The sequence below is a fragment of the Sorex fumeus genome, unplaced genomic scaffold, assembly GCF_029834395.1.
Source record: "Sorex fumeus unplaced genomic scaffold, SorFum_2.1 ptg000098l, whole genome shotgun sequence".
Taxonomy (NCBI): domain Eukaryota; kingdom Metazoa; phylum Chordata; class Mammalia; order Eulipotyphla; family Soricidae; genus Sorex; species Sorex fumeus.
In genome coordinates this window covers 3,530,542-3,660,846 of record NW_026606155.1, presented here as the reverse complement: position 1 = coordinate 3,660,846, position 130,305 = coordinate 3,530,542, and the positions used below count along the sequence as shown (strand labels likewise).

Genomic DNA, 130,305 nt, shown 5'->3' with positions numbered 1-130,305 from the left:
TTGATCTGGATTCAATCCCCAGGGGTAGAATTGGGAGTAGTTGATGGTCTTCTTTGAAATTCCTTTCCTGGCCTTTCTACTGGAGCTTCTCTCAGATGGAGGTCCAGCCTTCTCTGGGTCTTTGCTGGCACCCAGTAAAGGTCGTAATCAGGCCTTAGTTCCTGTGTCTGTAAAATAGGCTTTCATAGCCTTGGGACTATTGGTTTTATTACTTCCCAAGGACTCTTTGCCATAAGGGGCCCTTCCTTATCACCTGCTTGCTTCACCTTCTTAGCCTGTATGACCTCACAGAGTTTATTTAAACTCTGCAGCAATTTTTTATCTGTAGAGAGTGATACTGAGATGACCTACTGCCTGGGTGTGAGGAGAATTAAGTAAGGTGATACTGCTTGGAACGGTGACTGCTATAGGGCAAGTTGTATTGGTTTATAGGTTTGGAGTTGTTTTTGTTTTTTTGTTTTTCACCATGGGCTAGAGTGATAGCACAGCGGTAGGAAGTTTGCCTTGGGCACAGCCAGCCCGGCCAAGCTGGGTTCGATTCCTCCACCCCTCTCAGGGAGCCTGGCAAGCTACCAAGAGTATCTCGCCTGCACGGCAAAGCCTGGCAAGCTACCCGTGACGTATTCGATATGCCAAAACGCAGTAACAAGAAGTCTCAAAATGGAGATGTTACTGGGCCCACTCGAGCCAATTGATGAACAATGGGAGGATAGTTTTTCACCATGGGAGGCCACACCTATGATGCTCAGGGCTTATTTCTGGCTCTGAGGTCCCTAGGGACCATATGTAGGCCCTCAAATTGAACCCAGGTAGGCTTCATGCAAGGCAAGTGCCTTCCCCACTGTATTATGGCTCAGGCCCTGGTTTGTAGTTGTAAAATGAGGCACAGAGAGGACTTGAGCCCTAGAACAGTAAGAAAAAGATTTGCCTGGCACAGCCAACCTGGGCTCGATCTCTAGCACCCCAAGGGTGATTGAATCCAGATCAGATGTTCCCCCAAGACTGCCAGGAGTGATCCCTGAGTTCAGAGCCAGGAGTAAGAAGCCCTGAGTATTACAGGCTGTGGCCCCCAAACCAAGTAAGTTAATTAAATTAAAATGAGGTATGGGACTGGAGCAATAGCACAGCAGGTACAGCATTTGCCTTGCACGTGGTCGACCTGGGTTCGATTCCCAGCATCCCATATGGTCCCCCAAGCACCACCAGGAGTAATTCCTGAATGCATGAGCCAGGAGTAACACCTGTGCATCGCCTGATGTGACCTACAAAGCAAAAATAATAATAATAAAAAAATAAATAAAATGAGGTATACAGGAAGTAATAGGACAGCAGGAGGGTGTTCGTCTTGCATGTAGGTCCCCAGCATCCCATATAATCCCCCGAGCACCTCCAGGAGTAATTCCTGAATGCAGAGCCAGGAGTAACCCCTGAGGATTGCCATGTGTGACCCAAAAAGCAAAATAAATAGATAAAATGAGGTATAAAGGACTGCGAGAAATTTGAGAAGTTACGGTGCTTGCTTCGCACACAGCCTACAGGTTTGATCCTGGGACCACATGCAGTCCTGTGAGCACACCAGGGGTCACTCCTGAGCATCACAAGCTGTGGCTTAATACTCTTTCCCAAGAGCAAATACACCACCAAAGAAGGTATGCAACTGACATTCAACTTACGAATGTGTCTTCCATTATTATAGGCAATGATGATACAGCGGCAGGGGAAAATATACAGTTCCTGACCTCATGAAATTTATAGGGAGGGAGCATAAACCATAAATGTGAAAATATAAGTGCAGAAAGAAAGAAAGAAGAAAGAAAGAAAGAAAGAAAGAAAGAAAGAAAGAAAGAAAACAGGAAAGGGGCTGGAGAGTTAGTACAGCAGGTAAGGAGCTTGCCCTGCATGCGGGTGATCTGGGTTCAATCCCCAGTATCTCATATGGTCCCCCAAACCTGCCAGGAGTAATTCCTGAGTGCATGGGCCAGGAGTAACCCCTGAGCATTGCTGGGTGTGACCCCCCCAAAGAAAACAAAACAGGGAAAAGATGGTTCAGAAAGGATGTGGGGGACGAGGGTGCTTGCAAGGGTGTAGGGAGTGGCCAGTCCTTTGACTTCACAAAGAAGGTGACAGATATGAAGGAGGTAAAGATGTGTATCTGGAATATTAATTTGGGCTGGAGCAATGTACAGCAGGTAGGATGCAGACCTTGAAGCAGCCAACCAGGGTTCAATTCCCAGTTCAATCCCACATATGATCCCTTGAGCACAGAGCCAGGAGTAGGCTCTGAGCACTGCCAGGAGTTTCAGCTTTCAGTTTCAGCTTTCAGTTTCAGTTTCACTGCCAAGTTAAAAAAGGTAAAGGCCCTCCCGTTGATCGTCGATTTGCTCGAGCGGGCCCAGTAACGTCTCCATTGGAGACTTTGTTGTTACTGTGTCTGGCATATCGAATACTCTCGGTAGCTTGCTGGGCTCTCCGAGAGGGGCGGAGGAATCGAACTTGGGTCGGCCATGTTGGCCGCGTGTAAGGCGAACGCCCTACCTGCTGTGCTATCGCTCCAGCCCATCTGCTGTATAATGGACTCAAAGTGGCTGAGAATGACAAAAGGTGTTAACAACTACAGATGGCCATGTGAATTAAGGTCTAAAATCTGATATGACATTTTCAAAATGGAACTGTTCCTGATTGTGCTGTAAAAAGACTGAAAATTGAGTAGACAGAGGGGGACGTGGAACTCTTGCCTAAAAGTGTGATCTAAAATTGGTTAAAACAATATATAGAGTTAAAATGGCAGTGCTTTGGGGTTAAGGTAAACCTGGGTATAGAATGTTCTTAGTAGAAGATGTAGCTAACAGGACTTTCATTTCATTTACTTTCTTTCTGGTGGTTTTTTTTTTTTTTTGGCTTCAGAGCCATACATAGTAACCATGGGCAACAACACCTGGTTTGCTGACTTCTAATGGTGCTCAGGAGAGGGATTAAGTCTAAACCTCTTGCCTAAAAAGTATGAGCTCCAGTCAGTTGAACTAATGGGACTTGGGGGAGGACAATCTATATACAGATATATAGATATAGATATATAGGCTTGGACCATGTGGTGGTGGGTGGAACCCACACACGCCAAGCATGAAATACTCCAGTCCTTTGAGCTATCTCTTAGGCCCTAAAATATTTTTCTAAAAAAAGAGTATCTTGGTGATAATGCTAGACAGACAGGAAGTTTTTTTTTTTTTTTTTTTGCTTTTTGGTTCACACCCAGCGATGCTCAGGGGCTACTCCTGGCTCATGCACTCAGGAATTGCTCCTGATGGTGCTCGGGGGACCATATGGGATGCTGGGAATCGAATCTGTGTTGGCTATGTTGGCTGCATGCAAGGCAAACGCCCTACCCGCTGTGCTATCGCTCCAGCCCCCACACGGGAATATTTTAGAAAGCTGAACCAGTTTCTTACATAGAAACAACCACCCCCCCCAAAAAAAAAAGTTAGGCTGGAGCAACAGCATAGCGGGGAGGGCGTTTGCCTTGCACGTGGTCAACCTGGTTTGATTTCCAGCACCCCATATGGTCCCCTGAGCACTGCCAGGAGTAATTCCTGAGTGCATGAGCCAGGAGTAGCCCCTGAGCATCACCGACTGTGAACCAAAAAGGAAAAAAAAGAAAAAAGAAACAACCCAGATTTTATTTGCAAATTTTCCTATAGGACAGGTTGTCTTCTCCTTAGACACTTCCTGCAACCTGCTCAGACAATTGTCCAACCACCCCCTCAGCAGGTCCCATGGTACCACACCCCCTTCAGACCCCTTCAGCAGGTCCAATGGTGCCACCCCAATTCAGCAGATCCAATGGTGTCACCCCCCCTCAGCAGGTCCAATAGTGCCACCTGCCCCCAGAAGGTCTGATGGTACCATACCCCCCTCAGCAGGTCTGATGATATTACACCCCCCCAACAGGTCTGATGGTGCCCCCCCCAGCAGGTCTGATGTTACCACACATTCACACGACAGCTGTGTCCTCTCTCAGCTCTGGTAAGCAAAAGCCTTCCTGAAAGGCAGTTGGCAGCTCCCTGCCCCGCCCCGTCACCCCATCTCCTGGAGTCACTGTCATGTTTGCATTGTCCCGGTTTTCCCAGCCTGCTGAGCAGGGGGTCCAGCACCAGGAGAGCCATATACCCAGGGATCCGCTTCGAGGAACTCAGGCCAGTCTGGTACCCAGCCAGGTGCTCGAGTGTCCTGATGAGTGAGTCAGCGAGATGAAGGCTGGAGTTCTCGCCACAGCAAGAACCGGAGCCAGCCTGGCCACAAGGAGCCCAGGAAAGACATCAGTCCCCCAGTGCTCTCCTGGCAGGGGCTGGCCAGTGACCCACACCTGCGGGGCAAGCGGCAGGCAGCGGGAGCAAGAGACTGTCACAAAGAGCCTGGAGTTGGGAAAACTCCTTTATTTGTTGGAAGGGGGTTGGGGTCACACTCAGTACTGCTTAAGGATCACTTCGGGGACCCCACGTGGTACTGGGGATTGCACTGGGGTGAGCTGTGTGCAAAGCATGTGCCATAACCCCGTTACCACCTGGCTCTGTCTTGTTGCTTTAAAGACCTCTGTCAGAGCCAGTGGGATGACAATGTGTACAGAGGGAAGGTCAAAAAGCAACTGGAACGTACAGCAGAACCCAGTCAGGTGGGGAGGCCGGGTCACTGGGAATGCATCAGGGGAGGATCAATGAGCCTACAGCAGGCCAGGAGGAAGTTCAGAGTGAACACGTGAGCATCAGTGAGGCCCTGACATCAGTCAGCCCTGGGCAGCCTTGGAGCACTGCTGGGGGTGGGGGTGGGGGTCTGTCACAGGGAATTGCCCCTGGATCTGGAGCACTGCTGGGGAGGCTCTTATTTATTTTCTAAATCCTAAACCATATTCTTCAGGATAAGGACAAATTTCTTTTATTTATTCTTTTTGGGTCACAACTAGCGATGCTCAGGGGTTACTCCTGGCGGTGCTTTGGGGACCCCATGGGATGCTGGGAATTGAACCCAGGTCGGCCGCGTGCAAGGCAAATGCCCTCCCCGCTGTGCTATTGCTCCAGCCCCAAGGACAATTGTTTTTTTTTTTTGCTTTATGGGTCACAACTGGCGATGCACAGGGGTTACTCCTGGTGGTGCTCAGGGGACCATATGGGATGCTGGGAATTGAACCCGGGTCGGCCGCATGCAAGGCAAATGCCCTACCCGCTGTTCTATCTCCCCAGCCCCCAAGGACAAATTTCTTAACTTCTAAAAAATCGACTATTTCCATATTAATGGACCTTCAAAAACACCTACATTTCACCGGGACCCACTGGTAAGTACAGAGATGGTGGCTTCCAAATTCATCAAACAGGTGCTGGAGTGACAGTACAGAGGGGAAGGGGCTGGCCTTGCATGTAGCCAACCCTGGTTCCACCCCCAACATCCCATAGGGTCCCCCGAGCCCTGCCAGGAATGATCCCTGAGCAAAGAGCCAAGAGTAAACCCTGAGTACAGCCAGTGTGATGCAAAAATAAAACCAAACCAAAACCACCCAAAATTAAACTGGGCCTTCTAAGCACCAAACGTTATGGTGAACATATCAATGTGTTCTACAAATATGCATCAACCCTCATTAAAGGTGGAATAGACGAAGAACCCTCACAGAACTTGAAGACACTGGGAAAACTGTTTCTAATTCCCAGGGTGGGTTGGAGTGATAGCACAGCGGTAGGGCATTTGCCTTGCACGCAGCCAACATGGCCGACCCGAGTTCGATTCCTCTGCCCCTCTTGGAGAGCCTGGCAAGCTACCGAGAGTAGCTCGCCCTCACGGCAGAGCCTGGCAAGCTCCCCGTGACGTACTCGAAATGCCAAACACAGTAACAAGTCTCATGATGGAGACGTTACTGGGCCCGCTCGAGCAAACCAATGAACAATGGGAGGACAATGACAGTGACAGTGACAATTCCCAGGGTGAAAGAACAATTGAGCCAACGTTAGACAACTGGATTTCTCTTAATGACGATCTGGTCTCAGGCCGGGGAGACTGTGCAGTGGGTAGGGCCCCTGCCGTGCACATGGCAGAGCTGGGTGCAATATCTAGAACCACATGTGGTTCTCCAAGCCCTGCCAGGAGGAATCTCTGAGCACAGAGCCAAGAGCAATCCCTGAGCACTGCTGGGTCTAGCCCCCGAGCCCAAAACCAAGAGGAGACAAGCAGATCTAGTGGAACTGGCACTCTGGCTGCAGCGAGCTTGCGCCGAGTCCCTCTGGCCTGCTTTTTCCTCCCTGCAAGCCATCAATCACCTCTTCAGGTAGGGGCTCGTGAGAAGCCAGGCTCTGCTCCGTGCATCGGGTCTGAGCAGGCCAGAGACTCTCAGAACTGCAGCTGCTGCCACTTTGCCTAAGCGGACGCCGGGTAAACCTGGGAGTTATGGATAAACCAAACAGGGGGGCTAGAAAAGCAAACATCTTTATTTAATAATCTTTGATATTTAAAATACAACTCATCGAACATCCACATCCACAATAGATTCCTCAGTGTTCAACAGCGCTTTGGAAGTCGGGCTCCGCGTGGGAGTGAGTCGGGAGGGGCCTGTGTGGGGGGCAGCCGGCGGCCAGGGGGGCCACCCACACCGGAGGCAGCTGCGGAGCCGGTCCTGAGCGAATGGTGGCACAGCCAAAGGACGGTGCTCTGTATTTCATAGGGTTTTTGTATTTAAACAAAATTTTTTTTTGTATTTGCATGTCAAAGAGTCCATTTATACAGGACAGAAATTTTAAAAAGCCATTCCAAGTAGTTCATTATGTGTAGACATTAATCATTCAAATGCACATTTTCTCTCCCCCCACCTCCCCAAATAAAAGCAGTAACAAAAAAATTCCTGCCAACATTCACCTTTGACCCATGGGAGACGCCCTAAGTGCTTCCTGAATTAAAATGCCGATTCTGTCCATTCCAAAATCAACCTTGACTTTCAAGATGCCAGTGCATTCTGAAAGGAAATGTTAGCAAAAGTTTTCTTCGAATTAAAAGCAGTCTAAATTTCACAAATTGACCCACTGGGCCTTTTCGTTCATGAAAGCATTATGGAACAACCATGTTTCTGTATGTAATTAAACATTTAAAAAGGTACGAGCCAGTCCATTTCATCAGCAAGAGACGCTGCTGATTCTAAAGGAACCAGGAATGAAGGAAAGTGTTTACTGTGAAGATAGGAAAGGTCGTGGACACTGCTGAAATAATTAGTGGATCTAATCCGGTTTTTCTTAAAAAAATCTCACATGAAACATCTCCATACATCACAGGGCCTCAATACAAGTCACAATTCACTTTCAAGTAGAGGTGCGAGGCCTTTTCAACGACAAAGTTTTACACAGGACATTGTCCACACTGATTACGGAATTTTCTGAAGAATCTGAAGCAACAGGACATGGCTCGGCGGTAGGGCACGGGTCCTGCACTCCAAGTCGCAGATTCGCTCCCTGGCACTGCCTGACGGCAGCCAGCACCCTTGGGGGATGGCCCTGGCGCCAGCCAAGCTCCTGCAGCAATACAAGCAACAGCCCAAACAAAACAAAAAACCAAACCAAAACATTTCAATGATTTCCTTTCGCCTATGCATGGAATTTGTCTTTTTGAACCACAGGTCAAAATGGTGAGCGGTAAGACATTTTTGTAAATCTTGGCACCAGCATCATTCTGTTTAAAGATAGTACAAGATATGCCAATGGTAAAACTGTGATTTTAGGCTCTAACTAAAATAGATTCAACTTAATGTGAGTAAAACAATGTCGGCTACTGGTAGTTTTTGCCCTAGTGAGCCTCAACTAATATGGAGCTTCTTTTCCTACTAACTTTGGCATGGCTAACAGCTTCAGGAGAATCATTTAAGGAAGACAAAGCAGCTCCTTAAGTTTTCTGTGAACTACAAATAATCTGGCCAAAACTCTAGTACTGGAGTAACCTTCTGAAATAATTTACATTACCAACCTATTTATGTTAATTAGTGTAAAGAACATAAACCGGTGATTTGAGATCAGAGCTAACTCCGAGTTTTAAAACGTAATTACAGTACTTATAAATTCATGATATGAGAAAATATGAAAGTGGTATCTCCAAAGATAGTTTAAACTTCACGTAAAATACTAGTTATCATGACTGTGTGGGTTTAATCCTGATAATATAAATCATACATTAGAACAATAATACCAGTAGTTTATATTTTAAATAAGGATGTGTTCCCATGTTCCCAACTGATAAACAACATGACAATGTCTCCATAAACAAAGATCTTGGTAGGATAGGCTGTGAATTTTTGGTGCCTGTCTTTCTGGCTCATGATTTACAGCAAACTAAGATTTCTGAACTCTGAACCACAGCTCTGTACATGATCTGATACTGGGAACATGAGCTCTGGCATCTTTTCATCCTGGCCAATCAAAATGGAATATAAATGTTCAATTACATTTAAACCAATCCAGAAAGGATGGTGGCTCGCTAGTGATCCTGGATGTATCTCTTAAATACATTAACTTCACAACAAGACAAATAAACGTATTTGTGAGCGATGTACACTCAGCTCCATGTAAAAAAATAAAAATAAAAATTCATTAATGAACAAAGGTCATCACACCCTCTCTTTCTCAAATGCACTACCAAGGGTGTATGATAAAAGAGCTTTATAAACTTTAAAAGTTAAAACTTTCAAATGCATATTCATTTTCTCACTTATATATTAGGTAGCTCATATTTCAAGTGTATGAAATGCTTAGTCAAATTTTTTTTCAATGGAAAAGATAAAAGCCAAATGCCCAAGGAAAATATGAAAGCACAGTGGGGTAGGATAATTATAGAAATGTTCATCTTAAAATATTTTGGTTAGTAAATTTGAGGAGCATGAATGAAGTGCCAACATCCCTTGCAGCTTAAAAATTGTGTAATTCTTTTGAAATATTTTCAATATTTGCAAAAAAAAATTCTGTTTCAAAACATAACTGTTTATGTACGAGAAACTTCAAAAATATTTGGCACAAATAATAATTAAAAAATCAATTCCTATAAAAAAGATACTTTATAAATGTAAAAGAATTTTCTCGTCTTTTCCCATTAGCAATAAATTCTAGTTTCTAACTCCAAAAATTTCTCCCTGATAAAATGTGCGCAGCCATCCACTAGAATGGCAAATCTAAGTAACAAGCTGAAATTTCTTCTTAAATTTTTGCTTATAAACAATTCCAGCGTCCAAGGGGCTTTGAGAAAGGATAGCGCATGAGGGATGAGGAATCAAATGCCTATTTCTAAGCGATGTGGCTAATTTTCATTAAAATCATACCACTGTTTTGACCCAGTAAGAAACTCTCTGTGCATCCTTATTAAAGAATGTTTATCAAAACTAAAGACTTTTTTTTTTTATTTACAGACCCATTAAGTATGGTGACTCTTTAATTCTTAAGCCATTTTGTCATGATGCAAATGTCAATTCAATGCAATGTGTGTGTGTGTGTGTGTGTGTGTGTGTCTGTCTGTCTGTGGAGGGGGAAGATGTTTGGGCCACACCCAGCGGTGCTCAGGACTTACTCCTGACTCTGCCCTCAGGGATCACTCCTGGCAGAGCTCAGGGGACCATATGATGTGCCAGGGATCGATTTTGGGTCAGGGGCATGCAAGACCAGCTGCACCTTACTATCTCTCCGGCCTCCAGTAAATATATTTACTATTTTCCTTAGCAAATGATTCTCCAGTTCCCAATCATCTCTGGCAAGCTCTGCCTTCTCAAAGCTGTGTGGCAGAAGCAGACATTTTCATTCCAGGACCCCACTGCCGCTGGAGCAGCTGACTCCAGTCACAAGAAAAAACATAAAAACCTGGAGACTGAAGGCCAAATCTGGACTCTCCTACATTCATGGTGGGTGCGCTACAGGGCAAGGGAACGGGCTTCCACCCTGGACAAGGAAGGCGCCCATGGGTGCAAGGAAGGGGGCTCCCACACAGCTGGAAAGGCCGAGCGTGAGTGTTGGGAGAAGACATTCATGAAACACCTGGAAAAGGACATACTGCCCTGTTAAACATGTTGGCTGATTCTCAGACACGTGTGCAGAGTTGATTTCAGCTGAGGAATGGACCAGAACCACGAGATATTGATCCCATCTCAGAGGGCTTTAAAAAAAAAAGTAAAATCCCAAGTAGAATGACTAACGTCAAAAAGTTGTAGAAAAAAGAACGGTAAACAACAGAGAAACCGTGATCAGAGGAAAAAAGAGAAAAAAACCCCTAGGAAATACCCAAGCGCACACCGCTTGGGAGTGCAAGTCTTACACTGACCTAAAAGGTTCCTTTGGCTTCAGAGAAACAAAAGCAACCACTGGAGATGAAAATGAACCAAATACCTACACAGGAGGGAGGAAGTAAAAAATACAATGTAACGTATGGGTAGCTCTGTGGCAAGAATTGTGAACTGGTCTGCAAAATCAGATCCCAGAAAAATGTCCTAACTTTAGACATGTTAGATATTGCACACTCAAAAAAAAAAAAAAGAACATTTAGAAAACAATTTTCAATGTCTTTAATCGCTGAATGCCTCTTTGGCTACTATCTGGAGGATCATTCGTGAGTCCTACAACTGATGTATTTTTCCACTTTTGTCAAATTTGTTTGCAAACCAACCAAAGTCTTAATTCCTCTGTTGAACATTGTTTTCTTTGACACATTGCCAAAATGGACCCTATGCTATTTGTCACGCAGGATAATGTTGGAAAGTATGAATATCTAAATGATTTTTAAAAGGTATTATTATTTTCCTTCTGTTTTGAGATTATTTTGAACAGTTTCTAAAGACATGGTCACGGCTGCTTGAAGCATGTCCTCTTCACTCATAGAATCGACTGTTGGGAAAGAAAATACACACAGTTTTTAGAAATTTCTGGAAAACTCTCAACACCATCAAAAAGATAAACTCTTAAAAAATGGTTTCTATCTGACAACCATAGTATGCATTTTAAAGTTTACAGATGGTAAAATTCACTCTTATAGTTGTACAAACTTTGACAAACGCATAGAACTGCACGACCACCATCATTCCCATCATTTCCCTGCCTTCCCACGTGCCCCCCAATTCCTTCTTGCTACCCCACTGTGATCGATAACCAGCCCCTAGTCTTAGATAACCACAGATAAAGTTTCTGCCCTGCAATTTGTCTTTTTTCCTGCTGACAGAAATGGAATTATACAGAACGAATGTAGCTTTCTAAGTAGGGCTTTTTCTGTTCTTTTCTTTCACTTAGCCAAATGCATTTATTTGCATTTCAGATCAAATAGATGAATGAAAATTTAAATTGGTTTTATATATACATATGTATAAACAATTACCTACAATTTTTTTGGAGGGGGCTAGAGCGAAAGTACAGTGGATAAAGTTTGCCTATTAAAGGGCCAACCTGAGTTTGCCCCCTGAGCATCCCTTATGGTTCCCAGAGCCCACCAGGACTGCCCTGAGTACAAAGCCAGGAATAAGCTCTGAGCACTGCTGGGGCTTTTTGTTTTGTTCTGTTTTGTCTTGGGGCCACACTGGCAGTGCTCAGGGCTTGCTCGTGGCTCTGTGCTCAAGGATCACACCTAGTAGGCTTGGGGCACCATCTGGGGCTCCAGGGACCGAACCCTGGTCGGCTGCATGCAAGGCAAGTGCCCCACACGCTTTTCTCTACCATTCTGGCCCCTAAAAACTGTTCTGAAAGAATGATTTACGCAGGGCCCGGGACTCGACAGCGTGGGAGCTGAGAAGGCTTTGCCCTGTGAGCACAAGAACAGGAGCGCATCCGAGGTCAACCCCATCCTGGCAGCTCTGCTGTCTTGTGCTCTCAGCATCCCAGCCATGACAGGGAGCCCTTGGAGAGCAATGCACTGCCCTGGCAGGCACTCCTGGGGCTGCATGACCAGCACCACTGAGGGGCTGCACCAGAATTCAGCCAGCAGGCAACCTCGAAGGGAAATGGAAGGACATGGGGTAGGAAGAAAAGGATAGTGCAGTCACAGGAAGGTGCAGCAGGACTGCAGGGCATGCCGGGCATGCTCTGGGCAAGAGCTCCATGGTGAAGAAACACAGATCAAATGACTTCAGCATTTGAGAATGACTTCAGCACACCGTTGAGCAGAGTCATTATTTTACCTAGTTGTATGCATTGTATGCATAATATGTAGCATGCATATATAGTATAGGGTATGTAGCATAACATATAATAGAACATTGTACAGTATACTACATTTCTCAGTGGGGGCCAGAAGCATAGCACAGGGTTTGTTTTGGTTTTGCTTTTTTGGGTCATACCAGGCGATGCTCTGGATTACTCCTGACTCAGCACTCAGGAATTATTCCTGGTGTAGCTCAGGGGACCATATGGGATCCCAGGGATCAAAGTAACTGCATGCAAGACAAATGTCCTGTGCGCTGTACTATCGCTCTGGCTACACACAGGGTTGTTAAGCTGCTTGGCGAACCCCGGGTTGATCCCCAGCACCGCACAAGGTCCCCCGAGCACCGCAGGAGTTATCTCTGAGCATAGATGCTCTACAGATGCTACAATACCGAAAGCTGTGTAGTGTGCACAGGTTCACTTAACTACCAGCACATCCCTCAAACTGTTCAGAGGACCACAAAGACAGTCCTGGGCAGTCACCCTCCTTTCCTTTCCTCTGTCTTCCCGAACTACAGGAAACCATTAATCTGTTTCCTGGCTCTAAAACAAATTTCTCCTTTTCAAACGTTATACAGATAGGATGAGATCTTTGGAGATGCTTTTTGTGTGTTTGGTTTCTGTCTCTAGCCCGTACCTGGGGAGACTGGGGGGGGGGGGGGGGGGGCGGCTCCTCCCATCTTAGAGCGAGGGAGTCACTCGTGGCACCCTCGGGAACATGCAGTTCCAGGGCCGGAACCCAGAGCTCCCACAGGAGAGCCTGTGCTCCAGTCTTGCCTTGACATTTCTCTAAAGCACCCTGGCTCCCGACCTTGGGGGGAAGACAGGGTCTCGCCCAGGCAGCCTCCCTGAGTGACCCCCGCCCCAGCGCCTGTGCCCAGACTGCTGGCATCAGCATCACCGCTGAGAGTCCCCTGAGCTGCTGCTCTGCCAACAGTGCCAACGGTCAGTCTTTCTCTTCCTTCCCTTCCTGTGCTGGTGGCTGCAGCGCTCACTGGGGGGGTGACACAGTGGACTGTGGGGTGCTGTAGCGTGGGGATAGCCCCAGGGTGGCACCGCTGCAGCCACGAGTCACACCTGAGGAGGGGGGTGCCACGGTGCAGACACAGGGCAGAGTGGCCGGTTCCACGCCACGACGACTCTGTGCTTAAGGAAACACACCAACATACAGGCTGTCACACTGAGGCACCCTCCATTCCTCTGGGGTGGATGCCCAGGAATGTGACTCCTGAGTCGTACGGTCAGTGCATGGCCAGTTTTTAAGAACTTGACCAAGTTTCTAGAGTGTCTGTATGACCGTTCAAGTGAAATGTAGGGAGTCTTCCTTCCTCTCGCTCTCTCCCTCTAGAGCTATCAGGCCATCTCCTAGTCATACCCTGGCAAGCCAACGTTTAACATCAACTATAATTTAGAAAACTCACAGAAAGGAAAACCTACTGTGTTTATACATATGTACACATATATGAACATGTATTTTATTATTTTTTTTATGTAGGAGTAAAGTAAGTAAAATGGTAAAGGCCCTCCCGTTGATCATCGATTTGCTCGAGCGGGCCCAGTTACGTCTCCACTGGAGACTTTGTTACTGTGTCTGGCATATCGAATACTCTCGGTAGCTTGCCGGGCTCTCCGAGAGGGGCGGAGGAATTGAACTCGGGTCGGCCATGTTGGCTGCGTGCAAGGCAAACGCCCTACCCGCTGTGCTATCGCTCCAGCCCTATGTAGGAGTACTGCTATTTATTCAGCCACTGATTAGGCTGATTGAATTGTGCATGAACTCCACTGAACGTGTATTTTAAGAGAAGACTGATTTTAGGGAAATTTGCTTAGAGCAATAAAGGGGACAGGGGGAAAGAGACTCGTGTCCATGAGAGAACACGGGTTTCCCAGAGGGAAGGATGGAAGCCACACGGAAGGCAGAGACGTGGCCCAGCTCCAGGGTGGAGAATGCACCTTGACTTCCACTCTATTGTTTTTAATCCTTCCTGGCATCCCCTTGACTACTTTCTTAATCAGTTATTTAGTGAACATCTTTCAGTCACCTTTTAGGGGAAACCTTCTGATGACTAATTTTCCCCTCCTTTTCTTTTTTCTTTTTTTGTTTTTGTATTTTGAGGGCACACCAGGTAACTTACTCCTGGCTCTGAATTCAGGGTACAGTATGGGATGCCAGGGACTGAACCCGGGTCGGCAGTGTATAAGGCAAAGACCCTACTGCTGTACTATCACGCCAGCCCTTTCGCTTCCTTCCTGAAGGAAACAGGTTCTTTCAGAGAGCTAACCATTCTATAGCATTAGAGCGGCAATGGAGCAGGGCGGGTATTTGCACTGCACGAGCCAACCTGGGTTCAATCCTTGGTATCCCGTATGGTTCCCCAAGCACTACCAGGAGTGAGTCCTGAGTGCAGAGCCAGGAGTAATCCCTGAGCACTGCCAGATGTGGGCCCCAAACAAAATAAAAACGAAAACAAGCTAACCATTCATTATAAAATTAAAGGTTTATGTTTTTAAAAAGCAAAGCACCAAAGAAAAAAATTATATAGAAGTATGACCCATGATAGATTCCGATCACCACAGATGGTGCCCTGACCACCACCAGAAGTGATCTCTGGGCACAAAGCCAGAGTAAGCCCTGAGAACCATAGGTGTGGCCCAGAAACTAAAAAAAAAAAAAAAAAAAAAAAAACCCTTAAAAAATAAAAAGTTCTTCCTAATCCCTCAGAGTAGCATTTCTATCTGGGGGCCGTATTCCAAGGGACCCCCCAGGAAATTGGGGGTCCCAATGAGACTAGGGTTGCTATTTTTTTTCCCCAGTTTTGGACCACACCCAGAAGTGTTCAGGGTTTACTCCAGGCTCTGTGCTCAAGCATCACTCCTGGTGGAACTCAAGAGACCATCTGGGATCTCAGGGATGAAGCCCAAACTGGCTGAGTGCAGGGCAAGCGCCCTCCCCGCTGTCCTGTCTATCCGGCCTGCCGTGAGTCTAGCAAGCCTCACGAAGACCAGGCAGGGTGGGGACCACAGGCTGGAAGCAAGGCTGGGAATTAATTGGCCAGGTCTGAGGAACACTGATTTAATCTCTTAACTGGGGAGCTTTCACATTCTGGGTGATGAAATGCACTCAGTTCCTACCTGCTTCTTCTTTCGGGAGACCTGAGGAAGGTACTAATTAAAGTGAAGTCGGGAGAGTCGGGAGCACAGGCAGAGAGTTTTTAAGCAAAACATCCTTTGAGTGCCACCGTCTGCTTGTTCCGGACTCCAGGGAAATTTTAATAAGTGACAAATTTACTCAAGAAGTCAGTACAGTTAGAACAGGGTAGAAAAATACCTGGAAAGTCAAAAGCACATGGAGCTGGCCCTTGTGACAGAGGGCCAGGCGACACGGGGGATGCACGGTCAGAGCATACCTAGATCACTGCTGAGGGCCCCGGGACTCGTGGTCGGCCTTTCACATGGGCGCGTTCGTTGTCTGGGTGGATCTCGCTGCTGTTGCTGCTGCTGCTGCCTGAAACATCCAAAGTAACGGATGTTACAAACCCCCAAACTACCCCAGGCACAAATATGCCATGAGAAAAACGATTTGCGTGGAGAGGAAGAAGTTCCACAGAGCAAAAGGCGGATGGCACGACCTCCCCGCCCCCCGGCCCTGAGTTAATGGATCTGAACACCAGCCCCCCCCCCCCCCGAGTGAACCTGAAAGTTCCATGGTGCTGACCCCAGAAAGAAGCCAAACAAAGTCAAAGGCCGTTTGCTCTTTCGCTAAAGATGCACCGGTCCCTATTTTCTACAAATGCATCCGCTTCTAGAACCTTCATCTTGTAGGAAACCACTACAAATAAGCCGCTCTGAAAACAGACAGGTTCTCAAGGGAGTGATTCTCCACAATCAGCCCCTGTGGTCCATGGGAGCCAAGTGAGGGGACGCGCACGCACCAGGAGCTTCATCCCATCGCCGTCCCTCCCCCCCCCCCCCCCCCACCCAAGCACCTGGGCTCTCATGTCCCGGGCTGCTATGTCTCTCTCGCTCTCCACACAGCCAATCCCCAGAGTATCAACTGTACCGGGCAGTGCCTGTCAGCAGCCACGCACCAAAGACTCGAAGAAAGAAAGAAACAAGAATGATCTCAGTAATCCTGCCTGGAAAGAAATTCTCCATTTGCAAAAGTAAAAAAAAAAAAGAAGGGGCTGGAGAGATAGCACAGCTGGTAGGGCGTTTGCCTTGCACGTGACTGACCCAGGTTCGATTCCCAGCATCCCATATGGTCCCCTGAGCACCGCCAGGGGTAATTCCTGAGTGCAGAGCCAGGAGTAAAACCCTGAGCATCGCCAGGTGTGACCCCCAAAAAATCTGCACTTTGAAGCAACTCCATAATGACTACGATGTTAATGTGGAGGAGAGTGTTGGTGATCCAGAGCCTGGCCCTCGAGCAATCAGACTTCACGGGAAATCTCTGCGAGTTACTCCTGGTGGTCCAGTGCTACCAACCACCAGCAATCTGAGGGAAGGGTATGAAGAATCCTAGTGGAATTTTCAATTGAAAAGGAAGAGGAGGGTCCGGAGCGATAGCACTGGGGAGGGCATTTGCCCTGCATGAGGCCAACCCGGGTTCGATCCCCAGCATCCCATATGGTCCCCTGAGTACCACCAGGAATGATTCCTGAGTGCAGAGCCAGGAGTAACCCCTGAGCATTACAGGGTGTGACCCAAAAAGTCAAAAAGAGAACCAAAAGAGAGAAAAGAAAGAGTAAAACAGATGACGGTTGGATGAGAAGCCAGAACCTTTTCCCATGAGATACCAATCAGGTTAGACTAGCTTAATCAATCAGGTCTTTCTCCTTATACTTTTAGGAAACATCCCAGCTGTTTTTTTCTCCCTACTGACAGCCGTCTCTGCTACGCATGTGCGTACCTTCTTAAATTACTATTAGTTTCATTACAAAACTGTTCAAGTTTATGGGATCAGGGCACAAAACCACTGCGCCCCTAGCACCGGATGCCGACAGCCCTCCCCTGCAGTCCCCATGTCACCTCTGGTCGGCCTTTCCCCACCTCCCGTCACTGCTGGGTAATAAGCCTCAACTTCTAAGGTCAAAGGCTCATGATTGCTGCGAGACTGTCTCTTCCCTTGTCTCGTCTCCGTGCGCCAGAGGCGAGTGAGATCCTGCAGGATTTTTCCTCCTCCCTCTCACTTATTTTGCTTAACAAGACACTCTCGGGTTTTATCCACAACGCAGCAAATACTCCTATCTTTCCTAAGGGCCGTATGGTATTCCACTGTGCATCTGTAACCACAACATCTTCATCCTTTCACTCGCTTGTCTTTGGACATTTAGGTCGTTCCCGTGTCCTGATTATTAGACTAATACTGCAAAGAACACAGGAAGAAAACACAGATGGCCGGGGAGCTGGATGGGGCTTAGGGGTTTGCCTTCGAGGTGGCGACCCTGGGGCTGAACACCATCAGGGGTCACTGGTCAGCAAAGCCAAGAACAGCCCGAGCAGCTCCAGGTGTTGGATCTCCCCACGGCCCTGTCCCCCATAAATATTGAAAGGAATGATCGTTTTTCAGTTACCCAAACCCGAATAATCGCACATTTTTCTCTAAGGTATCTCTTCATCTTACGTTTTAAGCATGAACAATGTGGGTATAGAGATGGCACGGGAGAACCCCGCTGACCCGCCCAGGCTCCTGCATCTGGGCCCTGGCACCAACACGAGTAGACTTGCGGGGTCTGCGCCAACCCCCCTCACCCCGGAAAGGTGTTTAGTATAGAGAAATAGGACCAACAAAGGGAATGCCACCAGCAAAGTCTGCCATTTCTGCCCACGGCCTCTGAGCACACATACCAAGACACGGAGTCACTTCTACTTTCTCTTGACAGCCTGAGCCTCGATTCTGGAAGGCCAGGCCGCGGACAGTGAGGAAGCGCCAGCACGGAAGCCACCATCCCCTCCTCCCTCGTGCCCCTGCACTCTAGAAAGCACATCGGAAGGCAAGGGCGAGGGAGAAGCAGGCCACAGAACACTGCAGAGGGAAGACCCTCGTTCGACAATGATACACTGGTGAGTGGACAAGAGAAAGAGACCGCAAAGAGCGCCAGGGGCAGGAGCAAAGCACTGGCCAGCAGGAGGCCAGAGCTCGATGCCCGTCACAGCAAGGGCCTGAGCGCTACAAGGGGTGACCCTCGAGAGCCACACCCCTGGGGGTGACCTTCCTCCCCATAAAAAAATACAAAGAGGGACAGAGCAATAATAGTACAGTGGGTAGGGCGCCTGCCTGGCAAGCGGCCAATCTGGGTTCAATCCCGGAGCACCCCAGGAGTGATCCCCTTGTGCAGAGCTGGGAGTAACCCCTGAGCATCACCAGGTATGCCCCCCAAACGAACAGAAAATAATACAGAGAGGGGCTGGAGAGGTAGTACAGTAGGTAGGGGACACCTGCCTTGCACACAGCTGACCTGGATTCGATCCCTGGTACCCTATATGGTTCCCTGGGCCCCTCCAGGAGTGATCCCTGAGCACAGAGCCAGGAGTGGCCTCAAAACCAAAAACTAACTTAAGAAAAGCAAGAACTAGGCTTCGCCATCTTAAGAGTGCTCCGGCCCTGTCACAGGTAACGCCAGTCCAGGTGGGACACCAGCCAGATACTAGCCGGGTGTGACCCACGCCCAGCCTGGGTAGGCTGCGTGCAGCACGGGCACCCTGGCCACCAAAGCCGCACTTCCCGAGATTTAGGATTCTTTTTAATTTAAGCACACCGTTTGTCTTTTCTTCTTTTCCCTGGAAGTTTTTTTCTCTTTCGGTCACACCCGCGATGCTCAGAAATTACTCCTGGCTCTGCACTCAGGAATTACTCCTGGCTTTGCTCAGGGGACCACAGGGGATGCTGGGGATCGAACCCGGGTTGGCCGATGCAAGACAAATGCCTTCCCCACTGTCCTATTCTCCAGGCCCTTGCCTGAGATTTACACAGTGACTGGCAGCTTTGGCTGTTCTCTGCCGGCAGTAAACCAGGGAGATGCCAGCCCAGAACCCCACCTTGGAAATGGCTGTGCCGCTGAACAGCCTGTCCCCATATCCAGGCTACCGTGCTGGCCAAGCAATGGTTGTGCTGGTCACTCCTGCTGCAGAATGCTCCTTTCCCAGACACCCTATACACCCAGTTCCTTCAGCAGGCTGACATCAGTTCTTGCAGGGCTGGCCTCAGTACCCTCACACCCGCTCTCCGGAAACCTCGGTGCTCACTGTAGTAAATGACCGTCTGCTTCAAACGCTCTTGGCAATTTCGTTTCTTAAGACTACATTCTGGGGACTGGAGCAATAGCACAGCGGGTAGGGCATTTGCCTTGAACACGGCCGACCCGGGTTCGATTCCCAGCATCCCATGTGGTCCCCTGAACACTGCCAGGGGTGATTCCTGAGTGCAGAGCCAGAAGTAACCCCTGTGCATCACTGGGTGTGACCCAAAAAGAAAAAAAAAAAGACTACATCCTGGGGGCTGGAGGTATAGCATAACAGTAGAACATCTGCCTTGCACACGGCCGACCTGGGTTCAATTCCCAGCATCCCATATGGTCCCCCAAGCACTGCCAGGAGTAATTCCTGAGTCCATGAGCCAGGAGTAACTCCTGTGCATTGCCAGGTGTGAACCAAAAAGCTCCCCCCCCCCCAAAAAAAAAAGGCTACACCCTTATACACTACAGTATGCCACTGAGGTGGCTGCAGTCTGTGACCGACCGAAAAAGTTATGTGGGAAGCACCATTTTATTTTTGTTTGGGGGTCACACCTAGCAATGCTCGGGGCTTACTCCTAGCTCTGAGCGCAGGGATCACTCCTGGTGGGGCTCTGGGGACCATATGGGATGCCAGGGATTGACCCAAGTTGGACGCATGCAAAACAAGATACCCGCTGCACCGTTGCTCTGGATGGGATTTCTCCCAAGCCCATGCATCACCAGGAAGGCTCCCTGCCCTGCCCCGTGAGTGGTCCCCAAAGGCTGCCAGGCGAGGCCCTGAAGCAACAAGAAAACCTGGATCGTTTCAAAGCTGCACCCAGAAGAGACACCAAGGAAGCTGCCAGGCACCATGGCACCGGGCAAACCCCTGGCAGCTCTGCACACCATCCATGCGGACACTCAGGCATGCCAGGAAGCCTTCACAGGGACAACGCAGACACCCAGGGTACCACTTGCTCTTACGAGGCAGGGTTCTACTGCCAGGGGGGTCAATAACAGATAAGATGAAAATACAGACACGGCTCTGAAGATAATCTTACAATTTTTATGGTTTTTTTGGGGGGGGGATAGGTGGAGGCTACATCTGGCGATGCTCAGAGGTTACTCTTGGTCCTGTGCTCAGGAGTTACTCCTGGCAGTACTCAGGGAACCATATGGGGTGCTGGGGATTGAACCCGGGTTGACGGAGTGTAAGGCAAATGCCCTCCCTGTTGTACTATGGCTCTGGTCCATACAATCTTTACGTTAATGAATTTATAATAGGTCTGTGGCCATATTTCTGACCTCCAGAGTCCAGTGCACTTGCTGGAATGCATTCTGTGGCCACTACATTAAGTATGAAGCTTCAAATAGTCCATAGGGAGGGACAAAAAAAAAAAAAGAAAGAAAGCCACAAACAATTGCAAGGAGTAACAAGATAGCATCTGGATTTGTTTGGAAGCCAAATTCCTAAAGACGGAAACTAGAGGTCAGAGAGCTGTGCAGCAGGCAGGGAGGGCGTGTGCCTTGCATGTGGCGGAGGCAGGCTGGAATCCCTGGCAACCCACGCAACTCGCTTGTGTCTAAGTTTCTTTGCTTATGTCCACCCTGGAGAAGCCTGTGTTCTCTCTCTAACATTTACTTCTCTTTCTCGCCTCTCACATCTAAGTAAGTTTCAATAAAAACTACATTGCTTCACAAAAAAAAAAAAAGCCATGCCCATCTATTCATCTGTTTTAGCGATATAATGAAATAATTAGAAAAAAATGATAAAACCTTTGTTACACAGTCAGACCGGGCAGGAGAGCAGAAAGCCAGAGAGTGGGCCAGCAGAGGGGGACACTAGTCTGGCCACGGACTGAGATTTGTTAAATCCAGGCAACAGATAAACAGGGTCCATTATCCTGATGTCTCTACTTATGAACACACTTTAAGTTTATGATAATTTAAAAAAAAAATACCTGAAAGTTAGTTTTAGATTCTAAAAGGTAGTGAACAACACTAATCAGCGCTATTTTGGAAGCTTATATAATTAAGTCCATTAATCTATCACTGAATAAAGACTAGAAATATCTCACATTAAGAGGATGTCAGCTGATCAGAACTTTCCTTCATATACTTCTGAGTTGTGACTTTAAAAAAAACAAACAGAAAACACGGTAAATATTATCTTCAGTACACCAGCAAAGTCAAATCGCTCCAATATTTTCCATACCACTAAAGCACTGCCAGCAAGACTGCAGGCAGCTACCCGGGTTCTCGGCTTCAGGGATGCTGACCTGTGCCCACACAGGCACCACACATCCCGAAGCCCGAGCAGAGGCAGTCACGTGACGGGGAGACGCAGCCCGAGGCTTTGGTCCTCTGGCCGGGGCTTAGAGAACCTGCACACCTATCTGTGAGCGACTCTGGAATCTTTCAGGACAGCGTCAATTTTAGCGACACAGAGAAGAAAGGGAACACTTCTTGTGCATGACAGTTGCCAAGCTGCAAGAGAGGCTATTCGGAGACGGGGAGGGTCCGTCAGGCTCCCAGAGTGAGGTCCGCTGAGCAAACAATGTGCACTTCTGCTCTGCCCGGGCCTCTGCCACCCCCAGGCCTCCCGTGCGGAACAACTGCCTCCCTCCAATGTGGCCATGAGCCGAGCCACTCCTAGTGATTCCTACTGCCTACACCTCGGAGAGGGTCCCCCCCGGCTGAAAACGCTGCTCTCCTGTTAACGGCAGAATGACTCTGACTTTTAGGCGAGGAACCAAGAAGCACATTCAAAGGGTCATTTTGCTTTTGTCTGGATCCAAGACTCCATTAGCCTCTTGCTAACGGAAATTTTATGAGGACCCCTTGACCCCATGTCATCTAAATCAACTGGCATTGGGGCAAGGTTTTCCCCTAAAACTACATTTCATTCCAAAGTTCAAAACATAAGATGGAAATGTTCACAGGGTTCAGGCAGTGAGCGCTGCTTTACAAGGAGAGGAACCTCCAAAGAAACAGCCGAAGTCTAAGCTGTATGTTTACAAACAGACGAAACAGCCAAAGTCACGACCAAGTGTGAAGATTTAATACGGTGTGACTACTTTACTTTTCAAAGTAGGCTTCTCTTCTCTTCCGGAGTTCTTCTGAAGTCAGGTGTGTACCTGATGAGTGTGGGGTATCTTGAGATATACTTCTAGAACTACCTGAAAGCAAAAGAAAGTGACAAAAGAGCCATCATTTTAGTTGGCAACTCAAGCAACAGTAACTTACACTCTTCTTCTTAAAAAATGGGGTTGGAAGGGCTGGAGCAATAGCACCGCAGGTAGGGCGTCTGCCTTGCATGCGGCTGACCTGGGTTCAATTCCCAGCACCCCATATGGTCCCCCAAGCACCGCCAGGAGTGATTCCTGAGTGCAGAGCCAGGAGTAACCCCTGAGCATCAGCTGGGTGTGACCCCAAAAGCAAAAAAAAAAATGGGGTTGGAGAGGTAGTACACTGGGTCGAGCACTTGCCTTGCCTGCGGCTGACCTGGGTTCGAGCCCTGGCAGCCCTTATGGTCCCCTGAGCCTGCCAGAAGTGATCCCTGGGCACAGAGCCAGGGGTAAAGCCTGAGCACCACCACAAAACACCAACCAAACAAAAAATATTCTGTTACTATTCCATAAATATTTGAAAAACTCTTAAAATTTCAGGGACAATGTACTCTGACAGTTCCAATCTAACTAAACCCCCTGCAGACAAGTTGTCACCCCTCTGTGGTAGAGTGACCCTGAGCACATAGGTCCAACAACCATCTCCCTAAGAAGAGTTGCTGGCACCATATTTCTGTGCTGCCTTAAAAAGGAACCAACACTTTAAAAGGCATGGAAGTCCTGAAAACAACGGTACAAGTGTCCTAAAAATATAAAATAAAATGTGGAGTTCATGGGCTGGAGCGATAGCACAACGGTAGGGCGTTTGCCTTGCACTCAGCCAACCTGGCTGAGCTGGGTTCGATTCCTCCGCCCCTCTCGAAGAGCCCGGCAAGCTACCGAGAGTATCTCACCCGCACGGCAAAGCCTGGCAAGCTACCTGTGACGTATTCAATATGCCAAAAACAGTAACAACAAGTCTCAAAAAATGGAGACGTTGAGCCAGGAATAACCCCTGTGCATCGCTGGGTGTGACCCAAAAAGAAAAAAAAAAAAGAAGAAGGAGACGTTACTGGGCCCTGCTCGAGCAAATCGAAAACAACGGGAGGACAGTGTGTTTGTGTTGAGTTCATGCTCAATTCAATCAGCTTAATCAATGGCTGAATAAACAGCAGTACTCCTACATTAAAAAATAAAAGAAAATGACACAACCCCCACCGAAGCCCAACACAACACTGCATGCAGAACCGTCTTGAACAGCTGGAGAGAGTGCAGGGGTGAAGGCACGCGCCTGCCGTGCATACAGCTGTCCTTACTCTGATCCCTGGCACAGCCGAGCATGGCACAAACACCAACACCAACCACATAAAAACCTAACGTGAGTACTACAGCAAAGGAAAGTCTCCAAAGGCCAAAATGATAGCACGTGGGCTATCAGATCTGAACTCACGCCAAGCAAAGCTAGGTGCGGTCCTCCAAGGACAAAATGCTTCAAGTTTCTCACTTAAAAGATGTGCCAACCAGGGACCGGAGCGATAGTCCAGCAGGGAGGGCACGTGCCTTGCACATGGCTGACCGAGTTCGATCCCTGGCATCCCCTATGGTCCCCCAAGCACCGCCAGGAGTAGTTCCTGAGTGCAGAGCCAGGAGGAACCTCTGAGCACCTCTGGGTGGGGCTGAAAACAAAGCCTTGTAGCACGGTAGCACTGTCCTCCCCTTGTTCATCGATTTGCTCGAGTGGGCACCAGTAACGTCTCCATTGTGAGACTTCTTGTTACTGTTTCTGGCATATCAAATATGCCACGGGGAGCTTGCCAGGCTCTGCTGTGTAGGCGGGATACTCTCAGTAGCTTGCTGGGCTCTCCGAGAGGGGCGGAGGAATCGAACCCGGTTTGGCCGCGTGCTAGGCAGACTACCTGCTGTGTGATATCGCTCTAGCTGAAAACAAAAACAAACAAAAATGTACCAAATTCTACACAAGGTAAAATACAGTGGGAAGAAGAGGAGTAAAACACACGCAGGAAGCCCGACAAGACAGCAACTGCTCTGTGCCTGGCGGGAGCTTGGAGCAGGCAGCACACGGCCTGAGCTAGGCCCAGCGCTGCGGGCAGCTGTGAGTCTCAGGGGCCCCCAGAGCACCACGCGGTGAGGTCCACGCCTGAACCACAGGGCCCACCTTCTCAGGGAGGATTCTGGGGATCCTCAGCACCGGTGGGGCGGACCTTGAAAGCAGAGCTGTGGTCTCTACATGCTGGGGCTAACCCTGCAGGACACGGCTCAACAGTCTTCTAAGCACAAACAAAGTTGAGGGCCCGGAGAGATCGCATAGGGTCTGGGGGAGGCATTTGCCGTATATATGGTCGACCCCGATGCAATGCCTGGCACTGCAAACGGTCCCCTGCAGACCCTGGGAGCAACCCTTAAGCACAGCCGGGTATGGCCCCCAAACCCTAAATATGAGCAAATGAAACAGCAGCAGAGCCAGGGACATGGCAGAGTATAGGCCTGGCAGGCACACGGCCGGAGCCAGACTCAAGGCAACCAGAGCTGCTGTGAGGCCCCACAGCTGGAAGGCTGGAATAAAACACGACTCACACCTTTTGGCTACTCAGAGATATGTCAGGAACAGTCAGACCACAGAATAATATATGGCACAAAAAATGATGACTTTTCCTATGAATGGAACCTCCACATTTATTTATATATTAAACTGATAAGTAATCTCATTAGGAAGAAGGTAGCAAATTAACAATAAAAAAACAAAAGTTCCTACTGGGATCCGTGGTGGTGGGAAATGGGCACTGGTGGAGGGATGGGTATTTGATCATTGTATAATTGAAGCCCAAGCACAAAATTTGTAAGTCTACAACTGTACCTCATGGTGTCTAATAAAAAAAAAAAAAAGAAAAAGTCCTAAAAAAAAATAAAACAGAAAAAATCCCACCCTTACATTTTATTCATTCATTTATTTTTTTTTTACTTTTTTGGGTCACACCTGGTGATGCACAGGGATTACTCCTGGCTCTGCACTCAGAAATTACTTCTGGCGGTGCTCAGGAAATCACAGGCTATGCTGGGAATCGAACCCGGGTCGGCTGCATACAAGCAAACGCCCTCCCTGCTGTGCTATTGCTCCAGCCCCACTTTGATTCTTGTCTTCCTGTTTATTTGAGGTTTGTTTGCTTGGCTGTTCTGGGACTGGGGGAACACTCCTGGCCCTGCACTCAGGGATCATTCCTAGAAGGGCTCAGGGGACCACATGGAGTGCCAGGGCTCGAACCCGAGTCTGCCACATTCAAGACAAGCACCCTCGCTCCAGCCCCACATTTTAATATTTTTTAAAAAATGGGGCTTTTGGGTAGTGCCAGGGACACACCTACACCCTCACATTTTATTTATGTATTTCTTATTAGGGTGTCATGATTTTCATAGCCATTGATAATAGAGCTTCATGCATTCAGGGTTTAACTCCAATCCCACCACCAGTGTCAGCGCCGACCCTGATGGCCCCACGTCTCCTTCCTAAGAAGTATTTTCTCTGCCCGGATTCCCTGGCAGCATCTTCAGGTCTCTGATGCTGAGTTTAAAAAGCAAACCCAGACCCGTGTGGTGCAGGGTTGCGCCATCCTAGTTGGAAAGCTGACACCACACTCCATCCCCAGAACACCTCTGGAGGTCCCTCCTGGACACAGGGCCATGACGAGCGCAAGCCCCTCAATGTGTGGGTGGCCCCAATCTCCCCACACCTGCCCCCCAAAACGAGGGCGTTAGTAAGTGCCAGAGTTCTGTAAAGTGATATGGAATCTCTGCAGAGGCCTTTCACGCACCAGAGAGTTTTACTGGGCCAAGGGCGGGACCAAATAGTACAGTGGGTAGGACACTTGCTTTGCACAGGATCCCAACACACCCTCTGTTCCCCCGATTCCCAGAGTGACCCAGAGCACTGAGCCAGGAGTAAACCCTGAATACAGCTACTGTGGCTCAAAAAAAAAAAAAAAACCAGACTTTTACCGGTCCTGAAAGACAGCGCAAAGGCTGAGCACGTGTACCAGCGTATGGGAGGCCAGGTTTGACGCCACACAGTGTCATCTGCCTTGTACCACCAGGACCAGTTTCCAAGCACATGGCATTCAGCAGTTCTGGGTTCCATCCCTAGCATGGCATGAGCACTATGGGGAGTGATCCCTGAGCACAGAGCAGGAGTAAGCCCTGAGCACTGCCAGGTGTGTCCCCACAATAAAACAAACAATACAAAAAAAAAATCAACAGCACACACACACACACACACACACACACACACACACACACACGAGTTTTATCAAGAGGTTACAGCCAACACTGTAGTGCTCTGGACAAGGTTTAACCAACCCCCACAACAGTGAAACTCAGCTGGCTGTTGTGTTAGTATACAGCTATAACCAAACGCAGTTACTAGAAATAAAAATGTACTTAGTACTAATATGAAATGTTTTAAAGATGTTTACATTGACAGCTTAAGCAAACAAACAAAAGGTTGCTCAGGGGTTGGAGCAATAGCACAGTGGGTAGGGCGTTTGCCTTGCACACTTGCACACGGCCAACCCGGGTTCAATTTCCCAGCATCCCATATGGTCCCCCGAGCACGGCCAGGAGTAATTCCTGAGTGCATGAGCCTGGAGTAACTCCTGTTCATCGCCGGGTGTGACCCAAAAAGCCAAAAAAAAAAAAAAAAAAAAAAAGGAGGTTGCTTATGGGGTGGAGATGTGGTCCAGTGGTAACCTGCATGCCTGGCATGCACGAAGTCTGGTTCTGATCCCTGCCACTGAAGGAAAATAAAAAGTATCTTGACTGTACAAACAAACAGCCATTGTTTCTATAGGACTTGTCAAAGAATGAACTTGGAGGGGAAGGAGGAGTGGGCTGAGCCGACAGCCCCACGACACCCAATCCCCCCCGCGGCCCACCTTGCATGCTGAGCTGAATGGCCCTGCGGAGATCCGCCTCCTCGTCTTCCAGGTCGATCTCCTGGCGGCTCAGCGCGAGCGCCTTCTGCAGGTCTTCCTCCTCTTCATCCACCACCGTTGACCCATCATTGGATTCTGAGACTCGCTCCAGTTCTGTCTTCTGGATTCTAAAGAACAAAAGCACCATTTTCAGGTTCGATCCCCAGCAGTGGTCCCCCCAGGCACTGGCAGGAGTGATCCCTGAGCAGCAAGGGGAGCAAGCCCTGAGCCCAAACACTGCTGCCCCCAGGAAGATATCAGGCGGTGCTGCTCCGGCAGCAGGACACTAGCGCCAGGACGACACAGAGATCAGCACGGCTGCCGCACCAGGACGACGCGCAGATTCCCAAAGTGCTCCAGAGTTATTAAAAGGAAAAAAAAAAAAAAGAAGAAGAAGAAGAAGAAACTTAGGAAAAAAAAAAAGATATAACACAAAGCGATTTATGAATCATGGATTTCATCTAAGTCAAAAATTAAACATTTTTTAGGAGCCTAATAATATACTGTTGTGAATCAAAGCTAATGTGAAGTAAATCAAGGACCAGATTCAAGTTTGAAGAAATAAAGCACTGGAGCACTGTCCTCCCGTTGTTCATCAATTTGCTCAAGCGGGCCCAGTAACATCTCCTTCGTGAGACTTGTTGTTACTGTGTTTGGCCTATTGAATACATCACAGGGAGCTTGCCAGGCTTTGCCATGCAAGCCTGAGGTACTCTCAGTAGCTTGCCGGGCTCTCCCAGAGGGGCGGGGAAATTGAACCCAGCTAGGCCGGGCCGGCTACACACAAGGCAAATGCCCTATCGCTGCGCTCTCTCTCCGGCCCTGTAATATATAAGGACCCAAAGAAATTCACCCCTGGAAGGTAAGCGCACCCCGTGCTGTCACAGCACTCCCGTCCTCCCACTCCCCATCATCCCCCCTCCTCCCTAAGTCTCTCGTCATCCCCATTCTCCCCCTCCTCCCCCTCCTCCGCATCCTCCCTTTTCTCCTTATTCTCCCGTCCTCTCTACTCTCCCCATCGTCCCAAGTCTCTCTGTCCTCCCCATCCTCCCTGTCCTCCCCATCCTCCCCGTCCTCCCTGCGGGCACCACTTTACCTCTGTTCCTTCAGCTGTGCTAATTCTTCCCCAATCAGCTTTGGTCGCTGCATCTGCTGGACCCTGATCATCTGCAGGAGCTGGTCGGCTTCACAGTCTGGCAGATCCCCCTTCACCACAAATATAGAATAGCCTGAAAGGAAAAAAGGCGAAAAGGAACTTTAGCAGGCAGCGAGAGACTTGGCACGGCTCGGCAGTGCTGACCGAGTGCGGCACGCCGGGCCCTGGGTTCAGACTGTCCTGACCCACACTGGCTGGCCGGCTCAGGACCCATCACGGGGAGGGGCTCTGAGCCTCACCTGCTCCACCTGCCAAAGGAGACCAACCACCTCACAGGAGACTGTGCGAAATCAACGAGATCGTGTCTGTCGAGGGCCTGCGGACACGCTCCCGGGCCAGCAGGCTGCTCTCTGGGCTGCAGGCTCTGAGGGCCAGCTGCAGGCGACACCCGCCCTCCCTCAGGGGCTGTGTGAGGACACTTCAGGGCAAATGAACCACCTGTGAAAACACATGCAGGAACCCCCCCACACCCAACTGATAACAGGAGCAAGGGGGCCGGGGTAACAGGACAGTAGGGAGGGTGCCTGCCTTGCAGTGACTTGGGCCCAATCCCTGTCATCCCTGATGGTCCCCCGAGCTTGCCAGGAGTGATCCTTGAGTGCAGAGCCAGGAGGAAGTCCTGAGCACTGCCAGGTGTGGCCCCCAAACCGAAAACAAAATTTGCTTGAAAAAAAACAAAACACTTTTGGGACCTGAGTGATAGTACAGTGGGGAGAACATTTGTCTTGCATGTGGCTGACCTGGGTTCAATCCCCAGCACCCCATATGGTCCCCGAGCCCTGCCCGGAGAGATCCATGCAGAGCCAGGAGTAGACTCTGAGCACCAGTGGGTGTGGCCCCCAAACAAAAAGCAAACAAAAAAAGTGTTTGGAAAGAGCGGAATTCACCAGGGGATCTGACAGCAGCATCCAGGAGAGGCGGGCAAGGAGGGCAGAGAGGCCCGGTTCGCAAAAAGAGAGGCGACAGGAAGCGGACACAAAAGACCAGGACACGCTTAAGTTCTCCACTATGGGCGAAGCAAAGACAGTCCTGCCGGTGAATCACCGAGACGGCAGTAAGTGGTGGTGCCCGCCTGTGCCCGCTGACCTGCAGCTGTCCAGCCTCAGGTCAGGTCGGCCACGGGGCAGAGGGCCTGTCCCTATGGCCACTGTCCTACCACGGTGCCCAGCTCCAACGGGCAGGGTTGGGCAGAGTTGGACAGTGGCAGGATTGCGGGGAGCAATGGCTGTTTCGTGGGTTTCTGTGTTTTAGATCCATGCCAGTGGCTCTTGGAGATGACCCCGGACTCGGGTCTGGGCCCCACGCGGTGCTGGGGCGGAAGCAACCCTCCCATGTGCTGAGGTCAAGCAAGGGCTCCGGGAGCCGCTGCCCAGTCCCCAGAACTCGTGCCGTGACACAGGCAGGGCAAGGTGAGCCTGAACAACTCCCTAAAGACAGAAAACCTGCTCATGCCTACAAGGGGGGCTTTGAGAGCTGAGGCCAACGCGAAAGGTCCCTCTGGTCCAAGACGGAGCCACCTGGGCGTAGCGGGGGCGACAGGCTCAGCTTTAGAGGTGAGCTGACAAACCAAGCTGGCTCACGAGCTTACCTGGGCCACAGCCCCACTTTCAGAAAAAGCACCACAGCACCACTCAGCGCCACCCCCCACTCCCCAGCTTCTCAAAGGAATGAACAGGAAGTGCCCCTTGCTCGGGATTGCCCCAGCACCCCCTGGTCGGCAGAGCCCACTGCAGGAAACGCCACTGCAGAGCAACCCAGAGCTGCCCTAGGGAGGCTGAGAAGCAAGAAGCTCAGAGTGCAGGTAAAGGGAGTATGGAAATCCGGCGTCTGTTCACTGCGTACTTGACTGAAACAATGAAGCTGGGTAGTGATTACCAATGGCCGTTCGAACCGCAGAAAGACAGACAACTCGACATTGCCGAACCATCTGGAACAGACTTCCACCACAACCTCCCGCAATCCAGGAGAGTCCTCCGGGACTCTCCCAAGTCTCTGGACCAAAGAACTAGACTGCTGGGTCTCCAGGCCCAGAGGAAAAGAAGATGCAACCAGCAGCGCACAGACTGTGGGACACAAAATTATCCACACAGCAGGTAGTATGTTTGCCTTACATGCAGTGCAACCCGGGTTCGATTCCCAGCATCCCATATGGTCCCCTGAGCACCGCCAGGGGTGATTCCTGAGTGCAGAGCCAGGAGGAACCCCTGTGCATTGCCGGGTGTTACCCAAAAAGCAAAAATAAATAAACAAACAAACAAACAAACAAACAAACCAATGGGGGGGGAGAGAGAGAGAGAGAGAGAGAAAGGGGAGAGAAGAAGAGAGAGAGGGAGAGAGGGAGAGAGGAGACAGTGAGTGGAGAGGAAAGAGGGAGAGAGGGAGGAGAGAGGAGGGAGAGAAGAGAAAGAAGAGGAGAGGGGGAGAGAGGGGAGAGGAGAGGGAGAGAAGAGAGGAGAGTGAGGGGAGAGAGGAAAGAGAGGGAGGAGAGAGGAGAAAGAGGGAGAGGTAAAAAAAGAAAGGAGAGGGAGAGGGAGAGAGAGAGAGAGAGAGAGAGAAAGAGAGAGAAAGAGAGAGAGAGAGAGAGAGAGAGAGAGAGAAAGCAAATCTGTGCTTAGCCTCAGGAGACATGCCAAGGGCCAGGGGCGGAGCCTAGCGTGGCCACAGGCTTCCCACGCCAGGCCTCCCTTCAATCCCGACATCCCTCCCAAAGAGGCTTCAATCTAATGCAACCAAGAAGCGTTTTCTCAAACAACTGTTGAAAACACATACAAAATGGGGGCCGGCGAGTCGGTACAGGGGCCAAGGTTCCTGCCCTGCATTTGGATCCCGGGTGGCACGTATTATGAGCCCCGGCACTGCCAGGGGTCACTTGAGAGCAGAGCCAGAAATAGACCCCGAGCATCACTGGGTGTGGCCCGACTCCCTCCCCACCCCCCAATAGAAACAAACAGAAAAAAAAATTGTTCTGGGATTTTCCCAAAATAAAAAGAGGAAGGACATGGGTGGGGCATTAAAGCAAGAACTGGCTTGGGGACAAGTGCCGAAGCCAGGTTATGGAGACGCAAGAGTCCCAACTTTTCTCTGAATTTGAAATTTTCAAAAAAGCTTTCTTGGATCTCCTAAGGTGGGTAGAGACCCACTATGCACTCAGAGGAAGGTAGATCAAGGCAGAGTGAGAACTGAGCACGGGTATGGGCACATGTGCAGGTCCCTGGAGACACTGGCCTGGGTGATGCTGGCTGTGACAGTGACTAAGATGAGACCATCCACAGGTGATGCATCCAAAGGGCGAATGGAAGTGGAGGAGAGTTGGGATTGCCAGAGAAGCTGCTTCTCCTCCTGAATCAATGAAGATTCACTAGGGTCAGGGATGCGGCTTTGCAGCAAAGCATAAACCTTGTACGCACAAGATATGGATTTGATGCCTGGCACCACCGACGATGAAAAATAAAAAGGAGAGAGGGAAACAAAGAGCTTATTTGTGGGCTGGAGAGATAGCACAGCGAGTAAGGCACTGGGGTTTTGCATGCAGCCTACACAGGTGTGATCCCACACAACATCAGGTCCTCTGTGCACCACCAGGTGTGGTCCCAAAATGAAAATAAACCAAAAAAAAAAAAAAAAAGAAAAAGAACCCATTTGTCTGATGTCAGAACAATACATAAAAGAGGAGAAATACTTCCACAAAAACAGTATTGTCATACTTGTCTCTAATGAGCTCATTGTGACCACTTCAAAACAGAACATTATGAAAATATCAGTATTTACCTTCCTGTTGTAACTGAGCCAAGAAAAGTGCAAGGTATGTATCTGATATTAGTTCTGGACCCGTCAAGAGAGAATTCAAGTTGAACCACTGGGAAGAAAGGATCTTTGTTAGTGCACATTCTAAGTACCAAGCAAGTTTCACATGCTGAACACGGACATAACCCAGCTAATAGGACAGCTGTCACTTTGATCTGTTTGTGCATTCTGGGGAACAGTCGGGTGCTTGGGGGCTACACCCAGCTCAGTGCTTAGGGCGGGGGAACCTTCGGATTTCAGGTTCCAGAATACAAAGCATGTGCTGCAGCTCTTTGAGTTTCTATTCTCCTGTGGCACCTATGGTCAAATGTAAATCTTCACAAATTCAAAACATGTCCTCTACCGATAAACCACATCCCTTGCCAGGAATTCAAAAATTTAATAACGTTTTTGGGGGGGGGGTGGGTGGGATTGGTGGAGGGAGTGGACACTGTGAAAGGGTTGGTGTTGAAACACTGTATGCCTGAAACCCAACTGGGAATAACTTTGTAATTTTACAGTGATTAGAAGTCTTAAAAAGAAATAGGAAAAAATTTAATAATGCAATTTTTCATAAGAGGCAAGGGATACAACCCAATTTAGAGTATATGTTTGAATTTTAGAATATAGTTTCTATCACTGCCCACCCCAAATTGAAAAACAAAAAATATTCCAGATTTATTTGCATCATTTTTTTAAAGATAAAAATTTAGGGAGTCTGGAGCGCTAGTCCAGCGGGGAGGGCGTTTGCCTTGTACATGGTCGATGCAAGCTCCATCCCTGGCATCCCTTATGGTCCCTCCAGCACTCCCAGGAGTATCCCCTGAGCACCGCCAAGTATGGCACCAAAAACACTGGGATTGGGGATATAGCTCAGTAGTAAAACATTGTTTTGCACATTTTCCATGAATTCAACCCCAGGCACCCCCAAATAAACATGAATTTCAAAACAAACCTTTCAATTCCCCACCAAACAGAAACTGACAGTACTGCCAAGTGTTCTTACTGAGAAAAAATATTTTGATTTTTTTGGGGGGGGGTTGGGGGCCACATATGACGGTGTTTAGCGGTGACTCCTGGCCCAGTGCTCAGAGAAGACTCCAGTCAGTGCTCAGGGGACCATATGGAGTGCCAGGGATTGAGGCAAAGTACTCTACCCACTTTACTATCATTCGGGTCGACGTTAAAACTTTTCAAAGTAGGGGCCGATCCCCAGCATTCCGTATGGCCCCCCCGAGCCCCGCCAGGAGTGAGCCCTGAGCACAGGGCAAGTATTTCCCATATATACACCCATGGGGCCACCACAGCAAAGAGGGAACAGACTCCCCAGCACGGAGTCTCAGGCCCTCCCAGCAACCCCCACGGGAGTGGCACCTTCCAGGCCTTCCCAAGGCTGCAGCGAGGCTGCAGCAGGCGAGGGGCAGGATTCCCTGGCGACTTTGCCCTCCTCAAAATATACTGGCCTGCTTTCAAGGACTCTCACGTGGTCAACACCGAGAGAAATGCCTCGAAGCAGTCACTTCAAGAGTAGAAGGCATAGTCCAGCGGGTAGGGCATTTGTCCTGCACGCGGCTGACCCGGGTTCAATCCCCAGCACTCTATATGGTTCCCTGAGCACCGTCAGGAGTAATTCCTGAGTGTAGAGTCAGAAATAACTCCTGAGCATCACTGGGTGTGACTCTCTCCCCATCCCCCTTCCGGGGAAAATAAAAAGGTGAAATAGTGTATACAAAGACTTCCATTAAATTTTTTTTTTTAAAGGAGCCAATTGTATGGTGGTAGATGGGAACTGGGCTTTGCGGAAGATTTTACTTATTTATTTATTTAATTATTTATTGCTTTTTGGGTCGCAGCCAGCGATGCAAAGGGGGTACTCCTGGTAGTGCTCAGGGGACCATATGGGAGGCTAGGAATCGAACCTGGGTTGGGCCGCGTGCAAGGCAAACGCCCTACCCGCTGTGCTATCGCTCCAGCCCTTTCCATTAATTATTTTTCAAAAATAACATTTTAGGGGCCAGAGAGTGCAAGAGAATACAGGGGTTAAAGTGCTTGCCATGAGCGTGCCAATGCCTGTTTGTATCCACAACACCCCAGATGGTCCCCCAAACACTGCCAGGAGTGAACCTTCACCAGAACCAGGAGAAACCAGAAGGACCGCTGGGTGTGGCCCCCAAACCAAATAAATAAGTAAAAATCACATTTTACAGGCCAGAGAGACAGGATGGGGGTTAAGACTCTGCCCCTGCACGTGGCTGACCGGGCTCAGTTCCTGGTATCAGGCAGGGTGCCCCCACCCCCGCCCCAAGCAGTCAGAATAGCCCAGAAAACAAAAGGCAACACTTTCTGTCCACTTCCTGATATTTTGCAGTCTTTAAAGACTTGCTCGGTGCACTGGAGAGAGCTCAAAGGGCTGGAGTTCCGGGCTGCCACACAGGCGGGCGGCAGCCCCTGCGGTTCCCCTCACCGCCCGGTGCCCACACACTGGTGAGCCAGCCCTGTGCAGGCAGTGCCGACCAAGTCCTGTCGAGACCGAAACCCTCCCCACCCCATGTGACAGGTGGTTACCTCATCGTGAGGGCCACAATTTCTTATATTTTAGTTTCAAAAACCGGGGGAATGCAAAAATGAGAGGGAAGGGTGTGGAGGGAGGAGAAAGGAGAAGCATTACCTGTTTTCCTAACTTTCTAACTGTAAACCAGTGTTCTTTATAATTGCATATAAATGACTTCTCATTTCTAGAAAAAGAGAAAAACAAACAATATTAAGTTGAAACAGTAATACTATCAGTAATCTGCTGGGAAGCATCATGCAAAACTGAAGATACCTGGGGACTGATTTTTAGTTGAGTTTATTAATTTATTTGAGGGAAAGGAAAATAAGAGACAGCAAGAAGGAAAGTGTCTCGCATAGAGGGAGGCTGGGGTGGGGTATTGGGGGATGGTGGTAGGGAAACGGGACATTGGTGGAGGGATGGGTGCTAGATCATTATATGACTGAAACCCAATTATAACAGCCTTGTAATGGTCAATCTCACAGATCACTGTCACTGTCCTCCCGTTGTTCATCGATTTGCTCGAGCGGACCCGGTATCGTCTCCATTGTGACAATTGTTACTGTGTTTGGCATAGCGAATACGTCACGGGGAGCTTGCCAAGCTTTGCCACTCCAGCCAGATATTCAATTAAAAATTTAAAAAACAACAACAACAACAAAAAAGTAACGTGTAGTTCATGCCCAATTCAATCAGTTTAATCAAGGGCTGAATAATGTAGCAGTACTCCTACATTTAAAAAAAAAATTTAGGGGCTGGAGTGATAGTACAGCAGGTAGGGCATTTGCCTTGCACGCGGCCAACCCAGGTTCGATTCCCGGCATCCCATATGGAACCCTGAGCACTGCCAGGAGTAATTCCTGAGTGCAGAGCCAGGAGTAACCCGTGTGCATCGCCGGGTATGACCCAAAAAGAAAAAAAAAAGTATTGGGCCGGGGGAGCTTGGGGGGCCAGTGCCAAGAAGGAGCCCAGGGTCTCACTCACACAAGGCCTAAACCCTTTGGGGTTCTAAACCCCAAACTTTCAAGGCATTGCTTATAACCTGTTTAAAAGCCCCCCTTCTGAGTCCCCTCTGCAGCGCAACTGGAAAGTTTATTCATTCTGGTCTTTGGCCCACACTCAGCTGCTCAGGCGCTACTCCTGGATCTGTGCTCAGGGAGCCACATGCGGGTAATGGAAACTGAACCTCGGCCTCCCACATGGCAAACGTGTGCTCAAGTCCACGGAGATATCTCTAGACCCCTACCGCATGTTTCGCTCCTACTGAATTTTTAGAAAATTACAAGATAGCAGGAAATCACCTGCAGACGGGTGATGCCGTGCAGGAATAATGCCGAGACACCACCCGAGCAGCAGCTCCATGAGCCAGACGCGGAGTAGCCCGGAGGCCAGAGGGCCAGCACTCACAGCACCGGCAAAGCGGGACTAGGAGAACCCGAGGGGATGTCACAGGGAATGGGAAAACAAAGCCTCCAAAATACAGCTTTCTCCAGTAATACATTCCAATGAGAAGAGTCAATCTCAGAAAAAGAAACGAAAGAAGGGGAGAAAAAGAAAATCTTACATGGGATCAATCCTGAGCCTCTGGTACTCTGGACTGTTGAACAGGATTAGTTCTAAACCCCAAACTTTCAAGGCATTGCTTATAACCTGTTTAAAAACAACAAAAACAAAAACCACAACTTTTCATTTAAACTCAAGTACAGCCAGCAGAAGCTGTGTAAAGTTATACTTCTGGTAAACGTTTCTTCAGAAAACGATGGCTTTAAAGTGTGCATGTGTGTCGGGCTGCCACAAGCCCCGAAACTAACATGCACGCATAGCAGGAAGAAAGTGCTGTTTATAGTAGGTGTCTGGAATGTTCCAGAGAATCACACAACCAACAGATAAAACTGCCTAAAAATCAAGATATACAGTCTACCCCAGTTAAGTGCTATCCTTAAAACCTTACAACGAGTTTTAAGGAGATCTACGGGCTCCAATTTGGCTGCTAAGCGTCCTCCTTTAGAAAATTTATGTTCAGGCATAGAGAGAAAACTCAAAGCGCAAGTGTCTATTGCATGTGGCAGGCCTGGATTCAATCCCTGGCATCTCATGTTCCCTGGAGCACTGCTAGAACAAGACCCTGAGCATCACTGTGCTGCCCAAATGCATCAACAAATTAAGAAAGTGACATAAACTCACCATATCAGTAATAACATTATAATAATAATACATATTTATACTGACATGTGCATTAGAATGAACCCTGGGGCCAGAATGATAGTACAGCGGGTAAGGCACTCGTCTTGCGTGCGGTCCACCCAGGTTCAATCCCCGGCAGCCCATATGGTCCCCTGAGCACCGCAAGGAGTAATTTTTGTGTGCAGAGCCAGGAATAACCCCTGAGCATTGCCGGGTGTGGCCCCAACCCCCGCCTCCCCCAAATACATAAATCTGAAAAAAAAAAAAAAAAAAGCACTCTTTCCAGGGACTAGAATTTCTATTATCATGGGTTAAAAATCTGTAAGAAAAAAAAAAAAAAAGACTGGTCTGATGTTTCAAACCAAAAAAATAAAAATAAAAGCTTAACTGCAGGGGACCGGAGTAACAGCACAGCATGGAGGGTGTTTGCCCTGTGGCCGACCCAGGTTCAATTTCCAGATGGCTTTAAAGTTCTCCTAGTCCCGCTTTGCCGATGGCTTCCATATGGTCCCCCAAGCACCGCCAGCCAGGAGTAATTCCTGAGTGCAGAGCCAGGAGTAAGCCCTGAGCATTGCCGGCTGTGACCCAAAAGGCAAAAAAAAAAAAAAAAATCTCAAACTGCAAAAAGAGAACTACTGAAAATTCATTGTCTAGCTTTTAAAGCAGCCAACAAAAGCAGCAAATGATAAGCTGGAGAGAAACAGCACTAAGGCGCTTGCCACACATGCAGCAGACCACGGTTTGAGCCCCAGGAACGCATATGGTCTCCCGAGCACCTCCAGGTATGGCGCCCAAACAAAACACGAACTAAGAAGGAGCCAATGGAGCAGTGAGCCAGGCAGCGTCAGAGGCAGGAGGCTGAGGGCAACACAGGGGCTAACATAAATCTGCATGGAGGGCAGCTCGCCCCGGGAGAAACAGCAGGGCCTTGGACCCGAACCCCACAGCAGCAGTGCCTGGCACCGTCCACGCCACACGGGGGCAACGACCAGAAATGCTGGCCAATGAGGAGTCCAGGAAGACCGGCCACAGGGAATCCACACGGAGTCATTTGTAGAAATAGGTCCCGCAGGGGAGCTGTCTGGAAAAAGATCTCTGGGAATACATCACAAGTACCAGAAGCGGAATCAGGGGCGCACAGATGAACTTCACAAGTGTGTGAGCCTACAAATATATCCACCCACAAAATTCAAGGGGAGCGCTCAAGTTTTTCAAAAGTAGCAAAGCCACAGGGCATGTAATGAAAGAATCCAGTCCTGGCAGGCTGATGGAATTAGTGGTAAGCAGCAAGGAGCTGCACTTTCTCACACACAAAACAGGTGAGTCTGGGACATTAACTGGAATTAAGATCATCAGCAACCAGATGCAAATTGAAGTTTTTATTTCCTTTTGGGGCCGCACCCAGTGGTGCTCAGGAGCAATGCTCGGGCAGTGCTTGGGGGGGGGGCACGTGTGATGCTGGGGGCCGGGCAGCAGGATGAGAGAGGCCAATGCTTTCGCCCCTACACTCTCTCTCTCTGGTCCCCTATGAAGCTCATTTTCACATTTATATTAAAAATCTAGGGCCCAGTCCTGTACCCCAGACACAGCCTAGTGGGACTCACGCAGGACCCTTGGCCACAGTGAGGGGGGAGGCCGGGAGAGGCCACGGCAGCCCGTGACAATCGGAACACACACGCAGCTACTTACTTGAATAGAGAAAAACCCACTGTCATCCATATTCCCCGACGGCTGCTGGTTGGTTTGAAGAGATGGCGGAGGAGACAAGGTTGAGGGCAGGAGAGAAGGACAAAGACTGTCATTAGCGCTGATATTTAAAATAACAGCACAAGCATTCCTACTTCCAAAGTCAAGAGCAGAGTTATAATTAACAAGTCAGATCTCTAGAGGAAGAATAGTTTGTCCTTTTCTAAACAGTTCCCACATGGGGGGGGGGGGGGGAGAGAGAGAGAGAGGGTGAGAGAGAGAGAGGGAGAAAGAGAGAGAGGGAGGGAGGAAGGGAGAAGAAGAGAGGGAGAGGGAGAGGGAGAGGGAAAGAGAGAGAGAGAGAGAGAGAGCGCCGCCATGGTCAGCGAGCTGAGCAATCAGTACCTGTAAAAATGTGCGGTAGTCCTCACTCGTCAGCCCTCCTTCCGCCATCCTCATTCTCTCTTCTTCGTCGAGCTGCTGTGCAATTGAAGATAGTTCCACAGGGCTAAAATACTCTCCTTGCAATAGATTATTCAAGCAATGCTGAGCACACAGTGAGCCTTCTTGCTAAGGTTTCCAAAAGAAAAAAATGCAACTGTGATTGGTTAAATAGGTTCATTTGTACGGCAGCCTTCCCTAATGGCAACGTTAACTATTAACTTAAAACCGAGCCTTGTGAGTTTTCAACAAGCACGATTAGCAAGGGAACATGTACTTTCATTTATTAGTATTTATTTTATAATTCCCGCATCAATGAAGTTATGGCCAGTTATATAACTAAAACCTGATTTGTAGAAAACATCATATATCACGTTTCACAAAAACTATCCTATAAAAATATCTAGGCTTCCTCATTTCAGTGCCTAAAATAATCTGTCTTTGACTATTCCCTGTCCAATTGCTGTTAAAAGGTAATTTTAATTCCTGATTTTTTTTTAAATCGAGATAATCTTTACTCAACCAAACGTCTGTTCGTTAAATGTCAAACCTATGAACAAAAGAAGACTTTCAAGAATTGATACAGCAGGTAGGGCATTAGCCTTGCATGCCCGGACCCCTGGACTCCATCTCCGGTAACCCACAAGGCACCCCCCCACCCACCCCACCCACCCCACCCCCGTCAGGAGGGATCCCTGAGTGATGGGCTAAGAGTAAGCCTGGGTCACTTACTGGTGTGGTCCAACCCCCTTTCAAAAAAGAGGAATAAGAAAAGAAAAAATATTTTGGAGAGGTCCACACAAGCCACTTTTCAAGGTGGCTGGGGGCCCAAGAGGTGCCAGGACCAAACCCAGGGCTTCCCCTGCACCCACGTGTGTGTCGCAGTCCTCTGAGCTGTCTCCCTGCCACACTCTCCTTGGGCGGTGAAGGCAGGGATGGAACCAGGTCCCCCACATGCAAGGCCAGTGCTCTACCACTGAGTCACATGCCCCGGACCCCAGTTAAGAGTACTGTGGTTTGGCCAGAGCAATAGCACAGCAGGTAGGGCGCTCTCCTTGCACACCCGGGTTCAATCCCCGCATCCCATAGGATCTCCCAAGCACCGCCAGGAGGAATTCCTGTGTACAGAATGGGGAGAAACCCCTCAGCAACGCAAGGTGTGACTCCCCAGCCCCTCCACCCCCCAAAAAAGAGTACTGTGGTTTGAAGCTTCAGGCTGAAGTTGCAGAGTTGAGGTTCTCTCTGGGCAACCCACAGGCCACTCACATAGTGTGGTCCTGTGGACAAAATGAAGGAACTGGGGCTTCCAGATATGGGGCTGGGGAAGGCACAATTTTCTTTGGGGTCCAGGATTAGGGGTGGGGCATGGCGGCTGACTTTCTCACGCGGCGGCACCCCCCCATCTAAATCCAGACTTCCTGGCGCCAAGAAGCCTGCTTATCCCCACCTGAGAAAACGTCTTTCCCACCCACGCCAACACCTTCCTCCCGGAGCCGGAAACGAGGCTGTCCCCGTGCTAATCCAAGGCCCCATGACTTCAGGCTCCCTCGGTACCCAGCTGGGTTCAGGGCGGGCAAACCACAGCTGCGGGTGTCACCAAGGTATTTCCTCAAACGCCAAAGGCGAGGGCAACTGGGCACGCGGTAGAGCCCACGGGAGTGGAATGGCCTCGCCCACACCCCCACATGCCCCTAAGCACCTCGGGGTGTGGTCCCATAAAGTAAAGGCAAGAGAAAACATCAGCCAAGCATTCCTTTACTTGGCCTGACGTCCTCGGGACCATCCTCCACCAGACCATTCAATACCCAGAGCCACGACACACACAGGGTAGAGATGGTCTAGCCTGGGACCCACGATCAAGCCCCCTTCCTCAGCAGTGACCATGAGACCAAAAAAATACAAACGTGGGGCTGGAGCGATAGCACGGCGGGTAGGGCATTTGCCTTGCATGCGGCCTGACCCAGGTTCGATTCCCAGCATCCCATATGGTCACCCCGAGCACCACCAGGAGTAATTCCTGAGTGCAGAGCCAGGAGTAACCCCTGTGCATCACTGGATGTGACCCAAAAAGCAAAGCAAAAAAAAGTGTGCCCCCCACCCCACACCAGCACTGACACATGCCACACAACACCCTGGTTAGCCTGGCGCCGCAGGAGACCAAAGAGGAAGCGGCAGAGCCCAGAGGAAAGCAACACAGTCAGGTTGGGACTCAGACCAGGCAGAAGCATCACGTCTGTGCCAGGACCATTTCTGGAGCCACTTCAGTGGCATCTGGTTATTCTTCAACCTCCTGCATCTTAAAGACGGCGAGACACCAGCAATCACAGAACACGATGGAGACAGACAACGCAAGACTTAACAACTTTTCAAATCGTTGACCAATTCAAAACCGATTTAAAAAGAAATTCAGACCCTCGGGCTGGAGCCCATCGTACAGCAGGTAGGGCACGTGTGCTGCATGCAGCCAACTCAGGTTTGATCCCCGGCACCCATACAGTCCCCCTGAGCGCTACCGGGAGTAATTCCTAAGCATCACCAGCTGAGGCCCAAAGCGGTAAAACAGTGATAGGGCGTTTGCCTTGCGCGCAGCCAGCCCGGCCAAGCCAGGTTCAATTCCTCCGCCCCTCTTGGAAAGCCTGCAAGCTACCGAAAGAGTATCTCGCCCGCGCAGCAAAGTCTGGTAAACTACCCATGATGTATTCAGTATGCCAAACACAGTAACAAGTCTCAAAATGATGTTACTGGGTCCGCTCGAGCAAATCAATGAACAACGGGAGGACAGTGTTTGTTTGTTTAGAACCCAAAGTTGTTTTTTTTTGCGGGGGGGAAAGGGGTGCACACCCAGTGATGCTCAGGGGTTACTCCTGGCTCTGCACCTAGGAAGTAGTCCTAGTAGTGCTTGGAGGATCATGTGGGTTGCTGGGGAATGAACGCAGCTGCACACAGAGCCAATGCCCTTTGGGATACCTCCCCAGCCTCTAGAACCCAAAATTTGGTTCTCATTCTAACTCATACTACACCATGAGATGTTAACAAAATGACCAAAGCAGCAGAAATCAGAACAGAACCCACTGGGGGCCATTTTGTTTTAGAGTTTATCTTAGGGGCTGGCAAACTCTAGCCCAGAGGTGCTTAATATGGAAGATCTCGTCCCCCTAAGGGTAGCAACTGGGGATTATTTGGGATTACTGGGTAATTTTTCTTTTCAGTAATAGTCTGGGAACCTCTGCTATAGCCCAGAGGGTTTCTGGGCCACAGTACCCTTTGCTGGCGCTTACTCATAGCTCTGCATTTAGGAATCACTCTGGGTGGGGCCCAAACCCTAGCCAGCCACACCCACATGCAAAGCCGCAGCCTACCCACTGGACTACCACTCTGGCCCCAGCCTAAAGTTTTTTAAAGACTTATCTTTCTACTATGATGCAGCCCTGCCCCTCCCTGCCCAGTGAGTGAGGGGAGTTTCGAGCCATTCCTGGCCATGCTCAGTTTACTTCTTTTTTTCTGTTTTGTTTGCGGGGGCCACAACCAGTGCTCAGAATTTAGCTCCTGGCTCTTGGCTCAGGGATCACTCCTGATAGGGCACAGGATACAATATGAGGTGCTGGGGACCAAACTCGGGTCCAAAGCAGGAGAGGATTCAGGAGAGGATTCTCACCCGCGATAGTAGCTCATTGGCCCCAGACTGCAGCTGGGTCTGCAGAGCACCAGGCAACAAGTGCCTGGTTTTAACCCCGGACTTGCTCTCAAACCCTTAGGAGCCCTTTCCCAAGAAATCATTATGCAAACTTGTGTGTGTGTGTGTGTGTGTGTGTGTATACAGTGGCCAATATTTACTCATAATAGTCTTAACAAAATGTATTTTGAAACAATTCTGTGGGGGCTGGAGCAATAGCACAGCGAGTAGGCTGTTTGCCTTCCACGCGGCCCACCTGGGTTCGATTCCCAGCACCCTATATAGTCCCCGAGCACTGCCAGAGAGTGATTCCTGGGTGCAGAGCCAGGAGTAACCCCTGAGGATCGCCGGGTGTAACCCAAAAAGAATAAAAAAAAACCTGTTGTTCTTGGGCCACACCCAGCAATGCTTATGACTTACTTTGCTTCTGGCTCTGCACTCTGGGATTAATCCTAGTGGGGCCCAGGGGAGCAAATGGGGGTGCCAGGGATCAAACCCAGGTCAGCCATGTGCAGGGCAAGCGCCTGCCCAATATACTATTGCATCAGCTCCAATTTCAAAACAATTTTTGAAAAGGTACACTGCTGCTAGGACCACAGTACAGCGGGTAGGGGACTTGCCTTACATGCTCTGGCCCAGGTTTGATCCCCAGCTCCCCAAATGGTCTCCTGAGTCCACCAGAAGTGATCCCTGTGCACTGTTAGGAGTGGCCCAAAAACCAAATAAATTACACTACCCCATATGTCACAACCCACAATTATATACTCATACAGGCCCCTAGGAAGAGTTAAACATTTTTTTGGAATAATTGGGGGCATACATGCACGCACGCGCGCACACACACGTGCGCACGCGCAGTGCCCTCAGTATGCTTAGGTGTGGCTCCAAACACACCCTCAAATCAAATGGTTTTGGTTTTTTGGTTGTTGTTTTTGGGTTTGTGCCACACCCAGCAGTACCCAAGGCTTATTCCTGGCTGTGTTCAGGGATAGCTCCTGGCATGCTCAGGGGACCATTTGGGGTCCTGGAGGGTAAAGTTGGATCGACTACATGCAAGAAAAACTGCCCTACCTACTGTACCATCACTGAGGCCCAAAAATATTTACTTTTAAAAAAGACCATCATACAGGAGCTGGAGAGATAGCACGGCAGGTAGGGTGTTTGCCTTGCATGCGGCCTACCCAGGTTCGATTCCCAGCATCCCATATGGTCCCCTGAGCACCACCAGGAGTAATTCCTGAGTGCAGAGCCAGGAGGAACCCCCTGTGCATTGCCGGGTGTGAGCCAAAAAGAAAAAAAAAAAGACCATTATACACCTTCTAAGCTGGGAACTGCCTTAAGCATTGCGATGGATACTTTCTAACTTAATTAGGAACACTCAAAGTAACAACTCTGGAAAGGGAAAGCAAATCCCACTCCCAGAGAAGGGACCACAGGGTCTTCTGCAGGCAAGACAGTATCTGGGAACTTAGTTCTTTAAAGCCAGGACCTAATCAGGGTTCCAGGGCCATACTTGAAGGAGGGGTTTTGCTGCAAACATTGCCAGAACCCTGAGCCCCCTACCGGCATCGGACCCTGCTTACAGATGGTTTCTACAGTCCTGAAATTTGGCTGAAGCACTCTGAAAACCTTCCTATGCAGAACGCAGGTAAGTTCCATAAATTGAGGAGTAGAGTAACTGTATTCCGGACACAGCTTTATGCGTACCCTCGACTTCTGCCAGGTAAGAGGCTTTTCACTAGGCTAGTGGCATTCAAACACCTCCAGTGAAATCTGGTCTTACAACAATCAATATTGGTATACTGTACGGGGCCGGGGCTACAGCTACATGAATTGAAGGCAGGCCTTGAGCCCCAGGTGGTTCAATCCTGGCACCTGCACCCCCGCCCCCAGCATTTGGGGAGCAAAGCCCTCTGCACTGACGTGGTGTAGCTCCTGAGCATCGCTGGATGTGCACCCCCAAAGATAAACACTTATCTTAAAACTCAGAGAAGGGGAAGGTGTTTCAAGCCTTGTACGCTAAGGCACTATAGCTTTTGAAAATACAAAAAACTATGTATGTAGTGTTCTTATCTCTGCAAGATTCATAAATGCCAATCAAAAGATTAGTCAGGAGAGATAACACCATTTGTTTTGCATGAGGCCCACCTGGGATGGACTCCGGCTCCCCCCCAGCCCGGTCAGGAGTGATCCCTGAGCACAGCGCCCAGGAGAAAGCCCTAACTACGGCCGGGTGTGGCCCACACCCCACTCCGCGCGCCTCCCAATAAATAAATGGGTGAAGACTCTGCTACGGAGTCCTTCCTCCCCTACATTAAAAACATTTTTTAAAAAGTGGTCTTAAAATCAGAACAGGCGCAAACTTTGTTTTCTAGACGGAAAAGCCAAGCAAAGCGTCCCGCTTCCCAACCGCTCGGACTCAGAGCTCAGAGCCAGCCTCTGATGCCTTTAGGAAGCCTCACCGATGCGAATTTTGAAACAAGCCTTCCACCAACCCCAATCGCTTTGCTCCTACCAAATAAATAAATAAATAATGAAAAACACAGCAGCCGCAACCAGCAACCCTTTCCAAACACGAAACCATTAGGAAACAAGGTGTGATGATGAACCAGACTGGTCCGGGGGTGGTGGCGGGTGGGGGGAGGGTTTCGCACACACACACACACCCACCGGCCCGATGACGGCAGGGGAGGGGACGGGCGCGGCTCCCAGGTGCGCGCTCGCAGGAGGACCCGGGACCCCCAAAAAGGAGCGCGCGGGTGGGCCGGGCGCCGCGCCCAGGAGGACCCTCTCGGACCACCGCGGGACCCCGACGGCCCCCCACAACCATCGGGGAGAGAAAGGGAGGCGAAGGGTGCGGCCGATCTCACACCTCCCGGGGCGGGGGGGGGGGGTAGGGTCAAGTCCGCCCCCTCCCCCGACGCCCCCCGAGCCGGGTTGGCAGGGGGACCTGAGCGCCAACCCCGAGACCTGAGCGTCGTGGAGATTCCACGATAGAACTGGGGCGCCCAGGGCCGGGAAAAACTTCCCGTGCCCGGGCTGGGTTGGAGGACGGGGTGCAGCGGGGCGGGGTCCGAGGGGGATCGCGGCACACCGGGGCGAGGGGGAGGGGGAGGGGGCGGCGGCGGGGGGTGGGGGATGCAGGGACCCCCCCGGGCCGCGCCGGGGCAGCGACCCCCGCCTCCCGGACCCCCCGGGCTCCTCCCGGCCAGCCGGGGCCGCGGGGGGCGGTGGGCAGCGGCCGGCCCCGGGAGTTGGGGCGGAGGGGGCGACGCGGGGCCCACCCGGCGCGCCCACGCCCGCCGCCGCGCTGCCCACGGCGGCCCCCGCCGACGCGGACACTCACTTTCTCGTGGAAGATGGACTCCATGTTTATTTGTCTGGAGCCAACGGCCCCCCGCGCCGAACCACCCCCCCTCCAGCTCCTCCCCGCCCCCCGCCTCCCACCCCGCCGCCCCCCGCCCCCGCCCCGCCGCACCGCCGCCCGCCCCTGCCCACGTGCCGCGCGCGGGCCAATCAAGCCCGAGGACGCGGGTCACGTGCCCTCCTCCCCGAGCGCGTGAACGGAGGGGCGGGGACTGCGGGGGCACGTGACCCCAGGGGCGTGTCCTCGTCGCTGCTTCTGCTCCCGCCGCCTGGCGGCCCGGGTGGGCCGAGGCTGGTGCAGCGCCCCCTGCTGCCGGGAGGCTCTTCTCCGCTTCCCCGCCTGGGGATGACTTCAGGTGGGTGCTTGGGAGTCGCACACAGGTGTGCTGTTCTCTTTGTTTTCCAGCGTTATCCTTGATCATCTAGGCGTGTTATTTCAAAGCGTCCTCCTGGAGGACGGAGAGATTAGTAAAAGCTGCGTGGGCGCTTGCCTTGTACCTGGCCGACCTGGGTTAGAGCCTTTCAGCGACGGCCTCTGGTCCCCGAGCACGGCTTAGGAGTGATCCCGGAGCAGAGCCAGGAGGAAGCCCTGGGCATCGCTGGGTGTGGCCCCTCCAAAAAAAAAAGAAAAAGAAAAAAGTTTTTTCAAGGAACAGAAAAAGCCTCGTTGCATCCCTCCAGGACCTATCACGTGTGAAAAATGAGTTAATATTTACAAAGGGTTTAGTGTAGGTAGAGTCCTACGGATGTCGGAATGATTATAATACAGCAAACTTGGACGTGGCTTTTTCTATCCTTATTTTACACAGGTGTACAGTAGAGCCTGGCAAGCTACCTATGGTGTATTCAATATGCCAAAAACAGTGACAATGAGTCTCATTCCCTTGACCCCGAAAGAGCCCTCAATACGACAGCATTGGGAAAGACGAGTAAGGAGAGGCTGCCAAAATCTCAGGGCTGGGACTAATGGAGACATTACCGGCGCCCGCTTGAGATGAACAACGGAATGACAGTGATACAGTGATACAGAGATTTTACACAGGCAATGAAGGTGCAGAGAACTTAAGAACAGCACAATGTCCAAGGCTAGTGAATGAGCCGCCATGAGGGTCCAAATCTAGAAAAATGTCAGCAGTGCAAGTGTTCTGGCCCTGAAGAGGAAACTCAGTGCAGGGACAAGTGAAAAATTCAGGAAAGGGAGGGAGGTTTTTATGAAACCAGGGGCAGGGTAGCCGGGATCTTGCTACTTGAAAATAGGTAGAAGTGAGCTTATTTTCCTGGGGGTGTGGTAGTTTGGGGTTTACTCCTGGCTCTGTGCTCAGGGTCACTTGTGGCAGCTTGGGGGAATCATATAGGATGTCAAGGAAGCCTGGATAAGCCTCTAGCAAGAGGAGCACTTATCACTCTGGCCCCCAAGAGGAAGGTGTTAAATAATTACATGCATAGGTGATGATAATAAAGTGGCTCCGGAGGTACGGTGCATGTCTTGCACGTGACTGACCCAGGTTTGATTCTCAGCATCCCATATTGGTTCCCAAAGCCTTGCAGGAATGATCCCTAAGTGCAGAGCCAGAACCAAGCCCCAAGCACTTCTGGATATAGCCCCCAAATAAAAATAAAAATTCAGTAAAATGAAAATTAAAGTTCAGGTGGTAAAGAAGAAGGATGGTGAGGCAGAAAAGTAGCAAATGAAGGAGTTTTTAAGGAAAGAATTGGTCGCAAGGATTGCAACCAATGTGGTTGGGTGCCAGAAAGTCCAGTTACATAACCCTGAAGAGCCCATCAGTTTCGTTGCTATGGAGACCACTGGTGATTCTGACCTGCAGGTTCAGGGGATGAGAAGGGGCACCAGGAGATAGGAGATGAAAATGCAAGTGAGTGCCTGGTGTTCCTGGGGCCAACCTGTTGCTGTTTCTTAAATGTGCTTCTCTCCCTGTAACTCCCAGTTCTGTGCTGAGAATCCTTGGTCATAGAAAGTGGGGAAAGAGATCAAGATCCCAGGAAGTAAAAAAAAAAAAAAAACTTGGCTCATTCTTTTTTTTCTGTGTGGAGGGGCCACACCCGGCAATGCTCAGACCTCACTCCTGACTCTGCACTCAGGAACCACTCCTGGTGGGGCTCAGGCAGGTCATAGGGGGTGCTGAGCATCAATCCTAGGTTGGCCATGTGCAAGGTAAGCACCTTACCCACCGTACTATCTCTTCAGCCCTTAATGTGCTCTTTTTTCTTTAAAAATTATTTGTTCAGGGGCTGAAGAGATAGCACAGCGGGTAGGGCATTTGCCTTGCACACGGCTGACTGGGTTCGATTCCCAACATCCCATATGGTTCCCTGAACTTCTTCAGGAGTAACTCCTGAGTGCAGAGCCAGGAGTAACCCCTGAGCATTGCCAGTTGTGACCCAAAAAGCAAAAAAAGCAAAAAAAAAAAGAAAAAAATTATTTGTTCATAGGGCCAGAGGGATAGTACGGGGTGCAGGGAATTGAATCTGGGTCAGCTGCATGCAAGGCAAGTGCCCTTATACCCACTGTACTATTTCTCTGACCTTCACTATGTGTTTTGAGACGGTGGTGGTGTGTGTGTGGGGGGGGGGGAGGGGGGTTCTAATGAGATGATGGCAGGAGGAAGGTTTTTCTTTTTATTTATTTATTTATTTATTCATTTTCTTTTTGGGTCACAGCCGGAGATGCACAGGGGTTATTCCTGGCTCATACACTCGGGAATTGCTCCTGGCAGTGCTTGGGGGACCATACGGGATGCTGGAAATCCGAATCCGGGTTGGCCGTGTGCAAGGCAAACGCCCAAACTGTGCTATTGCTCCAGCCCCGAGGTTTTTCTTTTTAAAAGATGTATTTGTTGTGGATGATTTGTGTGACACTGGGAGAGAAGTGGCAGCCTCGAGAGGGGAGAATGTAGAACTGAAGGGTCTGTTCTGAGCTCCTGCCCCGAATGCCACAGAGACAGATCCCTCTAGCCCCACCAGGTGGTCAACATGCTGCACTTGTTCTGCTCAGTGTGGGAAGCGATCCTTGCCAGCCCGTTTCTCAGCAAGGAATTGCTCTGTGCAGGAAACGAAAGTCAATCCTAAATCTACTGAGGTTTTCCAGAAACATCAGAAATGATTGCTGAGAGCAGAGCCAGAAGTAATCCCTGAGCATTGCCGGATGTGGCCCAAAACCCAGAAAGAAAAAAAGTGTAAAAAAAAAAAAAGAGGACAGTGAAGATGGCACATCTCTCTCAGCTTCTGCCTGATCTGACCCGGTCACCCAAAGATGCCTGGTATGGAATAGGGCTGGTATAGTTGGCTCCAAGCACCAACGTTATGGTAGGATGGTCACATTACCCAAGCTCCACAAGAGCCCCATGAGGCAGCCTGAGGGTCACTTGATTTCCACGGCCAGGTTTTACCCCCACACACACCCGTTCTTGGAGAGCCAACCGGTGTGTGGCATTGATCTTTGCTGGAAAAGCAAAGTCAGCCCTCATCTCTGCCGAGTTCTCCAGGAACAGAGCCTTCCCTAGCAGGAAAGAACTTTAAGAGACCAAACAGTGAAGCAAAATAGGTATTGTTTTCTGTTTTTGGTTTTTGGCCACACCTGGCGATGCTCTGGGGGTTTCTCCTGATTCTGCACTCAGGAATCACTTCTGGCGATGTTCAGGGGACCATATGGGATGCTGGGAATCGAATCCAGGTCGGTTGCATGCAAGGAAAGTCCCTTACCCGCTATACTATCTGTCCTACAATAACATGGAATTTGAGGCACTTAATTTCACGCCTCTGTATGTGTAAATAGTGCACTGTCACCAGAGTTCTGTGCCATCCTGATACAGCCAGAGTGGAAGGGTGGGCTGCCTGGTGAATTTAGTTGGCCAGTTTAAACCTGGCCTATTTAAAGGTCACTGTCACTATCACTGTCCTCCCGTTGTTCATCGATTTTCTTGAGCGGGCACCAATAACGTCTCCAGATTTGTTATTGTTTTTGGTATATCAAATACGCCACGGGGAGCTTGCCAGGCTTTGCTGGGCGGACAGAATACTCTCGGTAGCTTGCCAGGCCCTCTGAGAGGGGTGAAGGAATCGAACCTAGGTCGGCCACATGCAAGGCAAATGCCCTACCCACTATGCTATCGCTTCGGCCCCATTTAAAGGTATCCAACCAAAAGACATAATAGGACAGCAGGAGTGGGAGGTGACAGCAGGTAAAAGGAAGTGTCCAGGGGTCAAAGTGATGGTACAAAGGTGGGATGCTCATCTTATACATGGCTGACCCAGGTTTAATCCCACACAGCCCATATATAGTCAGATTCTGAGTCCGGAGTCTGGAGAACAGTTAATTGTGACCCCCCCAAAAAATCAATAATAGCTCATGGTTTTCTTCCCTGTAACAATTAGAGTGTCACTTTGTAACCCGACATTACCAAATGAATCCTAAAAGGAACAGTCTCATCTTCCAGTGTTCCTATTGGGAGGGAAATTTCCGTAATTCACAGATTCTATTTAATAAATCGAGGGCGGGGCTGGAGTGATAGCACAGCGGGCAGGGCGTTTGCCTTGCACGTGGCCGACTGGGTTCGATTCCCAGCATCCCCTGTGGTCCTCTGAGCATCACCAGGGGTAATTCCTGAGTGCAGAGCCAGGAATAACCCCTGTGCTTCGCCAGGTGTAACCCAAAAAGCAAATAAAATAAAAGCACTGTAGCACTGTCCTCCCATTGCTCATCGATTTGCTCGAGCGGACCCAGTAACATCTCCAGTGTGAGACTTGTTGTCACTGTGTTTGGCATATCGAATACGTCACGGGTAGTTTGCCAGGCTTTGCTGTGGGGTGAGATACTCTTGGTAGCTTGCTGGGCTCTCCGAGAGGGGTGGAGGAATCGAACCTGGCTTGGCCGGGCTGGCTGCGCACAAGGAAAATGCCCTACCGCTGTGTTATTGCTCCAGTCCCCCCAAGACTAATAAAAAGTTATTAGAAATAAGGTGGCAGGCTAAAATTAATGTACACAAATCTGTGATATTATCTATGCAAAAATAATGAACTAGCTAAGGGACTGGATTTGGATTTTGGCCATATCCAGCTGTACTAAAATAGCGATGCCCATCCTGAAAATAAAATAAAAAAAAAAATCGCGGGCTTCGCACTGACCTCTCCCTCTGGCTTCAGAATCAAAGCCTTCTCATCTCTCTAAATTCCCTCTGCTCCAGTCCTATTAGCTGCTTCCTTTGACTTCCTGAAAGTCCTGTGTCACCTCCAAATCTTGCACAGGCCCATGCTAATGTGGAGAGTATGGGGGGAGGGTGATACCTTAAAGGGCCAGAGCGCATGCTTTGCGCCCCTAATGTTATCAGGTGCAAAGGTGCAAATATTACACCCAGCTCTGAAGTCCGTGGGCCTCATGGATGGCTTACGTGAGGCGAGGAGGAGAGAGATGGTCACTTTCTCCCCATCTGCCTCTCACCCTGACACCCAGGATTACCAGATTCTTATCTCTTCTCGCAGAAAAAAGTTTCAGGAGTAGACGAGCTCTGGAGTAAAACAGATTTTTATTTAGAGGCTTTTAGGAAATGGAAGGAGGGAAAGAGTCATGCGCTCAAGAGATCGTGGGCTGCTCGAGAGAGCTCTACACACATCCCAGCATTAACTATGAAAGCATGAAAACACACATCTCAAGAGGGGAGGGGCCGGAGCGATAGCACAGCGGGTAGGGCATTTGCCTTGCACGCGGCCGACCTGGGTTCGATCCCCAGCATCCCATATGGTCCCCCAAGCACCGCCAGGAGTAATTCCTGAGTGCAGAGCCAGGAGGAACCCCTGAGCATTGCTGAGTGTGACCCAAAAAGCAAAAAAAAAAAAAAAAGGGGCGATGCGGGCGACACAGGTGCTGGCCACATGGGCACAAGCAGCACTTGGGTTCGGGCAGCGTAAGTGCGCCCTCCCTTTGTTCAAGGCTTCTAGAGGATTTTCCCAAGCAGACACCATATGGGGCTTTCTGGCTAGGTAAGAGTCCGTTGTTAGGATTGTTTCCAAGGGGGTCGAGTTGGGAGCGGTCTTCTAGTCTGGGCTAGCTGAGGGTTAATCGGGTTGAAGGAAGGAATTAAGGGTTCTCCAGTAATTTCGTTCAGGCCCTTTCTGCAGGGAGGGGTCCAGTCTCCTCAGGGCCTGCTGCTGGAGGTCTTACCAGGTCTTTCTTTTGGATCCACAAGGTGGGTCAGACTTGGGACTAGTGGCTTTATTACTTCCCAGAAATTTTATTGCCATGACAAGTATGTGTGTGTTGGGGGGGGGGCGGGGGGAGCTCCTTCCCTAGTCTGTCTGCCTACATCAGAGACTGTATGGGGTGCCAAAAATTAAACCGGAGTTGGTCATGTGCAAAGCAAGTTCCTTACCTTCTGCACCACCTCTCAGGTTCCTAGCATGTAAATTTTTTCTTTTTTTTCTTTTTGAGTCACACCCGGCGATGTGTGACAGGGCTTCCTCCTGGCTCTGCACTCAGGAATTACTCCTGGCGGTGCTCGGGAGACCATATGGGATGTTGGGAATCGAACCCGGGTCTGCCTCATGCAAGGCAAACGCCCCACCTGCTGTGCTATAGCTCCAGCCCCTATTTCTTTATTTTTAGTTATTGGGCCACACCCGGTGATGTTCAGGGGTGACTCCTGGCTCTGTGCTCAGAAATTACTCCTGATGATGGCCTGGAGGAACATATAGGATGCAGGCTGGAACCCGGGTGGGCTTCGGGCACTGCTGTACTATGCTTCCGGCCCCAGGCATCTTTGGAAAACAATAAAATTTAAGAAAAAATTGTCTCCCCCTGCAAGTAGGCCAAGGGCAGGAAGGCCGTACTCCTTTGAAATATAATTCCTGAGTGTTCTGAAAAGAGAAAAACGGGGTTCTACCCAGTTGCAGAAGCCCAGAGAAGGGTGAACCCCAGAGAAAAGGAGAAGCTACAGCAGGAACTGAGATTAGGAGAAAGAAAGGGATAAAATGAGAAGACAAGTAAGGCTTTCCTTTCCGGTGACATTTTTGTTTTTTGAAGGCCACACCTGGTGTGCTCAGGGCTATATCTGGCCCTGTGCTCAGGGATTACCCCTGTCAGGCTTAGGGGACCATATTTGGTGCCAGGGATTGAACCCGGGTCAGCAGCACTCAAGGCAAATGCCCTACCTGCTATACTACTGCATTGGCCCCCCACATTAAAAGGTAAAAGGTAAAGGCCCTCCCGTTGATCGTCGATTTGCTCGAGCGGGCCCAGTAACGTCTCCATTGGAGACTTTGTTGTTACTGTGTCTGGCATATCGAATACTCTCGGTAGCTTGCCAGGCTCTCTGAGAGGGGTGGAGGAATCGAACTCGGGTCGGCCATGTTGGCCGCTTGTAAGGCGAACGCCCTACCCGCTGTGCTATCGCTCCGGCCCCCCACATTAACATTTTTTTTTTTCTTTTTGGGTCACACCCGGCGATGCACAGGGGTTTCTCCTGGCGGTGCTCAGAGGACCATATGGGATGCTGGGAATCGAACCCCGGTCAGTCGCGTGCAAGGCAAATGCCCTACCCACTGTGCTATCTCTCCAGCCCCGCCCCCCCATTAACTTTTATGTATGCAAAACTCTAGGGGGGGAAAAAAGCATTTGTAAGAATTATATAAAGGCTCCGGGAGTAAATCCTGAGCACTGTCAGGTGCCTCCCCGCCTGTGCCCCCCCCCCCCCCCCCCCAAATAAAGCCCTGGGTGTCTTGCTTGCTTGTCTCTAAGTATCTCTGTATTATCCCCTGCTTAGAGGTGTAAGAGAACACCGGCTTCCATTAGGAGCATTAAATGCAAGTATCCGTTCTGTTGACGGACACAAATGAGCTTCATGTGGTTCTAATTTGTGGCTATTAGGAATGGAACTGTTCCTTGGGGCCTGAGTGATAGGGCATCTGGGCAGGGCACTTGCATTGCACAGAGCTGCTCCAGGATCAATCAATCCCGGGGACCACAGGAGTGATTCCTGAGCACAGAGTCAGGAGTAAGACCCGAACACTGGGGACCGGAGTGATAGTACAGCGGGTAGGGCGTTTGCCTTGCACGCGGCCGACCCAGGTTCGATCCCCGGCATCCCATATGGTCCCCCAAGCACTGCCAGGAGTAACTCCTGAGAATTGCTGGGTGTGACCAAAAAAAAAAAAGACCCGAACACTGCTGGATGTGAGTCCAAAACAAAACAGATCAGAAATAAATGAGGGACAATTCCAACACCATCTATTCTAAGCACCTCCGAAGCACACGGCCTGAGAAGTTTTTTTAAGAAACAGGCTTGGGCTGGGGTGATAATCTGGGGTCAGGTGGACTCACGTTCCAACCCCAGCACCCCTACACGCAGCTCTGGCGGCCCCCGAGCATCACCAACCCTGGTGGTCCCTGGCACTGCAGGGCGTCAGCAGCGTCACACTCCTAGAAGGGGTTAAGCTTGGGAGCTGTGGCCCCTTCCCCACAAAAGAGGGGTACAGGGCGAGACACGTAGCCCAGCAGAAGAGTACTAAACCTATGAACTGAGGTCCTGGGTTAGAGCCCAGTACAACTCCCACCCCCCCAAGGGACTATATCATACTGAGTTCTGGGGTCCCAGAGACAGTACAGCGGGTAGGGCACTTACCTTGCATGCAACCCATCTGGGCTCAAATCCTGGCATCCGTATGGTCCCCCCAGCCCTGCCAGGAGTGATCTCTGAACAAGCGCCAGGAGTAAAGCTCTGAGACATGTTTGCCAGGTGTGTCCCAAAAAAAAGAAAAATACTGTGTACTGTTCTAACTCTAAAACCAGAAATTAAATACATGGAAGTTTAAGATGAATATACATAATCAGGTACTCAAAAGTTATTTTTAAGCTATGTATACTTGTTACTTAAAAAGTGAAAGAGTATTTCAAAATAAAAAGAGCCACTTCAAATTTAATAATGGACGTGTTTTAATTTATCTCGGTGTTTACAATGTGAACATACTGTAATTCTGCTGCAGCATTTACTTCCAGGTATATTCTTCATTGGGTCTCAACTCCCTGTGTGCAGAGAAAAAGGAAAGGAAAAAAAAAAAAGAGTTTAAAATTTTCATGAGGGGAGCATAAGACAGAACCATGAATTCAACAATTTTCTTGTCTCTCAAATGGATTTAATCCATTTAAAACTTTTATATTGGATTCAACATACTCATTCTATTCTCTCAGAATTTAAAACTTGTATCATCTCATGGAGCGACAGCACAGTGGTAGGGCGTTTGCCTTGCACGCGGCCGGCCTGGCTGACCCGGATTCAATTCCTCTGCCCCTCTTGGAGAGCCCGGCAAGCTACTGAGAGTATTTCACCTGCACGGCAGAGCCTGGCAAGCTACCTGTGACGTATAAGATGTGCCAAACACACTAACAAGTCTCACAATGGAGACGTTACTGGTGCTCGCTCGAGCAAATCGACGAACAACAGGAGGACAGTGCTACAGTGCATCATCTCTTTAAGATTCACTTTTCTGGAGATTAAAGAGCTATACTTTGTCCGAGAGAGACAGAACAGTGGGGTACAGCACTTGCCTCGAACACAACTGACCTGGGTTCAATCCCCAGCATCACATATGATCCCTGAGCCCCACCAGAAGTCATCCCTGAGCAAAGAGCCCAGAGCACGCCCCAAGCACAGCTGGGTGTCCCCAAATCTAACAGAGCACCCCCTCCACCCAGTCCCGTTTCTTAGTCCCGCTCTACAGAGCCTCTCAAGGAGTTCATTTCATGCTTTCTAGTCAGTTCACAGCCCATGGCCTCTGAAACCCATGAATCTGTGGAGTTCATGCCCAATTCAACCAGCTTAATCAATGGCGAGCGACCTGAATGATAGTACAGGGGGTAGGGTGTTTGCCTTGCTATGCAGCTGACCCAGGATCAATCCTCAGCCTCCCATTTGGTCCCCCAAGCACTGCCAAGAGTAATTCCTAATCAGAGCCAGGGGTAACCCCTGCGCATCGCTGGGTATGACCCAAAAAGGAAAAAAAACCCAGTGAACAAATAGCAGTACTTCTACATTAAAAAAAAAAACAACTAAATTTAAGCATCGTTTGTATCTACATTTATGTGAATTTCAGTAAGTCACTCTTTTTTTTTTCTTTTTTGGGGTCACACTTGGCAATGCACAGGGGTCACTCCTGGCTCTGCACTCAGGAGTTACTCCTGGCGGTGCTCAGGGGACCATATGGGATGCTGGGAATCGAATCCGAGTCAGCCGCATGCAAGGCAAATGCCCTACCCGCTGTACTATCTCTCCAGCCCCTCAGTAAGTCACTCATAACGTTGGAAATAAAAAACATTTTCCATTATAAAAAAAACAGAAAATAAATTTGCCTTTTTATTTGAAGCTTCTCCACACACCAACCATGGCCATGCCCATGGCTCTGGCCCCTGGGTTGGCTTGTGCCCGGCAGCATCCCCGGGGCAGACACTGTCCTGCTGGCCATCTCTCAAGACACGAGGGCAGCCACCAGCGGCCAGCTGGTCACCCAGCCACCACGTCCAACACCCTACACCAACTCACTGCCAGAGCCATTTCCATATTTATTTATTCCAGAACGCACCTTCAAGGCTCAAGGAAAACAGTGCCAGTAAGAAGGCTCTCGGGAGGTTGCAGCCAAATTGCTCAGAAACAGTTTTCGACATAAAATATGCATCCTTAACTTGGCGGTAAGCAAAAGCGGACTCAAAATAATAGCTTGTTGGGCAGGAGCGATAGCACAGCGGGTAGGGCATTTGCCTTGAACGCGGCCGACCCAAGTTCGATTCCCAGCATCCCATATGGTCCCCCGAGCACCGCCAGGAGTAATTCCTGAGTGCAGAGCCAGGAGTAACCCCTGTGCATTGCCGGGTGTGACCAAAAAAGTGAAAAAAAAAAAAAAAAGCTTGTTAATTAAGTGGACTTATTTAGATTCTAAAAATCAGTTTTATCCCGGGATTAAACCAAGAACTACAAAATGCCATCATTTAATACCATCTTAGTCCTTGAGTGAAAATTCTCCCCTCTCTTTATTTTTCAGACATGATCTTCACCTGGCCCAACTGTTTAACGCAGCAGATCCGGGTTCAACCACCAGTTCCTCCAAGACCCACCAGAAGTGATCTCCGAACCAACGTAAACAAACAGTAATAATCAACACGTACGAACTAACCTTTTATACAACATACTCTTGTTCCGGAAGGCGGTTAGCTTCTCATCATTCCGTCTGTCCAGGTAGCATCCAAAGACAAACCCCGCGGGGACGAGTATGTGCACCCAGTGGTCCCGGACGAGCTGGAGTAAGTTCATTGTGAAAGCTGCAAATAAAGAGGTAAACAAAAAAAAAATCAAATGTATTATCTTCCCGTCATCTTTTTTTTGGGGGGGGGGGGTTGGGCCACACTGGTGATGCTCAGGGGTTACTCCTGGCTCTGCACTCAGGGATCACTCCTGGTGGTACTCGGGGGACCCCATGGGATGAGGGAGACAGAAGCCGAGTGACTCTGAGCTCATGCCCTCCCTGCTGTGCTATGACTCCAGCATCTCAAATGTATTATCAAATGTATTATCTTTTAAATTACCACTGAAGAAAACACTGAGGAAAACAGCCCTGACTGTAGGAGACAAAATGTAAAGGCAGAGTTAAGACTTCTATGTGCTCAGGACAGAATATAGCAGACTGTGTCTTACTCCGATTCACACCTGAAATTCAACCCACTACCCTGAGTCAGCTTTGACGGTTGTCGGTCCTGAAAAGGAACACAACACCCTTCCCCTGGGTGCTCATTCCCTAAGCAATGCAGTGCCATGAAAGTTTATCATTTACAAGGCAGTAACTGAGAGGCAGTTTCAAGTTGTCGGGAAGAAAGGAATGTGACACCCTTTCCCTTTTATTTTCGGGCCACCCTTACCAACGCTCAGGGGCTGTTCCTGGCTTGGTCTGAGACCCCTTCCTATCAGTGCTCAGGGGACCACATGGTACTGAGCACAGAAGCTGAGCCTCCAGCACGCAAAGCCTGTCCATCAGCCCTTCGACCATCTCCCTGTCCCAAGACAACACATTTTATTTATTTATTTATTTTTTAATTTGCTTTTTGGGTCACACTTGGCCATGCACAGGGGTTATTCCTGGTTCACACTCAGGAATTACTCCTGGCGGTGCTCAGGGGACCATATGGGATGCTGGGAATCAAACCCGGGTCGGCCACGTGCAAGGCAAATGCCTTACCTACTGTGCTATTGCTCCAGCCCCGACACCATTTTATACAAAGGATTTGAACCCCATAGAACTTTGTTATCCAAGGGGATTTTGGAACCAGTTCCCTGAGGATACCAAAGGAGGACTACACTTAAAATCTACTTCATGAAGATGCTGCAGGTGGCAAATGACCGATGTAAAAATTCCATTGATCCAGGCTTATGCCTCAGTGGCAGAAGACACGCTTTACAAGTACAGAGTCATCCCTGGCACTACTGGAAAAAAAACAAGTCACACTTACATGAAAGTCAACTTATTAATTTAAATGAAGGGGGGGGCGGCGTGGGGAGGGTTCGGACCACACTGGCACTGCTCAGGAACTATTCCTAACTCTATGCTTGGGGGAGGGGTACGGATCTAACCAGGGTCAGGCGTACTGGAGTAAGTACCTTAACCCCTTCATCATCTCTCCAGCTCCTAAATTTTTGTTTCTACCAGTGGTCTTATTTGATGCAGCTCAGAGACACGAAAAATAGATAACAAAATTCTTTTGGGGGATAGGAAGGTCTTGGGGACACATCTAGGGGGTGCTCAGGACTTACTCCTGGCTCTGTATTCAGGGATCACTGGGGCGGGGGGGGCCCAAATAGGATGCCAGGGATAACCCAGGTAGGTCGGCCACATGCAAGGCAAGTGCCCAACCTGCTGTACTATTGCTCCAGCCAAAAATAGTAAGTAAGTAAGTAAAGGCCCTCCCGTTGATCATCGATTTGCTCGAGCGGGCCCAGTAACGTCTCCATTGGAGACTTTGTTGTTACTGTGTCTGGCATATCGAATACTCTCGGTAGCTTGCCAGGCTCTCCGAGAGGGGCGGAGGAATCGAACTCGGGTCGGCCATGTTGGCTGTGTGCAAGGCAGACGCCCTACCCGCTGTGCTATCGCTCCAGCCCCAAAAATAGAAAAAAAAAATTTCTACTAGAAAAGCCAAATATATGTACCCTCCCAGTACTAACCCAGAATTTTTGCATATATAAATTAGCTTAGAAACTCAAGCTATTTTGTGTTCATTAAAGTTCTAATTATTGAAGATTAATTTTGAGAGCCAGAGAGAGAACACAGGGGAACGTGCTTGCCTTGCATGTAGCCACTCAGGTTTGATAACTCTGCACTGCTTATGAAGTCCCCTGAGTCCTGCTGGGCTTGGTCCCTGGGCACAGAGCTAAGACTAGGCCGTGAGAACAATGCCCCGCCCTTGCAAAAAAAAAAAAAAAGGAAATTAATTTCGAAAAGGTATGAGAGACTTTTTTAAAAAATTTTATTTTATTTTTTGCTTTTTTGGTCATACCTGGCCATGCACAGGGGTTATTCCTGGCTCTGCACTCAGGAATTACTCCTGGCGGTGCTCAGGGGACCCTATGGGATGCTGGGAATCAAACCTGGGTTGGCCATGTTGGCTGCATGCAAGGCAAACGCCTTACCTACTGTGCTATTGCTCCAGCCCCAAGAGACTTTTTTGTTGTTGTTTCTGGGCTACACCTGGTGCTGCTCAGGTGTTATTCCTGACTTTGACTCAGGAATTACTCCTGGTGGTGCTCAGGGGGGCATATGGGATGTGGGGATTGAGCTAGGGTCAGTCACATGCAAGGAAAACACTCTAACCACTGTATTAACACTCCGGCCCCGTGAAATTAAAGCACTATATCACGGTCCTCCCGTTGTTCATCGATTTGCTCTAGCGGGCCCAGTAATGTCTCCATTGTGAGACTTATTGTGACTGTGTTTGGTATATCAAATACGTCACGGGGAGCTTGCCAGGTTTTGCCGTGTGGGCAAGATACTCTCGGTAGCTTGCTGGGCTCTCCGAGAGGGGCAGAGGAATCGAACTTGGGTGGGCCAGGTCGGCCGCATGCAAGGCAAACACCCTACCTGCTGTGCTATCGCTCCAGCTGAGAAATTTAAAAACAAAAAAAAGGTAACATGGGGTGGGGGGTTTGCAGAGCCGTAGCAAAGCAGGTCAGGCTCCCTTGCATGAGGCCAACCTGGGTTCAATTCCCAACACCACATATGGTCCCCTGTGCCCACCAGGAGTGATCCCTGAGCACAGAGCCACGAGTAACCCCTGAGTACCTCCAGGGCGACCAAAACCCAATTAAATAAAAAACAAACAACAAAACCCCACCAACCATACACACATACAATAATTCAGAGTATCTGAATATCAATTAAAAGACTATAAACAAGAAAATAACTAACTTTTATGATGTAATCGTTTGGTACCGGAATCAAAAAACGCTATATATTTTATAACACAACTCTTAGTACTTCTACTTACAGGGAAAAAAAAAAAAAAAAACAGCTTAAGCTCAAGTGGCATTAAAGGCAGAGCTGGGATTCAGACTCAGGCTAGCTCCTGGGCCAGACACCAAAGGACTTAAGCACATTTACATTCTAGGAGTTTCCAAAAGGCAAAACAAAGTTTTCAAATGGAAAATAAATGTGATGGGTTCCCTGGGGACCCCCGCCTCAGCGCTTGCTTGCCAGGGTGTGGGAGAAGCAAAGGCTTTTTCTCTTTTTATTAAATCAGTTCCAGCCCAGTGGGCTGGAGCGATAGCACAGCGGTAGGGCGTTCGCCTTACAAGCGGCCAAGATGGCCGACCCGAGTTCGATTCCTCCGCCCCTCTCGGAGAGCCCGGCAAGCTACCGAGAGTATTCGATATGCCAGACACAGTAACAACAAAGTCTCCAATGGAGACGTTACTGGGCCCGCTCGAGCAAATTGACGATCAATGGGAGGGCCTTTACCTTTACCTTTATTAAATCAGTACTCCAACCCTAGCGGAGTGCTTATTTCCTTTACCTTCTCATTTATTTAGACATTCATTCGTTGATTTAGTTTTGGATTTGGGGCCACACCCAGGGGTGCTTATGGTTTACTTCTGGAGAGCCTGGGGAACCATACGTGGTATTTGGGATGGGACGAAGGCCAGCCACTGAAGGCAAGCACCTTAGTTCCTACACTACCCCTCCACACACATCCCCTACTATTTAAGAAAACTGGGGGACAAGCCCAGCATGTTCGGGGCTTCTCTTTGTTGAGGCTCAGTGGTCACACCTGGCCACATTGGGGCTAGGAAGTGAGAGACCAAACCGAGGGCTTCTGCCTGCAAAGTGTGTGCGTAGCCCACTGAGCCATCTCTCTGGCCCCCTTTTCAATAAATGCTTACTTGCTTAAACAGCTCCTGCTCACTGTGAGATTTTTCTGGGGAAAACATAAGACACAGGGACAAGAGCAGTGCGTGTGCTGTGTCCTGGTCCCTTTCATACTTTATCAGTGCTGGGGCTGGAGCGATTAATACAGCGGGTAGGGCATTTGCCTTGCACAAGGCTGACCCAGGTTTGAATCCCAGTATCCCATATGGTCCCCTGAGCACTGCCAGGAGTAATTCCTGAGTGCAGAGCCAGAAGTAACCCTTGAGCATCGCCAGGAGTGACCCCAAAACAAAACAAAACATACTCCATCAGTGCAGGGCACTTGCCTTGCATGCTGCTGACCCAGGTTCAATCCCTGACACCCCACAGGGTCCTCCAAGCACCGCCAGGCGTGATCCCAGAGTCAGAAGTAAGCCCTGAGCACTGCCAGGTGTGGCTTCCCAAACAAAAGCAAAACGAAACAAAAGCCGGCGCTACTCCAAGCCTGGCCCCAGTGTCCACTGAGCTGGAAACTGCAGTGGGGTTTAGGTTCTTCCTCCCCAAGTCAGGTCAGGTCCAGGTGACTGCTGAGGAGACGCCAGCTCATCATTATTAGATCGTTTTAATACTTTAGCAAAACACAAGTGACAGTTTAAGGTTACCAGAGCAACCCATGAATATGGCCAAGTGTTGCCAGGCCCTCAGAATTCGGGTATCCCCAACCTCTGGGGGGAGGGAACAGGGAAGGAGGGAAGCATTGCAGCAAGGAACAAGAGGCGGGGTCCCCTGGGCCCCCACCCCTTCCCTGCACGTGCGGGAGAGTCTGTGCTACTTGGTTTGAAATTAGCCACCTCACCCCAGACAGGCTGGCCCTCATTCAGTAAAAAGCTGAATCGTTGATTGTCTGTCAAAATTTGTGGCTAATGATGAAATCAAATCACCTCTGATTTGATTTAACCCCAGTACAGGGGTTAGATTCTGGCCTGGCGTGCAGTGAACCCCAGTTTGATCTGGGCACCCCGTATGGCTCCTTGAGCACTGCCGGGAGTAACTGAGTCCAGAGCCAGCAGCAAGCTCTGAACACTGTGGGTATGGCCTGAACCCTACCCCCCAAGAAACCACATCTGTATACGTCTGTATCTGAAACAGATAAATCACACAAAGACAGAAATACAATACTTTAGAAAGGATGTACTAAATGCCCATAAAAGGGCTTATCAGGGGGCTGGAGCGATAGCAGAGCGGGTAGGGCGTTTGCCTTGCACGCGGCCAACCCAGGTTTGATTCCCAGCATCCCATATGGTCCCCTGAGCACCGCCAGGGTAATTCCTGAGTGCAGAGCCAGGAGGAACCCCTGCGCATCGCTGGATGTGACCCAAAAAGCAAAAAAAAAAAAAAAAAAAAAAAAAAAAGGGCTTTACGTTGTGCCAGGATAATGCAGATGGATTCCTTTTCCCAGACATTGGTTCTTGCATTTCAAGTCTAATTCTTTACATCCCAAATGCAAAGCTTATAGGCACGGGGCTTGGAAACAGGCAGAGAAGAAGCTGCTGTGCTCTCTCTGACTTCCTCCAAGGTGTCAGTTCTCTCTCTCAGAGTAGCCAAACTCTACAGTCAATACTTGCTCACAGTACGTTCCCTGCCACCTGTGGTTATAAAGTCATTACAAGCGGCATCTCCGAGCTCAGGAGCGACTTCTGTCTGGGTCTCTCGATATGAAGCAAGCTCCAGGGGTTCCTGTGGCCTAGATATTCTCTCAAAGCACGGGGACCCACAGAAAAAAAGTTTCTGCACATTTGGAATCCAGAGCTAAGTTCAACGCTGCAAAGAAAGCCGGATTCCAGACCCAAGGAGCACTCCCCGTTAGGACTGCACCATTAACGAGCACTGAAGGGGATTTCATCCTGTCTATTTTATATTTTCTTGCAGTGGCTAACCAAGGAGAATTAAGACTTTTCGGGGCAAAGGGGGTTAGGTTTTGGGTCACACCCAATTCAGAAATCACTCTTGGCAGTGCTCTGGGGACCATATGGGGTGCCAACTCTACAACCCAGGTCAGCTGCATGTAAGGGCACTACCCCGCTATATATTCTCTTTAGTCCCTAGGACTAAGATGGTCCCTAAAGGGAGCTAGAATGATTCCCTGGCTAACTGATACCAAGGTGAACCTCCGCAGACTTTGGGTCAGGAGCCCCAGGGTGTGTGTGTGCTGTTCTATCGCTCCGTCCCAAGCAAGGCTCTTCATGCTTTTTACTGGCAAGGAGGGGGACTTTGGTGCCAACCTGGAATGCTCAGGGGTTACTCCAGGCTCACAAATCTGGTTCATGCCAGGTGGCACACAGAGGACCATGGGTGGCAGGGATGGAACCCAGGCCTCCTGCAAATAAAGCCTGCAGTTTGGGGCTGGAGCAATAGTACAGCAGGTAGGGCATTTGCCTTGCATGCGGCAGACCCGGGTTCGATTCCCAGTATCCCACATGGTCCCCCGAGCATTGCCAGGAATGATTCCTGAGTGCAGAGTGCAGACAGAGTGCAGAGCCAGGAGTAACCCCTGAGCATCGCTGGGTTGACCCAAAAAGCCAAAAAAAAAAAAAAGCCTGCAAGGTTCACGCAGCCATCTCCTGGTTCCAGGCTCTCAATACTTATCCTAATTACCAAGTCAGTAAGGAATATAATGTCCTTAATGCAGTAGGCATTTTTTTTTTAAGATGTGAAAATTCAGGTTCAAACAACTTGCCTCGGGTCACCAACACAATAACTGACAGAGCTGGAAGGAACCAGACTCAGGCACCAGGGTCCTTGATCCAAAGTCCTTATGCTTTAATACCACTTAGAGCAAGCACAGAGACAAGCATGGATGCATGCTCACTCCTGACTTTACCCTCCTATTAGCTTTTAATTTTCCTTTCTCTTTTTGGATTGGGCTGGAGCAATAGCACAGCGGGTCCCAGGGCATTTGCCTTGCACGTGGCTGGCCCAGCCGACCCAAGTTCGATTCCTTCTCCCCTCTCAGAGAGTCCAGCAAGCTATCGAGAGTATCTCGCCTGCATGGCAAAGCCTGGCAAGCTCCCTGTGATGTATTCAATATGCCAAACACAGTAACAACAAGTCTCACAATTTGTTGTAAGACGTCACTGGTGCCCGCTCGAGCAAATCGATGAACAACAGGAGGACAGTACTACAGTGCTTTTTTGGATCACACCTGGCATACTCAGGACTTACTCCTGGCGGTGCTCTGGGGACCATGTGAAATGAATGGAACTGACCCCCCCTGGGGTTGGCTGTGTGCAAGGCCAGCGACTTACCCACTGTGCCATCTCTCCATGACCCGGCGATGCACAGGGGTTACTCCTGGCTCTGCACTCAGGAATTACCCCTGGCGTGTTCAGGGGATCATATGGGATGCTGGGAATCGAACCCGCGTCGGCTTCGTGCAAGGCAATTGCCCTCCCCGCTGTGCTATTGCTCCAGCCCCCCACCCCCGTTACTTTTCCTTCTGCACAACGTCTCTCCCTGAACTTGTGTAGAGAAAGTTGTGCCTGGTGTGCTTTTCTGTAAGTCACTCAGAATTCAACTTGGAAAACTTAAGGTGAGCAGATATTCAAAACAAGGGGATTTATACAGTGCAAAACGGGGTTGAGATGATGAGGTCTGGAAAAATGGACCATACAGCGGGGCTGGGGTTGGTCCCAAACCAGTCAAGAGTCCCCTCCGTTATCATTCTGGCCTGGAACTCTCTTTTTTAGGAGAGGGAGGGGGCTTCCAAGCTGTGATTAGAGGGGGGGTCTGAGGCTGCTCCTGGAGACCCTTCATCAACCAAAGATAAGAAAGTCCAGTGCTCGGACCTAGGGTGCAGGGGGCCAGCAGGGTCTGGAGCGGATCCCAGGACCCGTGGCCCTGACCCCTAGCTACCTCCCCGACTCCGACGCCGACCCGACCCCGACCCGGGGACTCTGGTTGTAATGACCTGGTAACCGAGATGCGACAGATGGACACGCTTTGCAAAGGGCCTATCTTGCAGCGCCGGCTTAAAAGCAAGTCACCCCTTGCCAAACCTCCAGCCTGGACCACTTTTCTCTGCGATCCTCCCCGGGGGCAATCATGGGGAAAAACCTCCTCCAAAACGCTCTTAAAACTCCTCCCCAAAGCCAGCGGGGGTCCGGCGCGGCGGAACCCCCAGACTCGTCGGGAAGCTGCGGGAGCCCGGACCGGCCTACACCCCTCACCCACGACCGCCAACGGTCCCCCAAGAAGCGGCCCCGCCCGGTCGGGTCGCCCGGCACCCCCAGACCCACCTGCGGCCTCGGTTGCCGAGCGCGACCCCTGGACCAAGGGCAGTGACGAGCCCAGCCTCGAGCACCGGCGGAAGCTGCGGGCCGCGGGCGCTACCATCCGTCGCGCCGACGAGGAGACGGGGGGACGCCGGGACGCGGGGACAACATCCCACTGCTTCCCGCCAGCAAGGGAGTCTGAGACCTATTTACCGTCGCCCTTACACCCGTATAACCCCCACTTTGAGGGAATATTCGCGACCTCGGAGGACGAGACTGCGGGGTCTGAGCGCCGTGCGCCCTGGCCACCCCCGCCACGCCGCGCACATGGTACCGCCCGGGGTCAGCCCCGCCCCGCGCGCCCGCCTCCATCGCCAAGATGGCGGCCGCCACCGAGGCCGTCCCGCCGCCGCTCGCCCCGCGTCCGCTCGCCGCCGAGCCCGGGGCCCACTAGGGGCTGGGGAGGGCAGTGGCCGGCGCCGGGGGAGGCCTGACGAGGCAAGTGAAGACGGAAGGAAGGAGTAGGGGGTGGCGGGGGTGGGGGACAGCCAACGCCGACCCCGGCTCCCCGGACGCCCCGCGAGGGACCCAGAAGTGACGGCTGCAGGGACGAGCATCCCGGGCGGCGGCCCCGACTCCCACCCGGGGGATCCCCCCCACCCCCCGCTGCCTCGATGCCCCTTCCTTTGGCGCTTCCGCCGCGTGGACCCCGCCGCCCCTTGCGGGCCGTGGCCGTCGGGCCGGCCACGAGGCCCGAGCGTGGCGGCGGCGGCGGCTTCCCGGTACCGCGACCCCCAGGACGGCATCGGCGCTGGCTTCGCGCCCCCCCGCACCCCGGGCTGGCCTCCTGTGGCCACGTGAGCCCGAGTCCTCCTCCGTTGTCTTTCTGGAGTTTTTTTTTTTTTTTTTTTTTTTTTTAAATTCACACTTACCCGATGTTGCCCGGAAACCTCTGCCTGCCACCGAGTGGCCCGGGAGGAACTTCTCCGCTCCCCTCCCCCCCCCCCTCGCCCCTTGGCGTCCCCGTGGACTTAGTGCCTGTCCCTTCCACCCCTCCCCCCCGTAGTGGACACCTGTGGGTCTGGCCACCGCCTTGGAGGATGTGAGCGGATGCGGGGTCTGCCCTGGAGCCGGAAGGGCGCATGCACCCCGCATTGCAGGAGCCCCCCTGGCTCTGCACTCTGGGCAGCCCCCACATTGCAAGAGCCCCCCACCAGCTCTGCATCGTGGGCATTGCAGAAGCCCCCCTGGCCCTGCAGTGTGGCCACCCACCGGCTCTTGCACCTCCTGTGCACTTGGCGTCCAAATAACTGCCAGGGGACATGCCACAGCGTTATTGGGGAGCAGATGGGGGCCAAGTGCCATGGACGAGGCTCGGGAAAATCAGGCCAGCAGCAGCCCCCGGGCTAGAAGCTGGGGAGGGCAGCGTGCAGGGCTGTGTGAAGCCTAAGGGACCACAGGGATGCTTGGGTCCGAGCTGGGTGTGCCACAGGTTAGATTTTAGCAGAGGTCAGTCACAGAGGGAAGAGAGGGGAGATTGTGTGCACTTTCCTCTTGGATTTGGGGACCCCATCTGGTGATGCTCAGGTTTATTCCTGGCTCTGCACTGGGATCATTCCTGGCAGCCTCCGGGGACCCTCTGTGGTTCCAGGGATAGGATCCAGGTTGGCCATGTGCTAGGCAAACGCCCTACCCGCTGTGTTCCCCAACCCAGCCCCTGTGTACTTTTAGGGTGGTCTCCGACAGCTGGACGGGAACCCTTGGAGCAAGGAAACTAGGTGGGAGGAAGTGGCAGTTGTTCAGGTAAGGTGGTGAGTGAGGCCCCTTCTGTGGTAGGACGCTACCAAGGACGTCAGACCAGCCACGGCTGTGGATGCCGTGGTGAGACGGTGCATGGTTGATGCTGCCAGTGAAGTCACCCCTGGTCTCTATTGGTGCCAGCCTGCTGTTTAGGAGGGTCTGGGTGTGGTAGTGTCCAGACTGGGTCTGGACTCACAGTGGCCACTAGCTCGACGCACCTGTCGTGCCTTGGCCGGCAGTTAGGGTTGGGAGGTGCTGTAAGCAGACAAGATCAAAGCTTAGTGGGAATAGTGACATAAAATCCCTCAGCCCCTGTGAAGTGATGACTGCACCTGGGACGACCTTGACTCTCTTGGGTTAAGTACTGTAGCACTGTAGCACTGTCATCCCGTTGTTCATCAGTTTGCTCGAGCGGGCACCAGTAACGTCTCCATTGGAGACTTGTTACTATTTTTGGCATATCGAATACACCACGGGGAGCTTGCTAGGCTCTGCCATGCGGGCAGGATACTCTCGGTAGCTTGCCGGGCTCTCCAAGAGGGATGGAGGAATCAAACCCGGGTCGGCCCCGTGCAAGGCAAATGCCCTGCCCGCTGTGCTATCAGCCCAGCCTGGGTTAAGTACAGTCTCTTAAAAATCAGGTTACAAGGTGGATTGTGCTTTATTTGCATGTGGCCCTACCCTGGTTTCAAATCCTAGAACCCTTCCTGTATCCTGAGCCTCGCCAGGAGTGCTCCTTGTAAGAGCCAGAAGTAAGTCCTGAATAAAACCGGGTATCCCTACACCCTCAGATCCCCGCCCCCACAACTTTTCAGTGTGGCCGCAAAATATTTTCAGTGTACGTTTGTGGCTTGCAGTCTAGCTTTGTGGGATCGAGTTCTGTTCTGGTTGAAATGAGTGGACAGGGTGGGTAAGATGTGTGAACGGGGCCTTGAGGTGAAGGGGGCGAGTCCTGAGCCTGGGATGTCACTGTGGCTCCTTTCTTTGCTAGGTGATCGTGGTCAGGTGCTTGCTTGCTTCAAGCAGCAATAGGCCTTGGGGGAATTTTGAGCTTGGGCTAAGGTACAGGGTGTTTCAAAAGAGTAACCCGGAAGCCGGGTTTAGGTCGGAGGCAAGAAACAGAAGCGTCCGTGTAAAGGAAGCAGGCCTGGCCTCAGGGTGCTGGTACTCGGGATGGAAAGAGGCAGGTGGACTTGCAAAGTGTTCTGGGAGAAAGAACATTCCATAACAGGCTGTTCAGGAAGAAAAAGACTCAAACACGAAGCATTTCTAGGCACAGTTATTTAGTTAGCGACTAATGAGTCTATGGCATAGAGTACAGTAGAGTCCACTGTGGGCTAAAGAAAATCTGGTTCCAGAATAGAGTCCCAAGAAGGGCAGGGGGTGCTGCGGTCAGCGGAGTCATTCCCTGGGCATCTCCTGATCCAGCAGAAACATCTGTGTTCTGTCGTCTGACTTGATAACAGACCTTACAGTTCGGCTGTTCCCTGGAGAAGCAGGTCGATGCCTGCCAGGTCTCTTGTCGTGGGCGGTTTCCTAGTCACAGGCCTTTGCATTATATTTCTTTCCCTTCCTTCCCTTGGTGGGGTTGGCGCCGTTGCTTTTTGCTCTGTCGGGGTATTGCAGACCTTGGTTTCCATGCTGGAACACCTCTTGGTGTGGATGTGGGCAAAGCTTCCCTGCTGTGGCCTTGAGGGTTACACCAGCGGTGATGCTGGGATTGTCCTGGGCACGTAGGTCGGCGGCTGTGGTCCAGCGCCATCCTCACGCCTGCACGGAAGGCTGCAATAGTGAAGCCAGTCCTGCAACCCATAAGATCTGCCCTTGTATGTTTTGCTTCTATCACAGTTTTCCAGGCCTGGGGCCAGAGCAGAGCTAAATAAGTCCACTTAATTAACAAACTTTTTTTTTTTTTTTGCTTTTTTGGTCACACCCGTCACTGCACAGGGGTTACTCCTGGCTCTGCACTCAGGAATGACTTACCTTGTGTTTGGCCTGCCAGGTTCCATTCTTGGCACCCAGTATGGTCCCTGAGCACCACCAGGAGTAATTCCTGAGTGCAGAGCCAAGAATAACCCCTGAGCACTGCCTGGTGTGGCCCCCAAACAAACAATTGTATTTCCTGAACTGCATATTTCACCCCCTGGTTATCACCAACATTGCATGTTACTTTTGTCTTTTTTTTTTTTTTTGCTTTTTGGGTCGCACCCGGCGATGCACAGGGGTTACTCCTGACTTTGCGCTCAGGAGTTACTCCTGGCAGTGCTCAGGGGACCATATGGGGTGCTGGGGATCGAACCCGGGTCAGCTGCTTGCAAGGCAAACGCCCTCTCTGCTGTGCTATCTCTCCAGCCCCTGTCTTTTGTCATCTTACCCTTGTTCTTTGCAAGGGTCAGTTTGCAGCCAACTTCTTCAATAGTCAGAGCTCCTCAAATGGTCAGCTTGGTTGGTTGTTGTTTGAAAAAAACTACTGTATGTTACACAGCCGTATGTTTTATAACTGAGTAATTGCTGGTGTTCATCTCAGGCATGATTGAAAACGAATGCCATAATTGAAAATAAAAAGTTTGGGGTCTGAGCGTGCTCAGTGGGCTGAGTGAGACTTTCCGTGCTAGACATCGGGGTTTGAGTCCCAGCACTGCATGTTCCCCTGAGCCCTGTCTGTCAGGAGCAATCCATGAGCACTGCTTGGTATGGCTCTGACCCTCCCCCCCCCCCAAAAAAAAAATGTCTTACTACTTTCATGACACTGATATCTTAATTTTTTTTTTTTAGATTTGTAAAGAATTCTTCCTTTGAATTCATGGTGTTTGAGCCCATGTATGACTGAGATATAAAGTAAGTAATGAATATCAGATACAGCTTTATATACTGAGAGCAATTATAATAGCAGTGTCTTCTGTTGAAATCTGGGTTTATCTGCAAAAACAAACAAACCAAAAAAAAAAAATGGTTTTACCATGCACTCATCAGTTCATTCTGTAAGACACTGTATTGGCACCATATATGGTCCCCCGGTATTACCAGGAGTATTTCCTGAGTATAGCCGATGTGGTCGAATCCCTTCCCCCTCCCACCTCTCTCTCTCTCTCTCTCAAAAACCAAAAACCCTATCTGCTGGGGCTGGAGCGATAGCACGGTGGGTAGGGTGGGTAGGGCGTTTACCTTGCACGCAGCCGACCCAGGTTCGCTTCCCAGCATCCCATATGGTCCCCTAAGCACCCCCAGGAGTAATTCCTGAGTGCATGAGCCAGGAGTAACCCCTGAGCATCACAGGGTGTTCGCTGGGTGTGACCCAAAAAACAAAGAACGAAAGATATAGAACTCACTGGTGGGAATTGAAACAAAGTGAAGGAAAGAGTCCACTGAAATGCAAAGCCCTGGGGCTGGTGGGGTTGAGTCCTGTCCCTTAAAGGTGGATGGCTAAAGGAGGATCAATTAGCAAAGGAGGCCAAGGGCCAGTGAGAGGGCAAACCAGGAGTCAGCCCAAAGGCTGCGCATTTGGAAGAGCTTTCATTGAAAACTGCTACAGTTTCCAATAACTTGGCACAGAAAAACATCTAGTGGCTTAACACTGCCCAGAGGCAAGCAGTGTTTCTTTTCTTTTCTTCTTTTCTCTCTGGTCGTACCAGGAATCGACCCCAAGGCCTCACTCTGCCAGGGACATGTCAGCCCCTGAGTTCTGTCCTGGCACTGCTGTCTTGGTGGAGAGGTTTTTCAGCCCCCTCAGCGAATGCCCTTCTGGGACTGTGGGGAGGAAGGGAAGGTCATGGTGACAGGAAGTCTGAGAAACGTTGGTCTGACGGGACCATGGAGAAATCGTGCGGTGGGTGGCTGGGCCGGGGAGGCCTTGAGGGATGAGTCCATCCATTCAGAGAACGTTTAGGTACTGAGGACATTCACCAACTTCCTTTTTGGTGGTGGTTGGCTGTGGGTGGTGGTGCTGGTGGGGGCCATAGCAACCAGTGCTGGGCCCACTTCTCACTCTGTCCTTGAGAATCACCCTGGTCAGTGCTTGGGGGACCATGAGGTACCAGAGACTAAGCCACAAACTCCTAACCCCTGTGCTCTCTCTGGTCTCCAGCTTTCCCTTCATCTGTCAGCGCTCATCCAGTGTGGATGGGGGGACAGAGGTGATTCATTCATTACCTATGTAATTAATTAATTTGTTACATAGGCTGATTAATTTGTCTTGAATCACAGAGGAGTTTGACATCTATGGATTTGTCGAGTCCAAAGCCCTCTATTTCCTGTCAAAGCCCAGTGGGGTGCCCTTGGAGAATTTCTCTTTTTTCCTTTTTGGGGGTCACACCTGGCGATGCACAGGGGTTACTCCTGGCTCTGCACTCAAGAATCATTCCTGGTGGGCTTGGGAGGACTGTATGGGATCCTGGGAATCGAACCCTGGTTGGCCATGTGCAAGGCAAATGCCTACCTGCTATGCTATCACTCCAAGCCCCAAGAATCTCTCGAGTGACAAGGCTGTGTGTATCTGTGATTTTAAACCTAGCCAGTGATGGGGCTGGGTCTTTCATTTGCTTGCCGTGCTTACATAATCTCTGCCTTCTTAGAAATCTGAGGCAATCTTAGTTCATTTTTTCCGTTGGGTATATCAGGCCCTGCCTTTATGTGTGACTGTTGTTTCTTTTGCAGGAATCTTTTAGATTGTCGTTACTGGACCAAGAAAAGGAAGATGACGTCTATTATCAAGTTAACTACCCTTTCTGGGCTCCAGGAAGAGTCTGCCCTTTGCTATCTGCTCCAAGTGGATGAGTTTAGATTTTTACTGGACTGTGGCTGGGATGAGCACTTTTCGATGGATATTATAGATTCCCTGAGGAAGTGAGTTCCGTTGCCTTTTCTAGACTCCTAGTACTTCGACTTCTCTTGATGGTAGTAGCTGTTTTGATGTTGCAGTGTTTGCTTTTTTTTTTTTTTTTGTCTGATTTAGTTCACGGCAGAAAAAAACCTCTGTCTGTGCCAAAGAACCAGTCAGCAACTGTCATCTTACTCAGTTTGACTTAACAGCTGCATTGGTAGGAGTTCGGCACACTCTCACTTGTAGATTGTGACTGTGACTTGCCTCTTGGATCTGCAAGAAAACTTGGCACCCTACTTGTAGGAAAGTGAGATGAAGTCTGTAAGAATTTGGAGAGAGGAAACGCCTTCCATGTGGGCTTGTTACTGCCAGCGCACACACATGTCCTTTCCGTGTCTCAGTGCTGGGCGCTGAGCATTGGTGCTCAGAGGAATAGATCATTCCAGACTCTGCTGACCCGTCAGAAACAAAATCCAGCTCTGTACTAATGATGGGAGGAGAGAGGACTATAAGAAAATGAGAACTTGGGTCTGGAGTGATAGTACAGTGGGGAAGGCTTTTGCCTTACACACGCCAACCCGGTTTCATCCCCGGCATCCCATATGGACCCCTGAGCACCACCAGGAGTAATTCCTGAGTGCAGAGCCAGGAGTAACCCCTGATTGAAAAAAAGGAAGAAAATGAGCGCTTGGAACAAAAATTTTCTTCAGTTTGTTTTGTCAGTTCAATGATGAATTTAGGTTTTAGTACAGTGAACTTCATTGGTATGGTCTTAGTATAATGAACTTCATTGATTAATTCAGATTTTATTATATTGAACTTCACTGATGAATTCAGGTTTTTGTATGTTGCTGCCAGACATTAAGCTAAAAAGAAATCTCAGGCAGAAATCTACAATGGGGTTTGGAACAATAGCACAGCAGGTAGGGCGTTTGTTTGCCTTGCACGTGGCCAACCCAGGTTTGATCCCCAGCATCCCATATGGTCCCCTCAGCATTGCCAGGAGTAATTCCTGAGAGCAGAGTCAAGAGTAAATCCTGAGCATCACTGGGTGTGACCCAGAAACAAAAACAGTAACAAAAATCCACAATGAAATGGGTCCTGTTGAAATAGTCTCTCAGCAGTATCTGAGTTGCCAGCTGACTCTGAGATCTTGAACTCAACGCAGTTGTTTGAAACTAACTTCCATGATGGCATCCTGTGTTTCATGCCAGTATCTCCAACCCGTTTCCGTCTGTGCAGCTTAAACCATGCGTTGCCACTCAGACGTTAGGATTGTATCGACAGTTGGGATTTTGGTGATGGAAGTCAGTAGGTACCATGATTCTAGAGCTGAAGTTTTGCTCTTTCAGTTGGCATTGTCGTTATTCCAGAATTCTTCCAGGCGTTTGACTTGGCCAGTGCGTTTCTTTTTTTTTTTTTTGCATGTTGGGTCACACCTGGCAATGCACAGGGGTTACTCCTGGTTCTGCATTCAGGAATTACTCCTGGCGGTGCTTGGGGAACCATGTGGGATGCCGGATATCGAATCCGGGTTGGCCATGTGCAAGGCAAACGCCCTCCCTGCTGGACTATGGCTCGGGCCCCAGCCAGTGAGCTTTGAGCATCCACCCTGTCTCGTGTTCCTAGGAAGCTTGGCGCTGTGGTCACTTTGCTTGTGTTCTCCTAGGCATGTGCACCAGATCGACGCAGTGCTGCTGTCGCACCCGGACCCTCTGCACCTCGGAGCCCTCCCATACGCCGTGGGCAAGCTGGGGCTGAACTGTGCAATCTACGCCACCATCCCTGTGTACAAAATGGGACAGATGTTCATGTATGATCTCTACCAGGTAACGCAGGCAGCACAGCCATCCCTTGCTTGTGCAGTTCCGGGAATTGAACCCAGCGCATCTCCGTGGCATCGAGGGGACAGGGTGTCACGTAGCCAAGGCTGGTGCCCCCCACTGAGCTACATCCCTGGCCCCATAGGGATCACTTCTTACTGGGGGATCTCCTGAGCTGTGTTCAGGGGCCCAGGGGCCACCTCGGGCTGGACAGTTCCATGCTCAGGCCCCAGAGCTGCAGGGCCGCTTGCACTGTCAGTGCTGGAGGCATCTTGCGGTGCCGGTGTTCAAACCCTGGCCCGGGACAAGCTCTTGCCCTGGCCCTGCACACTTCACTTCTCACCTTCTATTTGTATTCTTCCCCAGTCTCGACACAACACGGAAGATTTCACACTCTTTACACTGGATGACGTGGACGCTGCCTTCGACAAAATCCAGCAGTTAAAGTTTTCTCAGATTGTGAATTTGAAAGGTAAAACCCGTTTCTAGCGGTCAAGAATTGGACTAAATGCAGTTTTATTTTCTGAATAGCCCAAGAGGGAATTTGTTGTAAAAGTTACAGCCAGTTTGGGGGAACTAAAGCTTAGTGTCGTGTTTTAAAAGTAAAGCATCTTGGGGCTGGAGAGATAGCACGGCGGGTAGGGCATTTGCCTTGCACGCGGCCGACCCGGGTTTGATTCCCAGCATCCCATATGGTCCCCTGAGCACCGCCAGGAGTAACTCCTGAGTGCAGAGCCAGGAGTAACCCCTGTGCATCGCAGGGTGTGACCCAAAAAGCAAAAAAAAAAAAAAAAAAGTAAAGCATCTTGAAATAGGGGAGAAACGAGGGAAAAAACATTATAGTAAGACCTGAAGAATAATACATTTTTTGGTGGAAACAAATATTCCAGACTAGATAGAGGCAGAGTGGTACAGACTCAGGCCTTCACACACTTGACTTGGGGACGGTCTTATTTCATGTTTGTGGTGTGGCCAAAGGCCAGATGGATGAGGTGCTAAAGTAGATCCTATGAGTAGATCCAGTGATTGGAGTTACCATAGTGCTGGCAGCACACAACAGGGAATGACTTCATGTTCTAGAATTGCACATTTAAAAGTGTATTATTTCATTACATCAGGAAGTCCTAAGTATCTTTTAAAAATCACTTTTTTTTTAAAATTAATTTGGGAGGTGTTGTTGTTTTTTGAATCACCACAAGTTTGTGTGGGGCCGAGGGTAAGACAGAGAAGCGACCAGTATGACGGTAATAGCTGGGAATGTGATCACGCTAGAGAAGATCTGAGGGTTAGAAGTAGGTAAAGGGATTTTCTTGATAACCTTTCAGTATTGCAAACCATAATGCCCCAAAGGTGGGGGGGGGTGGGAAGGGAGGGAGGGGAGAGAAAAGAAGAGAAGCGCCTGCCATAGAGGCAGGCAGGGGTGGGGGGTGGAGAGTGATACCAGGGAATCTGGGACACTGGTGGTGGGACATGTACACTGGTGGAGGGATGCATGTTGGAATACTGTATGACTGAAATCCAATCATGAACAGCTCTGTAAGGGTCTATCTCACAGTGATTCAATTAAAAAAAAGTTTTTAAAAAGTTAAACTTTGATAAATATAAATTAAAAAATTACCTTTTTTTATTTGGCGGGGGGGGGGGTGGGGGTGGGGCATCACTGCCTATGATGCTTAGGGGTTACTCCTAGCCCTGCACTCAGGAATTACTCTGGGGACCATATCAGATGCTGGAAATTGACTCGGGTTGACCATGTACAAGGCAAATGCCCTACTTTCTGTATTATTGCTCCAGCCCCTAAAATTACATAAAAAAATAAAGGTGGCTCCCCTGGTGGTGCTCAGGTAACCATGGGGTGCCCTGGATCTAACCAGGGCCTTTTGCAAGCACAGGTGCTCTGAGCCTGTTGAGCTATCTCTCCAGTAACTGTTTGAACATTTCCATAATTGTGAACGTTGGGGTTGAAACATAGCAATGAACTTTGAAGATCTGACCAGGAAGTAGCAATCATCTCTGCAGTTTCGAGTGTTGTTTTTTCATTTATTTGTTTTTCTTTGTTTTGGGGGTGGAGGAGGCCCAGTCCTGATCCGAGCAGGCTTGGAGATCTCAGCCCCGGGTCCTGCACACCTGGTTTCCTCTGCTGGTTCCTTCATGCATGAGGCTCGTCTGAGCATGTGGAGAGTGGTCTCAGCATGATTCCCCCATCATCCAGTAGCTAGACAGTTGTGCCCATCAACTGCCATGTAATTCCACCAACGCCAAGATCCAGAGACTATAAAATCAAGCTCCCGGAAGTGTGTGGCCGCATTTGCGGCCGCACAACCTTTTATTATCTAGTTTTCACTCTCAGAGAACCTGGCGGGCTACGGAAAGTATCCTTCCCGCATATATGCTTGACTGGGAACACCTGTAAAGGTGATTAGAGGTTGCCCCCAAAAGATTCCATCCCTCTCAGAGAGCCCGGCAAGATATTGAGAGTATCCCGCCCGCACGGCAGAACCTGGCAAGCTACCCGTGGCGTACCCGGATATGCCAAAAACATATGATATGTCGAAAAAAGTAACGATGTTCCTCATTCCCCTGACCCTGAAAGAGCCCCCAATATGCCATCGGGCTACACTAGCATGTGTCGGGGATGAATGGAAGCATTACTGGCGCCCACTTGAGCAAATCGATGAACAACGGGAGGACAGTGATACAGTTTTGTTTTTATTTGGGGCCATACATGGCAGGGCTTAGGGTTTACTCCTGGCACTTTGGGGAACGACACGCAGTGCTGGGGATCAACCCTTGCTCTGCCATGTGCGAGACCTTAACCCCAGCACTATCTCTTGGGCCCTCAGCCGTTTTGACTGCCCTTAATCATTTTTGTGGGAGGAGGGATCATTATACTTCATAATAATGATAATTTGCATTATTGCTTTAGCAACTTAAAACTTTGCAAAGTGAGGGGCTGGAGCGATAGCACAGCGGGTAGGGCTTTTGCCTTGCACGCAGCCAACATGGCCGATACGGTTTGATTCCCAGCATCCCATATGGTCCCCTGAGCACTGTCAGGAGTGATTCCTGAGCGCATGAGCCAGGAGTAACTCCTGAGCATCGCCCGGAGTGACCCAAAAAGCAAAAAAAAAAACCAAAAAAAAACCAAAATAACAAACCTTTGCAAAGTGAGAACACTTGGTCTAATAACTGAAATTGTTGTCCAAAATAATACATTGTTTTGTACAGATTGCCTATTAAATCCATTTAGAGGTAAAAGGTAGCTAACCAGCTAATCTTTCTTAGGGTTATAAAATAAGTCTCTGGTTATTACCGTTTTCTTCTTAACGTAGGTAAAGGACATGGCTTGTCCATCACCCCTCTACCAGCTGGTCACATGATAGGTGGAACCATATGGAAAATCGTCAAGGATGGAGAAGAAGAAATTGTGTATGCCGTTGACTTCAACCACAAGAGGGAGATGTAGGTATACCAGGACAGAAGCTGAAGGGAACGCAGTTGTTAATTCTTTTTGATGGAAAATTAGAAATGAAGTAATGTTTTATTTCTTTTTTTGTTTTGTTACTTTGGTGATATGAGGTATTGAACTATGGACCTCAGGCGTGTGAGGTGAATTTTTTTTTTTTTTGCTTCTTGGGTCACACTGGGCAATGCACAGGGGTTTCTTCTGGCTCATGTACTCAGGAATTACTCCTGGCGGTGCTTAGGGACCATATGGGATACTGGGAATTGAACCCAGGTTGGCCATGTGCAAGGCAAATGCCCTATCCTCTGTGCTATCGCTCCAGCCCCAGTTAAGTAAATTTTTAACCAGAAAGCTAGGACAAGTTAAAAGAATCAGATAATGAGTGTTTTAAAAATTGACTATCATATTTTCTTTATGTGGAAAATAATTTGATATGAAACAAAAATTATTTTAATGATGCACTTTTTTGGGGGGGTTGTCACTAAACTTACTTTTTTTTTCTTTTCTTTTTTTGCTTTTTGGGTCACACCCGGCAATGCACAGGGGTTACTCCTGCTTCTGCACTCAGGAATTACTCCTGGCGGTGCTCAGGGGACCATATGGGATGCTGGGAATTGAACTCAGGTTGGCCGCGTGCAAGGCAAATGCCCTACCCGCTGTGCTATTGCTCCAGCCCCTAAAGTTATTTTTTAAAAATTTAAAAAAAAATTTTATTAGTGAAACACCATAAGGTACAGTTGTAGACTTACAAATTTTTGTGCTTGGGTTTCAGTTATACAATGATCGAGTACCAATCCCTCCACCAGTGCCCATAATCCACCACCAATGATTCTAGTAGCCCTCCCACCTTATCCCACAGGGCATATCTGTGGCAGGGCATTCCCTTTTGCTCTTTCTCTCCTTTTGGGTGCTGTGGTTTGCAAGAGAGGCATTGAGTGGCAATCACGTTCGGTCTATAGTCTACTTTCAGCATGCATCTCCCATCCTGGGAGGATCCTCCCAACACCCTTTATTTGGTGCTCCCTTCTCTATCTGAGCTGCCTTTTCCCCTAGCATGTGCGGCTGGCCTCCAAGCCATGGAGTAAACTTCCTGGTACTTATCTCAGCTATTCTTGGGTGTTGGTCTCCTATTTTCTTACTTTATGTTCCCCAGATGAATGCAATCTTTCTATATCTGTCCCTCTCTTTCTGCCTCATTTCGCTTAGCATGATACTTAACAGTGATACTCTGAGAAGTACTTGAGTTGACCCATCTGGTTGAATCTTTCTGGGAAGAAAAAATCTGGAAAGCTCTTCAGTAATATTGTCTTTTATGGTAAAGAACATCCTAGGATTGTGTCCTAAAGAAGTTAAAAACAAAAACAAAAATGATAATTGAATCTTTTTTTGCAAAAACATTTTTTTGAGAGTCAGAGTCTAGAACATTGGTGCTTGCCTTGCATGCGACCAACCTGGGTTCAATCCCTGACATCCCTTATGGTCCCCCGAGCACCTCCAGGAGTAATTCCTGAGTGCAGAGGAGTAATGCTGGTGTGACCCGAAAAGCCTAAATAAATAAATAAGTAAAAATGTAAAACTAGGTTTAGGGAAACATTTTAAAATTGTTGAAGAAAACCAAAATTTAGATCTGAGTATGCGAGGTATAGCCATGGAATATCATCTTTGTTTTGTACAGAATAATGTACAGCAGAAGATATTATCAGTTATCCCAGTACTGTGCTCGTGAAGATTTTTATTTTATTTTCCTCTGTGCTTTTTTTGTTTTGTTTTGTTTTCAGGACCACACTCAGCGGTGCTCTGGGCTTACTCCTGATTCAGCCTCAGGGTCACTCCCGGCAGGCTTTAGAGGACTATATGGGGTGCCGGGGATCAAACTAGGGCCAACCACATGCAAGGCAGATGCCTTACCCAATGTGCTGTCTCACCCACCCCTTCCTCTCTGCTTTTTTTAGAAACGTACCAGATTTTCTTATTAATGAACTTTTTTTTTTTAATTAGAGGAGGAAATAAAAGAAGCGGCTTATTTGGGGGGGGGCGTGAGAAGTATTGTTGATTTGAAGTAATATAAAATAATTCTCTTAAATTCCATTACAGCCACTTAAATGGATGTTCCTTGGAAATGCTGAGCAGACCCTCCCTACTGATCACAGACTCATTTAACGCCACGTACGTGCAGCCCAGGAGGAAGCAGAGAGACGAACAACTTCTGAGTGAGTGTCACACTGTGTGCCTTTTAGGGCTGTGTCCGACCTTGTATGTCTGAACTGCTTGAATTAACCCCTTGTCTCACCAGCAGGTGGGCAAACGTTCTCTCCCAGTCTGTGGGATCTTTTTACTCTAGTCGTTGATTCTTCTGCCGTGCATAAGCTTTTTAAATTTCATGTATTCCGATTTGTTCATCTTTGTTTCTGGCCGCTTGGCGTCTAGTTTTGAGTCATCGAAATGCCTCGAGGTTTACTGTCAGAAAGGGGTTCTTTTTGTGTTTTTCTCAGTATTCATTTGTGGGCTCAAGCCAGCAGTCGAGGTCTTTAACCCATTGGTAATGCATTGTGAGTGAAATAGGAGTCTGAGCTCGTGTTTTTCACATGTGACTGATCAGTTTTCCCAGCACCGTTCATTGAAGCAGCTCTCCTTGCCCGCTGCATACTCTGCTCTGAGGGTCTGTCTCTGCACTCCCAATTCTTTTCCACCAATCTGAGGGTCTGACCTTATTCCAGTACCAGACTGTCAAATTACTATAGGTTTACGGTATAATTTAAAGTTAGGGAAAGCAAAGCCGTCCATCTTCTTTTTGTTTGTTTTTTGTTTTTGGGGTTACACCCGGCGATGCACAGGGGTTACTCCTGGCTCTGCACTCAGGAATTACTCCTGGAGGTGCTCAGGGGACCATATAGGATGCTGGGAATTGAATCCAGGTCGGCCTTGTCCAAGGCTAAGTCCCTATCTTCTGTGCTATCACTCCAGCCCCTTCATCTTCTTTTTCCTTAGTATGGTTTGGACTATTTGGGATAGGGGTTATCCCATACAAATGTCAACCATTTGGTGTATGTCTGTCAGAGATTGATTTTACCAAGTATTTTCAAGCAGACTGTCAGCCGAGGCAGGTTATAAAGGTATTTTTTGTTGGCGGAGGTTTATGGGCTATAGTTTACTATGCTGATTGTGTGTGTGTATGTGCGCGCGCACGTTTGTGTGTATGTGTATAAATTTGTAAATTACAAAGAATGAAGTTCCTTCTTGAGGTGGACAGGTGAGAGTAGACTGGCGGGAAAGCTTAGATGTGGTGCCTTTGGCCTAAACATCCTGAATTCCCAGCATCCCATCTAGATAATACCCCTGTTAAGTGGAAAGTGTTGGGAACCACTGATTGAGAATTTTTCAGGAAAAAGAATTAAGAACTTCTGACACTGGGGCTGGAGCAATGGTTCAGTAGGTAGGGCGCTTGCCTTGCATGTGGTCAACCCGGTTTTGACCCCTGGCATCCCATATGGTCCCCTGACCCCTGAGTGCGGAGCCAGGAGTAAGCCCTGAGCACCACTGGGTGTGACCCAAAAACAACCACGGAAAGACATTGCTTTTCACTGCTATGGAGATACACTGTAGCACTGCACCGTTCTCCTGTTGTTCATCAGTTTGCTTGAGCGGGCACCAGTAACGTCTCACAACAAATTGTGAGACTTGTTGTTACTGTTTTTGGCATATGAATACATCTTGGAAGCTTGCCAGGCTTTCAAGGGGGCGGAGGAATCGAACCCAGGTCGGCCGCTTGCAAGGCAAATGCCTAACCCGCTGTTGCTCCACCTCATGGAGATATACTGAGCAATATTTTTAAAAAAAGAAATAAAAGAAAAGAAAAGAAAAAGAAAACAGGCAAATGTAGTGAGTTGAATGCAATTCAGTTACCTTGCTCCTGACCAGTAATGAGAGCAAATTTTTATCTTCGGGGGTTGGGCTACATACTCAGGGCTTATTCCTAGCTCTCTTGCAACACGGTCTCTGTGGTGAGGAACGGGGAGGCGGGACTCTCTGCTCCTGCAGCGAAGTCTTCGTCAGGCTCTCCAAGCGTCTCATTCTTGTTTCCTAGCAAACGTCCTGGAAACGCTGCGTGGCGACGGGAATGTGCTCATAGCAGTGGACACTGCAGGCAGAGTTTTGGAGCTCGCCCAGCTGCTCGATCAGATTTGGAGAACTAAAGATGCTGGCCTGGGCGTCTACTCCCTGGCCCTGCTGAACAACGTCAGCTACAACGTGGTGGAGTTCTCCAAGTCCCAGGTTGGTTTCCTGTCCTTGGCGGTGAAGTTTGCTGCGGTGATCAGACCTGAAGAAAATGGTACCTTTGTTCCCTCTGGCTCCCTGTTTCTCTTTTAAAGAGGTTGTTGATGATGATGGTGAGAGTTAGAAATGAACCACTGACTCTTGTGCATGCTTTGCAAATTTTATTTCATAGATTGCTTATGTGTCTTAAGAACAAATTTTTATCTTCGGGGGTTGGGCTACATACTCAGGGCTTATTCCTAGCTCTGTGCCCAGGAATCACTCCTGGCAGGTTTGGGGGAACTTATGGGGTGCCGGGAATGAAGCCCAAGTCAGCCACATGCAGACACCCTGCCTATTGTACTATCTCTCTTGCCCTAACAGTTTATATATATATATATATATATATATATATATATATAAAAATATATATACTGGGGCCTGCTCGAGGCAATCGACGAACAACAGGATGGTCGTGATCGTGATCATGATATATAGAGCGGATAGGGCGCTATCTATATATCACGATCACGATCATCCTGTTGTTCGTCGATTGCCTCGAGCAGGCACCAATAACGACTCCTTCGTCCTAGCCCTGAGATTTAAAAAAGTGCCATATTCAAGGCTGTCCCAGATTTAGGAGAATGAGACCCATCACTGTTACTGGTATTTGGCATATTGGGTACGCCACGGGGAGTTTGCCAGACTCTGCCATGTAGGCAGGCTACATTCGGTAGCCTGCCAGGTTGTCCAAATTAAGAATGAGATTATAAGATGTCACGTGGCTGCAAATATATATATTTGCCTTTTGGGTCATACCCGGTGATGCACAGGGGTTACTCCTGGTACTGCACTCAGGAATTACTCCTGGCGGTGCTCGGGGGAACCATATGGGATGCTGGGAATTGAACCCTGGTCAGCTGTGTGCAAGGCAAACACCCTACCTGCTGTGCTATTGCTCCAGTCCTAGAGTTTATATTTCTGTCTTCATTTTACAGATGGGGCAAGTTCCTTCTCCTGTAACTCTTTGTTTCCCAGTCTTTAAAATTGAGGCCAGGGGTCCAGAGTGATAGTACAGTGGGTAGGGCACTTACCTTGTATGCGACTGACACAGGTTCAATCCCTGGCACTTTTTTTTTTTTTTAAATTTTTATTAGTGAAACACCATGAGGTACAGTTGTAGACTTACAAATTTTTGTGCTTGGGTTTCAATTATACAATGATCAAATACCCATCCCTCCACCTGTGTCCCTGGCACTTCTTAAGGTCCCCTGGGCACCACCAGAAATTATCACTGAGCACAGAGCCAGGAGTGAGACTTGAATACCACTGGGTGTGACCCCAAAGCAAACAAACAAAAGAATAAAATTGGGGCAAGGGTGTGTGTGGTAAAGTTTCTGCCCTGTACACATGAAATCTGAGGTTGACCCCTGGCTCTGTAAACCTGGAGGTGGGAAGGGAAACAAAACCAGAACCTACTTTGCAGGATATAAATGTTAGAATTTAGTTTTCTTTTCCTTTTGAACTAGTTCTTTCAAAATAGCAATCTCTGGAGTGAGGTGTTTTTTTGTATTTGGGCTGAGGTATTCTTTTAGAAATTACATGCTAGGGCCAGAGCGATAGTACAGCAGGAAGGACATTTGCTCTGCACGGGGCCAACCCAAATTCGATGCCCAGCATCCCACATGGTCCCCCGAGCACCACCAGGAGTAATTCCTGAGTGCAGAGCCAGGAGTAACCTCTGAGCATTGCTGGGTGTGGTTCAAAAACAAAAGAAAAAAACATCACATCCTTCTTAGGAAGACTTAGGAAGACAAGACCTGAAACATAATGCAAAATAGGATTTTGAGAGATGAGCTACCTGTGATGTATTCGATATGCCAAACACAGTAACAACAAAGTCTCCAATGGAGACGTTACTGGGCCCGCTCCAGCAAATCGATGAACAACAGGAGGACAGTGACAGTGACAGTGATTATCGGGGGTGGGGGGCTTGAATCGGGAGCAGGAGCAGAAAACCAGCAAACCATCTGCTTACCAAAAAGCCTGCACGTGTCGGCAGCCACTGGTGGGGACAGACACAAAAGGAGTTGGAAGTCCCACGCTTCGGAGTCTCTGACTGCTGTCGAATTAAAAGTCCGCCCAGGGTGTTGGCTAACCATTGTCGTCCCCCGCTCTGTATCAGGTAGAATGGATGAGTGACAAATTGATGCGATGCTTCGAAGACAAAAGAAACAACCCGTTTCAGTTCCGCCATCTCTCCCTCTGTCACGGTCTGTCGGACTTGGCTCGCGTCCCGAGCCCCAAAGTGGTGCTGGCCAGTCAGCCCGACCTAGAGTGCGGATTCTCCAGGGACCTCTTCATCCAGTGGTGCCAGGACCCGAAGAACTCCATCATTCTCACTTACAGAACCACCCCTGGGACCCTGGCGCGTTTCCTCATTGACAACCCCACCGAGAAAATCACAGAAATAGAGGTGAGCCCTGGAGGGGGTGTGAGGATGCGTTCCGCATCGTGGTTGTGGACTGACATCAGTGGCCAGAGAATAATGTTTGAAATGGCTAAGGATTCTTACTGGACTCTTGATAGTTCTTCCTGTTTCTTTATGTTTTTGAGCCACGCCTGGTGATACTCAGGAGTTATTCTTGGCCCTACACTCAGGATTCATGTCTGGTGGTGTTCAGGGGACCCTAAGGGATGCCAGGGATCGGACCCAGGTTGGCCACACACAAGGCAAACGCCCTCCCCACTGTGCAATTGCTCTGGCCCAATAGAGAGTTTTAAATGGCGTGAATGTCAGCTCTTAATTGAAAATTCTCTTGCTCAAACCCTTCTGGACCCATATCCATAATCACCATATTCTCAACCTCTCTTCAAGAACTTGCTTTCGTTTCCTCCTTTCATTGGAATCTGGCTCTTTCTGGCTGATGTCCTTTTTTTTTCCTCTCTTGTAGATCTCTGTTTTTTTTTTCAATTTTTATTTTTTTCTGTTTCCTTTCATGCTTTCTGTCCTTTGGGTGGACTGGGCCTAGGGTCCTTGTTCTGTTTGGAAGCTTTCAAGTCATTTGTCTTCCTTCTCTAGTTCATGCCACCAGACTCAACAGTCCTCGACCTCTCTTCCGGTCATTCTCTCACTCTCTGCTGATCTTAGCCCCTGGGTCTCATGGCCTCTTCGCCCCTGCTACTCAGGACTTCTTTCTTGATTCAGTGGTTCTGGGCCCCTTCTTTTTTCTTTTTTTCTTTTTTGTGGTTTTTATATATTTTATTTTTATATATTTAAAAGTCACTGTCACTGTCCTCCCGTTGTTCATCGATTTTCTCGAGTGGGCTCAGTAACATCTCCATTGGAAACTTTGTTGTTACTGTGTTTGGCATATCGAATACGTCACGAATAGTTCACAATATTTCATTACAGATAATATTCAAACCCCACTCCCACCACCTAGCACTTTCCCACCACAGTAAGAGGGAAATATGTGAAGGTTGTTGTATTTCATTCTGGAGCCATTTAAGCCCATATATGAGAGATTACAAGCATGTATGTTAAAACCAAGCAAATGTGTGCTACTTTTGGTACATAAGTGGACCAGTGTACAAGAGGTGGCGTGGCCGCAAATGTGGTCACCCACTCTAGGAAATTCCGTGTTGCTCTCTGCCTGGAGCTTTAGTTTATAGTCTCTGGGTCTTGGCTGTTGATGAGATTACATGGCTCCAGGGCCATGTAATGTGGGTGTGACTGCCAAGCTACTGGAAAACTGAGGAGCTTGGGGGGAGGAGGCTCAGTCCCGATCCAAATGGGCTTGGAGGTCTCAGTCACAGGGCCCGCATACCTGGGTTTTTCTGCTGGTTGAATGTCCTCTGTGTCTGTACCCAAGAAGTTGATTACTGACATTAAACACATCGCCCACCGTGTGGACAAGTTCTTTTTTTTTTTTTTCTTTTTGGGTCACACCTGGCATTGCACAGGGGTTACTCCTGGCTTTGCGCTGAGGAATTACTCCTGGTGGTGCTCAGGGGATCATATGGGATGCTGGGGATTGAACCCGGGTCAGCTGTGTGCAATGCAAATGCCCTACCTGCTGTGCTATTGCTTCAACCCCACAGACAGGTTCTTCACATTCTTCACCCTGCATCTCAGAACGCCCCGCCCATCCCTGTGAGCATCCTGTGAGGTCCCCCAGTCGGACGGTGGCATCCCTTCTCTCACCAGGCCTTGGCTCCCCTTGCCCACAGAACATAACCTCGTTTCTCACCCAACTGAGAGGTAGAGGCAAGGAGACAGACCCCACCCCCCTCCCCAGCCCTGGATGATTGAATTTTAACCAGTTTGATTTCATCCAAACCTACCTTCTAAGTAAATGACCGCTCAATTTTGGTACCAATCTAAATAGCATCTGTATCAGGTGTAATGGAAACTTGGATAATTTCAGGGATTCCTGAAGTTCCCTGATTCCCCTAATGCCCGGAATGGCCTTTTCTCTCTCGTCAGCTGAGGAAACGTGTGAAGCTCGAAGGGAAAGAACTGGAAGAATACTTAGAAAAAGAGAAACTAAAGAAAGAAGCTGCTAAAAAACTCGAGCAGTCCAAAGAGTGAGTTATTTTCAGACAGAGGATAAATTCATACCTGTCACCGGGGAACTTAGTCATTGGCCTTGGGGCCAAACCCAGCAGTGCTCGGGGCTTACTCTTGGCTCTGTGCTCAGGGCACCCAGATGGCTTACTCCTGGCTTTGTGCTCAGTGACCCATGTGGTCACGCCACAGCCAGTCTTGAGATGCCTTATGGGGTGCTGGGGATCTCACCTGGGTTGCCCACATGCTGGGCAAGTGCCCTGCCTGCTGGACAATCGCTCCAGCCCTGGAACTATAAAATAAGACCTAAAAGCATAACTGAAAAGACATAGTTAGTATTATTATTATTATTATTATTATTTTACTTCATTTTCTATATTTCCAGTGGTGCCAGAATAAACATGCTTTTTTTCAGTGCTCATATGAATTTTTGTTTTGGTGATTGACAGTTAAGAATAAGCTTTAGAAAATGTCAACATGATATTATTATTTCCTTTGACTTCTGGCAAGCTACCCGTGATGCATTCGATATGCCAAACACAGTAACAACAAGTCTCATGATGGAGACGTTACTGGGCCCGCTCGAGCAAATTGATGAACAACGGGAGGACTGTGACCGTGACTTCATGTCCAGTAATATTAATTGAATGGTGATAGGAATCGGAATAACTTTATGATGGATGTGGAGTGTCGGGGGGCTCTGACCTTTCTCCGCTCTCGAATCCTTCCAGGGTAGATATAGATTCCAGTGATGAGAGTGACGTCGAGGAAGATATTGACCAGCCGTCGGCTCATAAAACCAAGCATGACCTGATGATGAAAGGGGAAGGGAGCCGGAAGGGGAGTTTCTTCAAGCAGGCCAAGAAGTCCTACCCGATGTTTCCTGCCCCCGAAGAAAGGATTAAATGGGACGAATACGGAGAAATTATCAAGTATGTCAGCCCAATGCACCCTCCTTCCTTCCAGATCCGAGGGCGACCCGGTTTCAGTTGGAGCTTACGAATTTCTTCTTGCTGTCATCATACACGTTCGCTAGTTTTGAAGGGCCTCAGTTTGAGATGAGAAAGAGAGAACTTGTTTGAAAGGCAAAAAGAAAGGTAGAGGAATATCTGCAGAATTGCGATTCAAGGGGCTGGAGCAATGGCACAGCGGGTAGGGCATTTGCCTTGCAGTGGCAGACCTGAGTTTGATTCCCAGCATCCCATATGGCCCCCTGAGCACTGCCAGGAGGAATAATTTCTGAGTGCATTGGCGAGTGTGACCCAAAAAGCAAAAAAAAAAAAAAAAAAAAAGAATTGTGATTCAAGGAAAACTGGTAGTTTTATTGCATAGGTGTGTGAAAGGCATGAAAAGATAATCTTTTCTCCCCACTGAATGAGAGGCAAGAGGGCAGGAGAGATCGTGTAGGGTTTATTTGCATATGGTTGATTCCCCGCCCTCCACCCTGGTCTCATCTCTGCCATCACGTATGGTCGCCTGAGCACAGAGTGACTCCTGAGCACAGAGCCAGGAGTAGCCCCTGAGCACCATTAAACGTGGCCTGAAACTACCTCGACCCCAATTCCCCCCCAGTAACAATAAGGAAGAGATAAGGGGCGTACATTGAAGAAAAACACAGGAAGGGTTTCCGATGGATTGTGGACAGTGAGTGCGTTACCTCTGGGGAGTGGCTTCTGTCTTGACCATAGTGTCGCCTCTTTTAGTTGCAAGAATATGAGACAGCCTGAGTAGAATCATGGGCAACCTGCAAAATTTACACTTCCTATTGAAAAGCAACTGAAGTCATGAGTTTCATCCGAACTTTGAAATCTCTGCTTTCCTGGCGAAAGCTCGGACCCTTGAGGGTACCTCTTGCCTTCTGGCGACTGTTGAGTGCCTTCGCATGGTGTCCTTTGTGACCTGGGTTTCCCTGTTATGCCCCCATTATACTTCAGTTTGCGTACATGTGTAGGTACCGGATATTTCTGTTTTCTTTATTTTATATATATGCATATATATGCATATATATATACATATATGTGTATACATTTATATTCTATATATATATTATTGAATCACCGTGAGATACAATTAAAAAGTTTTCATTTTCAGTCATACAGTGATCGAACATCCATCACTGGGTGTGACCCAAAAAAGCAAAAAAAAAGAATATTCTAGACTGAGTGCTGAAAGGAGGTAGTGATGTACATGATGATGTTTCAGTTACCTGTATTGCCCAAAAGGAGAAGAGGGATTGAGGGGAAGGGAGAGAGGGAGAGAGAGGGAGAGGGGAGGGGAAGGGGGAGAGAGGGGCGGTTTGGTGGGAGAGTGAGGGGAGAGAAACTATGGACATTGATTGGACACTGGTGGTGGGAAATGTACAACTCTGTAACTGTGTATCTCACCGTGATTCAATTTAAAAGGGGTGGGGGGGGGGGGTGTAATTTAGAATCTATCTGGGCTTTAAAACACAGCAGATGAGCTAGTGAAGAGGCCCAGACAGGTCACTGAGAGTGACTCGCATTAATTGCTGCTGCAGCTTGCCCTGAATTCAATAGTTTTTCCCTCAGTGTCTTTGGCTTTCCTTGCTAACTCCCAGTCCTTAAATATCTCAGGCTTCCTTTGAATTCAGACCCACTATCAGAGGCTGGAGCGATAGTGCAGTAGGTAGGGCTTTTGCCTTGCACGCAGCTGACCCGGGTTCGATCCCCAGCATCCCATAGGATTCCTGGAGCACCACCAGCAGTGAGTCCTGAGTGCAGAGCCAGGAGTAACCCCTGAGCATTGCCGAGTGTGCACCCCCTCCTTCCCCCAAAAGACTCCTATTATTTCTCCGACCCAGAGAAAACTAATTCGTCTCTGTTAACCCCTGGACCCACAGAAAGTTTTCCTCAGCACAACAGGAAGACTGAGGCACAAAAACGTACTTCCGTCTGTCACCCCATGTAGTTCTGTATGATTTATAATGTTCGCTCGCTGGTCACTCCTGTTAATGAACACTTTCCTGTCCAGACCAGAGGATTTCTTAGTGCCAGAACTTCAAGCCACTGAAGAGGAAAAGAACAAGTTGGAATCTGGCATGACCAACGGCGATGAACCCACGGACCAGGATCTGTCGGATGTCCCCACCAAGTGTGTGTCTGCCACCGAGTCGATTGAAATCAAGTGAGTGTTCACTGAACTTGGCATAGACGTCCCAAGACAAAACTTCCGGTCCTCGAGTAAGGAATATATGTTGTTTCAAAGGTGACGTTTTAAAATACCCGCTAATGAGTTTGTGCTTTTGAATTTTGTTTCTTTTTCCAGGCAAAGACTTGTGAACTGTTGCAGTACTTTCTCTTTATTAATGACTTTTGGATGTCAAAGATTGGAAGTGGGGCAGGGATTAAATAGTCAAATTGTATTATTTATAGGTTAAAATATGCACTTTCTGGCCTTTTAAAAAAGTTTGGTAGCAGGTTATCTTAAGCAGTTTGCAAGTTTAATTTTTCTCTGTGCCGTTCTATAACTGTGCCTCCTTTTCTATTTTTGCATAGCACTCATTTCATGAAAAAAAAAATTCTTTTGAGGACAGTGGCAGAAAGTGAACCCAGGGCCCCACATACACGAGGCATTTACTCACCAGTGAACTGTATCCTAACTCTTTAAAACTCTTTTTCTTAACTTAAAAAAAAAAATTAGGGGGCCGGAGAGAGTGTATAGTGGGTAGGGCGCTTGTCTGCATGCAACAGACCTGGTTTTGAACCCTGGTATCCCATATGGTCCCCCAAACACTGCCAGGAGTGATTCCTGAGTGCAGAGCCAGGAGTTATCCCTGAACACTGCTGAGTATGGCTCTAAACCCCTCCCAGTTTTTCTTTTTTTAATTTTTTTTTGTTTGTTTGTGGGTCATACCCGGCGACGCACAGGGGTTACTCCTGGCTCATGCACTCAGGAATCACTCAGGGGACCCTATGGGATGCTGGGAATCGAACCCGGGTTGACCGCATGCAAGGCAAATGCCCTGCCCGCTGTGCTATTGCTCCAGCCCCCCTCCCCCAATTTTTATTGTAAATTAATTTTTTTTTTTTTGTTTATTGGGGTTAGACTGGGCAGTGCTTGAGGCTACTTGTGGCTCTGGTCAGGGAATTGTCTCTGGTGGAACCGGGCAATGCCAGGGATCGAACCTGGGCCTCCTGCATGAAAACACGTGCTCAGCCCTTTCAGCTTTCCTTCTGGCCCAAAACTGTAGCACTGTAGCACTGTCCTCCTGTTGTTCATCGATTTGCTCGAGCGGGCACCAGTAACGTCTCACAACAAATTGTAAGACTTGTTGTTACTGTTTTTGGTGTATCGACTACGCCACGGGGAGCTTGCCAGGCTTTGCCGTGCGGGCGGGATACTCTCGGTAGCTTGCCGGGCTCTCCCAGAGGGGTGGAGGAATCGAACCCAGGTGGGCTGCATGCAAGGCAAACGCCCTACCCATGTTTTTACATTAAAATAACATTGCACGGTACCAATTTGTAGATTTGAGGTCATGCATTGCTATAAATCAACAGGTATTGGATAGAATAAGTCACTCAGCCACTAATTCACCTGTACAATGGGGGTGTTTTTACCCACTTAAACCACCCTCCTCTTCCTCCTGCCTTCTGGCTGAGCTAGCCTTCCAACCGAAAAACAGCTGGATGCTCGCTTGTCTGTCTGTTGACGCCGGGAACAGACCCAGGACCTCATCCTCACAAACGATGAGCTCTGCAGCTGAGTCATGTCCCCAGGGCTGACTCTGCCACTTGACTCCAGCATCTTTGGGGTTAGAAATCTCATGGTTGGCCGCAAGTCATTAAGAAACCCGCTTTTCCCTTTTTGCTTATTACAGTAACTAGCACAAATGAATTATCACCTGGGAACTTTTATTTATTTATTTAATTTATTTATTTTTTGGGTTATACCCAGCGATGCACAGGGGTTCCTCCTGGCTCTGCAATCAAGAATTACTCCTGGCGGTACTGGGGGACCATATGGGATGCCGTAAATCGAACCCGGGTTGGCTGTGTGCAAGGCAAACACCCTACCCGCTGTGCTATTGCTCCAGCCCCTATTTTATCTTTTTTTTTGCTTTTTTTTGAGTCACACCCAGCGATGCTCAGGGCTGACTCCTGGCTCTGCACTCAGGAATCACTCCTGGCGGTGCTCAGCCAGTCCCTATTTTAAAAATTTTTAATGAAATACCTTGAGATACAATTACAGACACACTTTCGCAATTACATTTCAGTCACACAAAGGTCGAATACCCATCCCTCCAGCAGTGCCCGTTTTCCATCCGCTGATAGTGTCATCTGGGAATTTTTTAATTTAAGTGCCAGAGGGGCCAGTGATTTAGTTGTTCTGATACCATTTAGCGACTATCCTGGACTGTGAGAAAGATCCATTGACATCATAATATACATATAAGCCTCTTGTTCTCACGTCGGGGCACCTTGGCAGAAGGGTAACCTTGAACACTCCCATCTCCTTTCAGAGCCAGGGTTACTTACATCGACTACGAGGGACGCTCTGACGGCGACTCCATCAAAAAAATCATCAATCAGATGAAACCACGACAGCTCATCATCGTGCACGGCCCGCCGGAGGCCAGCCAAGACCTCGCCGAGTGCTGCCGCGCGTTCGGGGGGAAGGACATCAAGGTGTACATGCCCAAGCTGCACGAGACGGTCGACGCCACCAGCGAGACCCACATCTACCAGGTAAACAGCCGAAGCTTTGCGCCAAGGAGCAGGGAGTGAGTCTCTGCTGTGGCCAGGGCAGGTACGTTTGGAGTGCGGAGGGGAGGAAGACAGCCAGGATGCCCTGGCCCCGTGGGTCTTTTTTTTTTTTTTCTTTTTGGGTCACACCCGGCGATGCACAGGGGCTACTCCTGGCTCTGCACTCAGGAATTATCCCTGGTGGTGCACAGGGGACCATATGGGATGCGGGGACTTGAACTCAGGTGGGCCGCATGCAAGGCAAACGCCCTACCTGCTGTGCTATTGCTCCAGCCCCTGCCCCCGTGGGTCTTAACTGGCTATGCGGCTCCTCACAAGGAAATGACACTGGGCACGCTATTATCTCCTTCCCATGGAGGGGATAACATGCACTGAGCATGGAGAGAGGCCTGCCCAGGTTTGGAGAGTAAGGTAATGGGAACTAAGCCAAATCTTTAAAAAAAAAATTGTTTACTATTTGTGTTGGGCTGGAGCGATAGCACAGCGGTAGGGCATTTGCCTTGCACGCAGCCAGCATGGCCGACCCGAGTTCGATTCCTCCGCCTGTCTCGGAGAGCCCGGCAAGCTACCGAGAGTATCTCGCCCGCACGGCAGAGCCTGGCAAGCTCCCTGTGACATATTCGATATGCCAAACACAGTAACAACAAAGTCTCCAATGGAGACGTTACTGGGCCCGCTCGAGCAAATCGATGAACAACGGGAGGACCGTGACTATTTGTGTAAGGCACAACTGCTGGTCCTTCAGCTCTCTTCCCAGCTCAGTGCTCAGGGGTCACTCCCAGGGGTGTGTTTGGGCTAGCATTCTGCCGCCCTCAGGGGAACCTTTTTTTTTTTCTATATTAGTTAAACAGCATGAGGTACAGTTGTAGACTTACAAACTTTTGTGCTTGGGATCCAGTCATACAATGATCGAGTACCCTTTCCTCCATCAGTGCCCATTCTCCACCATCACTAATCCCAGTATCCCTCCCACCCCCATCCCCCCCATCCCACCCTGCCTTTGTGGCAGGGCATTCCCTTTTGTTGTCTCTCTCCTTTTGGGTGCTGTGGTTTGCAAAAGAGGCATTGAGTGGCAATCATGTTCGGTCTATAGTCTACTTTCAGCATGCATCTCTCATCCTGGGAGGATCCTCCCAACACCCTTTATTTGATGCTCCCTTCTCTATCTGAGCTGCCTTTTCCCCCAGCATGTGCTGCCGGCTTTCAAGCGGTGGAGCCGACCTCCTGGTACTTATCTTGGTTTTGGTTTTCTGCTCACACCTGGCTGGACTCAGGATTTACCCCTGACTCTGTGCACTGGGGGGGATCTGGCAGGCTGGTGCCAGGTTGAACCCCGGCCGGTTACATACAAGGCTAGCTCTCTCCCTAAGCTGAGTGTTGATGTATATTTGAGAAGGGGCTGTACAGGGTTGTCTCGTGAATCGGAGAGAGGGCAGAGGGCTCCAGGCATAGAGAATGGCATTTGCCAAAGTCAGGAGGAGCACAGGATGATGAACCACTGTCTCTAGGGTCCTGGAGGAGGTGGGGAGGTTTGACTACCTGCCTGGCAAGTGAGTGGCAGTGAGGTCCTGGGCTGAGCCCTGTGTGCCTGGTGCAAGAGCTCAGCAGCGCCCCCTGTCTGCGGGCCCTGGTGCTGCCGGCGGTTTCTGGCTATGACCAAGTGTGTGCCAAGGGGGGGGGGGGCGGGACTAGTTAAGCGGGCATGAGAGCACCATGGCCAGGGCGTGTGTGAGCCCTAGCACCTTCCCCCCTCAGGGACCACTGTGGCCGGGAGTGTAGGCGCCACACCCAGACATGGGACCCCGTAAAGCAGCGCAGCACAAATGACGAGACTGCGGGCACCACTGCCTTGGGGTGTCCATGCTCTGGGACCAGTAACCCTGCATCGCCCCTGAGCACCACCTCCTCAAACCCTAGCGTGGGAATGCCCAGCTGGTTTCGAATTACTGGATTGCAAGGCCCCCTGAGCCCTGCTAAGAAGGCCCTCCCACCCCCAAGAGAGAAAAACAAAAAGCAAAACCCAGAGAAACTTTGTTTTGGAAAAGAGGCCCAGGGACTGCAGGAGCTGGAGCTATTGCACAGCAGGGAGGGCCTTCGCCTTGCACGAGGCCAACCCGGGTTCGATTCCCAGCATCCCATACGGTTTCCCTGAGCACCACCAGGAGTAATTCCTGAGTGCAGAGCCAGGAGGAACCCCTGAGCATCGCCGGGTGTAACCCAAAAAGCAAAAAAAAAAAAAAAAGTCCCAGTGATGTGGCAGGCATTGGTCTGTGGGTGGTCAGGGCAAGGGTCAGGTGGGCACTATTCTGAGACAGGCCCCCGAGGGGGTTGTGCTGACCTGTCCATCCCTTCCTCCCTCCCCCTCGCCTGTGCAGGTGAGGCTGAAGGACTCGCTCGTCAGCTCCCTTCAGTTCTGCAAGGCCAAGGACGCCGAGCTGGCTTGGATCGACGGCGTCCTGGACATGAGGGTCTCCAAAGTGGACACGGGCGTCATCCTGGAAGAGGGGGAGCTGAAGGACGACGGGGAGGACACCGACATGCAGGTGGACCTGCCCTCGGACCCTAGCGTCCTCGCCCAGCAGAAAGCCATGAAGAGCCTGTTTGGGGACGACGAGAAGGAGGCGGGCGAGGAGAGTGAGATCATCCCGACACTGGAGCCTCTGCCGCCGCACGAGGTCAGGACGTGGCACCCCCCCCCCACCCCCGACCCCCAGTGTGGACCCCCAAGTCCACACCCCACCGTGCCTGGGCCCCTGCGCTGCTGGCGGTCAAACATCCAGGCTCCGGCTGTTTCTGCTTGGGACCCGTCTGTTTGTGCCGTTGGAGTTTTCAGTAAGGTCACTCGAGGCCCTGATGCTGGTGGGGTCCCCAGGGGACAGGCGTAAAGTAAGGAGGGGAGAGAGGTGGTGCCCCAGTGCCGTTTCCTTCCTTTCCACCGTGGCCAACCCAGGAGTGCCTGGGAAACCTCGGGGTGGGAAAGTTTATGATAAGGCCTGCACGGCACGGACCTCCCGACCCGCCAGCCCCGCTTGGTGGCCACCAAGCCGCACCTCATGTCCACTTGTTCCTCTACAGAGTTAAGTCCACCTGGACGTGGGTGGGAGAGAGGAATGGCCTTTTTATTTTTTTTCTTTCTTTCTTGAATCACTGTGAGATATAGTTACAAGCATTCATGTTTGAGACTCAGTCATACAAATATCGAACATCCATCCCTCCACCAGTGCCCGTTTTCCACCACCAACGTCCCCAGTGTCCCCCACGTTCCCCATCCCAGTCCTCACCCTGCCTCGATGGCAGACAGTTTCCCCAATACACTCTCTCTACTTTGGGGCATTATATTTTGCTCGAATTTTCCCACCACCACTCAAGCCTGCCTGCCAGGGGCAGATGCTAGATCATTGATCATTTTCCGTTTTCCGTCACTCATTTTGAATTTCATGAGGGGTCACTCGGACACGCTAACGGGAGTATGCTTCTGGAATTCTGAGATTGTAAATGGTTGGAGGGGTCCAGAGACATCTCTGTAGGCACTAATCCATGTGGGGATTCAGTGGGGCGTCTCTGGACCAGGGCTGTGGGTGCGCTGAGATGGCACCCAGAGGCAGATTGTGGGGGTGACAGCCCGACTCCTCTGCCACCGTGCAGCCTGGAGACTTAGTCCTGGAACCCGCATATCTGGGCCTTGCTTGTGGAAGCTCTTGGTCACCGGGATTCCATCTGGCGTGGGAGGAATTGCCCTTGGCGGGAGCACGGGCTTCTCCAGGACAGAGTGGGAGTCCCCGCACATGGCCAGGTGTCAGGAGTGAGCAGATGGAAGCCACATCCCCAGAAGGCCCCAGCGGGCGACACACATGTTCTGGTGCCACCTGCACTCGGCAGTAGCACGGGGAGTGGGCAGCCCTGGACTCGGGCAGGCAGTGCTCGCCCCCTTCCTTCAGGCCAACTTGATGGGGTTCTCCCAAGCCGTTCCCTTCCCCCCCCTCTACCCCCCAGGCCTTTCTGCCTAGGGAAGAATTGGTTGCTATAGTGGATCCAGCCTTCTCCGGCACCATAAGTCTTTTTTTTTCCATGTTTATTACAAAGATGGCTTTATTTTATTTTCTTTTTTATTGAATCATCATAGTGAGATACACAGTTTCAAAGTTGTTCATGGTTGAGTTTCAGTCATACAGTGTTCCAACACCCGTGCCTTCACCTGTGTATAACATATCCCAGCACCAGTGTCCCCAGGTTCCCACCCACCACCCCACCTGCCTCTGTGGTAGGTGCTCCTTTCTCTCTCCTCTCTCCCCTCACCCCTTCTCACTCTCCCTCCTTCCCCCCTTCTCTCTCTCTCTCTCTCTCTCTCTCTCTCCCTCCCCCTCCCCCCACCCCTTTTGGGCATTATGGTTTGTACTACAGATACTGAAAGGTTATCAGGTATATTCCTTTACCACTCAGGAGCGATAGCACAGCAGGTAGGGCGTGTGCCTTGAACCCAGCCCACCCAGCTTCGATTCCTCCGCCCCTCTCGGAGAGCCTGGCAAGCTACCCGTGACGTATTCAATATGCCAAACACAGTAACAACAAAGTCTCCAATGGAGACGTTACTGGGCCCGCTTGAGCAAATCGATGAACTACGGGAGGACAGTGACAGTTTTTGTCCAAAAAAGATCATTTCAATCTGTTGTTGTCATCCTGCTCCCTTCTCCACCCTCACCGCCCTCCGCTCCCCCAGAAGCTCTTGTGGCAGCTCCCAACCACTGGCCAGCCCTCCCGACCCCAGGCCTGATCAGGCCTTAGTTCCCATGGACACAAGGCGGGTCCTGACAGCCATAGAGTTGTTGGTTTTCTCATTTGCAAGAACCTGTTGCCATGGGGGCCTTTTTGCCTGCCTGCTTTAGTGTTGTGTGTGTGTGTGTGTGTGTGAGAGAGAGAGAGAGAGAGAGAGAGAGAGAGAGAGAGAGAGAGAGGAGAGATACTTGGAGGGCAGGAGGGTTGGGGGTGGAAATGGTTTATTTCTCATTTTTGTTTTGGGGCCACACCTAGTGGTGCTCAGGGCTCACTCCTCTGCTCAGGAATCACTTCTTTTTTTTAAAAAAAAAAATTTATTTATTTATTTTTAGATTTTTATTAGTGAAACACCATGAGTTACAGTTGTAGACTTACACATTTATTTTTATTATTTATTTATTTATTTATTTATTTTGCTTTTTGGGTCATACCTGGCGATGCACAGGGGTTACTCCTGGCTCTGCACTCAGGAGTTACTCCTGGCGGTGCTCGGAGGACCGTATGGGATGCTGGAAATTGAACCCGGGTCGGCCACGTGCAAGGCAAACGTCCTACCCACTGTGCTATTGCTCCAGCCCCCCAGGAATCACTTCTGGCAGACTTGGGAGACCATCTGGGGTGTCTGGGGTAGGGCCTGAGCTGGCTGCGTGCAGGCAGGTGCCTCCCTACTCCACTGTCTCCCAGGCCCCGGGAATCATTTATGGGAAATTTTGTGCTCGACAATACTGAAAATAGGAGATTTAAGCTGCACATCTTGTAAAGGTGGCAGTGGGGGTTAGGGGCGGTAGGAACACGGTGGACAGAAACCGTCTCTGGTATTAGTGGTGGTTTTAGTGTTTAAATGGATGTCTAAAACTCAGCAGTAAATTTGTAAATCACAGTTCTTTAATTAAATGAAAATTGTGGGTTTTTTTTTTTCTTTTTGGATCACACCCGGCAATGCACAGGGGTTACTCCTAGCTCTGTGCTCAGGAATCACTCCTGGCGGTGCTCAGGGGACCATATGGGATGCTGGAAATCGAACCCAGGTTGGCTGTGTGCAAGGCAAACGCCCTCCTTGCTGTGCTATTGCTCCAGCCCCGGGTTTTGTTTTTTTTTTTTTAAAGAAAACTTTGTAACAAATCTATAAGGCGGGAGATTTTTTACCCCCCTTTCTGATCCCTTTTAATTAGTTTATTTTCCTACTATCTCTGTGGGGAGGTCTAGGCCACGTCTGGGGGTGCTCGTGGCTTACTCCTGGCTCTGTGCTTAGGGATCACACCTGGCAGTGTTCAGGGATCAAGTCAGGGCTGGCTGTGTGTCACACAAGCTCCCTGTCCACCATACTATTTCTCCAGCCCAGATTTTTGGCTTTTTTTTGTTTGTTTTTTTGGGGTCACACCTGGTGATGCACAGGGGTTACTCCTGGCTCTGCACTCAGGAATCACTCCTGGCGGTGCTCAGGGAACCATATGGGATGCTGGGAATCGAACCCGGGTCGGCCGCATGCAAGGCAAACGCCCTACTCGCCGTGCTATCTCTCCAGCCCAGATTTTTTGGCTTTTTAAGCACATCTTTTGTATTCCACTTGGTTATCAAGTCGTTTTTGGTTCAGATACAGTTAGAAATCTCCTATTAAGTATAGAATTCTGGTCTCGTTCTCACGAGATAGCTGGTTCATTGGGGAATGTTTGAGGTAATTAACTGTGAACAATAATAAAACTCTGTGTCGAGCCTTCCATGTGGGTCAGAACTGATGTCTGTAAGCTTCCTGCAGCAAAGGCCTGGAAAGATGGCCTCTGTCTCCGGATTCCCTAACAGTGCTCTCAGGAGTCGGGAAGCCGGGTCAGGATTGGGTTTCCTGGGCTAAGACCAGCCCCCTTCAGAGCAGTTCAGAGTAACTGCCTGAGGTATAGCCACTTCACATGCCTTTCTTGTTTTGTTTTGTTTTGTTTTGTTTTGTTTTTGCTTTTTGGGTCACATCCGGCAATGCTCAGGGGTTACTCCTGGCTACTCCTGGCTCATGCACTCAGGAATTACTCCTGGCGGTGCTCAGAGACCATATGGGATGCTGGTGTGATCCCTAAGTACAGAGCCAGGAGTAATCGAACCCAGGTCAGCCATGTGCAAGGCAAACGCCCTACCCACCGTGCTATTGCTCCAACCTCTTCTCATGCTTTTTTTTTTTTTTTCCTTTTTGGGTCACACCCAGCAATGCACAGGGGTTACTCCTGGTGGTGCTCAGGGAACTACATGGGATGCTGGGAATCGAACCCGGGTCAGCCGCATGCAAGGCAAACGCCCTACCCGCTGTGCTATTGCTCCAGCCCCCTCTCATGCGTTTCTAATGGAAACCCCTGGCAGCCATTTTAATTCCCTCTCTGGGAGAGGGGACACTAAGGGGGGATCTGGGGAGCGTTAGCTTCTCCGCTGAGCCAAGGGCTGGATCAGGAAGAGGAATTTCTGGCTCTGCCTGCTGACACTCTGGTTGACCCCCAGAGGCACGTGGGTGAGGGAAGTGCCTCTCATTACCGAACATCCCTCTGTCATCCTCCCGCATGACTAATAAAATTGATGGGGAAACATTCAAAAATGCGGAGAGCTTTTGTAATGCTAAATAATGAGGTAAAATTCAGAATCACGGCTTGGGACGTGAGTTGCAGTCTTGAAATGCTCTTGTCACCGGGCTTTCGAGAAGCCTGGGAACCGTCTCTGTGAGCATGCGTGCTTCCATCAGCTGTCAACTCCTGGGCCCTGCGTGGCGTGTCCTCCGCCCCTCACCCTTTCCCCTCTGACCCTGTCTCAGGTTCCCGGACACCAGTCTGTTTTCATGAACGAGCCGAGACTGTCGGACTTCAAACAGGTTCTCTTGCGGGAGGGGATCCAGGCCGAGTTCGTCGGAGGGGTGCTTGTTTGCAATAACCAGGTCGCAGTCCGCAGAGTAAGTAAGCTTTGTGTGGCTCTGATTTTGTTTTAGTTTGGGGAGGTGGGGAAAAGAAGGGGTAAGGAGGGTGGGCCATACCCCGTGGAGGCTTACTCCTGCCTCTGTGCTCAGGGATCACCTCTGGAAGAACTCAGGGGGGTCATTTTGGGGTGCTGGGAAATCACACCTGGGTTGACTAAGTGCCTTATCTGTGGACTGTCATCAGTCCAGCCTGGAAGAGTGCTTATTTATTTATTTATTTAGTCATTTTGGGCCACATCCGGTGATGCTCAGAGGTTACTCCTGGCTCTGCACTCAGGAGTTACTTCTGGTGGTATTCAGGGGACACTATAGGATGCCAGGGATTGAACCCAGGTTGGCGGCGTGCAAGGCTGTACCCGCTGTACTGTCGCTCCATCCCTGAAGTGTGCTTTGAAAGTAGGCAGCTGAGCCTGTGCTGCTCAGACTATCTCATTAGCCCCTCCTCAGAGCAGAAAGTCATTCGTCTTATTCATAATGATGACCTTGAGGGCTTATGCAAGTAACCCTCAAAGACATGATATATAATTTTATTGTCAGTTTTTATTATTCGAACCCTCTGACATTTACGTCCATGTAAAATTCATGACCTGAATATTATGTCCATCTTCTGGGCCCGGAGCGCCCGTTTCCTGACCAATCCTGGGTTGTCCTCTTTTGGTTACTGAGATGTATTATAGCGGATAGAAAATGTGCTAACGATCTCCTTTTTTTCCAAACTTGGTTTCTAGACTGAGACTGGACGCATTGGATTAGAAGGTTGCCTCTGTCAAGACTTTTATAGGATCAGAGACCTTTTGTATGAACAGTATGCCATTGTGTAAAGGAGGCGTTGCCAAGAAGCCTGGCCTTCCTAAGAAACAGGATTCGTACCTGATTCTGAGCTTCGCTTTTTTTTTTTTTTGGTTTTGTTTTGTAACATACAAAAAGAATTTTCCAGAAAAACTTAATATGCATTAGATTTTTTTTTTTTTTTTTTGGTAAAGGTAACAGTGTCCAACTAGTGCTCCAGTGAGATTCAGCCTTGAGCTTCCCCGACCCCAGAAGGGCTCTTTACTTGAATCCAACAATGCAACTTGGCAAACCCGTTCATGGCCTTAGTGAACAAGTTTGCATGTGTGGCTGCAAACATTTTCTAACCATTTCCTGGAACAAAAAAGTGAGAACTCTTTAGAAGATGTGCTATTTTTTTCAAAAGCGGATAAGATTGTTTTCAGAGGCCTGTCTAGTTGAAAAACAAAGGGCGTGTGTGTGTGTGTGTGTGTGTCTGTCTGTCTGTCTATCTTTCGGATTCTTGTGGACAGTAGTTTGCCCACTGTCCCGTGCCTCTGTGGTATACGTGGTGGTTGTGGTGGTTTGCCCAGTGTGAGCTGATACACACGTGACTCCGAAATCAATTTTCATTCCTTCTGAGTGTGTGTGTTTGTGTGTGTGTGTGCTGTGTATGAAGATTTTATTGTGCAGTCTGAATGATAACACCATCATTTGAATACACATGATTCAAAAGAATTCCTTGATGCCTGGAGGCATTTGAAATACTTCCTTAATTATCAGGTACTTTAATGTATTGTACTGCTACAGGAGAACAAATGTTGAACAGCACCTCTGCATACAGTAGCAGTACACTCTAAGTAAAGGTGTCAATGTTTTCTCTTCAGTTACCCAGGCAGCGGTTCAATTCTGTACCCATTGCAACCCAGATAGTACTAAAGTCGGATCAGGTTAACCATTCTCTGTTCACGGCTTTCTTGTAGCTAGCAGCCTGTAAACTACTGCGTTTAAAAAATAAAAACAATGTATGAATCTATGCACTTTTCACCGAACTGAAGCGATGCAAACCATGTCAGCAGCTGCTGATTCTTGTGTAGGATGTAGCTTAATCATGGCAGACGTTACTATTATTTTCACAAGTATTTTGGTTCTACTCTTCATACTTGCTTTTTTTAAATAAATAAATAAATAAATAAAAAGAACCAAAAGGATCCATCAACTTGTTTAGTTTAGATGGTACTCTGTACAGCATGATCCGAGCGTAATCGGAGTAGAATCAATCATTCTGTTTCAGACTTCTCTTGTGGACAATCGCGCGAATGCAGAGTTTCCAGCTTCCTGATTGTGAAAGGCAAATCCACCAAATAATGTTGCAGAAAATGAAGATAAAGAGTGCGCTTGTGTTGTAGGGCTTTGAAAAAAGATTTCACCCTTTATTACCGAAGCAAGTCTGATATTCTATTTCTGCGCTGGGGAAAGAGTCTGTTTGTTTCATGCTTTAGAGTCAGGTCATACATATTTCATTGCAATACCGATGTTGAAAAATTGTTTTTTGACTAGCTTCTTACTGTCTCATGTACAGGCATTAAATTTTAAAGCACTGTTTCAGCGCGACTGTGCCCATTAATATCATCACAGGAGCGGGACTTCGACCTCTTTCTAAATGATGGTATTTCTACAGAGGCATTTGTATATCCTCCGTTATTGGAGAAAAATATGCATTTAGAGAAGGCTTCATAAGAAATCATCACCTTGGGACTTTTCAAATCTTTATTGTTTAGAAGCAAAATAAATTCAAATGGCCTCTCAGCTGATATCTGTAAAGAATTTTTGACAGTAATAGTTGTTGCCTTGGGACATAAGTGTCAGCATCATAGAAACATTTCTATGTTTTCTTGAACCAACAGGTGATCCGAGATAGAAGTGAGGAAATTTGTTTTCTAATATGTTATTTATTTTTAGCATTTTGTATTTATTTTGTTTTGGGGACACATTCTACTTACTTCTGGTGGCCTCTGGGGATCATGTAGGCTTTGTTTTTCTTTTCGTTTTTTTTTTTTTTTTTTGCACAGCAAGCACCTTATTGCTGTAATATCTCTCTGACTTGGGCCTTTTCAATGATATTCTCAGTTTTTTACAACATTTGGGACTAGCTGCTGCAGGTTTTCAATACAAAAAGGAGTTCCATGCCTCTAGCAGGTCTTCCCAATTGTTCCCTTTTCCCCTCCTCAGTTCCAATCTACCTTAATCAGTATTTTCTTTTTTTCTTTCTCTCTTTTCCATTTGTTTGTTTGGGGGCCCAGCAATCCTCAGCATTTATTCCTGGCTCTGTGCTCAGGGATCACTCCTGGCAGTGCTCAGAGTACCAGATGTGGTGCCAGGATCGAACCAGACCCACTGTTTGCCAGCCAGGAGAGATTATAGCACCCTGCCCACTACTCTCTCCAGCCCCTTAGTCCGTGTTGTGTGGCCTTGAGTTTGCTAGGTTGGACAGTCCCTACAAGCGGAGTTTGATGCTCTGTGCCCTCGTCTGTCTGGCTTTTTTTTTTTATCTTAGCATAATCTTTCCAAGATCCATAAAGCCTTGACCTCTAACAGTCTCCTGTTCTTCCACCATGTGAATTTTATTTTTTCTGTTACTTTTCTGTTCAGTCAGCTCACTTCAGCTTTGGGTTTGGGTTTCCACTTTGTGACAACTGTGGCGGCGAGCGTTTGTGTGTGTTTGTGTGTGTTGTTGTTTTGTATGCACACGTTGTCCATTCTCTTCCCTCGACGGACTCGGGTTGCTGGGTCACGTGGTCACTGTTGGTCCAGCCTTTTCAGGGGGTGCCAGATGGTGTCCCTACACGGCTACGCCAGCCCTCACCAGCCCTCACCAGGGTTCCCATGGCTTCCTGTGCCTGGCCTCGCTCTTGTGGTCCTATGAGTGGTAGATGGTATCTGAGGAGCCTGTCAGTGGCCGTGATGGCATTTTCCTGATGCCTGATGACATTGCCCTTAGTCTGTCTCCTGGGAGCTACCTTTATCCTTGGTCCAATTTAAAATTTACTGGTTTCTCTTTTTCTTTTCTTGGGTAAGGGGAGTAGTCTCAGCATGGTGGTGGCTGGTTCTGGAGGTCTTCAGCTGCCGGAGCCCTGGTCCGGGCGGGGAGGGAAACTCAACCCGCACCCCTCCAAGGTGCCCCAGCGAGGACAGCCAGGTGCGGGGGCAGGAGACTCTGTGCTTTTTTAAAAATCTCAGGGCTAGGACGAAGGAGACATTATTGGGGCCTGCTTGAGGCAATCGACAAATAACAGGATGGTCGTGATCATCGTGGGTAAGGGGAGTATCGGTGGCGTGAGAGGCTCCTCCATCTGTGGCCAGGGGGCCTGGGGGCCTCTCTGGTGGTACTCACCTGGCTGTGCCACCCTGATGCATCACTGCTGATCTACTGCAGCCAGCTGGCAGCTCTGGGAGCCACCTAGACTTGGTGGCACTTGAGGGACCACTCAGGGCTGGAATTTGGGGTCCCCATATTCAGGGGAGATGACCCAGGCCTTTACGCTATCTCCTCGGCCTCGGTTACTTAGCTTTTAATTTTTTTTTTTTTTTTTTTTTGCTTTTTGGGTCACACCCGGCGATGCTCAGGGATTACTCCTGGCTCATGCACTCAGGAATTGCTCCTGGCGGTGCTCAGGGGACCATATGGGGTGCTGGGAATCGAACCTGTGTCGGTCATGTTGGCTGCGTGCAAGGCAAATGCCCTACCCGCTGTGCTATCGCTCCAGCCCCCCTTAGCTTTTGATTGTTGAAATGTGAGTTTTCTGCACATACAGATCCATAGTCAGTCTATGTACAGAATCTCTTACCTGACGTGTGGTTCCCAGAGTTCTGCAACTTCACTTGCTTGTGCCGACAGGTGTTGAATTTGATGACTCCTAAGGATCCTTCTCTTTGTTTCCCGCTGCCCTTGATGTCATCTGTCAGAAACCATTAACCATCACAGCGAGCTCAACCTGCTTTTCCTCTCATTTCTTTTCGTTTTTAGCTCTTAGACTTAGGTCTTTGATCTGTTTGAGTCAATTCTGTAAATATGGTATGATAAATATGGTATGGTCCAGGTTATGCCCCTGTATATGGGAATTCCTCTGTCTTAGCACTGTTTGTTGAAATGACTGTTTTCCTCGATAAATTCTCTTAAGGCTCCCTTTGCCCATCAGCTGCCCACAAATATATGGTTTTTTTTTCTTTTCTTTTCTTTTTGCAGAGGGTGGCACACCTGGCGGTGTTCAGGGTTTCCACCTGACTCTGCTCAGGGGACTTTTGAGTGCTAGGATGGAGCCTGTGTTCAGCATGCGCCTTGGCCTGCTGTACCGTGTCTCTGGGCCCAGAGTTTATTTTGAGGCTCCCAATCCTCTTTTTTTTTTTTTTTTTTGCATCACACCCGGCGATGCACAGGGGTTACCCTGCCTCTGCACTCAGGAATTACCCCTGGTGGTGCTCAGGGGACCATATGGGATGCTGGGAATTGAACCCAGGTCAGCCGCATGCAAGGCAAATGCCCTTCCTGCTATGCTATCACTCCAGTTCCTCACAATCCTCTCATGGGCCCCTGTGTTTACCTCATGCCACAGGGTTCAGGTTACTATCACTTTGCTTTAACAGTCAAAGTTTACTGTAAGTCTTTGTTCCCTTCAGGATTATTTTGACTCTTCTGGATCCTTTATATTCCCATATACATTTTAGAACAAGCTCATGATTTCTTTTTGTTTGTTTGTTTTTGTTTTTGGGTCACACCTGGCAATGCACAGGGGCTACTCCTGGCTCTGCACTCAAGAATTACCCATGGTGGGGCTGGAGCAATAGCACAGAGGGTAGGGCATTTGCCTTGCACGTGGTCAACCCGGGTTCGATTCCCAGCATCCCATATTATCCCCTGACCACCGCCAGGGGTAATTCCTGAGCGCAGAGCCAGGAGTAACCCCTGTGCATTGCCGGGTGTGACCCAAAAAGCAAAAAAAAAAAAAGTAGAATTACCCATGGCAGTGCTCAGGGGACCATATGGGATGCTGAGAATCGAACCTGGGTCGGCCGTGTGCAAGACAAACGCCCTACCCGCTGTGCTATCCCTCACATCTTAGAATGTTGTCATAGCTGAAGGGGACCGTCGATTTGATCTAGTCGGACACTTATTTTGCTTTCGAATGACTGGGCCATGGGAGGGAAGGATTTGCTCGGGAGCAACGTTGTTGGCCATGGACGGGCTTGTCACTGGAACACCGTCTTACAAAATCCTGACAGTCAGTACCCACCATGGTAGGAGGAAAGGAAGGGGAAATAACACTTCTCTCATTATTTTTTTGTTCTTGGGCTACACCTGGCAATGCTACTCCTGGTGGTGCTCGGGAGACCATATGGGATGCTGAGGATCACACCCGAGCTGGCCATGTGCAAGGCATCTGCAGCCCTACCTGCTGTACAATCGCTCCGCCCTCTCAAGTATAAGGTTCTAGCTTGTCACTGCATGGCTATTCCAATTTTTTCCCTCCCATTTTTTTTTTTTTTGCTTTTTTTGAGTCACACCTGGCGATGCACAGGGGTTACTCCTGGCTCTGCACTCAGGAATTACCCCTGGCGGTGCTCAGAGGACCATATGGGATGCTGGACATCGAACCCAGGTCGGCTGCGTGCAAGGCAAATGCCCTACCCACTGTGCTATTGCTCCAGACCCTCCCTCCCATTTTTATCACCATCCCACGTCATCGTAGTTCTCTGCATGCATCTTTCCAACACCACACCCACCTGCCAAATTGCTCCTGCTCTTGGCCACTGTGATTTATGCTTCATTCATTCATTCATGCTTCATCATTCATTCATTCATTCATGTGTGGCATGCAAATGCCTTCAGTCCTCTTGAATATGCACCCAGTGGGGCTGCCTGCTGAGCTGGAAACTTCTAGGGGCGGGAACCATAGTACCGCAGGCAGCAGGTGTTTGCCTTACGTCTGTCCCACCTGGGTTCGATCCGCATCACTTCCTGTGGTCCCCCCAGCCCTGCCAGGTATCAGTCCTCAGCACCACTGGATGTGGCCCCAAAACCAGGAAAAAGAGAAAAAGAAAAAATAAGTTGGTTCTAATGAATTTGAACTCTTCCTTACTCATAGGCATCAGGGTTGCCTGATGTTTCCTCTGCTGCAACCCTAGGCTCAACCATTCCTCCTGAGACCTGTTTTCCCTCAAAGGAGACACTGGTCTGGCCTGGTGCTGGCTTCCCGAGTGAGGAAACACGCTGCCCCATTTTCCGCCGGCCGTCAAAGCCCACAAGTGCGCGCGGACATACAGTCTCCCTCCGCCCGTTTTCTCCTATTCTCCCTCTTTCCCATCTTTGTGCCTCCTCTGTGCTGGGAAAGAGAGCCCCAAGCCTTCACCTGTCCCCTCACTGGCTTTCTCTCCCTGCACGCGGCTGCCACAAGGAGGTCATCTTCTGTCTCAGCCCCCAGCAGCAGGGATTTTGTTTCACCGTGTTTGTGGTGACGGGGATGGAATCCTAGGGCGGCACCTGTGTGAGGAGTGAGTGAGGAGTGAGTGCTGCCACTGAGCCACACCCCCAGCCCCACAGCAGGTGTTTTAAAGGAGCCCCCTGGGCTCAGATGGCAGAGTGACAGGAGACACACCTGGCCCTGGTGGCTGGCCCGGCAGTGGTTCTGCTGGTGTGGGCTTTGACTGCCTTGTTCTGGGTGTTTCACCTGTCTTTGACAACATTGTCCCCATCACCATCTATTTTGGAGATTGCAGCGGTGGGGTGGGGTTGCTGGAAGATTCTGGAAGCAGGAAAAGTGGAAAAGACATTCTGCGGCACCTCGGGGAGGGGACCGTGCTCCAGCCATCGCAGCCCCCCATGTTCTCAGAGCTGAAGCACATCAGCAGCGAAAGAGCACAAGTTGTCTTTGTGTTATTTTTTAACTGTCCTTGCCAGAGATTTTGCCTGTCAGTTCATCATTTGGATCATCCACCCCCTTAACTGCAGAGTTTCAGGAGTGTCAGGGCCAGGTTCACCGTGTCGAGTGCTGAGGTGTTCTTTTATCGAACACAGTTACTCTTCAGTCTTGACAATTTGCAGTGGGAGGAATAATCGCGCAGCCCCGGACAAGGATGCCTCCCTTAGCGGGTGCAGGATGGAGTCCGGTTACGTAACCACGGTAGGGACCTGGGTGATGATGATTAGGGTTCCTGCATCCCCCCCTGGGAAGATGGGTTCTCTGGCCAGAATTATTTCCACTTTAGAGCTTTGTTTCCTCCAGTGCTTCTTTAGGAAAAATCCCTGAACCCCCCGTAGGCGCTGCCCTGTGGGTTTTCCCCTAGCTTGCATCCCGTGCCAAGCTCTTCCCTCATATGTCTGTCTAATCTGTGACCTGACATATGTTCTGACATATGCAAGGTCGGTACCTCTTATGCTGCTTTTGAATTTTTTTTCTTTTTGCTTTTGTGTTACACCCAGCAATGATGCTCAGGGATTACCCCTGGGTTTTACACTCAAGAATTATTCCTGGTGGTGCTTGGGGAACCAGATGGGGTGCCAGGGATTGAATCCAGGTTGACTGCATGCAAGGCAAACATCTATCTGCTGTACTAGAGCGCTGGCCCCTGGTTTTGATATTTGATCCTTTTTTTTTTTTTAATCACTGTTGAGTACCACTTTGGTGTGGATCAGTTACTCTGTGTGTATGTGTGTGTGTGTGTGTGTGTGTGTGTGTGTGTGTGTGTGTGTGTGTTTGGTGTCAGGATTGACCCAAGATATCAAGCAAGGCAGGGACTCTACTCTGAACTGCCTCCCAATCCAAATTCCATTATATCTTCACAATTCAGACATGTGAATTGTGAAGATATAATATGGGGATAGAAGCACACAGGCCCCAGAAGTGTCTGTCACTCAGGATCTCCATCCAGGCAATCAGTGACTTGGCACTCCTTCCCAGTTGTCACCTCACCCAAACTTTTGGTAACTCCCCAAAGGCTAGGGGCATCACCTCATTTGTTTTTTGTTTTGGGGCCACACGCAGCAACACTCGGGGCTTATTCTCAGCTCTGCATGCAGGAATCAATTCTGGTGGGCTCTGGGAACCTTATGGGGAACTGGGGAATAAAGCCGGTCACTCACACATGCAAGGCAAGCTCCCTCCCCGTTGGCCTGTACTTCCCTCCAGTTATTTTTTTTTTTAATTAAAAAAATTTGGGGGGGGGGGTCACACCCAGTGGTGCTCAGGGGCTACTCCTGGTTCTACACTCAGGAATTACTCCTGGCGGTGCTCAGGGGACCATATGGGATGCTGGGATTCGAACCCAGATTGGCTGCATACAAGGCAAATGCCCTACCTGCTATACTATCACTCTGGCCCTGCTGTTGTTATTTTTTTCTTTCTTTCTTTCTTTTTTTTTTTTTTGTTTTGGGTCATACCCGGCGATGCTCAGGGGTTACTCCTGGCTCTGCACTCAGGAATTACTTCTGGCGGTGCTCAGGGGACCATATGAGATGCCGGAGATCGAACCCAGATTGGCCGCATACAAGGCAAATGCCCTACCTGCTGTACTATCACTCTGGCCCTGCTGTTGTTATTTTTTTTTTTAATAGTGCTACACCCCCAGGAGCAATAGCACAGCGGGTAGGGCGTTTGCCTTGCATGCGGCCGACGTGGCCGACCCGAGTTCGATTCCTCCGCCCACTCAGAGAGGCCCGGCAAACTACCGAGAGTATCTCGCCCACACGGCAAAGCCTGGCAAACTCCCCGTGACGTATTCGATATGCCAAACACAGTGACAAGTCTCACAATGTTACTGGGCCCGCTCGAGCAAATCGGTGAACGACGGGAGGACAGTGACAGTGACACCCCCAGAATATCAGCCTGACATCTGGGACTCTGGCAGTGCTGCAAGGGGGCCATGCAGTGCTGGAGATCTAGCTCGGGGCCTCGCTGGGCATGTGCTGTCCCACTTAGGCCACCGCCCTGGCCCTCACCACTCTGCAAATGAACGGGCTCGGGTGAGGCTTATTCAAATATCGCACAACTGATCGATAGCATCGGTGCCTAGCACTTGCCACTTGGTCCACAAGAGAAGTGGATGCTGACCCTTTTAGTTCCCAGCCAAGAACCCCTGTAAAGTAACATCTGATGTATTCCTCACAGCTTCCTCTAAATAACCGGAGTTTACACCATGTGACTTAAAATGCAGATCAGACCTTTTTATCTTTAGACCTTTCTCTCAGACAGTTTAAATGCAGCACACCTTCTGGTTTAGTCAGAATGATCCCGTGTGAATCGAGGGGAGATCTTGCCTTTGCCATCGATATTAAACTTCCCCCGTAGAGCTACAGAGAGCAGGCCTGCCTGGGCCGAACCCCAGAAAACCCGTATGTGACTTGAGAATCTGGGAGCCTGTTTATCCAGCGGATTGATGCCTATATGTTGGCGTCCTTAAAAGAACCAGCTAACCAGTCATCTGTTCTCGGGCACTCAGGTTTTTTCCAGATTCTAGCTATTGTAAACAGTGCTGCAATGAACAAACAAGTGCAGATGTCACTTTGACTATACTTTTTGGCCTCTCCAGGGTATATTCCCAGGAGTGGTATTGCTGAGTAAAATGGGAGCTCAATTTCTAATTTTTTGAGAGTCGTCCATACAGTTTTCCAAAAGGGTTGAACCAGTCGGCATTCCCACCAGCAGTGAAGGAGGGTCCCTTTCTCGCCACATCCGCGCCAACACAGGTTGCTTTTGTTCTTTTGAATGTGGGCCAGTCTCTGTGGTGTGAAACGATATCTCATTGTTGTTTTGATCTGCATCTACCTGATGATTAATGATGTAGAGCATTTTCTCATGTGCCTTTTAGCCATTCGGATTTCTTCTTTGAGAAAGTCTCTGTTCATTTCGTTGCCCCACTTTTTGATGGGGTTGGATGTTTTCTTTTTGTGGAGTTCAACCAGTACTTTGGATATCCTTGATATCTACACAATGGAGTACTATGTAGCAGTTAGAAAAAATGAAGTCATGAAATTTACATACAAGTTGTACTACATGGAAAGAATCATGCTAAGCGAAATGAGTCAGAAAGAGAGGGACAGACACAGAAAGATTGCATTCATCTGGGTAACATAAAGTAACAAAATAAGAGACTAACACCCGAGAACAGCAGTGATAAATACCAGGTTGTTCACTCCATGGCTTAGAGGCCAGCCGCATACTCCAGGGGTAAAGTCAGCTCAGATAGAAAACGGAGCACCAAATAAAGACTTTTGGGAAGATCTGCCCAGGATGGGAGATGCCTGCTGAAAGTAGTCTATGGACCGAACAGGATTGCCACCCAATGTCTCTTCTGCAGACCACAGCACCCAAAAGGAGAGATAGAACAAAAGGGAGTGCCCTGACACAGAGGCAGGGTGGGATGGGGGATGAGGGGGGAGGGATACTGGGATTGGTGGGGGTAGAGAATGGGCACCGGTGGTGGGATGGGTACTCGATCATTGCATAATTGAAACCCAAGCTCAACAACTTGTAAGTCTACAACTGTACCTCCTGGTGTTTCACTAATAAAAAAAGAAAAAAAGAAAAAAGAAAAAGAGCCAGCTAATACTTTCCAGCGGCCTGATAGATCAAAGAGAGACGGAGGTTGGGTTAGGATTTAGCCGAGTGCTTCCAGCCCTTCCAAAGTTCTTTCCAGAGGCTCCACATGGATGGATTGATGCCAGTCTGGATTAGCAGGCTCTACCCTCCTCCCTGGCTTGACATTCTTAATCCATTTTCTGGTCGAGGATATTGGTGGGAGGTCAGGAAAATTTGCAAATGACCTTCCACTGGAAACAGCTCATGAGGGAAGATGGAGTTGGTGCCTCCAGGGAGCCTGACAGGTTTGGACAATGGGCCAGATCTAAGAAAAGAAAATGGGACTTGGCTTTCTAAAGCAGGGGCACAGAATCCTAACAGCCCACGGTTCTCGCTCCGAACAAAGTGTTTTATTGACCTCTAAGCTGCGTATCAGGACGATGGCCAACGGAAAGGCTTACTTCAGTTCCCGTTACTAATCAACGGCTGTGCTCTCTAATTACTGAGAGACGATTTAAAAGAAAGGGGGTCCGAGGGGGAGCCCTGGGAAGCACGTGGGCAAGCGTCACGTGGAGAAGCAGGCCGACCTCTTGAGCAGTGAGAGATCAACCTTGCATGCTCAGCGGGTGATGCAGGGAGGACCAAGAGCGCCATCTCCAGGCACGTGTGGGACCCTGCTCATCCCAGCGACAGCCATGACAGGAAGGGGACGGGATGAGCAATAATAATGAAAACGGCGGGAGGCGGGGGGGGGGGGGGGGGGGGGCTGGAGAGATAGCACAGTGGGTAGGGCGTTTGCCTTGCACGCGGCCGACCCGGGTTCGAATCCCAGAATCATCCCATACATATGGTCCCCTGAGTACTGCCAGGAGTAACCCCTGTGCATCACCGGGTGTGACCCAAAAAGAAAAAAAAAAACAGAAAAAAAAACAGGACTGGAGCTATAGCACAGCGGATAGGGCATTTGCCCTACATGCGGCCGACCCGGGTTCGATTCCCAGCATCCCATATGGTCCCCTGAGCACCACCAGGAGTAATTCCTGAGTGCAGAGCCAGGAGTAACCCCTGAGCATCACTGGGTGTGACCCAAAAAGCAAAAACAAAGAAAACAAGGGTGGTGCTGGACCGGAGAGACAGGACCACAGGGAAGGTGCCTGCCTGAGTGCGTTTGATCAAGCTTCTCATATAGTCCCCTGAACTCCATCATCTATGATCCCTGACCATCACCAGGTGTGACTCAAAAAATAAAGGTGGTGCTCGTCCTGTTCTCTTCTATTGATAAAGCCTTCCCTCGAGTGGCATTCAGGAAACATTTTTTCTCTTTTTATATTTCCCTCTTTTGATAAGTAATAAATGCACATTAGAGAGAATGTGGCGGATATAGAAAAGCAGGAACAGGAAAAAAACCCATATTAAGTATAATCCTTTTATCATTTTGGCCTACTTCTTTTATTTCCCCTCCTTGAATGAGACGTTTAGATAATTGATCTATATGCAGATTTTCATTGTGCCTAAGAGTCTTATCTGTGTTTATTAGCATCCTTTTAATGGCTGCAGATACTCTGCCACATGCCTGGGTCATTATTTAGCTTTTCCCCTCGGCTGCATGGTTTTCAGTTTATAATTGAAGATGGATGCAGATTTATTCCTAAACTCGTACCAAGGCGATGTTAATCCAAGCACACAAGCGCACTGAGCATACGTACTTAGAACATACATATTTAAGTTTGCTGCAGGTTGACTTTAGGTTGACCTTGAGACCACTCACTACTTTCTGGCTAGAGCAATAGCACAGCGGTAGGGCGTTTGCCTTGCACGCAGCCCACGCGGCCGACCTGAGTTTGATTCCTCCGCCCCTCTCGGAGAGCCCTGCAAGCTACTGAGAGTGTCTCGCCTGCACAGCAAAGCCTGGCAAGCTACCTGTGACGTATTTAATATGCCAAACACAGTCACAACAAGTCTCACAATGGAGACGTTACTGGGCCCGCTTGAGCAAATCGATGAATAATGGGAGGACAGTGCCATAGTGCTACATATTTAAGTTAGGCCAAGAGGGGAATGACCTGGAAGCTGTAGCAAGGAGGCACCCAGGATATCAGTGGGAGTTGGCCATTTGGGCTCAGTTTTGGGGAAAAAAAGCTACTTTACAGAGCAGTGAGCTAAGGATCACTAAGCATCCCAGAAGCATCCACGGGACTCAATCCGTTAGGACTCGATGTGCTGCAGACTCTTTGGAGGGAAGGTCTTTGCTATCAGTGCTCATATCTTTTCAAGTTTTGCTTGTGATTTGTTTGGGTGGAGAGGGGGTCCCACGCGGTTGAAAGGAGTTGCTCCTGGCCCGACCTGGGGGACCATATGCGGTGCTAAGGATCGAATCCCGGACAATAGCATGCAAGGCAAGCACCTTACCTGCTGGACTCTCTCTCCAGCCTCTGCCGAGCTAGCACCTTACAAAGCTCATGAGAACCAGTTTGACCCAGATCACCCCAAAGGATCCAGAACAAATTTGTAAAACGGTTTCTCAGAACTCTCACTCATTTATTGGTAGTCATTATTTCCGAAGTTTCCTCCAGGGGAGAAACGAGGCAAACTCCTCGGAGCCAGCGGCTCCCGAGTACCCCCAGAGAAGGTGCACCAGTGCTGAGTTCTCGGTCCTGCGTGACTTCCTCAGAACTGACTCGGAGGCCAATTTCCACCTAGCTCGCTCCCAAGTGCTCTGAAAGAATCGACTTTTCTTGATGGTTCTATGAAAGTCAATGAAGGATAACAGAAATGTTATAGGCCTTAATGATGGAGCTTATTATGAACCTGAAGTTTAGATTATTATGTAGCACTGTAGCGTAGCACTGTCCTCCCGTTGTTCATCAATTTGCTCGAGTGAGCACCAGTAACGTCTCAGAACAAATTGTGAGACTTTGTTGTTACTGTTTTGGGCATATCGAATACATCACGGGGAGCTTGCCAGGCTTTACCATGTGGGCGAGATACTCTCCGTAGCTTGCTGGGCTCTCTGAGAGGGGTGGAGGAATCGAACCTGGGTCGGCCACATTGGCCACGTGCAAGGCAAATGCCTTACCTGCTGTGCTCAATTATAGTACAACCACATTTTTAGATTCCTCAGCTGGGGTCCTATGGCCCCCTGTCGGCCTCTAGGATCCTCCAAGAGACCCCAGAGGAAAAGCATGCAGTTGGAAAATTCACCTAATTCAAAATTGAATGTGGGCATCTGCCATCTGCAGGTCAGGCTTCTTGCGCAAGGGTCTCTAGGTCCTGGCCAGCTGGCCCCACACAGAGGGAACAGACATGAGCTCAGCACGCGCCTGAGGGGATCCCCTGGGGGCCCCAGCTCGGCCTATGGGCATGTCCTCATGGTCAGACACACAGTGGCGGAACTTCAGGATAGTAGAATTCCACAGGCCTCCCAGACAGGCTGCCGAGGAAATGCCTTAGGTTCTGCAAGCAACATACGCTCTCCATCATGGACTCATCTTTATTTTCCTATCAGGCTCCAAAAATGTCAGACCAGAAGCCAGAGAGAACTGGAGCATATTTGTACCCAGAAACCCGGGCACCTCATGGCCCCTGAGCACTGTGGGGAGTGACCCCTGAGCACTATCTAGGAGCACCATCCAGGTGTCCGAGCCAGCCTAGGCCTGTGGTCCTCCCTCTCCTTGCATCAAACTGTCCTCAGCACCATCCTCCCCCCCAAGAAAAAAAAAAGAAAAAAGAAAATCATGTAAATGGGACATGGGTTGAGAACCAAGGGTCAACCAGTAGGACAGGGGTGACCCAGGACGGATTGTCTCCTTGTTGAGAAGGAACCCGCGGCTGGACAAAGCTTGAGACACTGGTAGACACCATCTGACACACTGGTGAGGGCCGGGGTCTGTGTTTCCCTTAAGCTGCTGGTCCAGAATGAAGAGGCTTAGTCCCAAGCCTGTCCTACGGGTTTCACCTTTGCCCAGCGTTATATTATTTCATCTTTGCAGCAGCATTACAGAACTTTCATGTCACCCCCCATTTCCAGATGAGGAAGTGAAGGCTCAGAGTCTGAGAACGTCTCCCAGTGTCAGCAACCAGGAAGAGAAATTGCGGCTCCCCCGGCCGTGGAGGCAGGAGGCAGCTAGGGGCCCACCTCCAGTGGCTCCATTGCCTGAAGACTTCACGGGGATGTCTAGGACGGTAGGATCCATCCCAAGCAGCTGAAACTCAGGACAGTGGAGGGATCAAATGCCTGGATTGAAAAGACGCGAACATTTCTTTTCCTTTTTTTTTTTTTTTGGCCTTTTGGGTCACACCTGGTGATGTACAGGGGTTACTCCTGGCTCTGCATTCAGGAATTAGTCCTGGCGGTGCTCGGGGGACCATATGGGATTCTGGGAATCAAACCCAGGTTTGCTACTGTCACTGTCACTGTTCTCCCATTGTTCATCGATTTGCTCGAGCGGGCCCAGTAATGTCACCATCGTGAGACTTGGTGTTACTGTGTTTGGCATATCAAATACGTCACGGGTAGCTTGCCAGGCTTTGCTATGTGGGTGAGATACTCTCGGTAGCTTGCCAGGCTCTTAAGAGGGGCGTAGGAATCGAACCCGGATTGACCGAGTTGGCCGCATGCAAGGCAAACACCCTACTGCTGTGCTATCGCTCCAGCCACATGCAAAGCAACTGCAGACATTTCTTTTTCTTTCTTTTTTTTTTTCGTTTTTTGGGTCACACCCGGTGATGCACAGGGGTTACTCCTGGCTCTACACTCAGGAATCACCTCTGGCAGTGCTCAGGGGACCATATGGAATGCTGGGAATCGAACCCGGGTTGACCGCTTGCAAGACAAATGCCCTACCAGCTGTGCTATTGCTCCAGCCCCTTCTGCAGGCATTTCTTGAACAAGACTGCATCCTCTCTTCCAGGAGGAGACCGTTTCTCTGTCCATTGGGCTGAAACTACAGGATCCATCTATTCCCAGGGCTCCAAACTTGTGTATCCTCACTCCCATTCCCAAATGGAAACAGCCACCTTCTTGGCGACAGCCCGGCTGCACCATGCCATGTAGCCCGATACCCCCAGGTGACATGCTTTTGCAATGTGAGGGTCCCACGTTGGGAGCATTTGCCTCTGGCGGGTAGAGTTGCTTCTGACGGGTGGAACATCGCTAGTTCTCCTCCCCTGAAAGAGCGAAAGGGAAAAGAGAGCACTGCATGGGCAAAACCAAAGGAAAAATCTCAGAACCCAGTGAGCACTGGGTGCTGAGTGACTAGTGGGTCCGGGTTGCTTCTTTGACTTCCTTTCCCATTTTCTTGTTTTGAGAGAGAGAGAGAGAGAGAGAGAGAGAGAGAGAGAGAGAGAGAGACAGAGACAGAGAGAGACAGAGAGACAAAGATTGATCTAGGTATTTCTGCTCTGTGGCAGGCCCGGGGAAAGCAGCCACACAAAGGATGTGATTCATGCAGAACATTCTTGAATACTGGGTGGAAGGAAATGAGGGGGTTAGGGTCTGTCCACACTGAAATATTTAGTATCTTTTTTTGTTTGTTTTTTGCTTGTTTGTTTTTGCTTTTTGGGGTCACACCCGGCGATGGTCAGGGGTTACTCCTGGCTCTGCACTCAGGAATTACTCCTGGCAGCGCTCAGAGGAACCTAAGGGAAGCTGGGAATCGAACCCAGGTCAGTCATGTCCGAGGCAAACGCCTTACCCGCTGTACCATCACTCTGGCCCAGTATCTAGTTTTTTTTTTTTATTATTATTTGTTTGTTGCCAACACGGCTGACCAGAGTTCGATTCCTCCATCCCTTTTGGAGAGCCCAGCAAGACACCGAGAGTATCTCACCCGCATGGCAAAGCCTGGCAAGCTACGTGTCGTATTCAATATGCCAAACACAGTAACAACAAAGTCTCACAATGGTGATGTTACTGGGCCCGCTCGAGAAAATCGATGAATAACGGGAGGACAGTGACAGTGACAGTGTTTAAGAAAAAGGCTTGATTGATATTTCACACTGAGCTTGAGAGTGGTTTGTATTATATTAAAATGATTCCCCTTGGGGCTGGAGCGATAGCACAGTGGGTAGGGCGTTTGCCTTGCACGTGACTGACCTGAGTTCGATTCCCAGCATCCCATATGGTCCCCTGAGCACCGCCAGGAGGAATAATTTCTGAGTGCAGAGCCAGGAATAACCCCTGTGCATTGCCGGGTGTGACCCAAAAAGCAAAAATACATAAATAAATAAAATGATTCCCCCTGCAAAAAAAAAAAAAAAGAAAAAAAGGAAAAAATGGTCGCAGAGTAATTTATCAGGTCTATTACATTTTTTTGGTCAGATTCTGTGGCTGGTTGAGGGCAGGTCTGGGTCTAGGTCTGCATGGAGGATGTAGCTTCTCTGCAGTTTGCTTTTCTTTTTTGTGTTGCCACAGGGACTACTGAGACCGAAAGGAAATGGTGAGGGGTGTCCCCCTCTCCCTCTCTCCTCTGCAGCCCTTGGTGGCAGGGTACAGTGGGGCTGCCAAAGGGAGGTGGCAGGGGTGAGGGCCAAAGGGGAGGAGGAAGAAAGTGTACGGAGGAGAGGTGGCTGCAGGGAAGGAGTTTGTTCCCCCCCCCCCTTCCCTACCACCCTTTCCCCTCCCCACACACACATCTGCCCTGGCTTTTCACCACCCTCCTTGTAACTCAGCCCCTGCCTACATCACGGGGGCCAGTTCACGCCCGGCTGAGTCCTAGGCTATGATTCACTGTCCTTTGAAAATTCTCACATCTAGACAAGTTCTGACATGAGAGGTCTGCGAAAACTAATGTTTATGAACATGTTGGGTCTTGTTCCAGGTTGGCCAACCACTGTCGTTTTCTTTGGTTTGGTTTTGGGGTTGCACATGGCAGTGCTCTGGGGCTACTCCTTGCTCGGAGCTTGGGGGTCGCTCGCAGTGATGCTCAGGGACCAGGTGGTATTGGGGGCTAAACCCCTGCCTCCGGCATACAAGACAGGCACTGAGTGAGAACTGAGAACAGATGAGTGTCCTGGGGTAGAAAAAGACTGGAGACTTAGAAGGCTTACTACTTGCCATTTTTTCGTTTGTTTGTTTTTCTATGAGACTGTGGCCAAGACTTTGGTTCTCTCTGATCACTGTCACTGTCACTGTCCTCCCATTGTTCATCGATTTGCTCGAGCGGGCCCAGTAACGTCTCCATCATGAGACTTGTTGTTACTGTGTTTGGCATATCGAATACGTCACGGGTAGCTTGCCAGGCTTTGCCATGCGGGCGAGATACTCTTGGTAGCTTGCCAGGCTCTCCGAGAGGGGCAGAGGAATCAAACTCTGGTTTGCCGTTCTCTCTGATACTCTATTTTATTTTATTATTATTTGTTTGCCACACAAAGCGATGCTCAGGACTTACTCCTGGGTCTGTGCTCAGGGATCACTCCTGGCTAAGCTCGGGGGAGTCTATGAGGCACCTGAGATCAAACCCAACTTGGCCACATGCAAGGCAAGTGCTCAACTCGCTGTATAATCTCTCTAGATCCTCTGATACTCAGAGTATCTGTGTAATGGACATGGGTTGATCTGGATAATCAGAAGATCTTTTCCTATAGTATGACTTTAGTAGCTGAGTCAAATACATATGTTGTAAATACACACATACATGTTTATATGAATAGTGTGTAATATAGTGCTGGTTTGGGTATTATTGTAATTTGGTGCTTTCTTGTTTTTTGTTTTGGTCTGGGGGCCAGACATGGTTCTTGGGGGCTGCTCCTGGCTGTGCTCAGGGAACTAGGTAGAGCTGAGAGTCAAATCTGGGTCTCCTGCATCCCAGAAACGGGCTCTTGGAGCTGTTGTCCAGCCTGGGTATTTTGCTTTTTCCATGTAAGACACCTCAGAAACTAGGAAATAAAGACAAGACAAAAGGGTGCCTTGCTGGGACCATACCATTCTCGCCCCTACACAGACCTTCCTGCTTTCATTACTGCTCTAACATGATGGGTAGAAGCAGACCACCCATCCGTCTGCCTGTTCTGAGCAAAAGAAAAAACTCCTCGTGGAATTTTAGTGTCTTCAACAACATTCCTTTGTTAGATGGACTTATTGTAAATCTCTTTGAACCTGAACCTGGGTGACTCTTTTTTATTTTTTTTTAATTTTTATTACTGAAACACCATGAGGTACAGTTGCAGACTTACAAATTTTTGTGCTTGGGTTTCAATTATACAATGATCGAGTACCCATCCTTCCACCAGTGCCCATTTCCCACCACCACTGATCCCAGTATCCCTCCCACTCCCATCCCCCCCAGCCCACCCCGCCTCTGTGGCAGGACATTCCCTTTTGTTCTCTCTCCTTTTGGGTGCTGTGGTTTGCAAAAGAGGCATTGAGTGGCAATCATGTTCGGTCTATAGTCTACTTTCAGCATGCATCTCCCATCCTGGGAGGATCCTCCCAACACCCTTGGTAACTCTTTCCAGTAAAAATGGCTCTCAAGGAGAGATAGAACAGCAGGTCAGGCATTTGCCTTGCACTTGGCGGACTTGGGTTGAATCCCCGGCACCCCATATGGTTCCCTAAACCCACCAGGAGTGCTCCCTGAGCACAGAGCCAGGAGTAAGCCCTGACACCACCAGGTGTGGTCCCAAAACAAAAAATGGCTTGTTACCTGGTGGGTATCTTCACATTGAAAACACATTTTATTTTCTTCCTAATAAATTGGCTTTATTAGTCATTTTCAATGGTGATGATCCTAACATCTAATTTTAAAAGGGGTAATTAGTTGGAGTTATTAACATCTCAGCACCTACAGGTTTCTGAGAACTCACGCAGCGCTTTGGAAAACATTAAATTCCCCTTAAACTCTCTCGCAAAGGAAGCTATGTTAATGAGACGTTCCTGAGGAATGAAAGTTCCGTGAAGGCCAATAAAGAGCAGTGAAGGTGATAAATCTTCCATGCTCTGGGTAATCGAATTCCCCAGATTCAGACTGACGTCGGGAAAAAGAAAACAAAGGCGACTTATAAAATTTTCAGCAAAATGAAATACATTCATTTATATCTACCCACCTATCCATATGTGGCGAGAATGAGCATTCCGAGGAATAGGAAGATAAATGAAAGGAGGAACTTTTTGCTGATAGGCGCTAGGCTAACAGAGGGCTTTATTTGGAGAAATCATTTATTTTTACATTGTGGAGGCCACAAGCAGTGTTAGGGAGAGGCATGTGGTACCAGTGATAGAATCCAGGGCTCACACATGCCCTACCTCTAGAACCATATCCCCATGGAGAAATTATTTCCTTAAACACACACCGGGGCTGGGGTGATAGCACAGCTGGCAAGGCACTTACTTGCCTTACATGTGACCTGCCAGGGTTGGCCACATCTGGTTCCTGAGCACTGCCAGGACTCAGGGTCACAGAGCCAGGAGCCAGCCCAGAGCCCAGCCAAATGTGGCCAAAACACTAAAAACAATAATAATACACAGTAAGGCCTTGAAAAGTCACTGAAAGAAGCTTTGATTCGAGAAAGAACTAACACCAATTCATACCTTCTCATCGCGTTTAAGGAATTGCTCCCATCCACTTTGGAACCAACTGTGGTTCTGGAATGATCCATGACTAGAAAGATTTAAGTGGGTTCACGTGAGTCTTCGGAGACTTGTCACCAACAGCTGACCCCTGGGAGCAGGTGGGTGGCTAGCTGGTCTGTTTTTTTTTTTTTATTAGTGAAGCGCCATGAGGTACAGTTGTAGATTTACAAATCTTTGTACTTGGGTTTCGGTCATACAATGATCAAATACCCATCCCTCCACCAGTGCCCATTTTCCACCACCATGGATAATATCCACCCCCCCCCCCACCCTGCCTCTGTGGCAGGGCATTCCCTTTTGTTCTCTCTCTCCTTTCGGGTGTTGTGGTCTGCAAAAGAGGCATTGAGTGGCAAACATGTTCAGTCCATAGTCTACTTTCAACATGCATCTCCCCTCCTGGGAGGATCCTCCAAACACCCTTTATTTGGTGCTCCCTTCTCTATCTGAACTGCCCTTTCCCCTAGAATACCCAGCTGGCCTCTAAGCTATGGAGTAATCCTCCTGGTGCTGATCTCAGCTATTCTTGGGTATTAATCTCATACTTTGTTGCTTTATATCCCCCAGATGAATGCAGTCTTTCTATGTCTATCCCTCTCTTTCTGACTCATTTCGCTTAGCATGATACTTTCCATATTGTACCACTTGTATGTAAATTTCATGACTTCATCTTTTCTAAGAGCTACATAGTGCTCCATTGTGTAGATGTAGCTGGTCTGTTTTCTGAAGTGCAGCGTCTCTGCTTTGCAGAAGGGGGAAGATTTACCCTGGTTACCCCACTGTGTGGTCGGAGGGAGCCAGTGGGACAGATAGATAAGTCCTTTAAGAGCCAGAGCATTCCTTTAATTTATCCTGTGTGTATGTGTGTGTGTGTGTGTGTGTGTGTATGCGCATGTGTAGGAATCCTGCATGAAATATTGAAGTATCAAGTCAGAGATTTTCCTAGAAAAAAATTTTTTTTCCCAAATAGGACATCATTTTATTTATTTATTTGTTCTTTACACTATTTTTTTTTAAGTCGATTCACCATGAGAGACAGTTACAAAGCTTTCATGTTTGAGTTTCAGTCACACAATGATCGAACACCCATCCCTCCATCAGTGCACATTTTCTACCATCAATGTCCCCATTATCCACCTCCCTCATCCCACCCCTCCCCCTGCCTCTATGGCAGACAATTTCCCTTTTACTCTCTCTCTACTTTGGGGCATTGTCACTGTCACTGTCCTCCCGTTGTTCATCGATTTGCTCAAGAGGGCCCAGTAACGTCTCCATTGTGAGACTTGTTACTGTATTTGGCATATGGAATACGTCATGGGTAGCTTGCCAGGCTTTTGCCATGCGGGCGAGATACTCTCAGGAGCTTGCTGGGCTCTCCGAGAGGGGCAGAGGAATCAAACTTGGTTTGGCCATGTTGGCCACTTGCAAGGCAAACGCCCTACCCTCTGTGCTATCGCTCCAGCCCTTGGGGCATTATGGTTTGCAATATAGACACTGAGAGGCCATCACATTTGGTCCTTTATCTACTTTCAGCACACATCTCCCATCCCGAACTATCCCTCCAACCATCACTGACTTAGTGATCCCTTCTCCATCCCAGCTGCCTTCTCCCCCAGCTCATCAGGCAGGCTTCCAACCATGGGGCAATATTCCTGGCCCTCATGTCTACTGCAGGACATCAATTTTAAAACTCCTTTAAAATTGTGTTTTTCTTTTTTTTTTTGCTATGGAAAGTTCTAGCCAGAAGCTGTGGGAAGGAGAGCTGGCTGAGTCTGGCTACCCAAAGCTCCCTAGCAGGGAGGAAACAATGCATTATTGCATCCTGGCAAGGTTGAGGCCCCTGGAAAATTGCTAAGACTTGATCCTGGAACTTCTCTGGATTCGGAAGGTAGGAGAACATTGCTGGCTGGCATCATGAAGACAGGGAATGGGCGGAGGGACAGAGACCCTCCTCTGGCACCTTCTGGTTTCCCCCTCCCCTCCCTGCTCCCTCTGCCCCACCCCCGAAGGACCCCAGGGGCAGCCACAGCTGTGGTGGCACGCTGGGAGCTTGTCCTTGTTACAGCAAATTTCTGGCAAATAAAGGACAGTGCGGGGCCGGAGAGATAATACCAGGGGTAGGGTTCTTGCCTTGCATGTAGTTGGCCTGGGTTTGATCCTTGGTACCACAGGAATGATTCTTTTTTTTTCTTTTTCTTTTTTGGGTCACACCCAGAAATGCACAGGGATTACTCCTGGTCATGCACTCAGGAATTACTCCTGGTGGTGCTTGGGGGACCATATGGGATGCTGGGAATCAAACCCAGGGTCAGCTGCGTGCAAGGCAAACGCCCTACCCTCTGTACTATCGCTCTAGCCCCAGGAGTGATTCTTGAGCACAGAATCAGGAGTAACCTCTAAGCATTATGAGGTGTGACCCCCAAACAAGAAAATAAACAAAAAAAAGTATATGCTGGCTGACCCCTTTCTCTCCTCCAACCTTTTTCTCGGATCTTGCAGTTGGTATGCATGACAGGGAGCCCTGATTCCCCATAACTCTCTCTCTCTCTCTCTCTCTCTCTCTATATATATATATATATATATATATATATGTTTTTCCACTGTCCTCCCATTGTTCATCGATTTGCTCGAGTGCATCCAGTAACGTCTCCATTGTGACAATTGTTACGGTGTTTGGCATATCGAATACATCATGGGTAGCTTGCCAGGCTTTGCTGTGAGGGTGAGATACTCCTGGTAGCTTGCCGGGCTCTCTGAGAGAAACGGAGGAATCGAACTCAGGTCGGCCACGTTGGCTGCTTGCAAGGCAAACGCCCTACCTGCTGTGCTATTTTAATGCACAGGCTCAGTGTTTGTTTGTTTGTTTTAATATTTATTTCAGGGCGGAGCGATAGCACAGTGGCAAGGCGCTTGCCTTGCATGCAGCTGACCAGGGCTGACCCCAGTTCGATTCCTCCTCCCTCTCGGAGAGCTCTGCAAGCTACCGAGAGTATCTCGCCTGCACGGCAGAGCCTGGCAAGCTAACTGTGATGTATTCTATATGCCAAAAACAGTAACAAGTCTCACAATGGAGATGTTACTTGTGCCCGCTTGAGCAAATCGATGAACAACGGTAGGACAGTGCTATACATTGGTCTTACCAAAAGGAAGGCCTTCCCCAGCACTTCCAGGCCTTAATATTTATTTATTTATTTGCTTTTCGGGTCACACCCGGCTATGCACAGGAGTTACTCCTGGATCTGTACTCAGGAATTACTCCTGGCGGTGCTCAGGGGACCCTATCAGATGCTGGGAATTGAACCTGGGTTGGCTGTGTGCAAGGCAAACGCCCTACCCACTGTGCTATCGCTCCAGCCCTTCCCATGACAATATTAATCCCCACTTCCCCCAGCCTTTGGAATGTTCCATCCATAGCTGAGCTTCAGTTCATGGTTCAGGGATGAATCTCTACGGAGAAGCTGGTCTGGTAGAAGGAGGGTCTCTCCCTCTGAACGTCCTCACGATTCTAACAACACCCCCCCCCCCCGAGGTTGTAAATGCAGGTGTTCGTTCCTTTAGTTGAACGCAAACTACTCAGCTCATTTGTTCTGATTTTCCTGCGCTCAGGTGCCAAGTCATTTGTAGGCTTCTAAATACAAAGCCGTTGGCATCTTCCCCGTGAAAAGCTTTGCAACATCCCCAGACAAAAGCCAGTGTTTTCGACCCACTTGAATATCTCAGCTTGCAGCGGCATCAATAGGAGAGTCAAGTGTTTCGAACACTTAACTTGAATGTCCAGCCCCGCGCCTGCCCCGAGAGAGGGACGTTAATGGAGAGCCTGGCGTCTCTCCACTGAGTGCTTTGTGGCGCAGTGGTTTCCCAGCAACGCGGAGCCCCTGGGCATCGGTACCTGTTCCTGGTCCTCTCGCACGTGCCACTCTGCTCTTTGGACCCAGTCTAGCGCAGACCCAGGAAATACAGCAACATTCGCTCCCGTGCACCCGACACCCCCTCTACCCCCAGTGACTTCTACTTGCAAAGTACTGGGATGCTTTTTCTCTTCCTCAAATAAACCAAGTATATTATCTGAGTACTGAGTACCGAAGATGGGGATCAAACCCGGGTGTCCCGCAGGCAGAGCACGGCTGGTGAGCTCTGGAACCAAGGTGGACCCTTACAAAAGAGAAGCAGAGAACAGAGGAGGGGCCACAGATGCAGAGATGGGCATGACGGCTGGAACAGGGAGGTCCGGCATTTGCAGGCTCACCCCCCAGGCTGAAGTCAAAATGTTAGTGGGGCTTCATTCCTGCCAGACTTGAAAGAGAAAGCCTTGGCCTTGTCTTTGGGGTCATTTGTGTGTTTGGGCAGTGCTCGGGGACTACTCCCAGCTTAGTGCTCAGGGGACACTCCCAGAGGTGCTGGGGATGTGTGCCCGAGAGGGAGCCTGGGGACCCCCTTTAAAGCCTGTGCTTCAGCCCCTTACTCCTCTCCCTGGCCCCTTTTTCTGGCCTTGTGCACATCCCAGGGGCTTCTAAACTTTGCCCTCGTGGCTTCCCTGTTCCAGCTGTCACGCCTGTCTCTGCATCTGTGGCCCCTTCTCTGTTCTTTGCTTCTCTTTTGTAAGGGTCCACCTTGGCCCCAGAGCTCACCAGCCGTGCTCTGCCTGCGAGACACCCAGGTTTGATCCCCATCTTCAGGATTCCCCAAGTACCACTGGGAGCGACCCCTGAATGCTGCGCCAGAAGTAACCCCTGTGAGGAACAGGCCCCAAATGGACCACCACCAGAATTAATTTAGCTTAGCTTAATAGGAACCTGCATTGCAAAATAACTGGTTTTTCGAGGAACAGGTCTAGATAATCTTTTTTAGATCTGCTTTACAGGAGTCTGCACTGCAAAATAACTGGTTTTTCTGCCCCTGAGCAAGGAATTCAGATACAGGTACTCGAAGGGTGGGGGTCAGACCAGATAACTGGATGTCTCTCACAAGACCCATGTTGCAAGATCCAGGACTGCCCTAAAAACCAGGATGTTCCTAAGCACTGACGCAAATGCTGATCTTTAAACTATAGGCTAAGAAGTGATGTACCCTTAATTGGATTGGTTAGGAAAGTATCTGTTATTACAAATCTATTGGCTATGAAATGCGCAGGCTCTGCTGTAACGGTCGGTGAAGGCCTATATAAGATTTCCTTTGAAGAAGTTCGAGGTCTTTACCCAACCTGCCAGACCTGCGTGTCTGTGTAGGTGGTGGGACCCTGACTAGCCAGTCTTACAATGAACCCTGCTTGCTGTTTGCAGTCTCTTGAGTCTCTTTGTCGTTAAAGGGAGATTTTGATCCGCACCTTAACAGCCCCAAGCACTTCCACCTGTGATTCTCAGGAGTCCCTCCCACCCCCTCCATCCCCCAAGACTCTTCTAATGACACTGTGCCCGTCTGGATCACCCAGGACAGTCACCCTATCTTGGTCCTTTGTGACCCCTGCACTGTCCTTTTTTCCACACCAGGCACCATATTCCCTGGAGTAGACCCTCAGTGAGCTGCAGAAGATGGGACTGGGGCTGGCTGGAGTGACAGGGCTTCTTATGGTGGGAGGATGTGAGGAGGCGAGTACTCACAAACTCATCTCTGCCAGTGCAGTGGAGGAGGGCACTGCACTGGACACGGGGGAAGAGTGAGGGCAAACTATTGTGATAATAACAAGCTTCTACCCCCGAGTGTGGGGCTGGAGCAATAGCACAGCTAGTAGGATGTTTGCCTTGCAAGCAGCCAGCCTGGCCGACCTGAGTTCGATTCCTCCACCCCTCTCGGAGAGCACAGCAAGCTACTAAGAGTATCTCGCCCGCACGGCAAAGCCTGGCAAGCTACCCGAGACGTATTCAATGTGCCAAACACAGTAACAATTGTCACAATGGAGGTGTTACTGGGCCCGCTTGAGCAAATCGATGAACAATGGGAGGACAGTGACAGTGACAGTGACCCCCAAGTGTGGAGGACCTCACTTCCGAGGGGCGATGGAGGAGTCCTTAGCTCAAGAGTCCCCTCAGGGATGCTGTAGCCCAGACCTGCTCTGCCCCCAAGAGCCATCGAGCTACCAAGAGGCAGAATAGTCAGCTGGGATAGAGGAGGGACCACCAAGTAAATGATACTTGGAGGGCTCACTCGTGATGGGAGGTGTGTGCTGAAAGTAGACTATGGACCGAACATGATGGCCACTTAGTACCTATAATGCGAACCATAACACCCAAAAGGAGAGAGAAAGAGTAGAAGAGAATGTGCCTGCCACAGAGTGGGGGGGGATGGGGGGTGGCAGGAGGGATACTGGAACCATTGGGGGTGGAGAGTGGGCACTGGTGGAGGGATGGGTACTTGATCATTGTATGATTGAAACGTTATTATCACAAAAGTTTGTAAGTCTGTAACTATACCTCACGGTGATTCATTAAAAAAAAGGGGGGGCTGGAGAGATAGCACAGCGGGTAGGGCATTTGCCTTGCACACAGCCGACCCGGGTTCAATTCCCAGCATCCCATATGGTCCCCTGAGCACTGCCAGGAGTAACTCCTGAGTCAGGAGGAACCCCTGTGTATCGCCAGGTGTGACCCAAAAAGCAAAAATAAATAAAAAAATAAAATAAAAAGACAAACAAAAAAAAATAAAATTAGCCCCTCCGCATCCCCCCAGTCTCCTTTGATCGGACCCAGCACCTCGGAACCCACCTCCCTCACCACGACTTTGGTCACTCGTCCCCCGTGTGTCCCACTCACCCCGCTAGCTGACAACAGCCGGCCCCCACACCTGCACACGTCGCCCCTCAAGAGGCTCAGCCTGGCCGACAAGGAGAACATGCCCCCGAGCCTCAGTGCCACGTGTGTGCTGACCAGCAAGACGGCGAGGAGGATCCTGCAGGAGAGGGAAAAGCCGAAAGTCAAGGTATCGGTCCCCAAAGCCAACGCCTTGGATCCCCTGCTGCGAGAGAACCCTTGGCACTTCATCGTCTTCCCCATCGAGTACCACGACATCTGGCAGATGTACAAGAAGGCCGAGGCGTCCTTCTGGATGGCCGAGGAGATGCACCTTTCCAAGGACGTCTAGCACTAGGACGCCCTCAAGCACAACGAGAGGTTCTTCGTCTCACACATCCTGGCTTTCTTCGCCGCCAGCTGCGGCATCGTCAACGAGAACCTGGTCAAGCGGTCTAGCCAAGAAGTTCAGGTCACAGAAGCCCGCTGTTTCTATGGCTTTCAAATTGCCACGGAAAACATACACTCTGAAATGTACCGTCTCCTCATTGGTACTTACATTAAAGATTCCAAAGAAAGGGAATTTCTCTTCAATGCTATTGAAACAATGCCTTGTGTCAAGAAGAAGGCGCGGACTGGGCCTTGCGTTGGATTGGAGACAGAACGTGTCCTGGCTTTTGCCGCAGTGGAAGGGATCTTCTTTTCTGTCTCTTTTTGCCGCGATATTCTGGCTGAAAAGAAAAAAAAAAAGAGGACTGATGCCTGGCCTCACATTTTCCAATGAACTTATTAGCAGGGATGAGGGTTTACACTGTGACTTTGCTTGCCTGATGTTCAAACATCTAATTCACAAACCTTCAGGGCAGAGAGTAAAAGAAATAATCCTCAATGCTGTTAAAATAGAACACGAGTTCCTCACTGAGGCCTTGCCTGTGAATGTCACTGGGATGAACTGCATGTTAATGGAAAAGTATACTGAATTTGTGGCTGACAGACTTATGCTGGAGCTGGGTTTTAGCGAGTTTTCAGAGTAGAAAATCCATTTGACTTCATGGAGAATATCTCACCGGAAGGGAAGACTAACCTCTTTGAGAAGAGAGTAGGCGAGTATCAGAGGATGGGAGTGATGTCAAGTCCAATGGATAATTCTTTTACCTTGGATGCAGACTTCTAAGGGAACCAAGGTGCATTTTTTAAACAAAAAGCCAATTTTGGTCATTGCATGGTTTTGTAGTTTAGGACTTTTTTGTTTTGTTTTCTGGGTGGGGCATACCCAGCTTAAGCGTCACTCTTGGCAGAGTTTGAAGGACCATTGTGGTGACAGGAATTGAATCCAGGTAGACCACATGCAAGGCCCATTACCAAGACTCTCACAAGGTCACAGGCAGTGATCACAGGTGTAATGGTCTAAAAGCAGAATTACATTGTATGGATTTGGGGATAAAGCTAGAAATTCAGAAAAATAAATAAATTAATAAAAAAAAAAGAGGCAGAATTGGACAATGTCAGCCCAAGGGTTTGGGCAAGATAGGATTAGCTGTTTCTGTGCCTCGGTCTCCTAGCAGTAAACTGAGGGTTTCCACTTTATGTGAGGGTGAGGATGAGGTACTCATCAAACCAAAACCTCAATGGTGAATACATGCTCAGTCAATGCTGTTTGTGTTATTAGGGTATTGGAAGATGCTGCCGGGAGCCCTTATTGATGATGTCATCTACCCAGAAGGAAATTCAGTCACATCTGATGGCAGCTCTGTGAGGAAATACAGATGCCCATCCATAGTCCTGGGCACTGTTCACAGCTAGCCTTCCTTCCTTCCTTCTTTCCTTCCTTCCTTCCTTCCTTCCTTCCTTCCTTCCTTCCTTCCTTCTTTCCTTCCTTCCTCCCTCCTTCCTCCTTCCTCCCATCCTTATATTGTCCTCCCTCCCTCCCTCCTTCCCTCCCTCCCTTCCTCCTTTCTTCATTCCCTCCCTTCCTCCATCCCTTCCTCCTTCCTCCTCCCTTCCTCCATCCCTTCCTCCTTCCTCCTTCCTTCCTCCCTCCTTCCCTCCCTCCTTCCTCCTCCCTCCCTCCCTCCCTTCCTCCCTCCCTCCCCCCTCCCTCCCTCCCTCCCTCCCTCCCTCCTCCCTCCCTCCTCCCTCCCTCCCTCCCTCCTCCCTCCCTCCTCCCTCCCTCCCTTCCTCCCTCCTCCCTCCTCCCTCCCTCCCTCCCTCCCTCCCTCCCTCCCTCGCTCCCTCCCTCCTTCCCTTCCTTCCCTCCTTCCCTTCCTTCCCTTCCTTCCCTTCCTATTTAGTCATTCATTCTACAGAGGAGTCTCCTTGTGGGTGATGATTTGATGTCTCTCTCTGCTGTGGTCCCCTTCAAACTCATAGGAACCTTAAATCATGTCTTCATGGCCTCCCTCTAGTTTAAATCATGGTGTGTCAGAACAGGGTCTCATGGGTCATAGGGCCGGTGCTCACGTCACAGGCTGGAAACTGGAGACCCGCACGGCACACTGTGACCACTCCGATCTCCCCTTTCCTGCAC

General features: G+C 49.4%; 2 protein-coding genes and 1 pseudogene across 4 annotated transcripts; 2 read left to right on the top strand and 1 right to left on the bottom strand.

The window, feature by feature from the left end:
* Positions 1–9,967: 9,967 nt before the first annotated feature.
* On the bottom strand, positions 9,968–46,411 carry ATXN3 (ataxin 3). Of its 3 annotated transcripts, XM_056133656.1 has the most exons (12): positions 46,303–46,411; positions 39,248–39,412; positions 38,846–38,890; positions 36,537–36,622; positions 35,090–35,156; positions 32,407–32,494; positions 28,579–28,711; positions 27,444–27,610; positions 22,476–22,572; positions 17,294–17,308; positions 15,587–15,684; positions 9,968–10,874 (listed from the first exon to the last, which is right to left on the bottom strand). In XM_056133656.1, exons 1-12 carry the CDS (start codon positions 46,324–46,326, stop codon positions 10,783–10,785), a joined length of 1,077 nt encoding a protein of 358 aa, XP_055989631.1. In that variant the 5' UTR covers positions 46,327–46,411; the 3' UTR covers positions 9,968–10,782. The 3 variants fall into 3 exon arrangements, with proteins under 3 accessions (XP_055989631.1, XP_055989628.1, XP_055989630.1); XM_056133653.1 differs by lacking the exons at positions 9,968–10,874; positions 15,587–15,684; positions 17,294–17,308 and adding an exon at positions 21,471–21,525; XM_056133655.1 differs by lacking the exons at positions 9,968–10,874; positions 15,587–15,684; positions 17,294–17,308 and adding an exon at positions 21,471–21,525 and having other exon boundaries at positions 38,846–38,887.
* Positions 46,412–70,555: 24,144 nt separating this feature from the next.
* CPSF2 (cleavage and polyadenylation specific factor 2) lies at positions 70,556–102,523 on the top strand. Its single transcript, XM_056134447.1, has 15 exons — positions 70,556–70,618; positions 72,434–72,622; positions 74,269–74,428; positions 74,789–74,894; positions 77,755–77,884; positions 79,983–80,098; positions 81,973–82,160; positions 84,328–84,618; positions 86,632–86,732; positions 87,444–87,644; positions 89,704–89,856; positions 92,192–92,417; positions 94,811–95,110; positions 99,994–100,128; positions 100,881–102,523. The coding sequence occupies exons 2-15, from the start codon at positions 72,474–72,476 to the stop codon at positions 100,971–100,973; spliced, it is 2,349 nt and encodes a 782-aa protein (XP_055990422.1). The 5' UTR covers positions 70,556–70,618; positions 72,434–72,473; the 3' UTR covers positions 100,974–102,523.
* A 1,694-nt stretch (positions 102,524–104,217) lies between these two features.
* Positions 104,218–128,952, top strand: LOC130041249 (ribonucleoside-diphosphate reductase subunit M2-like; annotated as a pseudogene).
* Positions 128,953–130,305: the final 1,353 nt, after the last annotated feature.

Excerpts from the sequence above, each read along its gene's own strand:
- ATXN3 (XM_056133656.1), bottom strand. The coding sequence starts at position 46,326 with ATGGAGTCCATCTTCCACGAGAAA. Across the intron at positions 35,157-36,536 it reads AGGCTCAGGATTGATCCCAT|AAATGAGAAGTCATTTATAT; the intron begins GTAAGATTTTCT and ends CTCTTTTTCTAG. Across the intron at positions 22,573-27,443 it reads CATTCAGCTCAGCATGCAAG|GTAGTTCTAGAAGTATATCT; the intron begins GTGGGCCGCGGG and ends TTTTGCTTTCAG.
- CPSF2 (XM_056134447.1), top strand. The coding sequence starts at position 72,474 with ATGACGTCTATTATCAAGTTAACTACCCTTTCTGGGCTCCAGGAAGAG. Across the intron at positions 72,623-74,268 it reads ATTATAGATTCCCTGAGGAA|GCATGTGCACCAGATCGACG; the intron begins GTGAGTTCCGTT and ends GTGTTCTCCTAG. Across the intron at positions 87,645-89,703 it reads GAATACGGAGAAATTATCAA|ACCAGAGGATTTCTTAGTGC; the intron begins GTATGTCAGCCC and ends TTTCCTGTCCAG.